The sequence below is a fragment of the Leucoraja erinacea genome, chromosome 6 (genome assembly GCF_028641065.1).
Source record: "Leucoraja erinacea ecotype New England chromosome 6, Leri_hhj_1, whole genome shotgun sequence".
Classification (NCBI taxonomy): Eukaryota; Metazoa; Chordata; class Chondrichthyes; order Rajiformes; family Rajidae; genus Leucoraja; species Leucoraja erinaceus.
In genome coordinates, this window is record NC_073382.1 from 11,747,358 (window position 1) to 11,853,773 (window position 106,416).

At 45.1% G+C, this 106,416-nt stretch overlaps 1 protein-coding gene across 2 annotated transcripts; it reads right to left on the bottom strand.

The window, feature by feature from the left end:
- Positions 1-10,253: 10,253 nt before the first annotated feature.
- On the bottom strand, positions 10,254-100,293 carry LOC129697892 (rho guanine nucleotide exchange factor 7-like). Of its 2 annotated transcripts, XM_055636612.1 has the most exons (22): positions 99,947-100,293; positions 90,794-90,877; positions 79,805-79,889; positions 72,375-72,508; positions 71,405-71,606; positions 69,565-69,653; positions 58,037-58,131; positions 56,237-56,332; positions 54,894-55,016; positions 54,242-54,380; positions 53,422-53,481; positions 52,290-52,433; positions 51,422-51,508; positions 48,599-48,677; positions 42,592-42,725; positions 39,511-39,735; positions 38,485-38,578; positions 37,743-37,832; positions 33,445-33,621; positions 23,015-23,114; positions 19,974-20,028; positions 10,254-11,328 (listed from the first exon to the last, which is right to left on the bottom strand). In XM_055636612.1, the coding sequence occupies exons 1-22, from the start codon at positions 100,109-100,111 to the stop codon at positions 11,206-11,208; spliced, it is 2,580 nt and encodes an 859-aa protein (XP_055492587.1). In that variant the 5' UTR covers positions 100,112-100,293; the 3' UTR covers positions 10,254-11,205. The 2 variants fall into 2 exon arrangements, with proteins under 2 accessions (XP_055492587.1, XP_055492586.1); XM_055636611.1 differs by lacking the exon at positions 33,445-33,621 and having other exon boundaries at positions 99,947-100,290.
- Between the last annotated feature and the right edge of the window lie 6,123 nt (positions 100,294-106,416).

The window sequence follows — 106,416 nt, forward strand, 5'->3', positions numbered from 1 at the left end:
AAGGACCCCTTGGAGAGACATAGAAAGAGACTGCATTGATTACTCTCAAACTATAAACCAGTTCCCGAAGCTTGATGCATATCCATTAATTCGTATAGAAGAGATTATCAATAAATTAGCTAAGTATAAGATATTCTCTACTTTTGACCTAAAATGTGCTTACTACCAAATTCCTTTGAAAGAATCAGGGAAGAAATACACTGCTTTTGAAGCAAATGGGAAATTATACCACTACTGCAGAGTTCCTTTTGGTGGAACGAATGGCGTGGCTGTTTTTCAGAGAGAGATGGACAAACTTGTTGAACAGGAAAACCTTAAAGATACTTTCCCTTATCATGATAATATAACTATTGCAGGAAATGACCAAGCTGAACATGATGAAAATGTACAATGGTTTTTAGATGTTTACATTAAATGAGGCTGTCAATAACATCAGTGTCATCAATTAATATTCTTGGTTATTGGGTTGGAAATAATGTAATCAAGCCTGCGGCCACTCAAAGAGATACCTGTTCCAGCAACATTAAACTCTCTACGAAGGGTTCTTGGCATGTTTGCACATTATGCTAAATGGATACCAAATGTTTCTGACAAAATTCAACCTTTGATTAGAGCAAAATCTTTCCCTTGACTCTACAGCAATTGGTGCCTTTCCTTCTTTAAAGAAACAATTAGAATCTGCAACATTACACGCCATCGATGAGGATCTCCCCTTTGTTGTTGAATGCCTCTGATTTAGCAGTATCAGCAACATTAAATCAAGGAGGACGACCAGTTGCTTTCATGTCTCGTACTCTCCAAGGTAGTGAATTGCACTACCCATCCGTCGAAAAGGAAGCTACAGCAATTATTGAAGCAGTGAGAAAATTGATTCATTACCTTGCTCACCAGCACTTCACTTTGATAACAGATCAGCGTTCAGTAGCTTTTATGCTGGATAATCGGAAACGAACGAAGATTAAAAACAGTAAAATTCATGAATAGAGGATTGAATTATCTGCATATAGTTATTCAATTGTGTACCGCCCTGGTAAGGATAATGTTGCTCCAGATACATCAACTCGAGCATTTTGTGCCTGTTCATTCTTCTGCACTCACTGATCTTCACAATGGGCTGGTTCATCCTGGAGTCACTCGTTTGTTACACTGTGTTCATTCCAAAAACTTACCTTTCTCTACAGAAGATGTGAAGATGATGTGTGCTTCATGTAGAATCTGTGCTGAATTAAAACCAAGGTTCTTCTGTCCTGAAGAAGGAAGATTGATCAAAGCTACTCAACCTATGGAACGTTTTGAGTATTGACTTCAAAGGGCCTTAACCATCCTCCTCTCGAAATGTTTATATTTACCTTAGTTGACAAATATTTGAGGTTTCCATTTGTCTTTCCTTGTCCAAATATGTCAGCTGCTACGGTTATCAAATTTTAGATCAACTGTTTTCATTCTGTGGATTTCCAAGTTACATACATTCTGATAGGGGCACCTCATTCATGTCAAAAGATTGAAAATACTATCTTTCTAATAGAGGAATTGCAAAAAGTAAAACAACACCATATCATCCTATTGGAAATGGTCAGGTTGAGAGGTATAACAGAATCATTTGGAAAGCAGTGAAACTGGCTTTAAAGTCAAATGATATACCGGATCAGCAGTGGGAATGTGTTCTACCAGATGCATTACACTCCATCAGATCTCTACTGTCAACTGCTACCAATACTACTCCACATGAGCGGTTCTTTAACTTCAAACAGCTTTCTTCTAGTGGTACTTCTCTGCCATCATGTTTGACGAGCCCTGGGCCTGTGTTGCTTCGTCGTTATGTCCGATTAAATAAGAATGAACCTTTTGTTGATGAAGTTGAACTGACTGATGTTAAGCCTTCTTAAGCAACTATCAAGTATCAGGATGGACGTCAGTCAACTGTCTCACTCCGTGACCTTGCACCATGTCCGTCTTCTCCATCAGCTCCCTCACTCCTCGATAACATTAATCGAGAACTTCCTCCAACACTCCCACACTATGGAAACTTCTATAAGAAATTCAAAAACTATAAATCTAAATAACAATGTGAGTGAAGTTGACGACCAATCAATGTATGTACCACCAGCTATTGAAACACCGGTATCTCCTGAAGCTCCAGTGCTGCGACGGTCATCAAGACGTACTAAACCTTCTGACCGTCTCAACTTATAAATAGGAGGGGAGAATGAAGTGGGCGCATGTGCGGGGATTTTCCAGGGTGTGCACATGTACAGGGTTTTTCGGGCGGGAAAGGCCTGCGGAATCAGCGATGTTTGCCAGACGTTTCTGAGTTTATGTATTACAGAAATGAGTTGCTTAAAGCTTAAATAAAGTTAAGTAAATTACGAGTAGTGTAAAAGTTTTATTTGCCTCACAACAGAGTGCACCAGACGCTGCCGCTTGACAAGCAGGGAATGTGCGCGTAGGAAGTCGGCACCCAGCAACGGCTGGGAAACGTCAGCAATGACGAATGGCCATGAAAAGCGGCCATCCCCGGAGAGCGTGCGCAACCCATATGAGCAGATTGGGCTCCCACTTGCCACGTTGAGGAGGGGGCTGCGTTTACCGGCACTGAAGTTGCCATTAGAAGGGGGCAGCACACTTATCTCTGCCCCGATGTCGACAAGGAAACGAGCCCCAGTGCGGCGATCCCACACAAACACGCGATGAATCTGGCCGGCCGCCGAAGCAATCACTGGCGGCCGGCCCATGCGTTTCCCAGGAACGTACAGGGCTGCCGACACTGACGAGCTGCAGCCTCCCCAGCGGCGGTGATAGTAGCACCAGCTCCCCCTGCTGGTGGCGGAAGAAAAAGGTGGAGGTGCGGGCTGATCCGACCACCAGTGACCTCTGGTGGCGTTCAAAGAAATTGACGGTAGGCCACACTGGAACGACGTGCCAGCACCCGGGTGCAAAATGGCAGCCAGATGCCGCAACGGAGGGCATTTAGGCGCAGCAGAGCCACGATCAATTGAAACACCGACCTGCTGTGCGCTGCCCGACACCGTCGGGAGGATCTCCAGCGCATCCCGGGCCTGCAGACGGGCCATCCAAAGTTGATCGGTGCGCTCGCGCACCGACTGCATGTCGGTGAAAGGGTCGCTGGTAAGCGGCAGGCGGATGTACGACAGGAGCTGCTGCATGTAGGCATGTTTAAAAAGAAAACAGGGCTCGTGGTCGCCCATAAGGGCCAGCATATTGCCCAGCAGGCCACGGAGAAAAGGACACGGAGGTGCCGGTTCATTAACGAGGAGGAAGTGTTAGATGTCGTTGTCAATACTGATCAGGTAGAGCGTGGCTCTGCGGTTGACCCCAGGATGGAAAGGGGGAGGAAAGGTTCAGTTAACCCGGGTTTATCGGGTTATCTAATTAACAGGAAGACTAGCTGGTAAAGTCAAACTCAAAGTAAAATTTATTCGTCACATGCACCAACCAAGGTACAATGAAATTAATTTGCAGTGCAGCGATACAGTTGAAAAAAAACCACACAATACACAATAAAATCCAACAAAAACATCTACCACCGCATTCTTCACTGTGGTGGAAGGCAACAACGTTCAGTCAGTCTTCCTCCCTTATTCATCCATGGTCGGGGCCATAAACACTCCGTAGTCGCCGCTACGGACAGCCGAAAGTACAGGCCCTCTCGTCCGAATGATTGAAACCCCGACATCAGGACGGTCGAACACACTCTGAAGTGCCACTTTTCTACCAGAGACCGTGGCTTCAAGATGCTATAGGCCGCATGCCAGCAGTCGGAGCTCTTTCTCCGGCGATCCCCGGCAAGGGATCCCAGGCTCTGGATGGTAAGTCCACGCCACACACGCGGCTAGAAGCTCCGCAGACCACAGCCCCATGATGTCAAAGTCACCAGGCCAGCGATCGGAGCACTCCTCTCTGGCGACCCCCCGCAAGGGCTCGCCAGCTCTGCGATGGAAAAGTTCACGCTGCGCCCGCTGCTGAAGCTCTGGACCCGACACCAGGAAAGGCCGCTCCAATCCAAGCTGTTAGGCGGAGAAAGGACATGACGAGAGGAACAAAACCAAACACTTGGACACATTAAAAATGTCAAAATAACGAACTGGCTGCTGGCACGATCCAAAAGGTAATTATTTTCTTCTAAATATTCAATAACACTAATCCAATATTACTCCCCCATGTTCACAGTCCAACACTTATTCCTTGACCAAGCACCAAAATCGATCACCCGGCTGATATCTAATTTCTGTTGTGGATCAAACAGTGCAAGATTACTGCTGCGATTATTTCACTGAAACCATGCAGGCTTCGATAAAGTGTTCCATTATTTGTGGAAATCCAAACATGTGCGTGTTTTGTGAAATGTAGCAATCTGTTTTGTGGTGACCCATTTAAACTTCTCTCTTGAATGTCCGAATCCACCACAGACGAGCATTATGTCCCTATTTTGATTTTACCTGAGGCATACGTTTTGCTCTTGCCACTTCTCTCTTCATTTATGCTGGAATATTTTGATGTAGGTAATTTTGTTCCGGATTTAGCTAGAACTGGACCAGGACAGAGATTTTGGAACACAATGTTGGTGCCAAACAAGACACCACGTTATACTAATTACCCGTTTTCAAAAAGCTGGAGAAACTCAACGGGTGAGGCAGCATCTATGGAACAAATGAATGGATGATGTTTCGGGTCGAGACCCTTCTTCAGACGTATGTGGGGGTGTGAATGGGCGGGGGGGCGGCGGGAAGAAAGGAAGAGTAAGAGCAGTAGGCTGTGGGAGAGCTGGGAAGGGGAGGGGAAGAAGGGAGAAAGCAAGGACTACTTGAAATTGGAGAAATCGCTGGGGTGTAAACTGCCCAAGCAAAATATGAGGTGCTGCTCCTCCAATTTGCGGTGGTACTCACTCTGGCCATGGAGGAGGCCCAGGACAGAAAGGTCGGATTCAGAATGGGATGGGGAGTTGAAGTGCTGAGCCACCGGGAGATCAGTTTGTATTTAATATATACTCTCTAGAATTTAGGAGATTGAGAGGGGATCTTATAGAAACTTACAAAATTCTTAAGGGGTTGGACAGGCTAGATGCAGGAAGATTGCTCCCGATGTTGGGGAAGTCCAGGACAAGGGGTCACAGCTTAAGGATAAGGGAGAAATCCTTTAAAACTGAGATGAGAAGAACTTTTTTCACACAGAGAGTGGTGAATCTCTGGAACTCTCTGCCACAGAGGGTAGTTGAAGCCAGTTCATTAGCTATATTTAAGAGGGAGTTAGATGTGGCCCTTGTGGCTAAGGGGATCAGAGGGTATGGAGAGAAGGCAGGTACGGGATACTGAGTTGGATGATCAGCCACGATCATATTGAATGGCGGTGCAGGCTGGAAGGGCCGAATGGCCTACTCCTGCACCTAATTTCTATGTTTCTATTTTATTGCGAACTGAGCGGAGGTGTTGAGCGAAGCGATCGTCAAGCCTACATTTGGTGCCACCGATGTAGAGCAGCTGACACCTAGAGCAGTGAATGCAATAGATGAGGTTGGAGGAGGTGCAGGTGAACCTTTGCCTCACCTGGAAAGACTGCTTGGGGCCTTGGATGGAGTCAAGGGGGGGGGGGAGGTAAAGCGACAAGTGTAGTATTTCCTGCGGTTGCAAGGAAAAGTACCAGGGGAGGGTGTGGTTTAGGTGGGAAGGGACGAATTGACCAGGGAGTTACAGAGGGAGCAGTCTCTGTGGAAAGCCGAAAGGGGAGGAGATGGGACAATGTGGCCAGTGGCGGGATCCCGTTGGAGGTGGCAAAAATGTTGGAGGATTATATGTTTAATGTGACGGCTGGTAGGGTGGTGGGTGAGGACAAGGAAGACTCTGTCCTTGTTACTAGTGGGGGGGATGGGGAGTGAGAGCGGAGCTTCGGGATATAGAGGAGACCTTGGTGAGAGCATCATCTATAGTCGAAGAGGGGAACCCCCATTCCCTAAAGAATGAGGACATCTCCGATGCCCTGGTTTGGAACATCTCATCCTGGGTGCAGAAGAGGTGTAGACAGAGAAATTGTAGGGGATAGAGTCCTTACAGGAAGCAGGGTGGGAAGAAGTGTAGCCCAAATAGCCATGGGAGTCAGTGGGTTTGTAGTAGATGTCGGTCAGTAGTGTGTTACCTGCGATGGAGATAGTGAGGTCTAGAAACAGTAGGGGGATATCAGAAATGGTCCAGGTTAATTTGAGTGCTGGATAGAAGTTAGTGGTGAAATGGATGAAGTCAGTGAGCTCTGCATGGGTGAGGGGGCCCCAATGCAGTCGTCAATGTAGCGGAGGCAGCAGAGTTCAGAGATAGGGCCACAGTACGCCTCGAACAAGGATTGTTCGACATACCCTACAAAGAGGCAGGCCCATGCGCATCTCCATAGCTATGCCTTGGATTTGGGAGGAGTCAAAGGATATGTGGGCAGAGGAGAGTAGTAGTAGACGGGCATTGGTTGGTTCTGCGGTTGAGGAAGAAACTGAGGGCTTTAAGACCCTCCTGGTGGGGGATGGAGGTGTAGAATGACTGGATATCCATAGTGATGAGGGAGTGGGGGCCTAGAAAGGAAGTCATGGAGACGAAGAGCATGTGAGGTGTCTTAGACATAAGTAGGGAAGGATTTGACCAGGGGGGGAGAAGAGATAGGATGGAGCGAGGTATGTGGAAATAAGTTTGGTGGGCCAAGAACAAGCAGAAACAATGGGTCTGCCAGGACAGTCAGGATAGTGGATTTTGGGGAGAAGGTAAAATCGGGCCATGTGGGGCTGGGGAACGATGAGGTTGGAGGCTTGGGAGGGGAGGGAGCCGGAAGCGATGAAGCCAGTGATTGTGGTTGAAATAATGGGCTGGTGCTCATCTCGCATTAACCAACCTGATCTCCCGGTGGCTCAGCACTTCAACTCCCCCCCCCCCGAACCCGACTTTTCTGTCCTGGGCCTCCACCATGGCCAGAGTTAGTCCCACCACAAATTGGAGGAGCAGCACCACATATTTCGCTTGGGTAGCTTACAACCCAGCGGTATGAACATTGACCTCCAATTCCAGGTTGTCCTTGCTTTCTCCCTCCTTCCACTCCCTTTCCTAGCTCTCCCACAGCCTACTGTCTCGGGCTCTTCCTTTCTTCTCCCCACCCCCACATCAGTCTGAAGAAGGGTCTCGACCCGAAACGTCACCCATTCCTTCGCTCCATAGATGCTGCCTCACCCATTAAGTTTCTCCAGCTTTTTGTCTACCTTCGATTTTTCCAGCAGTTCTTTCTTAAACACCTGTTTTCATGTCATCCATATCCCTTAATTCCCTTCATATTAATGTGCTTATCTAAGGGCCTCTGTAATGCCATCATCTTATCTGCTTCCACCAAACACTTTTAAAAAACTTGCCTGCCCATCACCTTTAAACTTTCCCCTGCTCAGTTAAAAGCCAAGCTCTGTCGTCCCTCATATTTCTACCATGGAAAACAGATTCTGACCGTCTACCCTATCTATGACTCAATATTTTATATACCCGTCAGGTCTCCCCTCAATCTCTGGCACTCCGGAGAAAACAATTTAAGTTTGTCCAATATATTCAAAGGCACCACATCCATCCTGTAATGGGGCAAACAGAATTGCCCACAATACTCCAAATGCAGCACAACCTAAGTTTTATAAAGTTGCAACATCATTTCCTGAATCTTACATTCAACGCCTCAAGCATTGAAGGCACGGCCTCTTTACCATTAACTACCTGTGTTGCCACTTTCAGGGAGCAATGAACTTGGACCTCAAGATCCATCTGTACGTCAATACTGTCAAGGGCCTTGCCATTAACTGTATACGTTCCCCTTACATTTGACCTCCCAAATTAGCACGTGGCATTTGCCCAGATGAAACTCCTCCTGCCATTTCTCCACTCACCTGTACCCGATCTAAATCCTGCTGTATCCTTTGACAGCCAATTTTGGTGTCCTCTGTCAACATACTAAACAACCCATCTACATTTGTGGGTCTGAAGAAGGGCCTTGACCTGAAATTGAAGGTACTTTCATAATTTTTCAAGAGATATTTGGACAGGGATAAGCTGGGTCTAGATGGCTATGGGCCAAGTGGAGGCATGTGGAACTAGTGTAGATGGGGCAAGTTGGTTGGCATTGGCAAGTTGGGCCGAAGGGCTTGTTTCAACACTGTACAACGTCATCTATCCATGTTCTCCGGGGATGCTGTCAGACCTGTTGAGTTACTCCATCGCTTTGTATCCGTTTACATTTATATCCAAATCATTTGCATATATACACAAATAGACATCCTAGTACAGATCCCTGTGGAACACCACTCTTCACAGACCTCCAGCCAGATCACACCCTCTCTCACCAGGACCCTCGGTAGCCTCTAGATAAGCTAGTTTTGAATTTAAATTACTTCATCATGCATCCTATACATCTTAACTTTCTGGATCAGTTTATGTTAGTGTGCGTGTGAAGCCACAGTCCACCCCCCCCCCCCCCCCCCCCCCCCCCCCCCCACTACCACACGTTGAGGGAACGGGGACCCAGCGGCCTCCCCCCTCCCTCTCCCCTCGCCCACCCCGTCTCCCCCTACCACCCTCTCACCCCCTACCCCCCGTGTGTGTGTGTGTGTGTGTGTGTGTGTGTGTGTGTGTGTGTGTGTGTGTGTGTGTGTGTGTGTGTGTGTGTGTGTGTGTGTGTGTGGTGGTTAGTGTGTGTGTGAAGCCGCAACAGCACACCCCCCCCCACCACCCGGCCACTGATTAAACTCTACAGTCAGCAACATAACCTTTAACTAAACGCCCAACCCAGTGAGAGTGGAGAGTCATTCTGTTGCTCCCTTCACAGATGCTACCTACTTTAAAAATGTCTTCAACCCAACAAAAAATATTCAACCCCAGGATAGGCTAGTATACTCAAAACTGAGAACACGGTGATAACCTCAGCTGCCAGACCTGTGCTTTACTGAATCTCAGTTTTATCGCAAGAATTAGCTTTTAACCCAGCCAAAAAGCAAAGCCATAACTACCCTGGGAACTGGAAATGCAATCATTTTTTCCTTTCAGAGAAAACAACATTCTCAATTAGTACGTTTTAATGGTGGTTGCATCTAATTTACCATCTACAATTTGAAATAATTGTTTGTTAGCAGGAATAATTAACTTCTACAAAGTAGCTGAAGGAATAGGCCCATCCCAGAGCGTGGCACCAAACAAGGACATTGAACCAAGATTTTTGGCTGGAATATTAAATCAATGATTTCGGAATCATTTGTCGGGTGGATTGTGGATCTTTTCAATAGGAGAGTTGGTTGGCATTCAGCCCCAAGGAATTCCTTTATCACATCAAAGAATGGTTTAACATGATGGCATGAAAGATTGCAGACACCACAAATCAGGTATGAACTGCTAAATAGAGGGAACATTTTTAGGTAAATTGCAATAGGTTCTTTCATGAATGCACCTCTCAGCTTGGACAAAAATCACTGCTCCAGCCAAGCAGACAGGACAGTAAGTCTGGAGAGGGGAAGGACCCATGGTTTCTTCTGAAACCAAGTGGTTTTGAGATACAGTGTGAACTCGCATGGCCAAAAGGCCTGCGTCCATGTGGTTTTGAGATACAGCATGAAAAAGGTATTTCGGTCCACCAAGTCCACCCTGACCATCAATCACCAGCTCACACCAGTTCTATGTAATCCCACTTTCTCATCCACTCCCGACACATTAGGGGCAAATTTACAAAGGCCAATTAACCTACAATCCTGCATATTTTCAGGGTGTGGGCTGAAACCTGAGCACCTGGAGGAAACCCACACGGGCACAGGGAGAATATGCAAACTCCACACAGACAGGATTGGAGGTTAGGATCAAATCTGGGTCTCCAGCTCTGTGAGGCAGCTGCTCTATCAGCTGTGCTACCCAAATTTGGTGTCATCCCTTGTGAATGTAAGCAGCTCAATCTTCCGTCAAATCAAATGTGGTGTCTAGAACACAGAATAAGGCGAGCAGGCGGGCACACGAGGCAAGATCAGCAAACTGAATGTTCACAAATGCTTTCAGGAGCAAAATGAAAAATGATTTCTGGTCTCCAAAACAGTAATAATTTTGAATTGTGTGAATGATCTTGCACTCTCCAGTGTGCGAGGCAGTGTGATTCCGTGCCTGCGGTACGATGGATCTTCCAGCTTTTCTGCTGGGTTGTGGAACTCTGAAACCCGCGGGGGGTTTAAGCAGCCAAAACAGAGTAAACAAAACCGGAAGAAAATGTAAAACAACCTTTATTTTTCCAGTTAGGTCTTAGTGTCGACTATCACCCAGTTACAACAACAGCTGATCAATGGGATATTTTAAACAATATTGCACCGTGTAAATCTATGAGCGTGAACCACATTGAGAATGGCTCGACACAACTTGAAAGACAGAAACTATATTACATAAACCACTCCTCACAAATCCTCATTTGTTGGGAGTGCCGAGAGTGTTCCCTGAACGCACTGTCGGGAACGCCGCCTCCCAGAGCATTCCATGAGAAAGCATGAATATCAATCCAGGCACCTCCAAAATTAAACATGAAGTATGGTTGTACATCCGTCCACTGGACACATGTACCAAATGACTTAACAGGTCAACTGCTGATGTTGACCTATATGAATTCCATTTCACCAAATACCAGAAGTAATTTCCAATCAAAGTCTGCACAATTATCAAGCAGAGAATGGAAAAGGAAAATGGAAAGCAAAACAGACATCCTGGTGCCAGTCCACATCTGAACGCTTTGAAATTCCAGCGAAATGTCCATTCTTGCATAATGCACCACTCTCAATTGGGGTCAGACTTCAAGATACCGATATAACCCCAATGGCCGAACTCCTGCAGATTAGTTTCAGCTCAAGATTCTTGTTCCAGGTCTGGGCGCCATGCAGGTTGCAGCCCCAATGGGCAAAATAAAGGCTAACCTTTTGCGCTCCTCTGTCCTGGAATCACATAGGCAAATGGTTCATCCTGCAAGATTCAAAGCCTTGAACTTCAACAAGGCAATGCCAAGTCTACTAACATATCAGATGTTTAAATTAGTAAAATACTCCAGTCAATGTCAGCACTAAAATACTGGAGAGGCCAGTAACAAAAGAACACATGTCAAGTGCTTGATTGTTAATTACCACAGAGGACCATTCCCAGGTACATATGACCAGTTCTATGCGTTATAGATGGATTATAAGTTGGTTTCATCCCATGAGAAATCATTCCTATTCTTTAGAACTTTTCTAATGAGCTTCTCCAGTTCCTTGCGTGCTCGCTGTTCCTCTTCCAAAGAACACCACATCTTCTTGCTTTCCTAGAGCAGAGATTCAGATGAAAAATTAATCAAATTGTGTTTCAAGATGGAATAGAAATTTGCAGAAAACACAATCAGAGTTGCAGGGCACAGAAATCGGCTCTTTAGAAACATAGAATAATGATCATGGCTGATCATCTAAAATCAGTACCCCGTTCCTGCTATTTCCCCATATCCCTTGATTCCTTTAGCCTTAAGAGCTAAATCCAACTCTCTTGAAAACATCCAGTGAATTGGCCTCCACTGCCTTCTGTGGCAGAGAATTCCACAAATTCACAACTCTCTGGATGAAGACGTTTTTCCTCATCTCAGTCCTAAATGGCCTACCCCTTATTCCTCAACTATGACCTCTGGTTCTGGACCCCCCAACATCGGGAACATTTTTCCTGCATCTAGCCTGTCCAATCCTTTCAGAATGTTACATGTTTCGCTAAGATCCCCTCTCATTCTTCTAAATCCCAGTGAATACAAACCCAGTCAACCCATTATTTCATCAAATGTCAGTCCTGCTATCCCGGGAATTAATCTGGTGAACCTACACTGCACTCCCTCAATAGCAAATGTTCTACCTCAAATTAGGAGACCAAAATTACACACAATACTCCAGGTGCTGTCTCACCAGGGCCTTGTACAACTGCAGTAGGACCTCCTTGTTCTTAAACTCAAATCCTCTCGCAATGAAGGGCAACATGCCATTCGCTTTCTTCACTGCCTGCTGTACCTGCATGCTTATTTTCAGTGACTGTTACGCACACACAGGTCTCGTTGCACCTCCCCTTTTCCTAATCTGACATCATTCAGATAATAATCTGCCTACCTGTTCTTACCACCAAAGTGGATAACCTCACATTTATCCACATTATACTGCATCTGCCATGCATCTGGCCACTCACCCAACCTATCCAAATCACCCTGTAGCCTCATAGCATCCTTTTCGCAGCTCACACTGCCAGCCAGCTTTGTCATCCGCAAACTTGGGAGATGTCACATTTAAGTCCCTCATCTAAATCGTTAATATATTTCGTCTGCAAACCAGTTCTCTATCCATGTAAATACCCTATCCCCACAATACCATGTGCTCTAATTTTGCACACTAATCTCTTGTGTGGGGCCTTGTCAAAGGCTTTTTGAAAGTCCAGATACACCACATCCACTGGCTCTCCCTTATCCATTCTACTTGTTATATACTCAAAAAATTCCAGAAGATTAGTCCGGCATGATTTCCCCTTCATAAATCCATGCTGACTTTGACCGATCCTGTCACTGCTTTCCAAATATCCTGCTGTAACATCTTTAACAATCGACTCGGGCATCTTCCCCATTACCGATATAAGGCTAACTGGTCTATAATTCCCCGTTTTTCTCTCTCCCTCCATTCTTAAAAAATGAGGTTACATTGGCTACCCTCCAGTCCACAGGAACTGATCCAGAGTCAAAAGAGCATTGGAAAATGATCACCAATGTACCCATGATTTCTAGGGCCACCTCCTTGAGTACTCTGGGGTGCACACCATCAGGCCCTGGGGATTTATTTGCCTTCAGTGCCAACAGTTTACCTAGTGTCGTTTCCTGAAAATGTGGATTCCCTTCAGTTCCTCCCTCCCATTAGATCCTAGGTCCCCTAGTATTTCTGCGAGATTAGTTCTGTCTTCACTAAGGAAAACAGAACTAAAGTATAGCAATGTTACAAAATTTTGAGATTTAAAAAATCAAGTCTGCAATTTATCCCATCGGATAAAGCATAAAAAGAAGTTTAATTTGACACCTAATTCACTTTCATATCTCAAGTATTTAAAAAGTTATGGCCATTTTCATACTCGGAAATTAGCATCTTGCTCACTAATAATTTTCTATGGACATAACAAAAAAGCTGTGATCGTGGACAGTCAAAAGCCCATAACTTTCTTAAAAAATAAGAGAACTGAATGAAATTTTCAGTTATCATAGATTGAACCATTCTGAAACAAATATAAAATAATCTTACTTGGATGACCTGAAATTAAAACATATAATTAGTTAGTTACCCAATTGTAGCTCATTTCAAACTTCAATTACTAGATCTAAACATCTATCCATTTCTTAATAAATGATTAACATTTTTAAATAGCCTAAGTGTCCAAATAATATTCACAAATAATTCAGAATAAAACATGATTTTTAAATCTCATTTGCATTAATTTATAGACCAAATGGAAGGAAACATAAACATAAAACTAGGTGCAGGAGTAGGCCATTCGGCCCTTCGAGCCTGCACCGCCATTCAATATGATCATGGCTGATCATTTTATCCCGTACCTGCCTTCTCTCCATACCCTCTGATCCCCTTAGCCACAAGGGCCACATCTAACTCCCTCTTAAATATAGCCAAAACTGGCCTCGACTGGAATTACATTGAATTTAGTGTTCAATTGTTGTAAATTAAAGTCCATTTAAATCAGCTTTCGAGTGGGATCCTGTGAACGCGCTGGTTTAGAACATTCACATTGCGCTAGATCTGTGCCCTCAAATGCCCAGAAAAATACTGCGGGAAATAATGGGGCCAAAATTAGCTACTCGCAACATTAAACTTTGTATAAAGGGATCTTAAGAAGCCCTTTTTAACGTAAAAATAAACAGCCTACCTCCTGTTGTCCCCTGTATGAGATCCAGCCGGTTGCCGGCCGTCGGGGGTTTAGAGGTTAATTTTTAAACTACTATAACAATTAGATAAAGCTCTTAAAACTAATAATAGCTCAAGCCACGGAATCTGCCAGCGAATTTTCGTTAATAATTAACTAGGCTGAACATCCTCGATTTGAACAGCCTAGAGAAAATCGCGTTTTAAACCCGCCCACCTCTAAACGGCGCCAAAATCGCGCACACGGGCTGGGACAGATTTTCAGCGACGCTTCAGGTACGCTTTGCAACATACCTACAAAGTACTCGTTTAACTGTTCTGCCATTTCTTTGTTTCCCCATTATAAATTCACCCGTCTCTGATTGTAAGGAACCTACATTTATCTTCACTAATCTTTTGCTTTTTACATATTAAAAGAAGCTTTTAGAGTCAGTTTTTATGTTCCCCGCAAGCTTTCTTTCACGCTCTTTTCCCCCCCTCTTAATTAACCCCTTTGTCCTCCTCTGTTGAGTTCTAAATTTCTCTCTCTGGTTTGCTGCTTCCTTTGGCCAATTTATATGCCTCTTCCTTGGATTTAACACTGTCCTTGATTTCCCTCGTTAGCGACGGTTGAGCCGCCTTCCCCGTTTCATTTTTTTCACCAAATAGGAATTAACAATTTTTGGAGTCTTTAAATCTCTGCCATTGCATCTCCACTGTCAACCTTTCAAGTATAATTTGCAGGTCTATCCTAGCGGCCTCTTAATTTCAAAGTCTCCTTTTTTTAAGTTCAGGATGCTGGTCTCTCTGAATTAACCGTGTCACTTTCCATCCTTATGCAGAATTCCACCATATTATGGTCACTGTTGCCAAGGGGATTTGCACAACAAGATCGCTAACTAATTCTTCCTCATTGCACAATAGTCAGTCTAGGGTGGCCTGTCCTCTAGTCGGTTCTTCTACATATTGATTTAAAAAACCATCCCATATACATTCCAGGAAATCCTCCTCCTCAGCGCTGCTACCAATTTGGTTGGCCAATTTATATGTAGATTAAAGTCACCCATGATAACTGCTGTACATTTGCGATATGCATCCATAATTTCCTGCTTGATGCTATCCCCCAACCTCCCTACTGTTGTTTGGTGGTCTGTATACAACTCCAATAAGTGCTTTCTGCCCTAGGCTATTTCGCAGTTCTACCAATACCGATTCTACAGCATCCAAGCTAATGTCTCGCCTTGCTATTGCATTAATATCCTCTTTAACGAGCAATGCCACCCCATCTCCTCTTCCTTTCTGTCTATCCTTCCTGAATATCGAAAACCCCTGCATGTTTAGCTTCCAGCCTTGGTCACCCTGAAGCCATGTCTCCATAATTCCAACTATATCATATTCCTTAACTACTAACTGCAAATTCAATTCATCCACCTTATTATGAATGCTCCTCGCATTAAGGCACAAAGCTTTCAGGTTTGTTTTTCTTATCTCCCATCTACATTTTGCTTCTGTCCTTCCTTTATGTCCCTCTGTCTCCTTACATTGGTTCCCATCCCCCTGCCGTTAGTTTAAAAGTGTCCTTTGCTACACTCTCATTCCCGTTAAATGCACGTACATGCTTCCACTTTGTTGACTTCGTCCACATGTACTTGCTGCTCATTGCACCCATCTACATCAATCTATTTCAATCCATGGCCTTCAGTGTCTTGGTAATTACTATCTTAGATGTGTCTTACATTTGAGAATATTTGCCTTCACCACATTTTCAAGCAGCCTTCATGCTGGACAATCGTACAATAGAAAATAGATTTTTATTATCTACCCTATCACCCATCATAATTTATATACTTTATCAGGTCTCCCTTCATTTAGGAAATACAAACCCCGCTAATCCAGTCTCCACTTTCTACTGAAATGCTCCATCCCAGGAACAAATACGCTCTCTCTCCCCAACACTATCACATCCTCCCTATAGCATGGTGACCAGATCTGTGCACAAACTTCAGGTGTGGTCTATCCAATGTTTTAACCTGAAGGTTGGTTGACTGATGTTCCTTATCACTGAACATGCATCTGCCCAAGGGAGAAGTATGTGGAAGTTGACTCGACTCAAATCTGGGTGCACATTAATCTACAACTACCTTTTAGAGATCAGTGCTAGTTATACATTCTGCTACTGAGATTCACACTGCCAGAATCTCAGGATACCTCATAGTCACTGAAGTGATGTAGAACTCACACATGGGATGTGTGGAGAATGCAAATGGAATTAGACTCCGTTTTGTAGCACGGAAACAAGCTCTTCAGACCAACTCGTCCATGATCTCTACCTGAGTTAGTCCCATTTGTCCGGATTTAGCCCATATCCCTCTAAATCTTTTCTAGCCATGTACCTGTCAAAATAGGTTTTAAACATTGTAATTGTACATGCATCCATAGCTACATCGAGCAGCTTGTTTCATATAGCCACAACCCCGTGCCAATGTTGTGCCTAAGCTCCCTTTTCAATGTTTCTACTTTCACTTTGAATCTTGTTCCTCGAGTTTTAGACTCGTCTGCCCTGGGAAAATTACTCCAGCCACATATTTTATCCCTCATGATCATACAAGGTCCCCCCTCGACCTCCTTATGGCTCCTGGGACAAAGGTCTCAGCCTATCCAGTCTCTCCTTCGAAGTAAAGCCTAATGCCCCTGTCCCACTTAGGAAATCTGATTGGAAACCTCTGGAGACTTTGCGCCCCACCCAAGGTTTCCAAGTGGTTCCCGGAGGTTGCAGGTGGTTGCAGGTTGCAGGTAGTGGAATCAGGTAGGGAGACTGACAAAAACCTCCGGGAACCGCACAGAAACCTTGGGTGGGGCGCAAAGTCTCCAGAGGTTTCCGTTCAGGTTTCCTAAGTGGGACAGGGGCATTAGTCAACCAGAAATGCGCACAATACTTCGAGATCTTCCTAATGACTTGTACTGTTGTAACATGACATCCCAACTCCAGTATTTAATGTCCTGACCGATGATGGCAAGCATGCCAAAAACCTCTTCACCACCCGTCGACCGTATTGTCACTTTGAGGGAACTATTTACCCGTCCTTCAACACATCTGGGCCCTACCATTTACTGCGCAAATGTTATCTTGGTTTAACATAACAAAATTAAACACTATACACTTGTCTGAGTTACATTTGATCCGCCATTCCTTGGCCCATTTCAATTAGATCCTGCTGTAGTTTTAAATAACCTTTTTCATTGCACCATCAATTTTGGTGCATCCGCATTCTTACGACCCATTACTTACTATATTCTCTTCCAACTCATTTATAAGACAAACAACAGGGGACCCAGCACAGATCTCGGTGACACATCACTGGTCACAGGCCTGCAATCTGAATAACAACCCTACACTGCTACCTTCTGACCTGCCAAGCCAATATTGTATTCATTGGCTGGTTCATCCAGATCCAACTTGAACTAGCCTTCCAGACTAGCCTACCATACAGGAGGTAACCAAAGGACTTGCTAAAGTCCATATAGACAACCTCAACAGCCAATTTCCCATGCGAAAGGCCATGCTGACTATGCATAATTGGCCCTTGATTTGTCTGGTAGGAAATGGTAGGCCTCTGGGGAGTGTTGTAGAGCAGAGGGATCTAGGAGTACAAGTGCATGGTTCCATGAAGGTCGAGTTGCAGGTAGATAAGGTGGTCAAAAAGGCTTTTGGCAATTTGGCCTTCATCAGTCAGAGTATTGAGTACAGGCGTTGGCAGGTCATGTTGCAGTTGTATAAGACGTTGGTGAGACCACATTTAGTTGATATGTTATAGGAAAGATATTGTCAAGCTTGAAAGGGTTCGGAAAAGATTTACAAGGATGTTGCCAGGACTAGAGGTTGTGAGCTATAGGGAGAGGTTGAGTAGGCTGGGTCTCTACTCCATGGAGCATAGGAAGATGAGGAGAGATCTTCCAGAGGTATACAAAATCATGAGAGGATAGATCGGGTAGATGCACAAAGTCTTTTAACCAGAATAGGGAAACCGAGGACAGAGGACATTGGTTCAAGGTGAAGGGGGAAAGATTTAAATGGAATCTGAGAGGTAACTTTTTCACACAGATGGTGGTGGATGTATGGAAACAAGCTGCCAGAGGAGGTAGTTGAGGCTGGGACTATCCCATCATTTAAGAAAAGTTGGACAGGTACATGGATAGGACCTGGAGGGTTATGGACCAAGCGCAGGCAAGTAAGACTAGGGTAGCTGGGGCATTGTTGGCCGATGTGGGTGAGTTGGGCCGAAGGGCCTGTTTCCACATTGTATCAATCTATGACTCTATGTCACCCAGAAATCTTTCCTGTAACTTTCCCACCACAGATGCAAGGCTCACCGACCTGTAGTTCCGTCTTGTCCTTAGTCGTTCTTTAAATAAAAGCACTAATTAGCCACCCTCTAGTCTATCGCTAGTATCTGTAAACTGTGGATGGCTCAATTATAATCATATATTGTCTTTCCGCTGACTGGTTAGCATGCAACAAAAGCTTTTCACTGTACCTCGGTACACATAATAATAAACTAAATTGAATTAAGTGGCTAAAGATGCGATATATCTGCCATGGCGTCTGCAAGTTCTTCCCTAGCTTTCCACAATAGCCTTAGATACTGATGAAGCCCCAGGGGTTCATGCACCTTAATATGCCTTAAAACCACCAGCACCACCATTTCTGTAATGTGGATATGTTCCATGACATCAATATTAATTTCCCTTAATTACTTAGCTTCCATGATCTTCTCTAGGTAAATTCAGATAAGAAAAAGCTACCCCTTTACTCTTAATACGGAATCTCGTTGATTGCATCAGAAGATCAGTAGAAAATTGTAATCAATACAATACCACATGCAGAATGTTAAAATTACTAAATCATTTTTCCAGGGCATGTTCGTACAAAACAGTTAGGGTCCAATTCTCCATCCATTCTTAGAAATAACAATGCGTGGTCTTTTAGAAACATAGAAATTAGGTGCAGGAGTAGGCCATTCGGCCCTTCGAGCCTGCAACGCCATTCAATATGATCATGGCTGATCATCCAACTCAGTATCCCGTACCTGCCTTCTCTCCATACCCTCTGATCCACTTAGCCACAAGGGCCACATCTAACTCCCTCTTAAATATAGCCAATGAACTGGCCTTGACGACCCTCTGTGGCAGAGAGTTCCAGAGATTCACCACTCCCTGTGTGAAAAAAGTTCTTCTCATCTCGGTTTTAAAGGATTTCCCCCTTATCCTTAAGCTGTGACCCCTTGTCCTGGACTTCCCCAACATCCGGAGCAAACTTCCTGCATCTAGCCTGTCCAACCCCTTAAGAATTTTGTAAGTTTCTATAATATCCCCTCTCAATCTCCTAAACTCTAGAGAGTATAAACCAAGTCCAGTCTTTCTTCATAAGACAGTCCTGACATCCCAGGAATCAGTCTGGTGAACCTTCTCTGCACTCCCTCTATGGCAATAATGTCCTTCCTCAGATTTGGAGACCAAAACTGTACGCAATACTCCAGGTGTGGTCTCACCAAGACCCTGTACAACTGCAGTAGAACCTCCCTGCTCCTATACTCAAATCCTTTTGCTATGAAAGCTAACATACCATTCGCTTTGCATCTACCTGGTGATTTCTAATTTATCCTGGTCTGAAAGACAGTGACTGACTGCGGTGTTCCAGCAAGGCCACATTCTACCCCAACATGCATGCTTCCATAAACATGCGGCATTCCCAGCGCGCCATTCCTCCCATAGTGCGACTCCCTCAGCACTGCCCATCCCACAGTGAGATACACCCTCATTACAGCATATTTGTATTCCAGTCTGTAGTTTTGTGACCATTCAGTAGACTTGCGCACTGTCCCTCTTCCAGGACTCTGACCACCGCCCCAGGACGAGAACAACCAGCACCCTATGGACTTTGTCTCTCCCACTGCTCCTTCTACCTCTCCCTCTTTATTCACCCTGGGGATAAAATGTTCTCAACAACACAGCCTAATGTCTCTGCGCTCAGTATTAGTGGTTTACGTACCTGCTTCAGTTCAAGCACCTCATCCTTTAACGCATAAACTGTGTCCACAAGGGTCCTGTTTGGAAAGGACAAAATGAAGGCAAAATTTAGATCAAAGCGCTATTTTGCTCACCTGAGTAATTATGGACACAAATAAAGGGAATAGTTCAATTACTATCCCGAGGCTGCTCAGTAAAATAAAACCTGCTTCCCTATCTATCCCCAACACCATTTCCATACCCTAACAGGTTTCCACCAATCTAACGAATTCCATCTGCCTGTAGATAATCTGAAGTCTTCTATCCCCCTATTTGTTCAGGAGTATCCAATGCCTCTTAAATATTGCTATTGTATTTGCTTGTACCACCTCCCCAACAATGCTTTCCAGGCACCTCTCACATTGCATAAAAAACATTACCCCCTAACCCTTCTTTAAACCTTACCCTCACTTTAAACCCATGTATCTGTTTTTGGAGCAGAGGCAGATTTCAAAGGCCGAGTGATCAAGATTGGCTAAATGAGCAGCCAATAAATACAAGGCAAGGTGTAGCGGAGCAGCATATTGAGAATGGTTGAGGGGAAGTGCTGTGTTGACAGAGAGTGAGAAGCTTTGGTGAGGAGGCTGAGCAGAGGGGGGACAGGAAGTAAAGGTAGGTAGACACAAAATGCTGGAGTAACTCAGCGGGACAGGCAGCATCTCTGGAGGGAAGAAACCGAGAGATGCTGCCTGTCCCGCTGAGTTACTCCAGCATTTTGTGTCTACCTACCTTTACCTCCTGTCCCTCTCTGCTTTTTGTGTCTACCTTCGATTTAAACCAGCATCTGCAGTTCTTTCCTACACAGGAGGTAACGGTATGTTTGCTGCATCTCGTTTGCGATTGTTGTCAAGTCGCTTTATTTCTATAGCACATTTAAAAAACAACTTTCGTTGACCAAAGTGCTTTACATTGGTGGAGGTACTAACGTTATACAACAGTAGTTGTATAACGTTAGTACAGTCTAGGAGCTACAACCGCAAAGGTGCAGTCGCCTTTGCCTAGACCGCGGGATGTTCAGTAACCCCAAGTCGACCGATTTGAGGGACCTAGAGGTGGTGTGGTGGGTAAGCAGACTTTTGATGTAGGTGGGGGCAAGCTCGTTAAGGGCTTTGTAAACATAAAGAAGGATCTTGAAATTTATTCGGAACCACAGAGGGAGCCAGTGGAGGGAGGCCAGAATCGGGGTGATGTGCTCCCTTTTTCGGGTGCCCGTCGGGAGTCTCGCTGCGGCGTTTTGGACCAGTTACAGGCGAGACAGGGAAGATTGGCTGATGCCAGTTACAGTAATCGAGGCGGGAGGAGGTAAATGTGTGGATGATCTTTTCGAGGTTGTGCTTTTTGGTCCTCGGTTTTCGTGCAGTAGTGATGGCAGGTAGATGATGCAATGTTCTGCCTGCAGGATGCGAGAAGTCAGGGAAACTGCTACTGTCCCTGATGACTACACCGGTGGGAATTGTGCCATGTCCAGCACCTTACAGACTACATTAGGGAACTGAATTGCAGCTGGACGACCTCAGGATCATATGGAAGAATGAGAGCTTTATAGATAGGATTTACAGCGAGGTGGTCATGCCCAAGGGACAGGAAGAGAGTAGGTGAGTAGCCACGAGGAAAGGCAGTAGACAGAGTGCAGGTGGCCCCTGCGGCGTTTCCCCTTCAAAACAGGTACACCCATTTGGATATTGCTTGGGGAGGGGAAGGATAATCGGTCAGGGGTAAGCAGCAGTACCAGTCAGGTCTGTGGCACCGAGTCTGGCTCTGGCGTCTTTGTGCATGTTGGCACAAGGGACATCGGTAACTAAAATCAGAAAATGTAATGTTAATACCACTGGGCTGTAAGCTACCCAAGCAAAATGAAGTGCTGTTCCTCCAATTTGTGTGTGGCCTCACTCTGGCGATGGAGGCAGCACATGACTGAAAGAACAGTGTGGGAATGGGTGGGAACAGTGTGGGAATGATCCAGTAGGCCTCGGCGGACCAAGCGCAAGTGTTCAACGAAACCATGGCCGAGTCTATTCTTTGTCTCGCCAACGAACAGGAGTCTACATGGGAAATCCTGGATGCAGTAGACGAGGTAATCGCAGGAATGGATGAGATATGCTCATTTACATAGATGAGAAGCGCATCTATTGCATCTGGTGTTCCCAATGTGGGCTCCTGTACATTGACACGACGACTGTTTCACTCAACACTTACGCTTGGTCCGTAAGTGAAGGGAAACAAACTTTCCTCATCGGTGAACAGATTGTTCACCACAGGAGACAGCTCAATAATTGTTAAAAGCAAAGGTGGATTCTGCAAAACAATCATTCACAAATGAACACGAAAATATACAGCCATAAGAAGAATCAGGGAACAGGATTAGCTGGTCTGGTCCTTCATTCTGAGTGGCACCCTCTTGTATCGTTACTTTTCCACGATTACAAGAATCCAACTCTGACCAGCGACCTCAGTGAAGACCTCATGGGAGACTCGGGCAGTCCTTAGCAAATCCCTATATTCCATTGCCTGTGTAGGAAAGAGCTGCAGATGCTGGTTTGGTTTGAAGCAAAGATAGGTGCAAAATGCTGGAGTAACTCAGTGGGACAGGCAGCATCTCCGGAGAGAAGGAATGGGTGATGGTTTGGGTCTCACCCCAAAACGTCACCCATTCCTCTCCAGATTTGCTGCCTGTCCATGCTGAGTTACTCCAGCATTTTGTGTCCGTAGCCCATTTCAACCTGTTCTCTTCCCCTTATCTGACGTGCAAGGACTCTCTAGTGTCCGGGAGCTCACATCCACTACGCAATTACTCATTAGGAAGCCTTTGGGGATATACTGTCCAGCTAAATCGTGATCGACTTGTATAAGATTTGGAATTCCAAGTGAAGTAGGCTCCGACCAATTCACTGTACCGCGCAATCCACTGTACACCATTGACTCCTTGTCCTGCTCCAATTGACTAACTGCTGCTTATTGACTTGTGTTCAATAATTTGCACACTACAAAACACATGATATTAAATCCTTCATAGATCTTTCTTACTTTTCTTCGATGATCATTTGCCCGTTGCTGTTGGTTTCTTCTACAATCATTTTCTCTTCTTCTGGTAGGAAAACCTGAGGTGCAGATTCTTTACGATACGCTGCAACATAGTTTAGAAGTTGAAATCCCTAACCCAGGGTGCCAGCAAACACAATTTGTAACACACAATGGCATGCCACATAAGCTTTTATATCACAATAACAGTGGGCATGTGGGGCTTCATGAGGTCTGCACAAGTGTGTCCTAACTGGGCAAGTGTAAAAGTAATCTTTTTTTTGTGTGAGTGTATGATGGTATGCACATCTTTCTTGAGTCATACGCACATGCATAAGCATGTTGGTCTGCCCATCTGTGTGTCAGTGAATGGATGAATGGTTGCCAATCAAGTGAGTGCGAGGCCTAGCGGCTGGTGACAATGCTTGCGTGCTTTAGTTGGTGGAGGAGGATTGGTGTGCATGCCAAGTGCAGAACGTACACACACCCTTATGTACGAGTGCATACGTGCCCATGTGTGCACAAGCACCTCAGTCCATGTACCCATGTTTCAGCCCACCTGTGCATAGATGGTCACTGCCATTATTGTACTGACTGTAACCCCTATTTTGATTGTCAGATCGCTTTGGCCCTTCAATTTCTACTGCCAGGCCAGCTGAAGAAAAATTATACTACACTGTTAACTGGCAATTTCCCACCAAAGGGACAGGAAAATTGTTGGAACAAATATTTACCATTTGTCTAAAAAACAGTTTGAGAGATCAGAATCCATGCGTGAATACACCAAGTCTGCCACACAACGCCACAATCATCTGCATATCTTGTTGAATCGCACAGTTCGTTGTGACATGTCTGTCACCCAGACAGTGCGTCAGCTCTCTGAGTGCAGAACATCCAGTTCCCAGCTTCTGAGCCACGATTCCATTCAAGTGATTCATTTTAAATTGCCAAGAACAAGCCCTAGCTTCATTTAAATACTCCAGAGCATTGCCAGCCGGCACAGTGGCGCAGCGGTAGTGTTTCTGCCTTACAGTGTCAGGGATCCAGGTTCGATCCTGACTACAGCCGCTGTCTGTACAGAGTTTGTACGCTCTCCCTGTGACCGCGTGGGTTTTCTCCAGTGCTCCAGTTTCCACCCGCACTCTAAAGACGTACAGATTTATAGATTAATTGGCTTTGATAAAATATTGTAAATTGTCCCTAGTGTGTAGGACAGTGCTAGTGTGTGGGGATCGCTGATGGGCCGAAGGGCCTGTTTTCATGCTGCATCTCTAAACTAAACATTGCCATTCATCCACAGAGGAATGGTGCCAGAGAGTCAACCTGTTCACTTGGTCTGCAATAGGCTTGGTGGGTGTGCATGAGTTAGGGTCCAAGAGACTCCCGGTTTTCAATTAGTGATGCTGCCTGTCAAATTATCATCTTCAGTTCATATTATTTTTACCATTTTTGGTTCTCAGGCATTGTTATAATCTTTTCCCTAAGGTTTCAACATTCCTGGGCAGCCACAACACTCGACAATGGACTTTCCTCACTCGAGAACGAGGTATGCAAATTTATCAGGCGTCGAAAGAGGAAAATATTTCTCATCGCAGACGTGTCAGAAAATGAAGGGAGATAGGTTGGGTTAGAGGGCGTTTAGCAAGACATGAGAATGTATTCTTCATCGAGAATAGTTGGAATCTGGCATCGCGGCCCAAGGGGGTAGCACTGTGCTAGCATTTGTGTCTCTAGTTGACTATTCAAAAGTCAAGATGTAGAAGAGGTCTTTGAACCAAGTGCTGGTATATAGGACTTGTATAGATAGGTAATTGATGGTCGGCATTGACAGGTTGCGCCACAGGGCCTGTATCTACGCTATATCATTCCACAACTCCCTCATTGGAGAGTGTCAAGTGTTCAAGTCTCATTCAGCTTGAATCTAAATCATTCGCCCCAAGAGGTATGAATCATACTCATTGAGCAACAATGCAATAACTGGGCAAAAGGGAGTGGATGTGATGGGCTAGATTATCCAATCTCCGTTTGGTCCTTTCAGTGCAGGGCAGATCTATATGCATCAAGCCGCCAACCTTCCACTGGGAAGGTGTCTTTGCCGGACTTCTGCCACACCAATGGAGGCATGTCTCAGTCAGCAGGTGGCTTCCTCTCCCAGTGCACCAAGGTCCACCAGAATCTCCTGAGTAGGGAGTTGCCACTGACAGAACACGAGCCTGAGAAGGAGTAGCTCTGCCTCAGTTTGGGATGCATTAAAACACATGCCTGCCATTTGCAAATTTGAGTGGGGATGAACCGCACTTTCCAACATTCATTCCACACTCAAACATACCAAACCTCCACGTGGATGATTGAAACAGCTTTGGAGTGAAATCAAATACAGCCTGTAAAATCATTTCATCCCCAAATTGAAATCAGCTGTTTAAAAGTTAAGCAGGTCGAATAATTTGCCAAATATTAGGTGGTTACATTTTCCATGTAGATATTTTTCCTTCCCTTGGTAGACATCTCACAATAGGCTGAGTGGATGTCCATTGTTGAAACAATGCCTTAAATAAAACGAACAGGCAGGTGTCATTTGACCAAAATGCTGAAAATAAAAAATAAAAACCAGAAAATGCTGGAAATGCTCAGCAAACCAGGCGGCATCTGTGGAGACAGAAAGAAAGTAAGCTTTTCAGGTACATGACCTTTATATTTTGTTCAAGTTTGGTTATGAATAAGGGGTAGGCCATTTAGGACCGAGATGAGGAAAAACATCTTCACACAGAGTGTTGTGAATCTGTGGAATTCTCTGCCACAGAAGGCAGTCGAGGCCAATTCACTGGATGTTTTCAAGAGAGTTAGATTTACCTCTTAGGGCTAAAGGAATCAAGGGATATGGGGAAAATGCAGGAACGTGGTACTGCTTTTAGATGATCAGCCGTGATCATATTGAATGGCGGTGCTGGCTCGAAGGGCTGATAGTCCTACTCCTGCACCTATTTTTCTATGTTTCTATGTCATGTACAATGGGATGAATGCCCATTAGTAGCACTGCCTGTGTCCCAGGTCTATTAACTGGTGAAGCAGAGTGCCAACAAAAAAACAACAGGCATCGCTGAGTTGAAAAACAGTCTCTTTGGAGGGAAAAATGTAACTGATGCTTTCAAAACTGCAGTTGCTGGAATCTTGTACAAAGCCAAAGTGCTGAAGGAACTCAGTGGGCCAGGTAGCATCTGGGGAGGGTATGGGCAGGGGACATTTCAGGTCAGGCCTGAAGGGACCCAACCCAAAATGTTGTCTGTCCATTCCTTCCACAAATGCTGCCCAACCTGCTGAGTTCTTCCTGCACTTTGTGTTTTGACCTCCCCCAAGTACCCTGTAGCATCACGTCCGCATGTGGAACTCAACAGGTGGCACGAACACTGAGACAATGCTCATTGGTAAGTGGGGGACAGACACTGTGTTAGACAACATGGTCCAATGTGCCTCCTGTTTTTCTTTGCGGAAGCTTGTGTGAAGCAGTGGTAACAGTGATTCGGTGCTGACCAGGATATGAAGGCAGGAAGGCAAAGCCTGCAGTCAGCCCACAGCTCTAGACGAAACTCCTGCTGCCAACATCATTCATTGCTTCTCCAGTGCAGTTTCCTGGTAAAACTATGCACCAGGCAAAGCAGACAGAACAAAAGGTTTAATGCGACCACCGATAGATTACTGAATGATCCAGACATGTGTTCAACAGTCCAATGATGCATCTACTTAAGGGCCTGTCCCACCAGCATGCGACTGCATGCGGCAAGCGCGACCAAACGTGGTGGCTTGAGGCGTACGGCCTCGCGGGGCCGTTCCCACTTCCAACCGCGGAGCTGTCTGGAGCTGGTCCCGACATCATACTCACCAATCAGCTGGGCCGGAGGCAGGCCGACTGAATTTGGACGTCGCACGGCGCAGTGACGTCATCGCGCAACGCCACGCACTAGGTGTACGTCGTCAAGATGCTGTGTACGGTGTCCAGACGCTGCGTACGGCATCGAGACGTTGCGTATGGCCTCAAAGCGGCTGCGGACTGACAGGCCGTTGCCGCGCGGGATTTTTGGACAGTATCAGTTTTTCGGAGCCCCGCGCGATGTCGGGACCAGCCCCGCGCAACTACATACGACTCTGGCGGTCGAAGTGGGACCGGCCCCGCGAGGCCATATGGCTCAAGCGACCACGTTAGGTCGCGCTCGCCGCATGCAGTCGTATGCTCGTGGGGCAGGCCCTTTAGCCGATTCCCTGCAATGAGGCAACATCGTCAATCTTGATTCCTTTGACAGTTGGAGCATGTACCCACACAAACATAAATTTCCACCTGGACATTCTATGTTACCCATCTGTAGGACTCAGGGGTCATGCATAACTTGGGTCCCTAGGGAATCCCTCATCACCACTTCCCCTCGTCTAAAAAATAATTAACAGGAACTCTACGTGGTGACAGAGATAGGCTAGATGTGTACAGCACTAAATGGGAGGACTCTTAAATCCACCCTCAGTACACAAGCTGTTTTAAACAGGACTAATAGTTCAGATTCCTTTTGCACCATCAGTGGAGTCAGAGCTGGCCACTACCCAGTCATTGTATCTGACTTCAGTCTTAATGGTCTCATGTTCAGAATCCATGCAACTCTTGAATCCTTTTCTCAGGATGAAAGGGAATCCAGTTTGGAATGTGAAATTCCTGAATGAAACATTGTTCTGAGTTTTTAATTGAAAGCATCGATTGTTTGCACTCTTCGAATGGCAGGAAATTCAAGCAGCAGCGGGAGTTGGTTTTGCTCGTGAATAGAATCATTGTGTAACCTTATAAATTAGAACATTTTCTGGAAAGATAAAAACATGGAATTAGATTACTTTATCTTGTATGGTTATTGCTTCATGTCATCTACTTAAAACTTTGAAGTTGAACTCTGATACTATGAGATCATGTTCAATATAATATTCAAAATCAATATCCATTAATCCATCTTGTGGGATCAAACTTGGATCTTAAGACCGGAACAGTAATCTACCCATGAGTGAACAACTTGGGAAGAGATTGAAAAAGAGTTTTATAGATGGATCACATGGATAAATTGAATGCAGACAAAGAAACAGTCCATTTCTCTTCCTACATTGTGACCAGCAATGCCCTTGTGTCAGGCCATATTGTAAATAAACCTTACACTGGAAATGTTCAACATACAATACACAACAATGCTATAATAAAGACATTTTATTTTCAACTGTATTGTACAATGGAAGTGAAATTACTTTTTTTTAAAAACAACACTTGAATGGGATATATGTAAATCACAAGAGACAATCATACACTGTACAAATGTAACACTCAAATTTATAAAAGGTTATTTAAAGGCCTTTATCCTTAAAACTGCCTTTTGTCAACAATTAGCTAGTACCGACACAGAACTGCACAACACAGGAGCTACTGAGTGTACAACAGGACACACCATATTGTGTTTGGTCAAGTGTTATCCTATACATGCGCGTTATCTAATCCCATTTTGTTATACAAGGAGTATTCCTAAAGGTAATGATAAATCACTAATTTTATATTTGACAAATAGCATTAAGGTCCAGTTAACCAGAAATGTAACAATTACATGTTGCTGGTATAACTAGAATCTGACCAATGGCCTCAAACCATCTCAGTTTATACACTGTAGGAAGGTTCAGTTTGGAGAAATTGAACATTGCAGCAGCATCATTTCTCAATACATCAGATAATGATTAAATCCGCACAAACAGTATTCTTACACATTAAACCCAAATAATACCGGTTTGCCCAAACTAGGGTTCTGTGGATACCTGCAACCTGTTGGCCCTAGCCATTGAAGTCTCCAATCCAAGGCAACCCCCTATCGATTTCCTTGGTATTTCCTTGCACCTTTCACTGCAAGTCCTGGTTTTCAAACATGCAAACTTCAAGTGGAAAACCAGGACCTTCTGCCACCACAATTTGCTTATATGGCCAATGTCACACAATAATGTGCACCTGCTAAGAACTGGAGTTGAGAGTGAAAAAGGGAGGCAGACACACAGCCAGCTGACTCACAACTTCAGGAGTCAACGGTCCGAGGAAATCATTGATAATGTGGATTCAAACCTTACATTCGGCCCCATGTTCAAGAACACCACCATCGCGCCATGCTCTGTTCTGCGCCAATTTGCAAAACCCAGCTCCAATTCCGTCAGGGCAGGTTGTGGATTGAATTTGAAATATGATTGCTGCAGACTGGTTGATTATCATAAAATTCAACTGAGTAAAGACCTGCAGGGAGGGTTGCAGTCCTTACCCGAGCTGGCCTACATGCCTTCCCAATAAATCTAGAGATTTAATGATTGAGACTGATTCACACCTCCTGGGTGAGGCTTTGAAATTTGTTCAAATGCCACAAATACAGAAAATTAATATCATTTCCAGAATCACTAGCAGAACCTGCAACTCCACTTGACCCAGAACTCAAAGGATTGCATTGAACTGGAGGCATCTACACACTGATTGCTGAAATCCTGACGAGGTTTGGTTAACAGTGCTTCGAAAAACAGATTATATGTTGTGACAAGTGACCTGAATAATTACTATGCACCAATGTACAAAAAAACACCACGCAATATCATTGATAATCACACCGATCCAATGTGACCTTGCACCAAGTACCCGGCATAAATAAAAACAGTGAAACATTTCAAACAAGCCTTTGAATTTTGTTGCAAAATAATAAATAACAATGTTTGGCGACAACTATATAGAAGAGTGATATATTATGTCTCTTAAATAAATCAAAAATCATAGCTTAAATTCAACACTAGACTTTTGGCATTTGCTATCTAATTTAATGGTGAACAGATGTGCCCCATAAATCAAGGAAATAAATTTGCTTTTTATTTTCACAAATACTGCTTATGGTTTATGGCATTTCATTCCTGCTCAGCATGGTATAAAACGTTAAACGATTGGACATAATTGAAATGTAACTTAAATCTAAAAGATTCAATGAGGTTTATGTAGTGTACAAAATAACAGGAATGAATTTTCAACAAAGGGGAATGTTACAAGCATCAAGCCACTGAACTCACTGGGAAGTTATAAGTACGTCACATTTCAGACTTTAGAAACTTACAGTAATTAATTTGCATAAACTGCAGCTCCAACTATTGGAAAAACAATTCCTTGATTACTTTAACTGACGGAAGACAATGTTTTAAAAAACCAGCAGCATCATAAAATCTGTCCCATGACCAGCCTGTTACCACCCAGACCTTGGAAACACTGCCGCACTTACAATGTCCCAACTTTCTTCACCATGTTCCCCATTATTTTGGTGCCAATTTTTTTTAAACTGCCGATGCTCGAAATCTAAACAAAAAAATAAAATGCCAGAAATACCGAGTTGGTCAGGCTGCATCTGTGGGAAGAGAAACCAAGTAAATGTTTCAGGATTAAAATCTTTTTTCAGAGCCAACAAAGTCCAACCTGGAACATTGAATCTGTTTCTTCCCACAGATGTGGCCAGTCTTTTAGTTGAGTTTAGTTTGAGAGATACAGCACGGAAACAGGCCCTTCAGCTCACAAGGTCCGCACCGACACGGCGATCCCCGCACTATGCCATACCTACGCTAGGGTCAATTTACATTTATATCAAGCCAATTAACCTACAAAGCTGGTACACAAAAATGCTGGAGAAACTCAGCGGGGTGCAGCAGCATCTATGGAGCGAAGGAGATAGGCAACGTTTCGGCCCGAAACGTTGCCTATCTCCTTCGCTCCATAGATTCTGCTGCACCCGCTGAGTTTCTCCTTTGTGTACATTCGATTTTCCAGCATCTGCAGTTCCTTCTTAAACAACCTACAAAGCTGTACGTCTTTGGAGTGTGTGAGGAAACTGGAGCACCCGGAGAAAACCCACGCAGGCCATGGGGAGAACTCAAATTTCACTGAACCTTAATTGGTGCGCGTGACAATAAAGTGAGCTTGAAACCTTGAACATGCAAACTCCACACAGACAGCACCCGTAATCAGGATCAAACCGGGGTCTCTTGCACTGCAAGTCAGCAAATTCTCTGCGCCACCGTGATGCTCCTATCCTGCTGAGTGTTTCCACGATTTGCTGTTTTTATCTTTGACCTTGGTGACCAGGCTGGACTTAACTCCGCACATATTATCAGTATGCACAGCCCACTCTACACTAGTTCTGGCTGATTCAGCATGCCCGACTTCCGTCACTCCACCTCCGTGCTTTCGACTGCATGGGGCTCGTCTCTGCACTGTTATTCATAAACCTCTCTGCAATTTTCCTTTAAGAAATGCTAAACCCAGCCTTGTCATCCCCCCTTGCATCTAATTATTCTTGATAATTCTGTCTGATTCTTAATAACCATGTTCAGTACAAACACCCCAGCCAACCCACTCAGACTCCACGCATATCTCACTCCGACCTCTACTCAAAAACATCCCACAACCAAACTCTTACTCCCCCCAGAACCACACACACACACACACAAACACACACACACACACAAACCCAAACAGATTCAGACCCCACCCATACATAGCCCCCCACTCCAACCAAACACACCTACACTTACCCAGCTCCAACTCTCACTCCCACAGCCAACTCCCACACTCACCCACGCTCTGACGTCACCCAAAGCCCACAACAAACCCATATATGGGCTCAGACACTGCCCATAAACATGGACTACCTCGCATACACCCACTCCCCATCATGAGCAGCTCTAGGATGGCGGTTCTCATGCTGGGGAGAGCTAGGGAGTGGAGACAGGCAGCGGTGAACACACCAACCATTCCCTGCCTTGTGCAGACATAAAACTCTACCCAGCAAAAATGGCAGTTACCTCCTCCACACTTTCTTCAAAATAAAATTTAATTTACAATCTAGAAAGCAAATACTTGGCTGATCTATAACCAGTCCCCTTAAACAGATTACAGCAGCTTGAAGGCTGAAACAAACAACTGCTCAGCTATCATCATTGCCAGGCTTCAGGCTTAGCGGCAGAAGTGATCACATTTAGGGCATTACAGCACTACGATTGTTGTCAAGTAGAACCCTCTGATTATTTTCTGTAGTAGTCCTTCCACACAATGGGAAATTTAGTAACTCTCTGCTTGTGTAGAGTTTGAGCCTTGGAATTAATCTCTCGAACTTGTACTGTACTCAATTACCCCAGCATGGTTCACAATAGCAGACAGACCAATATCAGTGTCTGCACCCCGAGTTTGTGTGAAATTACAAAGTCACAAGATTTAACTTGGAGATTCCTAGTGTTTCATGGCCAAACATCTTCCTAGTTTCTCTCATCTTGCTCTTCAAACAGCCACTAACTCCATGTATTCACTACACCCCACAATAGTCCTCTGCTCAAAGGTTTGCAGATGTGCTGCTTTTAAATATTATCAGACTGTATAAATGAACCACTCAATCAATGCACAATTTCTGCCAAAATATTTGTGATGAATAGTAATGACTATCAACAAGATTAACAGAAAGCACAATATCAAATGGGAACAGCCAAACAAACAGACGCAAAAGAAAGCAAGGAAAACCATTTTGGATTTGCTCGATATCTGCCAAGTTTGGCACTTGTCATAAACTCAGTTGAACAAAAATTCTGGTTCTATTAAGCCTCTGAATTCAAATACTTACTTCCTTCTGTGTTTCCTACCCTGTTCAACAGCATAATACTTGAACCTTGCTGACATTCAGTCACCAAGGACCATCATTCGACACCACACACCCTGTGGGCGACATTGGGTCACACTCAGGGCAGTATTTTTTACACCTGGCAATTTGTACAGGCAGTCGACTCTAACTCGCGTTCAGAACCTACAACTGCAGGAAGGTTAGTGGACACCATGAACCACCAGAAGTCTGGTTGGTGAACCCTCAAAAAGATCACGGTAATGAAGTTAGTTGCAGCTCCACCTCTGTGGACTCACTCTGCTGAGGTCCACTGATCTAGAGAAGACAAATGGCTCAATGGTGCTTTATTGTCACATGTACCAAGGTACAGTGAAATTCTTTGTTGCATACAGTTCGGTAAAAGTATTACTATACACAAGCACATCTTAGACTTAATACGAGTGTATAGGAATAGTACACCGAAACAGTATACAAGAGTCGCCAGGTTTGGCACCATTTCAAGTCCAAGTTGTTGTAAGTGCAGAGTTCTTAAACTGGCCAGTCAACTACAGAATGAGTGCTCCCCCACTCATCTTCAGAAAGGAAAAGAAGAAAAGAAATAGGAGCCTTGGGTAGAACCCCAAAATACCTTGCTTTGACACATTAACATTTTAATACAGTACAGCAGGGAAACATAAAACAGCCAATTAATACAAGCAATTCTTGCAAACTGGAGCTCTTAGTTCTGGTGCGAAATATACGAACAGCAGCTTTTACGAGTTGTTGAACCTGCTCGGTAACTGTGGGCCAGCCATATACTGTCATAGTCTGAGTCTTCAGAAAGGTCAGCGGGTTCGAGGCGGGAGAGGCTGCTGCGACGAGCTGAGGAGTCCAAGCTTGATAGATCATCATCGCTCAGAATGTGATTGTGCATCAAGTCAGTCCCCTGCCATGCTAGGATGGTTTGGAGAAGGTGATGGGTGCAATATGAGGGCAGGGGAAGGGTCAGGGCAATGGAGAAAAAAAAGAACCAATCCAAAAGTGAAATTAAAGCAAAGGTGGATGAAGACAAGGAGAGAAAACACATTGTTAGGCAGTGACAAAGGTTCAGGTTCGCCAGCAGGGTTAGATTCAGAAACACTCAGATTGAGATTATGAGATGACTAAAAGGCATCGATAAATTGTAAAGAGCATTAAACAGCTACAGATTATAGTGCATATGACTGATTGCTCATCTCTCAATCCTAACAGTGCATCATGGAGCCTAGAGCGGAATGTAAAGTCTCCTGGAACCCTGACGCCCACTGGGAGTGTGGGTGGGGCCAACTAATCGCTGCCACACAAATCAAAATTACTCAAAACCCACACAATTCCCACATTGGTGCAGTGTGGTGTCCAAACCAATGTAAATACAGAAGTCAGCACAAAGTTTTAGAAATAACAAGGACATAGAAGTTAACATTGTGCATCATGATCTGCAGCAACCTCACATGTTAGTAGGAAAACCACCACGGAAAAGCACAGAATGTGGACATGGTTTGCGAAGCTGAGGGGAAGGGAGCATTAGAAGGGACAACATATAGAAGTAGACTTACAAAATTCTTAAGGGGTTGGACAGGCTAGATGCAGGAAGATTGTTCCCGATGTTGGGGAAGTCCCAGACAAGGGGTCACAGTTTAAGGATAAAGGGGAAATCCTTTAGGACCGAGATGAGAAAAACATTTTTCACACAGAGAGTGGTGAATCTCTGGAACTCTCTGCCACAGAAGGTAGTTGAGGCCAGTTCATTGGCTATATTTAAGAGGGAGTTAGGTGTGGCCCTTGTGGCTAAAGGGATCGGGAGTATGGAGAGAAGGCAGGTACAGGATACTGAGTTGGATGATCAGCCATGATCATATTGAATGGCGGTGCAGGCTCAAAGGGCCGAATGGCCTACTCCTGCACCTATTTTCTATGTTTCTAGACTTCAATGATGCTGAAAGAAAACTTGATGTCAACCCTGTGGCTACCAATATTCTTCGACAAGCATTGAAGGAGTGCAGGCACCGGGAGGGGACAGTGTGGGGAGAGGGGAGGTTCAAAGTAGCCCTTGCGGATTAAATTAATGTGTTTGGTATAGCAACCACTCAACCTGTGTTGGCTTTGTCCTTCCAATGTACAACTATTCAGCCTTCAAATCCAGCTGCCTATCACTTAAATTCTCCATCACGCTACTATTCTGACTTCTGTTTGTTGACCTCTTGAAGCCCAACACAAGTTTAAGCAGCACCTGATGTTCTTACTTGGCACATAACAGACTGCAGATTCCAATAAATTCAACCGTTCAGATATCCAGGCTTCAGGTTTTTATCAGTTATGATAAAAGGGTCATCAATTCTATACGTTAATTCAGCTCTTGCTACATAAATGCAACTTGACAGTATTTTCAGCATCCTGTTTTTATTTCGGATTGTAAGCATCTGCAGAGTTTTGTCCCTTATAGTTTCAGCATTTCACTTCCCTCACTCCTCCAATTGTCATTTGTCTCTTTTTTAACACACCACCCTGAAACAGATCAGCAGTGATTACAATGATTCACCGCCTCTCTCAACAAGCACAGCCACCAGCACTTGCCTCGCTATTGGTCTCTTTCCATCCTATCAGATATATCCTTTGTTCTCTTCAACCCGCCCAACTCTTTAAAAGTGTTTTATTTCTCTTTTTTTTCCAGTTCTGAATGAAAGATTATTGACCCAAAATATAGACTTTCATTTCTCTCCCTTTATGCTCTTGGGAGTACCTGTTGAGTATTTCTTACAATTTCTGTTTTTATTTCAAATTTCCAGCACCTACAGGCATTTTGTGTTGTGACCACATGCAGAGTTTTCACAGATAATCAGGAATTACCGAAAAAAAAAATTAAGATGAGAATTCAATAAGATATAGGTTTTAAATAAGACAAATTAGTTTGATAGCTAAATGCAGGTGTGGTGCAAATCTCGCATTAGCAAGTCTATACATCAACAGGAAGTTGGGCTGTAATGGTTGGAACTATTAGAAATGCTGTCACACAAATGCTTATTTTGCCCACTGATGGAGTGAAAAATCATTGATCTGGAGCATTAACCCTCTTCTTCTCTTGACAGATGTTTCGAACGTGTTAAGCATTTTCCAGCGTTCTGGTGGGGGATGGAGGAGTGTGAGGGGGAGGGTCGATTTTGTTATACTATGTGCTCTCGCTGGCCAGGAAATGTCATTGCCCATCCTTAATTTCTCTTAAGGTGACAATGAGCGGTCTTTGTGAATTGCTGCTACGTATACAAATACTTTTGTTTACCCAATCCAGCTTAATAATTTAAAATTAAAAGCATACAAAGAACATAGATCCACCATGGATTTCAGCCTCAATCTAAAGGTATTTAAAAGTACTGAAAGGTGTTCTTCTCATGTGTTTCTTTATTTTTGAGTGAAACATAATGCCAGGCCCAGCTAATATTAATGCCACAAGGTATTCCTTAGCAAAGGACAGGAAAATCTGGAACTCTCCTCAGAAAGGCAATAGATGCTGAGAATCATGACAGCTTCCAAAATATGGTTCATTTCTTGTGTACAAAAGAACTGCAGATATTGGTTTAAATCGAAGGTAGAAACAAAATGTTGGAGTAACTCAGCGGGACAGGCAGCATATCTCTGAAGAGAAGGAATGGGTGACGTTTCAGGTCGAGACCCTTCTTCAGACTGATTCTTATTGAGTTAGGTGTGATTGAAGTATATTGAGCTAAGACATGTGGATGGAGTCAGAATACAGAGATTAAAATCCAACTGAATGAAAGGATGATTTCAAATATCTTAAAGGCCTTCTGTGTGCGTGTGGATTATTTTACACTCACAATATTATTATGCTCCACAATTACCAAGTTCAAGCCTATTCTTTAATCACTCAGCTATTAATTATCACACTTGTGGCTTCAATGCAATGACCAAACACAGCAGTGATTATTACTCATCGTCCAGAGACCAATTTCAACTTCATACTGAAATAAATTTTAGATACTTGAGAATGGTATCATAATGATTTGATAAGTAACACCAACATTTGAAGATGGGAACTCTGTTAAACGTATCTGTGTACAAGGCATGTGTGTTTGTTGAAGCAGTGCACTTGTCTCATAAATAATTGTTTAAAAAAAAAAAATAAGTATGCTTGTGCAACAGAGATTGTTCTTTTGCAAGACCAGCAGCATTCATCACAAGTCAAAAACATGACTGTTGAGTTTTAAAAATTTAATGCACAATAATGCTGGTAATATCCAATCTGACTTTCTAACTGTAATGAACAAAAGGGAGGATTTTGTTTCCTCTGTGGAATGCACACCAAAGTTCAGTTCATGAAAGCTGAACAAATGTGGATTCAATTATTTTTTTATATACAAATAAAAAAATCATTTACTAACAAAATTTTGAAAACACTGCAGCACCATAGAAATAAACACAGCTAGAAATAACTAGCAGCTCAGGCAACATGAAATGAGAGGACACTGAAAGCCCTGTCCCACAGAACGAGCTCATTCCAAGAGTTCTCCCGAGTTTGCCCTGATTCGAACTCGGAGATTTACGGTAATGGCCACTTGGCAGTAGTAATGGCTACTCGGGGCACTCGTGGACATTTTTCATCTTGACGAAAAATCTTCACGAGTCTTCCCATGCTTACCTGCCATCCCAAGTACCTGCCGTTAGCGTTAAGAAGCATCCCCGAGCACCGACGTACCCACTACGTTTTTTAGATTAGATTCGTTTATTGTCATTCAGACCTTTCGGTCTGAACGAAATGAGCGGTCATTCTCCATGCTTACCACGAGTTAGATTTTTTTTAAACTCGGGAGGGCTCTTGGAATGAACTCGTACCGTAGGACAGGGCTTTGACCTGGAACGTTACCTACTTCACTCAGAATGCTGGCTAACCAACTTTTACATGTCCACCCTGTTGGGGTTTTTTTTTTTTTTTAATTGACACAAAATGATTGAGATCCTGAATGACAAAGCGCAACTCGTTTAAGTTATTTCCATATCGGATGAGCAGAAAAGTCATCACTTACTTGAGTTCAGAGTTTGACGGGTTTTGGCACTAGTGCAGTAAGCTTCAATGACTTTCAATATTTGTGCATCTTCTTCAAGAGCTGCTGTGCCTGGGTAATAAAGATAATATCTTGTTGGAAAACAAATCAAAAAACACAGAAATTGTGTTGTTGACACTAACATTTTCTGGATTTCCAAATATCTACAGATCCAAAAACACAAGATCTAATTTGATAACTGGACTGGGCCTTTGTGCTGTTTGCAGACTGTAGTCCAAGTACATATCAAATTGGCCTTTAATTTCAAGCCGCAAGCTGGTTACTTCTTCCGCCTCAACCCATTCCGTTTCCATCTATCAGCAATTTTGCCGCAAGTGTCAACCACTCCTCAGTTGCTACCAGGTTTAATGGAGATCATGGTCACAAAGAAACAAATACCTGTGCACCGGCATTAGCCAAGAACACAGGCATCAGCTCGGGGAACCCCATCTCCGTTACATCTGAGGCACAGATCTCTTCGCCTTCACCCCAACCAATATTCTGAAGGCCTGTCGAACCAATTCAGGCATTCCAAAACGGGGCACATCTAGCTCTGCAACCCTACACCCTTTACCTTGGAGAACTAACAGGATTTTATCAACTGCTTATCTGTGGTTAGTCAGAACCAATGTAAAATTAAATTAAAAATTCTAAAACTTAAGAATTTAGTTCATAGAACGTGACACAGTAAAGAGAGCAAAGCAAATAGTAAGAGTAACCATACTTCTCCTCAGTGCAAATTCCTCCTCAGAAGGTTTCCTTTCTGGTTTCCGTTTGGGAAGCAGCTTCTTCATGGTTTTGGGGCTCCTACTGAGGTCCTACATGAAACAAGACACAACATATCCATTAGCATTAGCCAGCTTTTATACTGCCTGCAAGTCCATGGTTAATTGATATTCTACCAAGGTATATCAATAGAGTTTGGGTAAAGTGTCGGGGGCACTGAAAACACAAAGTTAGCAGAAACTTCTACTAGTTTATTATACATTGAAGAAAATGGCAGAGGTTTAACATCACAGGGGATTTTACACAGTGGGAGCATACACCAGGGTACTTAGATATTTCAAGATGTTGTAAGGAGGTGGGGAGTTGGGATTGAGGGAAAGCGCAAGAGCACAAATCTGATTAACACTAATACAACAGCCACACTTGTATAGAGTACTCCAAAATTACAAATTCTTTAAGAAGCTGACATTAATCACATTGCGCACAGTTTTGGTCTCCTAATCTGAGGAAAGACATTCTTGCCATCGAGGGAGTACAGAGAAGGTTCACCAGACTGATTCCTGGGATGTCAGGACTTTCATATGAAGAAAGACTGGATAGACTCGGCTTGTACTCGCTATAATTTAGAAGATTGAGGGGGGATCTTATAGAAAATTACATAATTCTTAAGGGGTTGGACAGGCTAGATGCAGGAAGATTGTTCCCGATGTTGGGGAAGTCCAGAACAAGGGGTCACAGTTTAAGGATAAGGGGGTATGTAGAGAAGGCAGGTACAGGATACTGAGTTGGATGATCAGCCATGATCATAATGAATGGCGGTGCAGGCTCGAAGGACCGAATGGCCTACTGCACCTATTTTCTATGTTTCTATGCCAATTAGGGGGAGAGTTAGATCAGCCATGATTGAATAGCGGAGTAGACTTGATGGACCGAATGGCCCAATTCTGCTCTGATCACATGAACTTTTGAACTATCTAATGCAGGCACCAATTCAACGATCATATCAGAACAAATGAAGACTTACCTCCTTGTAACAAAGAGCAGCCGACGGTTTTAGTGGGGCTGCTGGTCGGAGGCAGCTCAAACTCCATGGCTTTGGCATCTTGGGGGGTTCCAGAGGTCCCCAGCTCAGGGTGCTGTGGGATGTCCCATGCAGGGAAGGATGAGGAAGGGTGTGGTAGGATGGAGTCACAGATATTGGATACCCATCAGAATGCTTGTTGATTGGTGTCACGGGATGTAACGGAAGCTGTGCGTGGAACATAAGAAGGTTAGTGCTTTAGTTAGTTGTGAGGAATTTCCTTTTATTAACGCGGCTCAAATATTGACAGGAAACCTCCATCCACCAATTCCGCACAGGGTGTGGTAACTGCATTGCACACAATCTCTCTCACGCCCAGCAATCAATGGATATCACCTTGAGGTGGGATCAGAGCTCTGAGATGTGGACGGAGTAAGGATTGGTTAGGACTTTGACACTTGGAGGGCAGAGGATGTTTTCAGTCAATGAAATGCAGTTCCTGTATAATCCAAACAATTTAAGGGAGATAGAGGAGTTACTTTGAGTGAAAGAAGGGTAATAATAAGGGAGAAACTTCAATGAATCACTGAAACAGCACCAGTGTAATAAGTATACAGGGCACACAATTACTAAATTGGATTCAGCCAAATATTGCCAACCAGTTTGTAAACAAGCCTCAAAGGACACAAAGTACTGGAGTAACTCAGCAGGTGGGGCAGCATCTCTGGAGAACATGGATAGGTGGCATTTCGGGTTGAGAAAATGACTTTTAATCTGAAGGGTCTCCGCACAAATTGTCACCTATCCATGTTCTCTAGAGATGCTGCCCAACATGCTGATTTATTCCAGCATTGCATTTCCTTTTGTGTATTAACCAGCATCTGTAGTTCTTTCCACAAGTAAAAATGGCCAGCTTGAGTTGGTGCAACGCTGGATGCATTTTCATGGAATTAAGATGGGCAGGCAGAAGGAATACAACTGGGGAACTTTCCTGTGACAGTAATCATGATTATAAAAAGTAACAAAGATAAGATTATGGTGAAGGTTACAAATTGGAGAGATGTTACCCACTGTGAAGTGTCTTAACACAAAGAAAATCATTGTCAGCAATAGTATATATTCAAAGAATATTCAAGTTCAGAGAAAAAAAATGAACTCAATAAAAAGATTGGGTCTTCCAAATGTTGACGTCCTAAATCAGTGATTCCCAACCTGGGGCCATGGCAAATCTCGGAGGGGCCACAGAAAAAATTGGGGATTTAGGGGGCCACAGGTTCAATGAAGGGAGCCACCTTTTTTCCACTAATAATGTCAGGGGGGGGCACAGAAAAATTAAAGAGCCCAAGGGGGCCATGAGCTAAAAAAGGTTGGTAACTACTGTCCTAAATGACAAATTACATAGAGGCAAAGGTAAGGCATAGAAATGGAAGGAAAAAAAAAGACAAAGTGTTGGGGTATCTCAGCAGATCTGACATCATCCTTGAAGACGTCCCGCAGCCCCGACGTCGGACTTTTAACACCCCGGCGTGCGGTCCTGAACATCGGGCCGCCCGTAGCGGCAACTGCGGAGGGCACGGGGAATAGTGGAGGAAGAAGACTGACTTTGGTGCCTTCCCACACAGTGGGGAACTTTGATTCTGCTGTGTGGGGATGTTTTATGTCAAACCCTAAGTCCTGTTGATTTTTATTGTATGGCTGTAGGAAACAATTTCACTGTGCCATCAGGCACAGCGTGATAATTAATTCCTTTGAATTTAGAACATGGATAAGTGATTTCGGGTCAGGACCGCTAGACCAGAGCTAATAAATGCAAGGACCAGAGATTGGGACCTCAATACTACAGGAAGCCCAGTGCCTGGAGAAGCGAAATCAGAAGGGAAATTTAAAAAGCTTTCAGAGCGCATGAAAAAATACCAGCAGGATAAAAAAACTACAGATATTTTATAATTACAAAAAGACTAGAGGAAAGAATTGGGCCTCTTAGGTACTAAAAAGACATCTTGGTATGGAACACATTTAAACACAGGAGGAACGCATTTGAACACAGGAAGATATTCGTGGACTAAATAGTCAGGTAGAATTGTAGAAAATGGAGCTCAATTTCGAGAAGTGGGATATGATGGATTTGGGAAGATGCCGTAAGTTCTGAGAATCCATAATAAATAAAAATGTAACAAGATCAGGAGCAGACCATTTGGCCCCACCAGCCCACCTTCACTAAACAGCAGAATCTGGCTGATCTACAACCTGGAATGTTTCTTACTCTGAACCAGTACTCCTTGATATACAGAGTTACGTCCATCTAAGTATGAGAGTGTTAATTCCACCCTCCATGCGAGGGTAGCTCTTCTCATTTCATGCTGACGGGGCTTGCAAGAGGCAACATAATATTCATGCTGAGAGCACCAACCACACATTGGGGCATATTAGAAGTTACTGGTATTTTGTTGCCTGGGAATTGAGCTACAAAAAAAACATTCACTTTATTTTTATTTATTTAGTTTAGTTTAGAGATACAGCGCGGAAACAGGTCCTTCAGCCCATTGAGTCCGCGCCGTCGAGCGATCCCCACACACTAACACTATCCTACATACACTAGGGGCAATTTACAATTATACCAAGCCAATTAACCTACAAACCTGTACGTCTTTGGAGTGTGGGAAGAAACCCGAGCACCCAGAGAAAACCCACGAAGGTCACGAAAAGAACGTACAAACTCTGTACAGACAGCACCTGTAATCTGGAAAAAACCCAGATACCTGGAGCTGTACGGTAGCAACTCTACCGCTGTGCCATCGTTGCCTCAACTCCTACACTTGGTGCTTTAGTCTGCTTGTGTTTATCTCTACCTCACTACATTCATTAAAATTCTTTCCCACGTCAGTCCACAGGAAGAATCTTCTAAGTTCTTGTTGGCGGTTAAGGGTTTGGTAATCTTGTTAAAAGGTCACCCAGTTGAGATTCCCTCACCCATCAGTGTAGCAGGTCAAAGCAGTTCAGTGAGGCCCAGGGGAGAGAGGTATTCAATATTAAAATTACTGCTGATCTAATCACACTCTTCCATGCATTGGCCGCTTCACTTACTGTGTGACATGGCATGGACTGTTGCCTTACAACTCCGACACTTGGTGCTTTAGTCTGCTTGTGCAGATGGTCGACCCACTCCTGCATATCCTGGTGACTTGAACACGACACCAAAATCCGTTCAATCATACTTCCTGCAAAGAGGTGCACAGGTCAATTGCTCAGATATAGATTTGTCACATTCCCGTACAATGTAATGAAAAAGTGCAATGTCTCAAAAGCATTATACTTAGAGCTCGGTCCGGTGCAACAGTTCAGAGTCAGCTGGTGTGCTCAGGATAACCCCGGCAGGAGTCAAATGAAGTGTCAAACTACATTCCATTATGGCAGGAACACAAAAATGCTGGAGAAACTCAGCGGGTGCAGCAGCATCTATGGAGCGAAGGAAATAGGCAACGTTTCGGGCCAAAACCTTTCTTCAGACTGATGGGGGATAGCGGGGAGAAGAAAGGAAAAAGGAGGAGCCCGAGGGCTGAGGGATGGGAGGAGACAGCCCGAGGGCTGGGGAAGGGGAGGAGACAGCAAGGGCTAACAAAATTGGGAGAATTCAATGTTCATGCCCACAGGATGCAGACTCCCCAAGCGGAATATGAGGTGCTGTTCCTCCAATTTCCGGTGTTGCTCGTTCTGGCCATGGAGGAGACCCAGGACAGAGAGGTCGGATGGGGAATGGGAGGGGGAGTTGAAGTGCTGAGCCACCGGGAGGTCAGCTTGGTTATTGCGGACCGAGCGGAGGTGTTTGGCGAAGCGATCGCCCAGCCTCCGCTTGGTCTGTAACTTTTCCATTATGGTCCATTATGGCAACACAGAGATACTATGGCCTCAATGCATCCCTGCACTTGGCATGGAAATGTACTGGGTGAAGGTCCTGGAACTTCTTACCCAGCAGCATAGTGGGGGTATCTACAACACATAGACTGCAGCGGCTCACCATCACCTTCATTCATGGTCTGGTTTCAAAACTAAGATAAAAATACGATCTAAATGGTGGCCGCAGGGGGAGATGCAACCTTTACCTTGCTGCATGCAGGTGCCCGAAACATGATTTACTGCAAAAAAATGTAGGTTCTACTACAGGTAACTTGGTGAGACCACCTGGAGTATACAGTTTTGTCTATGAGGAAGGACATTCTTGCCATAGAGGGAGTTTCAGAGACGGTTCACTAATGTTGGATGTCAGGGTTTATGAAACAACTAGACTTGGTTTTACTAGAATTTAGAGATGAGGGGGATCTTATAGAAAGTTACAAGGTCTTGGACAGGCTTCTCTTGGGGAAGTCCAGCAAGGGGTCACAGCTTAAGGTTAAGGGGGGGATCCTTTTGAGAGAGAAGTTTTTCACACAAGATGAATCTCTGGAGCCACAGAGGGATGAGGCCAGTTCACTATATTTAAGAGGGAGTTGATGTGGCCCTTGTGGCTAAAGGGATCAGGGGGTATGGAGAGAAGGCAGGGATGGGATACTGAGTTGGGTGATCAGCCATGATCATAGCGAATTGCGGTGCCGGCTCGAAGGGTCGGATGGCCTACTCCTGCACCTAAAACAAGAGGTTGACAGGTCTGACTCTGTCAGAATTAAGGGGGGACAGAAGTTTAGAGGGTAGACATTGTTGAGGTGGACAACTTCTTTACTCAGAGAGTGGTAGCAGTGTAGAATGAGCTTCCAGTGGAAGTGGTGGAGGCAAGTTCGTTGGTATCATTTAAAAATAAATTGGATAGGCATATGGATGAGAAGGGAATGGAGGGTTATGGTATGAGTGCAGGCAGGTGGGAGTAAGGGAACAAAGTTGTTCGGCACGGACTTGTAGGGCCGAGGTGGCCTGTTTCCGTGCTGTAATTGTTATATGGTTATATGTTATATGGTTCTTACTAAAGAAATAATTGTGTTTTCTGGTGCATTTCCTCTGTCCGGCCCCGATTATTTTGCCACTTTCTACAGCTGTTAAATCATTTGAAATTTCATGTCTTATTGTGTTTATCCCATTCAAGATTTCACATATTTCCTCCTCAACTGCAATATTTGTGAGGGCATTTTCAAAGTATTCATTTACAATTCTTACCCATCTCTCCTGTCCACACAAAGTTGTCTTTTTTAAAAAGCCCAATTTCTTTGCTTAGGTATCCTCATGATCTTTATGTAATATTGGTTATTTCGTTTTGGAGATACAGCATGGAAACAGGTCCTTCGGCCCATTGAGGCCACGATGATCATCGATCACACCAGTCTATGTTATCCCATTTTCGCATCCACTCTCCACACTACGGCCAATTAATCTACAAACCCACGCATCATTGATGAGAAGGGAAACCAGAGCATCCAGAGGAAATCCACGTGATTACAGGGAGAATGTGCAAACTGCACATAGACACCACCAGAGGTCAGGATTGAACCCAGGTCTCTGGTGCTGTGAGGCAATGGTTCTACTAGCTGTACTACTTGACAATATTCTGTTTGCCCATTATCATAACAAGTCATGGATTAAAAGTGACTATTCCAAATGCTGTAACCCAAGGGGACCAACATTCTGGCAGGCAGGTTTACTAGTGCCTCACGTGTGGGTTTAAACTAAATAGCGGGGGGGGGGGGGGGGGGGGGGGGGGGGAAGGGGTTGACAAATTGTGAGTTTGTACAAATTTGTAAAGATGGAGTTAAAGGGGAAGTGAATACAGGAAAAGTTACAAAAGACTCCCGAATTAATGAGAAGGAAAGTTCGAAAAGGGATAAGGGAATAATGTCAGGGGCGATAGTGACCGGTGTGAGAGGGGAGGTGAATACTGAAGCTAAGGTGTTGTATATGAATGCGAAGTATAAGAAATAAAGTGGATGAGCTCGAGGCTCAGTTAGAGATTGGCAAGTTTGATGTTGGGGGAATTACAGAGACATGGCTGCAAGAGGACTGGGTACTGAATATTCATGGGTATACCATCTATTGAAAAGACAGACAGGTGGACAGAGGGGCTGGAGTAGCTCTGTTGGTAAGGAATGAAATTCAGTCCCTTGCAAGGGGTGACATAGAATCAGGAGATGTAGAGTCAGTATGGATAGAACTGAGGAATTGTAAGGGTAAAAATAACCTAATGGGAGTTATCTACATGCCCCCCCCAAACAGTAGCCTGGATATAGGGTGCAAGATGAATCAAGTTAAAATTGGCATGTAGCAAAGGTAATGTAGCAAAGGTGGTTATGGGAGATTTCAACACGTGGGTAGACTGGGAAAATCAGGTTGGTACTGAACCCCAAGAAAGGGAGTCTGTGGAGTGCCTTCGAGATGGATTCTTAGAGCAGCTTGTACTGGAGCCTACCAGGGAGAAGGCAATTCTGGATTTAGTGTTGTGTGATGAACCGGATTTGATAAGGGAACTCAAGGTAAAGGAGCCATTAGAAGGTATTGACCATAATATGACAAGTTTTAATCTACAATTTGAGAGGGAGAAGGGAAAATCGGAAGTGTCAATATTATAGTTGAGCAAAGGGGACTGTGGAGGCATGAGGGAAGAGCTGGCCAAAGTTGACTGGAAAGAGATCCAAGCAGGGATGACAGTGGAACAACGATGGCGGGTATTTCTGGGAATAATACAGAAGGTGCAGGATCAGTTCATTCCAAAGAGGAAGAAAGATTCTAAGGGTAGTAAGGGGCGACCTTGGCGGACATGGGGAGTCAAGGACAGTATAAAAGTAAAAAAGGTATAACATAGCAAAGATGAACAGGAAGACAGAGGATTGGAAAACTTTTAGAGAGCAACAGAAGACAACTAAAAAAGCAATATGGGGAGAAAATATGAGGTACAAAGGTAAGCTACGCAAGAATATAAAGAAGGGTAGTAAAAGCTTCTTTAGGTATGTGAAGAGGAAACAATTAGTTAAGACAAATATGGGGCTCTTGAAGACAGAAACAGGTGAATTTATTATGGGGAACAAGGAAATGGCAGAGAAGTTGAAGTTGAACAAGTACTTTGGATCTCTCTTCACTAAGGAAGACACAAACAATCTCCCAGATGTACTCGTGGCCAGAGGACCCAGGGTGACGGAGGAACTGAAGGAAATTCTCATTAGGCAGGATAGACTGTTGGGTAGACTGATGGGACTGAAAGCTGATAAATCCCCAGGGCCTGATGGTCTGCATCCCAGGGAACATAAGGAAGTGGCTCTAGAAATCGTGGACGCAGTGGTGATAATTTTCCAATGTTCTATAGATTCTGGATCAGTTCCTGTGGATTGGGGGGTAGCTAATATTATCCCACTTTTTAAGAAAGGAGGGAGAGAGAAAACATGGAATTATAGACCAGTTAGCCTGACATTGGTGGTGGGGAAGATGCTGAAGGCAATTATAAAAGATGTAATAGCAGCACATTTGGATAGCAGTAACAGGATGGGTCCGGGTCAGCATGGATTTACGAAGGGGAAATCATGCTGACTAATCTTCTGGGATTTTTTGAGGATGTAACTAGGAAAATGGATAAAGGAGAGCCAGTGGATGTAGTGTACCTGTTCTTTCAGAAAGCCTTTGATAAGGTCCCACATGGGAGATTAGTGGGCAAAATTAGAACACAGGGTATTGGGGGTAGGGTACCCACAAGGATAGAAAATTGGTTGGCAGACAGGAAACAACGAGTAGGGATTAACGGGTCCCTATGAGAATGGCAGGCAGTGACTAGTGGGATACCGCAAGGCTTGGTGCTGGAACCGCAGCTATTTATAATATACATTAATGATTTAGATGAAGGGATTAAAAGTAATATTAGCAAATTTGCAGATGACAAAGCTGGGTGACAGTGTGAACTGTGAGGAGGATGCTATGAGGATGCAGGGTGCCTTGGACAGGTTGGGTGAGTGGGCAGATGCATGGTAGATGCAGTTTTATGTGGATAATTGTGAGGTTATCCACTCTGCTGGCAAGAACAGGAAGGCAGATTATCTGAATGGTGTCAAGTTACGAAAAGGGGAATTACAATGAGATCTGGGTGCCCTTGTACACCAGTCACTGGAAGTAAGCATGCAAGTACAGCAGGCAGTGAAGAAAGCTAATGACATGTTGGCCTTCATAACAAGAGTTGAGTGTAGGAGCAGAGGTCCTTCTGCAGTTTTACAGGACCCTGGTGAGACCACACCTGGAGTATTGTGTGCCGTTTTGGTCTCCAAATTTGAGGAGGTTAATTCCCGGGATGGCTGGACTGTCATATGTTGAAAGAATGGAGCGATTGAGCTTGTATAAACTGGAATTTAGAAGGATAGGGAATCTTATTGAAACATAAGATTATTACGGGATTGGACACGCTGGAGGCAGGAAACATGTTCCCGACATTGGGAGAGTGCAGATCCAGGAGCCACAGTTTTAAGAATAAGGGTAAGCCATTTAGAACGGAGATGAGTAAAAGCTTTTTCACCAAGAGAGTTGTGAATCTGTGGAATTCTCTGCCTCAGAAGGCGGTGGAGGCCGATTCTCTGGATGCTTTCAAGAGAGGGCTAGATAGGGCTCTTAAAGATAAGGGGTGTGGGGAGAAGGCAGGAACGGGGTACTGATTGTGAATGATCAGCCATGATCACAGTGAATGCCGGTGCTGCCTCTAAGGACCGAATGGCCTACTCCTGCACCTATTATCTATTGAAACACCATGACAGACACATGGGTTCAATAATTTATTGAATTAGCTCAAAACCAATTCTGTGGTCATATTTGCTTTTTTGCTGTAATAAATTTTTTGATGTAATAAATTCGAACTTAACTTTCATTTGTGACTTAAATTTATTAGAAGCACTGAACGTGTGGTTTAGGAAGATCTCATTAATCCCGTTAGTTTCTAGCCTCATCAGCACGCAGCAGATGGTCTCACAGACCACTCTTCCCAAGTCACTGCTTATCTAGTTATTATTGCTGTCGAAAAATGGATTCTATTGATTTCAAAACGAAAGTATCCGAATCATTTAATCATTGAACAGCATAGATTCGTTGTTGTATTTTCAGAGGAAAATAAGAACGGAACAAAGATGAACAAAATGCATGAACTCACCAGTAATTTCAAAGGCATTCTTGTTCTCATCACTGTCCTCTAACTTGGTTACGGTTAATCCTGTTAATGGCAATTTCCCCTAATAACCAAGTAAAGTTGAGTTGATATTATACCTCTCAAATGCACAGCAGCATTGTCTCAACCAGTTCCTATAATTTACACATCCAGCTCATCATTAATACAATTTTTAATCGTATCTACAGCTGTAATGGACAGCGATAATGTGTCATAAGCACATTGATATCAACAACTTGTTTTTAGACAACTTATTTAAAAGTGTGCTAGGATATTTCACAGACATTATAAGAGAGAAATTCAGGATTCAATTAAAGTGCATCACCTTGTTGACTTGTTACAAATAGTTATGGTCCACTTTATTAACCTCAGGTCAGCGGTAACAGGTTGTTTGCAGCAAACGGCAGAGTGCCATATATGCATGTTATCCTGTTGGAGCAATGTCGGAAATGATTCCCAAAGGGATCTCTGCCTGGGTCTCATTAGTTTGTCATTTTTATACATGTCAACTATCAAATCTTGCCTACGATGGAGTGAGAGAGATTACAAGCCCAATCCAAAATGACAGAAGTGTGAATAATCAAATAGCAGAGTCCATTGCATAAGAAAATGGTGAAACATTGTAATTTGGGAGGGCAACCATTCGAGAAGAACAGAAGCATCTTTAAAGTCGAAATAGTGATGACAAATAACACGAAACATGTGATGTGCTCCTAGTTAAATAACAAATAATGTTCACAAAACGTGGAAATTGGTCTTTCAAATAAAACGGTCCGTGGTAGTTTGCTCCCCTGACCAGATTGTATCTTGCACTTACAGCTTATCCCCTAATCTTTTCCCTTGCATTAAAAGCAACTTTCTGTGGCAGTGCTCTGGGTGAAGTCGTTATATTCAATTAATAACATCGCAAATCGTAAATATCAATGGCTTCAGGCACACTTATTTAAAGACACAAAGTGCTGGAGTAATTCAGTTGATCAGGCAGCACCTCTGGAGAACATGGAAAGAGGATGTTTTGCGTAAAGACCCTTCTTTAGATCAACCCCCCTCCCGCCTTTCTTTCCCCCACACCCACGCTCTCCCTGTGCCTACCTGGACTTTCCCCCTCCCACCTACATTCCTTCTACTAGCTTCACAATTCACAACCCCAATCCTTTTGTCTCACACTTTCTATCATTTCATATCTGGTCTTTGTTAAACCATCTACCTATTAAAAACCCCTTTGCACATGTATACAAACTTAAAGCACACGGCATTGGGGGTTCAGTACTGATGTGGATAGAGAACTGGCTGGCAAACAGGAAACAAAGAGTAGGAGTAAACGGGTCCTTTTCACAATGGCAGGCAGTGACTAGTGGGATACCGCAAGGCGCAGTGCTGGGACCCCAGCCATTTACAATATATATTAATGATCTGGATGAGGGAATTGAAGGCAATATCTCCAAGTTTGCGGATGATACTAAGCTGGGGGGCAGTGTTAGCTGTGAGGAGGATGCTAGGAGACTGCAAGGTGACTTGGATAGGCTGGGTGAGTGGGCAAATGTTTGGCAGATGCAGTATAATGTGGATAAATGTGAGGTTATCCATTTTGGTGGCAAAAACAGGAAAGCAGACTATTATCTAAATGGTGGCCGATTGGGAAAGGGGGAGATGCAGCGAGACCTGGGTGTCATGGTACACCAGTCATTGAAGGTAGGCATGCAGGTGCAGCAGGCAGTAAAGAAAGCGAATGGTATGTTGGCTTTCATAGCAAAAGGATTTGAGTATAGGAGCAGGGAGGTTCTACTGCAGTTGTACAGGGTCTTGGTGAGACCACACCTGGAGTATTGCGTACAGTTTTGGTCTCCAAATCTGAGGAAGGACATTATTGCCATAGAGGGAGTGCAAAGAAGGTTCACCAGAAGGTTCACCAGACTGATTGAGAGGGGATCTTATAGAAACTTACAAAATTCTTAAGGGGTTGGACAGGCTAGATGCAGGAAGATTGTTCCCGATGTTGGGGAAGTCCAGGACAAGGGGTCACAGCTTAAGGATAAGGGGGGAATCCTTTAAAACCGAGATGAGGAGAACTTTTTTCACACAGAGAGTGGTGAATCTCTGGAACTCTCTGCCACAGGGGGTAGTTGAGGCCAGTTCATTGGCTATATTTAAGAGGGAGTTAGATGTGGCCCTTGTGGCTAAGGGGATCAGAGGGTATGGAGAGAAGGCAGGTACGGGATACCGAGTTGGATGATCAGCCAGGATCATATTGAATGGCGGTGCAGGCTCGAAGGGCCGAATGGCCTACTCCTGCACCTAATTTCTATGTTTCCATGTTTCTATCCATGTACTACTTGCCAAGTTTTGTCCTGTCCCTCCTCTCTTCCTGCTTTCTTCTCTTACCGCCCACCCAAACACAATCAGTTCAAAGGGTCCCAACACAAAATTCCACCAAGTATGTTCTCCAGAGATGCTGCATGACCATTGAGTAACTTCAACATCTTGTGTCTTCTTTTGCAGACCAATATATGCAGTGTCTTGTTTCGACACCTAATTAAAGCATCAGCATAAAACTCTCTTGCCAAGTACCAGGCATTTCATCTCTTTAGAACAGCATTCCAAATGGTACTGTGCAACATCCTGACAAGTTAATACTTAACAGGAGGTACTTTCACCAAACCAGGAGGATATGACATACAGCAGGTTGCAACGGAACAAGTTTGTGATGTTAATCTAGGATCACTTCCACTACTGCAGGGGAAGATGACTTTGTACCCAAGTCTTGCATATCACTGTTTTTGCAAACAGTCCAAAACATGATTCCCTCACCTGATAAATGAAACCACTCATCCTGGGACTGGCAGAAAGCATGAGAAGGACGTGTGGAAACAGGAGAAAATATCTCTCACACTTCTCCTGAAAAGAATACACATAGAAGCAATTAATTGAAACAGTTTCTTCTGCAGCCATAAAGTAGAATGGTATGGTTGATGAAGTGAAATTGGGCAAGAATTTCTGCACAGGAACTTTTGACCCAGTGGGAATTGTGGAAATACGTTTGTTCCCAGAGTTTCCAGCCAGGTAAACCCAAACCACTTAAACCCAGCTGAAAATTTCAGCCGTGCATTGCAACTTCATAAAGTTGCACACAGTGACTCAGACTGTGACTGCAGTGAGAAACTTAAATCCCTCTCTTCTAACTCCCACCGACTCGGAGCTCTGGAACCCAGCGTAGAATTCCCATCAGGAAAGTGGAAGGGAAGAGTGGGAAATTTCATCCTGCCGTTGGCAGGAATTTGACAGACCCCTCCAAACTGTGGCATTGAGGGTCAGCAGCAAACACTATTTACAAATTAATATTCAAATAATCTCTGGTTGTACTTTGTTCCAGGAAACACTGATCATTTTATGATCAGTTCAGCAGTGATATGATGTGACATAATTAATTCCGAAATTAAATGTTCAATGAAACAAAACGCAGCTTCCACTCCAGTCCAAACCCCCACCCTCAGCACAGGAGCAGTCGACTAAGCTATTCTCCTCTCTGTCGGGGACCCCAGCCAGATCCGGGTGTCGGTGGAGGGGGTGGGATCAGAGGCCCAAGATGTTGAAGGATGAAGAACTCCTCGCTAAGAGGGACTGGAGTTCCACCTCACTGTGGGTGCCCTGCTCACGTGTGACTGGAATGGTAAATTACCTCATTGCCACTCTGCACCATGAGCTGGGACATGTAGATGACGTTGCCAAGGGATCGAATATCTTCACCCTCCCAGCCATGGACTGTTTCCGTCAGGATCTGTAGTTCCAACTCCTTTCTCTTCCGGATTTCTTGACACTGCGACTAATACAATAAAGAATTAAACTTTACCACTGAATGCCCAAATTACCAGAGTCCGACAGAAGTGAAACTGAAATAATTGAGGAGGTTTTACAAGCCAATCATCCTCTCTTCTCCCCTCTCCCATCTGGCAGAAGATTCCAACACTTGAAAGCACTCATCACCAGATTCAGGAACAGCTTCCTACTCCCGATTATCAGGCTACTGAACGGTCCTCCCATAGCCTAGGGTGTAGTCCCAACCTAATCTACTGTGATCATTGCATTTTTTCTTTGTAACATTCACACTATAATGTTTTAAAATAAGATTCTGCACTCTGGCATTTTTCTCTTTGCCGACCTTTTGTACTAGTGCTCACATGTAGCATGATTTGACTGGAGAACATGTAAACAAAGCGCTTCACTGTACCTCGGTACCAATGACAATAAATAAACCAATCCCAATAACAAATACCTCCAAAAACTCCCTCCTGGTCAGAACATGCTGACAGCGAACTCCTCTCCGCAACCACGACAGAAGTGGTGACCTGAACGCCATCCATGCCAAACCACCTTGAGTGACTCTACCTTCACCCTCTCCCACTTGCCCGTCCCCCTAAAGACTTTGAGTGCCGCTACTCAACTTTATTTAGTTTAGTTTATTTTAATTTATGACCACATGTATCAAGGACAGTAAATGATCAGCTAGTTTCCCGCAGTCTACCCTGCACTGGAGTGTTAAATGCGAGAATGCACTGTGGAAAAACAGTGAGCAATCCAGGAATCCAGGACTGAGCACTGCACGCTTGGTCAAACACGTTTACATAAAATTATTTAATAAAACAGAAGAGAAGCAAATTGCTGGGTCCCACAATTATGTTAAACAAAGTAATCAGTTCAAGTCTATAACTCCTAAAAGTCCAATCCCGAAAAGAACACCATTTTAATCATTTATATTCACTGCACAAGGACACACAACCGATGAGCAGCAGCAACTTATACTTGCACCTTACCGAAAGGCTTTTGAATGCAGTCATGGATCTCTGGATGTCAGGCCAGTCTGGGTGGGAATCCTATGACAAAGGATAAATGAACACAAATTTCTACATTTGGTGCTGAGGAAACCTTTAGGAAATTAGATAACCAAGATGGAAGCAAGGTAAAGCTTAGATAACCAAGACAGAAGAATAAATACTAACAACGGACTTTAGTAAGGCATTTGACAAGGTCTAATATGGAGGGCTGGTCCGAAAGGCTAAGGCACGTGGGACTCAAGATGAGCTGGCTAATTGGATCTGACATTTGCTGGGTGACCTGCGGCAGAGGGCAGTTGTGGAAGGTTGCTTTTCGGATTGTTAGTCTGTGATCAATGGTGAACTGCGGGCATCAATGTTGGGACCCTTGTGGTTTGTGATGTGATGACTTGGAAACAAATGAAGGTGGTGTGATGAGATGACAAAGGAGGTAGTGGATCAGATTCGATCACTACTTTAAGAGATTCAGTCAAACATTTAGGCAGGGTATAGAAGGATATAGACCCAATGCTGACAAATGGAATTAGTGCAGCTCAGATAAAAGATCAGCATGGACATGTTGGCCCCAAGGGCTTGTTTCTCTGCTGCACAGCTATTATGTGACAAATAGGCAAAAAATGTTTGCAACTCCCTTCATTGCATTGCATCTCCTCTGCGCTGTAGATGCCTGACCTATCAAATACCCACAGAGTCCACATTTGTGCATCCATATAATGAACCCAAATGATAAAGTTCAAAACTGCCCCGAATAGTTTATGTTTGCAGAGCTATCCACCATTAGCAATTAGGAATCTTTTACCTCCATGTGACGCTCCAGTTCCTTCAGCAGAGTTGGATATTTGTCCAGTCTCATGAACGGTTTGCTGAGGCTGGTGGTAAGCATGAGGATCCCAGGACTAGATGCGCCTTTCATTTCCACAAATTCCCCCAACTCCTCACTGCAGACAACAAAATAACTCAGAAAATGACTTGTCTTCTGACCCCAACCAACAGTGCAAGTTCTCTGTCTGGGCTCAAATCGAGATCTAGGGGGGGTTTTCATGGAGGGACTCAAATACAAAGGCGTAAAGCACATGTCTTCCTTCACGTATCCTGCCCCAGCACCCAGCCCCCTTCATATACATGGTCACATATCCCATCCCATCCTTCAGCCCAGCCGACATACACATTCTTTCACACACCCTCCCCATCACCTCAAACCTAATTATATGGACATCCCCATCACCCATTTGTTTATGAACATTTACCTTCACACACCTCATCCCATAACACACTTTTCATTCAGACACATTATCGCATGTACTACACCCATCAACATCCTGTTTCTAGACATGGTTACATATGCCTCATGTTCAGATAAGACTTAGAGCTGACAGCTGACACTAGGAAGTTCTGCTCTTTTAAAGCTTTGATTGCCTTAATTCCTGTGCCCATGGGGCTAAATCACATACCTGTACTCTGTGAGGATGTTCACCGCCCATGGATGGTTGGCACAATATGCAAGGTACAGACTTTTCATCTGTGACATTAGGTTGGCAAAGCAGCCCCCGACTTTCTGTTGTGACTCGGGTAACCTGCGCACACACAAGCCAACAGAGGACAAGGTAAATGGAAATCAATAAACGGCAGATGTTGGAAATCTAAAACAAACTCAAACAGCAATGTGTAAAAAACTCAGCAGGTCAGGCAGCATCTGTGGAAAGTGAAGCAGAGTTAATGCTTCAAGCTGAACACATTTCATCAAAACCATTTCAACCTGAAACATTAACCTTAGCCACAGAGGCTGCCTGAGTGCTTCCAGCACTTTTTGTTAACGTTAGCCATAAGATAAGCTTAGAGTTATTTTTATCATTGTGTAATAATAAATGTTCAGTTTAGAGATACAGCGTGGAAACAGGCCCCTTGGCCCACCGAGCCCACACCAACCATCGATCAACCATACACTAGTTCTATGATACCCTTCTTTCGCATCCTACACACTTGGGGCAAGTTTTACAATTCACCTACAAACCTGCCCGTCTTTGGAATGCGAAAGGAAACCGGCGCACCCAGAGAAAACCCACGCGGTCATAGGGAGAACTTACAAACAGCGTACAGACAGCACCTGTAGTCTGGGTTGAACCCAGGCCTCTGGTGCTGAGGCAGCAACTCTAATACTGCGCCACCCCAATCCTTCACTTGATTCCCTCACTGGATGCAGTCAAGTGCACCATCCGCTGCCTTGGAAAGGTGGTGAGAAGCCGTCTTTCGAACAGAAACCCTTGTGTTGAAGGTAGCTGCACAGTTCCACTGGCCCAGCAGTCCCATGTGTTCCAGGGCAACCGGAGGCAGCACTGGAAAGTGGCCGAGAGCAGGAAGTCAGTGACCCACTTGGGGGTGGGGAATGACATCACTCCCAAAGCATTGCTTGTAGAGCTTTTCAGGATGTCCTGATGTTGTGAAAAGTGCTGCAAAATGCATCCGAAATTCCAGTTTCATCACACAAGCTTCACTGAGAGAAAGAAAGTCCCTTCACTTGGTACAGACCAAAACTGCTCCGTGTCAGCTGGAATGTGATGCTCAAGTGCCATCAGAGACAAAGTAACAGTAGCCAAGGTCCTCTGTGGCCTCCATTTTCCAACAAAAGATAAGGAATGGGAACCGAGCAATAGAAAGATCGCAGCTCCCTGTTGGCAGACCAGATAATCAACGGTGCTCAATCTGCATTTGATTAGTGATGCGCCAGCTGGAAATCAAGACGTCCAAAAACTTAAAGATTTGCCAAAACTTACTCATCCCCTTCTCAATTACTCACCTGGTGCAATCTTCTAAACACTGAACAAGAGTCTGTTGGAATGAGCAAATATCCTCCAGATTTCCTATCAAGGACGCCACTTCAACAGCACTTAACCTAAAAATGTAACACACAGGGTTAGTTCGGCATTTCAGACACAAGCGCGTACCCATTTACAAATTAAGTCAATTTTCAGGATTTGGCATATTGCCTTCGGTCAGTTTGGAATGAGTAACAGGTTTATGAGGCCACTTCCATATTTCTGCCATACAGCAGACCACCATGGAGTCATAGAGTGATAGTGTGGAACCAGCCCACACCGATCAACATGTCCCATCTACACTAGTCCCACCTGCCTGCGTTTCACACATATCACTCTAAACCTATTCTATCCATGTACCTGTCTAAATGTTTCTTAAACATTGCGATAATACCTGCCACGACCACCTCCTCTGGCAGCTCGTCCATTACACCCACCACTCTTTGTGAAAACATTTTACCCTTCAGGTTCCTATTCAATCTTTCCCCGCTCACTTTAAAACTATCTTTCATCCGATTCCCCATTCCAAGCAAGAGACTGTGCGTTTTTCAGCTGGGAGCAGGGAGGGGAGAAGGGAGGGGTGGAGGTGGGGGTAACATCAACTGTGTAGTTTCTTCTCCTTTAAGGAATTTTTATTCCAATCAAACAGCATCTCTGACTGCTGAAGGCCTCTCCTCTACTTAAGTCTCCCCTATAAACACAGTGCTGGTCTCTCCCACCTTATACTTGAGCTCTTCCAAACTTCTGCTTGTGCCTGCACACTCAAACTGGCACATAGACCCTTCAACATCAGCCGTGTATATTCCGACTTACACTCACTTACAAAACAATTAAAAATTCTCATTATCCACAAATTTCTCAAATGGCCTCACCCTTCCTACCTTTAATCTGCATTAGCCCTCCAAGATTAAAACATCCCACCAACACCCAATGGCCGAATGGCCTCCTCCTGCACCTATTTTCTATGTTTCTATGCTTCTAATCCTAAGAGCTCTATCTAACTCTCTTTTGAATGCATCCACTGAATCGGCCTCCACTGCCTTCTGAGCCAGAGAATTCCACAAATTCACAACTCTATGTGAAAAAGTTTTTCCTCATCTCAGTTCTAAATGGCCTACCCCTTATTCTTAAACCGTGCCGCTGGCCCCGGACTCCCCCAACATCGGGAACATGTTTCCTGCATATATTAGAATAAGAATTAGATCCTTTATTTGTCATTCAGACCTTACGGTCTGAACGAAATGTCGTTACCTTAGCGTGTCCATTCCCCTAATAATTTTATATGTTTCTATAAGATTCCCTCTCATCCTTCTAATTCCTTCTAAAGAGCTCAGAGAAGACAGGTTAAGGGGACATCTTATAGAAGTAAATAAAAATGATGAGAGGCACAGCTAGGGGAGACGGTCTGAACCTTTTTTCCAGGATAGAAATAACCAACACTGCAGGGCATAACTTCCAGATGGGAGGGACAGATTTTAATGGTGATGTGTGGCAAGTTTTTTTTATTACACAGAAGATGGTGAGTGCCTGGGATGGCAGATATGATAGCGGCATTTAAGAGACTTGTGGGTAGGCGCAAGGATATGCAGAGGGTGGAGAGATAATAATTATGTGCAGGTGGATAGGAGTTGGTCTTGGCATCATGCTCGGCACATTGAGGGCCGAAGGGCCTGGTTCTATCTTCCATGAGGTGGGAAAGGAAACCTATCCCAAAAATGAAGAGCTAGCAAAAGAAATATGGCCATACTTCCTCTTAAAACAGTCTCATAAACTCGTCTCACTTGTCACTGGCTTGTAGAGGTCGCAGGAACGTGGACAAAAGCATTGTTAGTTCCTCCGCATAGTCACACTCCGTGTCCAGAATGTTCTGCAGCACCTGCCGAACAAAGAACAATTGATGGAGCGATGCACATAACCTGTCACCATGGAAGCTGCAGTGGGAATGAATTTAAACCGTCACAGTTTGAGATACACCCACAGCCATGGTCCCAAGCTAATTTAACAAGAACCTTGACACACCAGCTTCTTCGAATGAGAAAAATATCACAGGGACATCCTCCAATCCTCACCCACTCTCCCAACTCAAAATGCAAAAATATAATTTTGTACCATGGCCACCACAGGACGTCCTAGTACATTTCGTCAATAATAAAGTACCTGTTAAGAAGTGCGAAACAAGAGGCATAGCATGTGCTCCCAGGATAGAACTGATCAGATTTAGCAACAGGGAAAATCCAATATGATAGAATTACAGTGGAATCTTCCACTTCCAGAAATATAGCAAGCAGAACATCGATTTCACCTCTCGTCCACAATGCGGCATCTTAAGGTGCAGCCCTCAGCAGTTTCCCTCCAATAGTGAGACACTCCCTTAACATCACCTCTAGAATAGCGTGGTGCTCCCAAGCTACTGCCCTTCTGATAGTGCAACAAAACATGCACCATCTCCCTCACAGTCTCCCCCCCCAGCACAACTCCTCCAACACTGCAATGCATTACTGCCCCTCTGAGTGCAGTGCTCATCCAAAACCACTTCCCTGGCTGGGTGTTGCTCCGTCAAACTGACACTGGATCACGAGCCTGCACAAGATATTGATTAAATGTTTAATTCAACCACAAGTGGATGTTATTACCTGCATCAAAGAGACAGAGTTCAAATTACAGCACTGAAATACAGCACCATCAACCACAGGCCTCCTCCCATCTTTTCTCTCTGGTGCGTTCATCCAACTATCTTTAGAAATACACCGTGGAAATAGGCCCTTTGACCCACTGAGTCTGCGTCGACCAGCAATCACCCCTTACACTAGCACTATAATGCACACTATCATTGCACTACGGGCAATTTATAATTTGCAGAAGCCAATTAACGTTCAAACCGACGCCGACGCGTCTTGAGCACCCAGAGAAAACCCACAAGGTCACAAGGAGAACATACAAAGTCCATACAGACAGCACCCATAGTCAGGATCAAACCCGAAACTCTTGCGCTGTAGGCAGCAACTCTACCTCTGTGCCATTGTGCTGCCCCTTTAAATGTTGCAATACTGTTCACTTCAGCCATTCCCTGCTGGGGTGATCTCCACATTTTTCAGTTATCGCTGCTTCTCCTGCATACTCTCCTGGAGTTAATTCAAATTATTTTCAATTACAGCTTCTACCTTCTGTCGATGAAACCTTTTAATTTTGAAGAGCTCTCCCTGATCACCTCTCAACCGTCTCTTTCCTAAGCTCCTTGTTCGAAAAGAAAAGTAGGCTCATTCAGGCTTTATTATCAATTGCAACTGGGGAGATAGGTTTGCAAAAAGGCAAACAATCCGGACTTGGGTCTCAGATGAAGCATCGCAATATTTGACACAAAGGTATGCAGCACTATTGCAGAGGATAAGAAGGAACTGCAGATATAAACACAGCTTTAGTCTCCGTAGATGAAATCAGAGAAGATGCATTTTGGGATAAAATATACATTTAGCAAAACATTACATAGGCAAAAAGACGGGTTTCACAGACAAGACTGCTTGATAAAAATCCACGCATGGAATACCAGACGCAGGGCTTCATGAATGATGCCACTGAATATAAAGCAAATGCAAAAAGCTTTACTCAAAATTGGACAGGCTGGACATGGAATAGGTGCTGAGGCATCAATTCTGGGAACCATCAATTTCTGGACAGAATAAATTAAACTGGCCTTCTCTATCGCAACAAGGTTAAGATGAGCTCCAGTAGAAGAACAATGAGCTGTGTCCCTTTTTAGTGCTTATAAAATCCAATGGGATACAAATCAATTTCCTGTTGCACATTTCCCAATCGAGCCATTACTTTTCCCTGTGGAGTGGTAACCCAGCTGAGGACTGGCTATAATCAGTGACAGCGAATGATTCATCAGCCAGCACTGAGGAGCATTGTACAGAGGAGACTGCTCTCCCAACTCTCACCTTCACCAGTCTCTCTTACGCACAGTTCCTATTGCGATATCACACTGTTTTACAATAGTCAATGAACAAACTGGGAGTCATATCAAAACGGCTAGAAACCAAAAGGCAGAGGTCTATCGAGGCCACCATCTACCACCCTGATCGCTGCAGGTTATGATGTTAAAGGAGCAGTGGGTAGTCCAACTGATCAATCTCAATTAACAAGTCTCCAAAAGGCTGAAACAAGCTGAAGAAGCCTCCTGTGGTGAAACGTTTCAGAAACCAAATGTCTAAACTTTGCTCTTGCTCCCAAACTGCTAAACTCCATCCAAGGTACACAAAATTGCTGGAGAAACTCAGCGGGTGCAGCAGCATCTATGGAGTGAAGGAAATAGGCGGCGTTTCGGGCCGAAACCCTTCTTCAGACTGATGGGGGGTGGGGGGGGGGAGAAGGAAGGAAAAAGGGAGGAGGAGGAGCCCGAGGGCGGGGGGATGGGAGGAGACAGCTTGAGGGTTAAGGAAGGGGAGGAGACAGCAAGGGCTAGCAAAATTGGGAGAATTCAACGTTCATGCCATCAGGACGCAAGCTGCCCAGGCGGAATATGAGGTGCTGTTCCTCCAATTTCCGGTGTTGCTCACTCTGGCAATGGAGGAGACCCAGGACAGAGAGGTCCGATTGGGAATGGGAGGGGGAGTTGAAGTGCTGAGCCACCGGGAGTTCAGGTAGGTTATTGCGGACTGAGCGGAGGTGTTCGGCGAAACGATCGCCCAACCTCCGCTTAGTCTCCCCAATGTAAATCAGCTGACATCTAGAGCAGCGGATGCAGTAGATGAGGTTGGAGGAGATACAGGTGAACCTTTGTCGCACCTGGAACGACTGCTTGGGACCTTGAATGGAGTCGAGGGGGGAGGTGAAGGGACAGGTGTTGCATTTCTTGCGGTTGCAACGGAAAGTGCCCGGGGAGGGGGTGGTACGGGAGGGAAGGGAAGAATTGACAACGGATTTGCGGAGGGAGCGGTCTTTGCATAGGGGAGATGGGAAGATGTGGCGAGTGGTGGGGTCACGTTGGAGGTGGCGGAAATGGCGGAGGATTATGTGTTGTATTTGCCGGCTGGATGGGTTGAAAGGTGAGGACCAGGGGGACTCTGCCCTTGTTGCGAGTGCGGGGATGGGGAGAGAGAGCAGTGTTGCGGGGTATGGATGAGACCCTGGTGCGAGCCTCATCTATGGTGGCGGAGGGGAATCCCTGTTCCCTGAAGAACGAGGACATTTCCGATGCCCTGGTATGGAATGTCTCATCCTGGGAACAGATGCGGCGTAGGCGGAGGAATTGGGAGTAGGGGGTGGAGTCTTTACAGGGGGCAGGGTGCACCCGCTGAGTTTCTCCAGCAATTTTGTGTACCTTTGATCTTCCAGCATCTGCAGTTCCTTCTTGAACAAACTCCATCCAATGTGCCTCCAGTTGTTTAGACTGCCCTAAATCAGGACATGATTTTTTCAGTTTGAACCAGAAAGAAAAAATGCCCTGATAGCTTGATATTAACAAAGACTAATTGTTTCACAAAAAAAAGATGCAGCAGCAACCATGCATTGTTTACATTTGACGAGGCACAGACTAGTGCTAAATGTGCATGGCACTGGGCAGCATGTGCATGCTGGGCTGAACAACCTTTCAGTGCCGGAAACAAAGTGCTGGAGGAAATCAAGTAGCTCAAGGCAGAATCTGCGGAAGGAAATGAACGGACGATATTTCGGGTCGGGACCATTCTTAGAAGCATAGAAACATAGAAAATAGGTGCAGGAGGAGACCATTCAGCCCTACAAGCCAGCACCGCCATTCATTGTGATCGTAGCTGATCGTCCCCAATCAATTAGCTGTGCCTGCCTGCCTCCCCATATCCCTTGACTCCACTAGCCCCTAGAGCTCTATCTAACTCTCTCTTAAATCCATCCAGTGATTTGGCCTCCACTGCCCTCTGTGGCAGGGAATTCCATAAATTCACACCTCTCTGACCCCTCATCCTTCTAAACTCCAGTGAATACAAGCCTAGTGTTTTCAATCTTTCCTCATATGACAGCCCCGCCATCCCAGGGATCAATCTCGTGAACCTACGCTGCACTGCCTCAATCACAAGGATGTCCATCCTCAAATTAGGAGACCAAAACTGTACACAATACTCCAGATGTGGTCTTACCAGAGCCCTATACAACTGCAGAAAAACCTCTCTACTCCTATACTGAAATCCTCTTGTTATGAAGGCCAACATTTCATTAGCTTTCTTCACTGCCTACTGTATTTGCATGCCAACTTTTAGTGACTGGTGTACAAGGACACCCAGGTCTTGCTGTACCTCCCCCTTACCTAGCCTAACCCCATTGAGATAATAATCTGCCCCCTTGTTTTTGCCACCAAAGTGGATAACCTCACATTTATCTATATTATACTGCATCTGCCACACATCTGCCCACTCACTCAACCTGTCCAGGTCACCCTGCAACCTCCTAACATCCTCTTCACAGTTCACACTGCCACCCAGCTTTGTGTCATCCGCAAACTTGCTAGTGGTGCTCCTAATTCCCTCTTCCAAATCATTAATAAATATGGTAAACAGTTGCGGCCCCAACACCAAGCCTTGCGGCACTCCACTCGCCACTGCCTGCCATTCTGAAAAGGACCCCTTCACTCCTACTCTTTACTTCCGGTCTGCCAACCAATTTTCTATCCACGTCAACACCCTACCCCCAATACCATGTGCTCTAATTTTAGTCACCAGTCTCCCTTGCGGGACCTTACCAAAAGCTTTCTGAAAGTCTAGATACACTACAACCACTGGTTCCCTTTCATCCATTTTACTTGTCACATCCTCAAAAAATTCCAGAAGATTAGTCAAGCATGATTTTCCTTTCATAAATCCATGCTAACTTTTACTGCTATCCAAATGCCCCATTATTACCTCTTTACCAATTGACTCCAGCATCTTTCCCACCACTGAAGTCAGACTAACTGGTCTGTAATTCCCCGTTTTCTCTCTAACTCTTTTCTTGAAAAGTGGGATAACATTAGCTATCCTCAAATCCACAGGAACTGATCCTGAATCTATTGAACATTGGAAAATGATCACCAAATGCGTCCACTATTTCTAGAGCCACCTCCCTGAGGACCCTGGGCTGCAGACCATCAGGTCCAGGGGATTTATCATCCTTCAGTCCCATTAGCCTACCCAATACTATTTCTCACCTAATGAAAATTTATTTCAGTTCCTCTACCCCCTTAGATCCTCTATCCTGCAGTACATCTGGGAGATTGCTTGTGTCTTCCTTAGTGAAGACAGATCCGAAGTACCTATTCAACTTCTGCCATTTCCTTGTTGCCCATAATAATTTCACCCGTGTCTTGCCTTCAAGGGACCCACATTTGACTTTGCTACTCTTTTTCCCTTAACATATCTAAAGAAGCTTTTACTGTCCTTCTTTATATTCCTGGCCAGCTTCCCTTAGTACTTAATCTTTTTTAGAATTAGAATTAGAATTACCTTTATTTACCTTTTACGGTCTGCACGAAATTTCGTGCCTGCAGTCATACATACAATAATACAATAATAAACAACAATAAACACAAATTAACATGCACCACAGTGAGTCCTCCAAGCACCTCCTCACTGTGGTGGAGGCAAAAATCTTAGGGCTGCAGTCTCTTCCCTCCTCTTCTCCCTCTGCGCTGAGGCGATACCCCACCGGGAGATGGTACAACAGTCCCGCGGGCTCACCGAACCCCGCAAACGGGCTGGCTCAAACACCGTGGCCCGGGGTGGTCGAAGCTGCCGCCCTCCAGTCCAGACATGTTTCCTTCTGATGTCCTATGAAAGTTTCCCAATCCTCTGGCTTCCGGCTACTTTTTGCTGTGTTATACTGATAGAGTAGAGGAGAGAGTATTAGTAGAAATAGGCGAGGGAGAGAGGTGGGGAAAGAGCTGGCATGTGCTAAATTGATGAAGACAAGAAGGGGTTGAATGGTGCCAGTTGAGGGAGGGAGGGGTTAAGATGACAAAAGGGGGGAAATTATGGAATCTGTAGAGGAGGAAATATGGGGAGGGATGTGTAGAACCAGAGGGGGCATGGTGCTTTGGAGGTAACCGAGTGGAGGGGGGAAGAAAGGTGGGAGACCCAAATTGTGAAGGGTGGGAAATGAGCTTCTGGAAGTAGGAAAAGGAACTGGATGACCAGGGCAGGAGGAGTGAGGGAAAAATATGTGTGCAAGGGTGAGGAGATAGGGAACTGCTGGGTAGATGGAGACGAGAGGGTGATAGATATATATATACACATAGATATGAGAATTAACTATTCATGCCGTTGGGTTGTAAGGTACTCAAGTGGAACACGAGATGCTGTTCTTCAGTTTGCATGCTTCACTCTGGCAATGGAGGAACCTGAAGACTGAATGGTATGTGTGGGAATGGTAAAGGGAAGTGGCTCACAAGCAGGATCTCCCATCTGGCGGACTGAGTGCAACTGAACTGCAGTTGCCCAATTCAAGCGGGGTATCACAGGTGTAGAGGGGGTGGCATCGAGAGCCAAAAGTGCAGGGACCCCATTGCGCTAGCCTTCCGCTCAGCACCGCTGCTCCCAGTGCGGGACGCCCCCCCATCTCCACCTCAGCAACGTTCCTCCAACGCCCCCTCAACGCCTCCCATCGCACGATGTTCCCCGAGCGCCACCCTCCCACGGCGTGGCTCCCCCCTCAGCGCCACCCTCCTACAGTGCAGGACTCTCCCTCAGCGCCACCCTCCTACAGTGTGGGACTCCCCCGTCAGCACCACTCTCCCACAGTGTGGGTGGGGCTCCCCCAACAGCATCACTCCTCCCACAGAGCAGGGCTCGCCCCTCAGCACCACCCTCCCATAGCGCGAGGCTCCACCCTCGATGTCAGCCAGGAATTTTGTGCTGTTTCTGGAGACAGGTTTGAGCCTGGAACTGCCGTCTCGGAATGTTACAGCTGCAGTATATTTCCGATCAGCAACAGATGCGATTCGATTCCCTTTCCTTCTGACACATGGAGCAGCATCGGGGCCCGATGTGCTCACAATGTCCCAGAGTACGACATTACTACTGGCTGACGCAGGCACTGGGAATCCCTGTGCCCAGCTGCTTGGTGCAACCGGCTCAGTGGCCCAGCTGCTCTGTCTTGCCCATTGTTCTTGGGCTACACACGGCGTCAATTGTGAATAGTGGCTGTGCGCCCACTCCCGAGTGAGCTGAAAGGACAGTCTATAACAACCCATGAAAACCACCACTGTCGGCCAGATTTACTGCAGTAAGCTAGCCATGGAACAAGCACTCAAAAGCATGCATTCCCTCAGCAAGCAAGCCAAGTATAGTAAATCAACTGTCCTTTCATAATGTACAATTCCTCAGAACAGGCAGGGTTTCATTGAAAAATATCCCAGATCAATAGAATACTCTGACTTCTTCCAGTTTGTAATTAACTTTACTATTTAGCTTTCTCAGCTATCAACAGCAGACAGCCTGAATCCCAACTGGAGCCAGTTCCAAAGATCAAATTCAATCCCTCAATGCTGAGAATGGAATATCGATCCTCTCAGCCTCACGAAATTGGAAATGTACCAATAAACGTAAGGAATTCACTTCACACGAGATCACTTTCCAAGATGCTATTCATTGACTGCAGCTCAGCCTTCAATGCCATGATGCGGCACGGTGGCCTTGGAGGACACGATGGCACAGCGGTAGTTTAGTTTAGTGATGCAGTGCGGAAACAAGCCCTTCGGTCTTTACATGGTTTGCATGTTCTCCCCGTGATCGTGTGGGTTTTCTCCTGGTGTTCCAGTTTCCACCCGCGCTTCAAAGACGTACGGGTTTGTAGGTTAATAAGCTTTGGTAAAAATTGTAAATTGGCCCTAGTGTGTAGGATAGTGTTAGCGTACAGGGATCGCTATTTGGTGCGGACACTGTGGATAGAAGTGCCTGCTTCCCCGCTGCATCTCTAAACTAAATTAAACATTGGTCAAGATTGTGCGCTAATTTTCTGTGTACCCATGACTATGTACGTGGCCAACTGCAACACCTGCTCTATCTTTAAGGTCACCAATGATACAACCGTTCCCAGAGGACCAACAAAAATGATGAAAACGAAGTACAGGAAAGAAATCGGGACTTTAAGTCATTATTTTAAGTCACACATCAGCAAGATAAAAGACGGAACAAGGAACTGCAGATGCTGGATTATACCAAAGATGGACAAAAGTACTGGAGTAAGTCAGCGGGTCAGGCAGCATCTCTGGAGAAAAAGTATGGGTGACGTTTTGGGTCGGGATCCTTCTTCAGGCTGAGGAGTCCGATCACCCATCCTTTTTCTCCAGAGGTGCTGCCTGACGTGCTGAGTTACTCCAGCACTTTGTGTCTATCTTAAGCAAGATGAGAGAGTTTATTGCTGACTTAAGGAAGTGAGGGAGTGAACACAGCTGCAGTAGAGATGGTCCATAGGTTCAAGTTCCACATCACCAATAACCTAACCTGTGGTCCCTTCACACTTATGCGGTAATCGAGAATATATTGACACCCGAGAAGATTCGGCACAACCATGAGGTTTCTCTCGAACGTTTGTAGATGTGCTCTAGAAAATATTCTGATGGGATGTATCTCAGCCTGCTTTGGAAACTGCTCTGTTGTTGACCACCTGAATCTACAGAGAGTGGTGAACTCAGCCCAGTCCATCACAGGCTCTCACTTCCTTCTGTCCCAGTCCATCTTCATGGTGCATTGCATCAAGAATTGTGGAAGTATCGGTAAGGATGCCTGCCATCCTGTTCTTTTTTTTCTACTTTCTGGGAGAAGATAGAGGCTTGAAAGTACAGATGTCCAAACTTAAGAACAGCAACTGTTATCAGACTCCGGAACCAATCATTCTCTCGTCCAAAAGATGTTTTTAACTCTACCTCATTTGGTTATTCCATTATTATACTTTTTTTGCACTATGGATTGCACTACAATCTTGCACATTCTGCTGTTTTGTATTTATCATTGTAATTGTTGTATCTATCAATACCATGCACTGTTTACTCTGTGAGCTTCTTGTGCACAAGAAATTCCACTATGCTTTGGTGTACATAATAAACTCGGAATCTGAATATGAATCTACAGCTTGATGTTAATCTCTGTTTTACGACACTGCTCTGAAAAGTATTGGGAGGAGTTGTTATGCCCTCATGGGTAGAGTTATTACTACCTTAATGCTGCAAAATTGCAAATGCTTTGCTTGACGTCCTTGCAGAAGGAATTTAAGAATGTTTCTGAAGTATTTTTCTGCAGGAAGGGCAGAGTGACAATCCCAATCACCAAGGCCAGTTATGTAAAGCACGATTTAATTTAACACATTTGAAGTAACAAAATATTGATAGATATTAACGTAGAAATAGAAATTAGGTGCAGGAGTAGGCCATTCGGCCCTTCGAGCCTGCACCGCCATTCAATATGATCATGGCTGATCATCCAACTCAGTATCCCGTACCTGCCTTCTCTCCATACCTTCTGATCCCCTTAGCCACAAGGGCCACATCTAACTCCCTCTTAAATATAGCCAATGAACTGGCCTCGACTACCCTCTGTGGCAGAGAGTTCCAGAGATTCACCACTCTCTGTGTGAAAAAAGTTATTCTCATCTCGGTTTTAAAGGATTTCCCCCTTATCCTTAAGGTGTGACCCCTTGTCCTGGACTTCCTGGAATCATGCATGCAAAGATGAACAGGCAGTTTGCCAACAATAAGCGAGTTTGGTTATCCAAAAATCGCAAGCTAGCCGACCTGGGGCAAGCGAGTTGATCTGGGGCAAGCGAGCTGACCTGGGAACTGCAGCCATTCACGGGGCAAGCGAGCCGACCTGGGTGTCATAGCCAGACCTGCAAGCGAGCCGACCTGGGCGCAACAACCAGACCTGGGGCTCGCAGGCGACCTGGGAACTGCAGCTACAACCTGGGAATGCGAGGGATCTGGGAACTGCAGCAAGTCCCGGGGCACGCAGGCGATGTTGCCAACCCCTGGACTAAACCAAACCCTTGATCCTGTCCCGCCATCCATTTTTCAAAATTTAGCAACTTAAATTGGAGATGCGTCTTCGACACAGGTGCATCTTCATTGCCGGGAAATACGGTACTTTCAAATCCCAACCAGTTATTTCACTATACTGCTTTGTCAAATTTTACTTTGCCACTTCACCTAGCTCTATTCTTTATTGAATAATCATCCAGCTATTAGTTTGAAATTTATTTTCATGGAAATTTGTTCCACATGCTTGTTAAAATCTGGTACCAGTTGAAATTTTAATTTACCTTGCTGTATTTCGTGCAGATTATGTATAGAACATGTATGCCAGGGTACATTTGCTGTTACGCTGCCTATTTTTTAACGAAACAGAAAACATGGTAAATATTTCAGAATATGAGTATTAATTTTTAATGTGTTTTAATGTGACCCTGAGAGAAAACCTCATGGTGAAGAGTATTTTGTCTTCCAATCTCTTCCCATCTCTTCGTACTCAACATTAGTTTGCTCGGGCACGTTAACGAGACGATTCCTCTAACACCCTCGAGAGATTCCAAATAAAGCAGATGAAAAAACTGACATGTCACCATTTCTGTTTGTCTGATACTTTGAACACGTGGGTTGACTGAAGAGTTAGTGATCACCAAATACACACAGGGCTATTACTAGAGTTTAACTTGAACAAAACAGGTAACCCCAGTAATCCAAAAAATACGAAAAATTCAGCAATACAAAACTTCCTACCAGTAAACAAGTCCAACTTAACCTCTAACCTATACCAAACACTAATGGAGAAACATGCAGCAACTAATTAACCTTGTAGTGTGTGAGAGATTCTCAGGTATGTCAGAGCAGAATATTTAGCAACCAGCTGCGATTCGCAGGTTCCATGTACTGCACTAGCAATATCATAGTTCACATGAACAGCAGTAAAAGTAAAACCTGAACATAATGTCTTCAAAAGCAGGAATTGCTTTTTTTCCTTCTAAAAGGTGTTCCACAATGACATTTGTCCAAATTGATCAACAAAATTTTGGACTACTGTTTAACCAACTCCTTTTTGCGAGGTAACTCTTCAGATCAAAAATGACCACAAGAATGTGACAGAAGTTCCATGAATCTGTCATTTCAGCAAACTTCGTTTAGCAGATTCCACCACCAGACAGCTACAGCCTCAGAGAAACTAACACACAATTCGATCTTGCGCAGCAAACTAAAATACAACATCAGCTTGTAAAATGGGTCATCGCATACGGCGCGTGTGTTAAAATGACAAACGGATTTTACGGCAAGCATCAATTCAAATCCAATTCCACATAAACAGTAAGTCTCACTTACCACATTGTAGTAACCTTTACTAATTGGAGGAGTTTCAAATCCCTTAGGTGAACTTTTCAAAGTTGCAGACTTCGGAGAGACTGTTTTTTCTACAGAATGAACCAATTGTCAATTTTTTTTTAATGAAATTCACCAGAGATCATCATGCAACATCAACAGATATCTGGAAAATAAGTTCCCCAAATAGTGCCTAATCATAATCAAAGCATTATTCTTTAAAACTAAAACATATTGCAATTATACGCTTAATATTTATACTGTAATCAATGTTGAAGCAAGAGCAGAAAGCATGACCCTCTTAAACATTCACATAAGAAATAAGCCAGGCAGAAGCAGTGAAGATCGCGAGAATGATCTTTGCCAACGATTAGTGTATCAATAGTGAGGGGAGGGGTGAAGATGACAAAGCTGGATTATAGGGTAGACACTGAAGGCTGACTCATTTTACAACACTTTCATAGCCAAAAGAGCCTCCTGCGAGAGATCACAGTTTGGTAATTGTCAGTGGACTGGAAAGGAGGATATGGCTGAAGAAAACAATGATATCAGGTCATCATAAAATGCTGCACTTCCAATGAAGTAGTACTGATGTGTGTAAATACATCAACCAAAAAGTGTCAGATTCACATTCCAGCAGAAAGCAAAGATGACAAATGCCTTGTTCATTAGATGTTTGGCATTAAGTTACACTATCACTTTGTGAGGACATGGAACAGAGTACAGATCATGTCTTCAGACATCAGCAGACGTGGGCCAACATTTCCCCAGTAAAACGTCACCATTCTTGCGATAACTGTACATCCTGTAACTCGGTCCAAAGCAGGTACTGATAAATACCAGTATATTCCACAATATATAAAAACTGCAAAACAACTTTGCTGCTGCCCCCTGCACTGTCCCAATTGCTGGATGTTGAACAGACATGTAACTAGTACTCTGGCTTATATCTTGACTGAGATGTGAACTGCACTGATTTGTCAATGTAATACAGAATCCTAATGGCCTTGCTCACTGCTGCCTGCAAAATCAAGGACCACAGTTAAAGTGGACAGATACCCAGTGTGGAAAGGGAAACAAAATTAACATTACAGGTCGAAGATCCTTTGCCAGAATTGGGAAGTGAGACAGGTTAGTTTTAGAGGGGATGGGGAGCTGAGATGGAATGCAGGAGAATATGTCTGACAGGGTGACGCCAGATTTGTCATGGTGAAGCTGTTGAAGACGACATCTGACTGATTAGGCTAACCGAGGTGGGTGGAAAAGGGGGAGAGAGAGTGCAATGGCAAACAAAGGGACACACACACACACACAAGCTGTGAAATGCAGCACTGTGGGAAATGCCTGCCAGATCAGACTGTGCTAATGGAGAGAGAGAGAAAAATAACACAGATACATAACCTACAGAGAACTCAAGATACGTGATGTTGAATTTGATATTGATTTCAGAATGCTGCAACAGATCCAGTTGGAAGATGAGTTACTGTTTAGCCAAGTTGAATTTAGAGATACCGTATGGAAACAGGCCCTTCAGCCATTGAGCCCACACCGACCATCGATCAGCCTACTTGCCAGAATCATTATTCATTTAAAAAAATAAATCCAGTCAACCTTGTTCTCCCAACAACCTTTGTTTTCCACTTTTTGTTTGTATCAATACTCAATACGAAACAATCTAAAAATTTTGTGCAATTTAGTTTCAAGATCCAGCCTTAAGCTGGGGATTTCTTTAGTCTCTCTCTTAACTCGATCAGAATTTTAGTCCATAGATTAAACACCTCACATTGCATTTTGAGCCATTTATCAATTTCACAAATACTTTCCTTTCAAGTTATCAACTTACCATTCAGCTTCATTTCTCTCACATAATTGCTGGGAAACCAGCCGTTTTTGCCGTTGAGTGTTCCTTCCCACCAGCCCCCTTCCTCAATTCTGGTAACATGGATGATATCACCCTTGGCAAAGCAGAGTTCATCCTCGTTGGTCTGATAGAAGTTGAATTTTGCTTTTACCACCATGTGATGGTTGCTGTTATCAGTCATGTCCTTTCCAAAAAATAAATAATTCAAATCAGTATTCACTCCTTCATAAGAATACAGTAAACCCTCGTTATAGTGGACTGTAGAGAGGGGGGATGGGGGTCTGAGAGCGGCCGGGGTTGTGGTGCGAGCCGGGGGTAGTGTCGCGAGCCAGTGGCAGCAGGAGGTGCAAGTAGCCGGGGAGGTAAGCAGCCAGGAGGCAGCAAGAGCCAGGGGTGGCGTTGGGGGCAGCTAGCGCTGGGGGCAGCATAATGTCCTCTGCAGCCAGAGTATGACCTTCCGTTATAACCAAGATTCGTTATACAGAGGTCCGTTAAAACAAGGGTTTAATGTATTTGTAATAAAAGGCGACACAATTCCTTTTGAACAATTGGAAAGCACTGCGGCCAGTTCTGCCCTCAACATTTTACAACAATGTCAAATCTAGGAAAAAGCTGCAGAGATCTACCTTAGTGACCCCAGGTGCTTCAGTGAAATTGGAGAAGGCAAAAATTGCCGATCTTCAAATCGACCTTTAACATCCCAAAACCAACAGTGTGCATTTTACAAAGCAAAGAACCATCATAAGATGCCACCCCCTGGAACCACACCCTGACGACTCAGTGAAATTAGTGAAACCACTTGTCCACCATAGATCCAATCAGGTAGATGTTCTCTGCAGTCAATTTCTCCAGATCGCATTCCAGTAATCCCTGCTCCTCCCTCATATCCTCATATCCACCGCCTTTCCCCATCCCCATATCCCAACATGGCAAACATTCAACTTTCACTCACTAAACTTCGATATTTTCCAGGAAAGTTTTTGGAAGTTCTTCCAAGGGACAAGTGGGCTCCAGCGAGAGAATCAGCTGACTTTATTTGATGGGATTGATGACGTGTACATACCGAGTCACTTCCAACACCAATATCTGCAGGAGACAGGTCCTTTAGTTGCGGATTTGAACAATTACTTTGTATTTTAAAATATAATTAGATTTAATTATTTTTCAACGCACACTCGTTTAGCAGTTAACACAGTGAACATTTGGCTTTCGCAACACATTCTAACAGATATATGGTTTGGCTTAAAGAGAGGACACTTGCACACAATGTTTTGTGTAAGGAAACTGATTTATGATAAAATAATGGTAACTTATTTGCTCATGCGGTCAGCACCAGAAATCTATTTATTTCCTCCAAAATCAATTCGTATTGGGTATCCTGAATTTTCAATCTTTCTTTGTTAGTTGTGTCTTCAGTCCTGTAACCGTCTCAGAGTCAGAGTCATAGTGTGGAAACAAGCCCTTCACCCCAACTTTCCCACACTGACCAACATGTCCCATCTACACTAGTCCCACCTGCCTACGCTTGGCCCATATATCCCTCTAAATCTGTCCTATCCATGTACCAATGTTTCTTAAACATGGCGATAGTACCTGCCTCAACAACCTCTTCCGGCAACTCGTTCCATACACCCACCTCCTTTTGTATGAAAAAGTTTCCCCTCAGATTCCTACTAAATCTATCTACCCTCACCCTAAACCTATGTCCTCTGGTTCTTGATTCTCCTACCCTGGGCAAGAGACTGTGTCTACCCAATCGATTCCTCTCATAATTTTGTACACCTTTATAAGATCAACCCTCATCCACCCGCGCTCCAAGGAACACAGTCCCTACCTGCTCAACCTCCCCCTATTGTTCAAGTCCTCGAGGCCTGACCTCGTTAATCTTCTCTGCACCCTTTTCAGCTTGCCAACATCTTTCTTATAACATGGTGCCCAGAACTGACCAAAATACTCTAAATGTGGCCTCACCAACATCTTATATAACTGCAACATGTCCCAACTTCTATACTCTCCCTAAACCGCTCACCTCCCCTCTTTAAAGCACCCAGTAAACTGTTATCCCCTGCGGCTCGGGTGTCAATTTTTCAAGGCTACACTTCAGCAAGGTAATTCTCAGATGGATTATTTTGTTTCGGGTGCAGTATAAAACAGAAACAGAAGTTGTGCAGGCGAGTGTTTGCTGGTCCTCTCTTGACAAAGAACCAGAGTGATTATGTCTAGTGCATACGAAGGTTCTCAGCCCACTTCTTCCTGCCCATAAATGGTGCACCAGCTAGCTTGCAGCAGCTGCTCTGCTCACATCATTTTAAATCTCTCCACTTTGACAGCAAAACAAAACCCGTGATGTTGGATTTCCTGCAAACACTCATTTGGCTCCTTTCGACTGCGGTTGCCATGGAGATAGGGATTTGGACAAAATCCAGAGAAATCCTCTGTCTGAAACTCAATCAATACCGGAGGACAAGACGCTTTGCACTTCAACAGCCATCCACTGAATGTTCAGTGGCTCTCCTGATGCCAACCCCACATCAGGGTTAACACACAAATCCAAGGTGCTTCCCAAGATCAGACAGCCAGAGCATCCCTTAGAATAGTATTCCCCATTTAATGAACGATCTCCAGCCAATTAAGTTACTTGAGCGCTCAAGCCCACCCTGCTTACATTTTCATAAAGCCTCCCCCCCCCCGCTTAAGTCTCACAACTCTTAAACAGCCAAAAAAAGCTGTCATTACCAGCTTTTGAAATTTCCAATTTCCATGGAGCTTTTGGGGGGGGGGGGGGGGGGGGAGAGTGGGGGTGATAGAGGAGAGAAGAGTTCCAGATTCTCACTGCACTGTGTTGAGAAGCATTTTTTTGCAACACCTCCAAATGACTTGGTTCTGATTCTGAAGAAAAGAAAATAGTTAGCAGAATGGTCTTGAGGGAACAGAAGTTTAGGGGTAACATGAGGGGGAACTTCTTTACTCAGAGAGTGGTAGCTGTGTGGAATGAGCTTCCAGTGGAAGTGGTGGAGGCAGGTTCGATTTTATCATTTAAAAATAAATTGGATAGGTATGTGGATGGGAAAGGAATGGAGGGTTATGGTCTGAGTGCAGGTAAATGGAACTAGGGGAAAATAAGTGGTCGGCACGGACTTGAAGGGCCGTGATGGCCTGTAATTGTTATATGGTTATGTGGAAAGAAATATCAAAGCTTGTGTGACAAGTATATAATGATCCAAATTTATTCTTCAGAAATTTAAAAAATACAGGGGCCCATGAACCAGCCATGATGGAAGGAGAAACTCACCTACACACAAGCTACACCAATTTCCTGCCCTAACTAGATAGCGCTATGACCTGGAAAGAGAAGTGGGATGCGCCTGGTCGCTGCTGCCAGAGAAACATTCTGGATCCACCAGCAGGCCGCAGGATGGCAAGAGCTTGGGACATTGGGTCAGTTGTAGCAAACGCAGCTGTAGATGCCATTCCAACTTCTTCTGCACATAACTGGATGAACAGGCTTTCATAGAAGTGAATTATGAGCCGTTCAGAACCTTTAACAGGAAATCTGATCTACCAAGTTTCTCTTTTAAAACTTCAAATGCATAGGAATCAACTTGAGCAATCCCAGTGCTGTAAAGGAACCCAGTATTTACCTTTGTGAATGTGAAGAAAGTGAAATTACCAAGCTGAATGTGAAGAAAGTGAAATTATTCATTGGACAGATCTAGAAAAAAAATGCAATGAAGATAGTCCACATACAAATGGTCCAATACCATCCAGAACTGCAGTGCCTCATTTCTACACCAGTGTCCTGCTCAGTGACTGTCAGCAAGTCCTGACTGTAGTGTGTTAAATCATTTATGAATTGCTGCTGGGAATTCTTCCAGGAATTCAACTACATGCCAAATGGATCAGGTTTCACAAACCTGAAATCCAAGTTCCTTGTTTGGCAAAGGTAACAGAAATAAATGCAAATGGATGTTGCTCTAATGCAAAGATAGGCTGGTTTACTCTCAAACTTTCCCCCAAGTATTAACTTCCTGCACGGTTTACAGGAAATGCATTGTCCAGGACCGACCTGATCAATCATGTTCCAGCTGAGTGTCCTGCCTACCAAGGTACACATTGGGAAACTAGAGCACAGAAGATTGGAGTGAACACAACCCTTGTTACCCAGTGTTTCTGCTGCTATTTATTACCTGGGATCAAGATTTGCTTCCAATCCAATTTTGTGGCCAGAGGCTCACACGAAAACACAAACTCTTCCACAGATGGTGGGTAATTTGGTGAACTCCTTCCACAGCTCATGCAGGCCGCCCATTTGCTCCTGACGCCTGACCTCAACGTCCTTGATAATATCTCCCCCCCCCCCACCCACCTCTATGGGCAAAAGAGGCATTTCTTCAAGGTAAGTGATCACATCTTTCAAACTTTCCCTCAGTCCACCTAGTAATCTCATCCCATGATATACGGTGCAAGGCAAGCAATCCGTGTGGCCTTCCAACATTGCTGGCCACAATAATAAGGACTTCACAGCATGGGATGTTGGCCTGGGAGAGGAGGTTGACACATTTACTTATCCTTCCAGTGAAATTAGGGTTTTTGTGGAGACAGCTTTGGTAGTATCTTTCCAGTATCTTGACATGCCTGCTGTTGATAGTCCAAGTGTCAGTAGCAGGTAAGAGGGTGAAGATCGTTCCTGCCCAATAGACCACAACTACCCTGCCATGTCTACGGTCTTTATCTTTAAACAGCCTTTCTCTCCATTAACTAAAGCCACATAGAAGGTGATGCTGAAGTTAATCAAAGTCTTATGGTGAGATTGCCTCTCAAGATAGGAGAAGTGGCCCAAATCTTCAAGGTTAGCTCTGTCAATTGTTACTGTTGGTGGGTAGTGTGATACAATAGTACAAGTAAGAGGACTTTGTGTCTTTCAGATGCTGTTTAAATGCCATCCTCTAATATGCTTTAATGAAAACATTGATTATGGCTTGCAGCTCAGCCTTCAATCGCAGGTAAATGCAAATGTTGCCTCCTTGCTGTGACTCAATGACTGAAGCTTGGCTAACCTTCATTCCTGAGTTTAAACAGTTTCACATTAATTTTGAAAAGTGTTCTGCAGAAAGTTTGCTGAATGCAAGGAGCAACATTGCAGAAAGAAAGATGTTAAAAATGCTTCGAGCCAATGACAATTTTGTTTAACACCAGTCTTGAATGAGATTGCCTCTGGTCTAGTCTTATGATGAGTGTCAGGGCTTGCATGCATCAGGTAATAAATGCAAAATGGAAATGAATTTCTGTTGGAAGCCAAATACAAATCTCACTTGATTGTGAGCTTTATGGGCCTGTTCCACTATTCAAGTTTACCCAAGAGCTCTCCCGAGTTCAAAAAAAAAAATCAAACTCGTGGTAAGTACGTAGAATGTACGTAGCAGGTACGCCGGACCTCGGGACGTCTCTTAGCGGCTCTTATCGCTAACGGCAGGTCCTCAGGAAACGCGGTAAGCTCATTAAGTTTTTTCAACAGTGTGAAAAATGTCCACGAGAGCCCCGAGTACCTACGAACAGCTATTACCATAATTCTCCGAGATCGAATCAGGGGAAACTCGGGAGAACTCTTGCATTACCTCGTACAGTGGGACAGGCCCTTTAGTGTAGTCAAAAACAGCCACAAATGTTGATTAATGCTGCTCCCTCCATTTATTTTGTTGTGCAACTTTAAAGTTACTAATGAAAACGCTGCCTTGTGTACGACAATTTCATTCTAATTTACATTACCAGGTGGCAGTAGCAGCCCTCGAACCTGCTCCACTCATTTAGATCATGTCCACTTGGAACCTACATTTTAACCATTTGCCTTAGTTCTATGTCCTTTATACCAAAACAAAATACTTGAACAAGGTACCAGGATTTTCGATTGATGCCGGAGCTTTTGTCAAAACTTGCTTATTTGGTCCATGGCGCATTTGGTCCATGGCCATGCTGACCAATTGAAAACGTAGCCATTTAATCTCAGATGCTCAGTCATACAGCATGGAAACAGGCCCTTCGACCTAACTTGTCCATGCCAACCAAAATGCCTCATCTACACTAGTCCTACCTGCCGGTATTTTCCCATATCCCTCTAAACCTTTCCTATCAATATATCTGAGCAAATGTAATTGTTATAATACCTCTGGCGCACTACCTGCCTCAACTACCTCCTCTGACAAGGACCTGGCTCTCAATAACCCCTCCTGGCAAATTCTAGTCTCTCAACTACCTCCTCTGGCAAGTACCTGCCTCAGGTACCCAGCTCAACTACATTTTTGTCCTGAAATTTCCTGCCCATAAATTTACATAACCAGTTTCTGAAACTTCTAGATTCAAATAAGTTTGAGTAACATTTTCCCTTCACCATGCCTCAAGATCCATCCCTTCAGTGTGATATTCACCCAGTCACTAGAGGAAATAGTTTATCAACTTTATCACATCCTATCAAACTGAATCAGCCGATTCACATCGCTTGTCCTTCAAAATAAATATATCTCTTCTGTTACATTTTCCAAAGCATTTCCATCTTGCCTAAAGCAGAATACAAAGTTGCCCACAATACGGATTTGAAAGGTTGCAGCACAATCTCTCTGCTTTTACATTCAGCAGATCTATTTATAACCCCATGTGACAAGTATGCTTTTTTTAACCACTTTATCAACTTTCCCTGTCATCATCAAGGATGACAACTGACATTGTCTGTTTTCTGCTCAATTACACTTTAGTACTGAGGAATTTGTGTAGAACTATTGTCGCACATTAATCCTCATAAACGACAGCACTGCAGGTTAAACAGCTTTTCTGCTGTGAACTCTATCTGGTTTACACGCAAGCACATTATTGCACACAATATGGCCATTCATCACACCCAAGTTATTCAGCAGCTTTGGGGAGCTGCTGTGAAATTTATTCTCTTTTTTAACATTACAGCTTGGTTTGGGAATAGCTCTGCCTAAGACCACAATAAATTGCAGAGTGTTGTACATGTAGCCCAGTCCATCACACAGACCAGCCTCCCCACGGTTGACTCCATCTATACTTCACGCTGTCTCAGACAACTAGCCAACATGATCAAAGACTTGTCCCACTCCAGTCATTCCTTCTTCTCCCTGCTCCTATCTGGCAGAAAGTACAGGAGCGCAAAAGCATGCACCACCAGACGCAGGAACAGCTTCCCATTATCAGGCATCTGAAGTCCTTCCATAAGCTAAGGTACTGTCCAACTCTCCTCTATTCCCTTGTGGACAATGGACTTTGTCCATAGAACGGATGCTCTATAATGTTAACTATATTCTGCACTCTGCATCATCCCCTCTGCTCTACCTTTCGCACTAAAGTTTGACTCGATTGTATTTCCTGATTAGTACCGGTGTCAGTGGTAATGGGGAGAAGTCAGGAGAAAGGGGTTAGAAGGGAGAGATAGATCAGACATGATTGAATGGCTGAGTTGACGATGGGCCGAATGCCGTATTTGTACTCCTATTCCTTATGACCTTATGTATGTAATCTGTACCTCAGTTTACATGACAATAATAACTTTAAACCTAAACCCAAGATAATCACATTACAGCTACGGAGGCCACACTGGTATACGGAAGCAGTGATCACAAGCTTAATTTTGGGAATGAACTTCTGGAGGTCTTTAAAAAAAAAAAAAAAAAAAAGTGCCAAGAGCACAAAACAAGCCATCGCCCATGATCAGAAACAAGGTTATGTAGAATCCAAGTGTAATTCTCTACCCTCAACCTCCATTGCACAACATCAAAACTTATTTTTTCCAATGTGTATCACTTGCCCTGCGCCCCTTTCACCTCACACTGCCAAAAGAAGTGAGGAGTACAGACCTGGAAGGGTTCTCCAAGAAATACCAAACGGTATTCAAGCACAACTATTGATGAGAGAGATGCTTGGGGGAATGCCCTCACTTTACCAACATAGACCTCCTGCAAATCCACTTCATTAGCCACACGGCACTTTGAGCCACTCAAAGTTGTGAAGAGCAATATGTAAAAAAGGTATAAGGTATTATATTAGGGCATGTAGGATTTCAGAGCAATCACCATTTGGAGCAAAGAAGGATTGGTGAATATTTATTATATTATAAGTGTAAAAAAACATAATATTTCTCACATGGCAGAACTTTGCCCACAAAGAGCACATTTGTCAATTCTCTGAACATTTTTTGTGTACAATCGACAAATAACCATTTCCAAATTGCCTATAACAAGTTCAGTTATGCAATTCCAATCAATATGAATTAAATTTCATATCTAGGAAAATATTGCTATCGTTCATCTAAGTTACTCGCACCATGAGCCCAGTACACTGGGAAACTAAGCCTCACCCAAACAGTCTTCTTACCTGCAGTTACTTTATTCAAAGTGACCAGGGAGCTAAGAATCTTGTTGAAGTTCTGTCCTTGATAAAGATCATTCGCATCAAAAGTCTGTGAGAAGCAAAAGGCAAATCTGTAATTACTATTTAACACATTAAGTAGACCTTCTGGTGAGATCTTCTTGAGACAGAGCTGTTTGCTTATCGAAAATCAACAAGTCTGGAGACGTTTCTAGCAATGAACCTCCCAGCACTTAAAAGAAAAGCTTCAATGTATTCTTAAATAAAGCTAAATCTGTGAAGACTTGTTTTCATTCCTAACAGCCACCAATAAAAAGAAGCAGGCTCACATCTACCTCCGGCTTATCAATAAAAATGGAATTGCTGTCAGTTCCAGAGACAAATTGTTGCTTTCCCCCCCCCCGACTTACAGATTAGACAATAAAACTAACCTCAAAGCAGAAACACAGGGCTCACTGCCAATCCATACCGAATGTACAAAAACAATCAAGAGCTGCAAATGCAAAGCTCTTGCTGCAAACATATCTGGATGATGACAGGAATCTCGCCCAACAGAGCATGCTCCACTATTTCAGTGGTTTGGAAGTTTAATTCTGCACATCAGTGTCATTTTAAAATATATTTGACCATAAACTAGATCAAAATGTTCTATTCTATAACACCCCTGAGAGAGAGAAAACTTGCAGAATTTTGAAAGTGAAGCAAATTTATGAATCATCCGTTACTGTTAGTCTCACCCACCACAGTACATTGCCATAAGTATATTGTGGTTATAAAAAAAAATGACCTCCCTCACTAATCTCTGCACATCAGCGCGTTCAACACAAAATGTAAATTGGCCTTCTACTGGTTCTCACCCCAGTACGTGCCCTATGATGTCAGTGTCCACCTTGAATTTGGAGTATTTGCTGACTTAACATCACGTCTATCAGCTGACTTACAGCAGCTTGATACAAGGCAGAAATCTCAGTTCAATTTCTCCAAGCAATTCCACGGCATCATATCGCCGCAGCAAAGTAAGTGGCACAAGTGTGACAGCCAGCATGCATTGCTCATTTAACATCCTGGTTCAGTCTGATTCACCTGGTCATCATCACATAGCCTGTGGGGTTTCACTGTGCACAATCAGACTGCTGCATTTCCAAAGGTAGATTATTCATTCTATTTTTAAATATGAATTCGACAATCAGCATTTTGGGATATCCAAACATCCTAAATGCTGGAGAAGTACCAATTCTTTCTTTCTAAACTTTTGAACAATTGTGTGTGCCAAGGGATGATGGGGAATGGGGTATGGGGGAGGGGAGGGGAAAAAGAGGAGAGGAGGGGGATTATACGTACACATGCCCAACACAGTTGCCGCATACACATTCTTCCTCACATCCTCCACTCTCTCCGAGTGAAGGCATTCCTGCAGCCATAGGTGACCCTTCCAAGCCTCTCCAATTGTCAATTGCTCTCTCCTCTCCCACCATCAGTTCATCAGTTTAGTTTATTGTCAGGTGTACCAAGGTATAGTGGAAAACCTTTGTTGCATGCTAACCAGCCAGTGGAAAGACAATATACAATTACAATGATTACATTCGCAGTGTACAGATACATGATAAGGGATTAAGTTCAAGTTCACATTTATTGTCACATGCACCAATTGGTACAAGGAAATTTGAGTTACAGTACAGCCATACGAATAAAAAGAACACAATACACAATTGAATTTAACATAAGCATCCACCACAGCGGAATCAACGTTTCTCACTGCAGTGGAAGGCAATAAATTTCAGTCATCTTCCTCTTTATTCACCCGTGGTCAAGGCTTAGAACACTCCGCAGTCGCCGATGTACAGGCCCTCTCGCCGGGATGTTCAAAACTCCGGCATCGGAATGGATCGGAACACACTCTGCGGTTTGGAGTTTCCAAATTGGCCGCTTCTTACTGCAGACAGCAGCTTCCGAAGTCCACAGGCCCCACTAGACGGAGTTCCAACACTGGCGATCCTCGGCAAAAGATCCCAGGCTCCACGATGTTAAAGTCAGCATCGTGCCTGCGGCTAGAAGCTCCGCAGACCACAGCTCCACTATGTCAAAGTCAGCAGGCCCCGCTGGACGGAGCTCCAACACAGGCGATCCTCGACACACGATCCCAGGCTCCGCGATGGTAATTCAGAGCTGCGCCTGCTGCTGGAGCTCTGGGCCGGTGTCTGATCGGAAAGGCCGCGCCAATCCAGTTGGTAGGCCACGATGGGGGGGCAAAGATGCGACACGGAGAAGACGCTTCTCCATCCAGGTAATTATATATTTAATATTTTTTGTTATTTTATACAATTTTTTAACAAAACAGAACAAAACAAACAAAACAAATAAAAAATAAAAATTGAAAAAGACAACAGGAAAAAAGGAAGGAAAAAAAATATATTTTTTTTAAATAATAATAATAAAACAAAGCCGCCAGACATAACAGTATTGGTACAATCCACATGGTGCTATTTACCTCCGTCCAGGTAATTGACTGAAAAACGATTTCCCCCTATCCAGGTATAGTCAGTAAAGTTTGATCAAAAATAGTCTGAGGGTCCCCGATGAGGTAGACAGTAGTTCAGGACTGCTATCTGATTACAGTAGGATGGTTCAGTTGCCTGATAACAGCCGGGAAGAAACTGTCCCCGAATCTGGAGGTATTAGTTTTCACACTTCTATACCTTTTGCCCGTTGGGAGACGGGAAAAGGGGGAGTGGCCATGGTGCAACTTGTCCTCGATTATGCTGCTGGTCTTGCCGAGGCCGCGGAAGGTTAAGACCATATAACAATTACAGCATGGAAACAGGCCATCTCGGCACTACAAGTCCGTGCCAAAAAATGGAATCAATGGAAGGGAGGTTGGTATGTGCGATGGTCTGGGCTATGTCCACAATACGCTGCTCTGCTCCGCTCCCTCCCTCTCCCCCTTCCCACTGTGTCCTAGACGCCACACTGCCCAGTCTAAATGAATTTCTCCCATTAAATAGAGAGAATCCTAAGCTGCCACCGGATGCCACCTTAAGTGACAAGTGTGGCCAGCTGCTACATACATGAAACACTACAGCACAGGAACAGATCATTTGGACCCACAATGTCCATGTCGAACATGCTGCCGAGCCGAACTGATCTCATCTACGTGCACATGATCCATATCCCTCCATTCCCTGCACTTCCACTATTGATCAGCTGTTGTGGGCAGAGCCATTTTCTGGAAATGTTAAGGTCTCATTTAATGTCACTGGACTCTCAATGTGAAGTAGAATTCTACACTGCCATGACAGGAAACTGCAGAACATTTATGACGTTAAGGCAAAGATAGATAGATTCTTCATTAATACGGGTGTCAGGAGTTATAGGGGGGGAGAAGGCAGGAGGATGGGGATAGGAGGGAGAAATAGATCAGCCATGATTGAACAGTGGTGACTTGATGGGCCAAATGGTGTAATTCTGCTCCCATCACTTATGACATAATGTTCAGCCCACTGTGTCCATGCCAGTCATAAACACAGTCGAGTCCCACCTGCCAACAATGGGTCACAACCCTTGAAGCACTCAGCCAAGTGCTCTTGAAACATTGCCTCCTCCTGCTTCTCAAGCAGTGAGTTCCAGACACTTGCCTCTCATTAGGATTCACTGCCTGTATAGGTGGTAAAGGCAGAGAACTGTGTTACATTGAAAAATAGCAGCCCCAGAACTAAAAGAAAAGCACCCTCCAGGATTACAGACCTAGAAATTGAAAAGAACCTAAAGTCCATTAACACCTGTCCTTCACCATTTAAATATTCCCTCTCCAAACTACTCCAAATCTATGCACATTAATGTGACCCCCAGTGTTACGGGAAACAGGCTCAGTCATGCAGGATGGAAACGGGTCCTTCGGCCCTACTTGTCCAGCTGACCAACATGCCTCATTTACAATATTCCCACCTGCCTGCGTTTGGCCTATATGCCTCTAAACCTTTCCTATCCAAGTACCTTTAGATTAGAGACACAGCGCAGAAACAGGGCCTTTGGTCCACCGAGTCCGCATTGGCCAGTGATCCACGTACATTAACACTACCCTTCACACTAGGACAATTTTTACATTTACACCAAGCCAATTAACCTACAAACCTGTACGTCTTTAGAGTGTGGGAGGAAATTAAAGATCTCTGAGAAAACCCACGCTGGTCACGGGGAGAATGTATAAACTCCGTAAAGGCAGCACCCATAGTCAGGATCGTACCCATGTCTCTGGCGCTGTAAGGCAGTAGCTCTACCGTTGCGCCACTGCGCCATCTTGTAACATTGGTTTGAAACGTTGTGATAGACCCCTCAACTGTCTCCTCAGGCAGCTTGGTCCATATACCGAGCACCCTTTGTGTAAAAAGGTTGCCCCTCAGGGTCTTATTAAATCTATCCCCCCTCACTTTTAACCTATGTCCTCTGGTTCTTGATTCCCCTGTCCTGCGTAAAAACATTGCCTAATTCCTTTGCTCCATAGATGCTGACTCACCAGCTGAGTTTCTCCAGGATTTTTGTCTATTTTCTTTCTTCTTCCCGCCCCCCACCCCCCCACCAGTCTGAAGATGGGTTTCAAAACGAAACGTTGCCTATTTCCTTTGCTCCATAGATGCTGCTGGACCCGCTGAGTTTCTCCAGCATTTTTGTCTACTTCCTTTCTTCTTCCTGCCCCCCCCCCCACATCAGGCTGAAGAAGGGTTTCGACCCAAAACGTTGCCCATTTCCTTCACTCCATAGATGCTGTCTCACCCACTGAGTTTCTCCAGCATTTTTGTCTACCTCCACTCAGTTCGCAATAACCAACCTGATCTCCTGGAGGCTCAGTACTTCAACTCCCCCTCCCATTCTGAATCCGACCTTTCTGTCCTGGGCCATCTCCATGGCCAGAGTGAGGACCACTGTAAATTGGAGGAGCAGCACCTCATATTTCGCTTGGGCAGTTTGCACCCCAGCGGTATGAACATTGACTTCTTTAATTTCAGGTAGTCCCTACTTTCTCCTCCCTTTCCCAGCTCTCCCTCAGCCCACCGTCTCCGCCTCTTCCTTTTCTTCTTCCCCCCCCCCCCCCCCCCTTCACCCTCACATCAGTCTGAAGAAGGGTTTCGACCCAAAACGTTGCCTATTTCCTTCGCTCCATAGATGTTGCCTTACCCGCTGAGTTTCTCCAGCATTTTTGTCTACCTTCGATTTTCCAGCATCTGCAGTTCCTTCTTAAACAAACTGCGTAAAAAACTTTGTGCATTTACTTTACCAATTCCTCTCATTATCTTATACGCCGCCATAAGATCACCCCCTCATCCTCTTCATAGTTCTCATAGTTCTCGCAACATCCTTAGAAATCTCCTCAGCGAACAATCCTGCACAATCAATTATTTCCTGTAATATGATGACCTGAACTACATACAATTTTCAATATGTGATCTAACTGGTACAGAGGAAGAAGAAGTTTGTCCTTTGCCTGAAAATAGCTTAATTCCAGACTGGCTGTTAAATGTAGCATCATCGCTGTGCAGTTTTCCTCGATTAAACTATTTAAAAACTTTTTCAAGTTATCCCTGGTTATCAGTATAACCACTAAATGCATTCTTCACATTTCCTTTGTAAAATCCTTCATAATTTTGAACATCTACACCAAATATCTTGGCCACCACCATTTCAGTGCCAAAGAAAAGCAAGGAAGCATCTTAACTACCATCACAAAGTGTTTCAAGAGGCTGGTTTGAAACACCACCGCAACAGGTCCTCAGCAGACACCAGCTCCCTGGCCCTATACTTATCCCTGGAACATCTGGATACAAGGCCACCTACGTTAGACTCAATTTATTGGTAAATCTCTGCATTCAACACTATATTTACAACCTAATTCATATTCAAACTCCTGGAGTATATATTCCTGATCTCCCAATCTATCTTGTTTCAGCCTTTGTAATTTTTTCAACATGCGCCTTCTCGGCAGCTGTAACATTATATTCTGCACTCGGTTTCTTTTCTCCTTTAGCACCACCTGTTTTACTCATGATTTGTCTGGATAGCACACAAAACAAAGTCTTTCACTGTATCTCAGTACTCGTGATGACAATAACAAACCAAACCATAACCAACCTCCTCTGCTCCCTCAGCTGCTCCACATAAGTGAAGTCCCTGATTTCTGGAACCTCAGCCGCAGGAGAGAGAAACCCTGGCTTACTCACTTGCGTAAACTGCCAAGATACATAATTTGCAGTGCACGAGTTAACACATCCTGCTAAGACTTGGAAATATGACATGAAGACACAAATCTTCCAGGCAACTGCTGCATAGAGCCTGCAATCAGTCTTGTGAAGGGAACAATTTAGGTGGCAATGCATTGCTGAACAACATGTTTTAGCCAACATGCAAATGTAGATATGTATGAAAATGAAATGTTATACCCCATTGTTGATTAAGCTGTTCGTGCACTACTTGTGTTACAGGTCTCATTATACATTCATATTTTTAGACCCGACTCTTGACACAACATTAATATTTATACTTTGTTCAGTTACTGTGGAGCACCAGTTTTCCATTGTCAGTCGAATTGGTAAACATTATAAATCACACCATAGCAATTTGTTCACATTTAGGGTGAAAATTAGATGCTTAAAACGTGACAACAAAAGTCCATCAGAAAACACAAATAACAAAACAAATGATGGAAAAAAGAATGCCATTCAATCCCTCAAATATTGCGGCACTAAAACACCAATAGCTGATGTGTGACCTAGCCATCAATCCACCTTTACATAGAGACATGGAAAATAGGTGCAGGAGCAGGCCATTCTGCCCTTCGAGCCTGCACCGACATTCAATATGATCATGGCTGATCATCCAACTCAGTATCCTGTACCTGCCTTCTCTCCATACCCCCTGATCCCTTTAGCCACAAGGGCCACATCTAACTCCCTCTTAAATATAGCCAATGAACTAGCCTCAACTACCTTCTGTGGCAGAGAGTTCCAGAGACTCGCCCCTCTCTGTGTGAAAAAAAAAATTCTCATCTCGGTCCTAAAGGATTTCCCCTTTATCCTTAAACTGTGACCCCTTGTCCTGGACTTCCCCAACATCGGGAAAAATCTTCCTGCATCTAGCCTGTCCAACCCCTCAAGAATTTTGCAAGTTTCTATAAGATCCCCCCTCAATCTTCTAATCTTTATTCCCTTTATTCCCAATCTTTATTCCCATTGAACAAGATTTTTTACTATACAGTCAACCATTTAAAATTAACCATTTTAGTCTCTATTGTTATTTGGAAAGAGCTACAAATAGCCAGCATCCTTCTCCGCAGAGATATTTCTCAACTTAATTTCCTGTTTCTGGCGGATCCTACAACCTTGGTTAATGTAACGCACTTGTTTACCCTTAGAACCCAGTTACCATTCCAGAAACGATGCATGATACCCCAAGGCCAATATCCTTCCAAGAAGTGACAAGAGTCTGCAGATACTGGAATCATGACCAAAGCACTATAGGAACTGAGCGGGTTAGACACCATCTGGGTTGAAGAATGGACAGGCGGCACCCTTCATATACAGTGGCTTGCAAAAGTATTCATACCCCTTGAGCTTTTCCACACGTTGTCACGTTACAACCACAAACGTAAATGTATTTTATTGGGATTTTATGTGATAGACCAACACAAAGTGGCGCATAATTGTGAAGTGGAAGGAAAATGATACATGGTTTTCAAATTTATTTAAAAATAAAAAACTGAAAAGTGTGGCGTGCAAAAGTATTCAGCCCCCTTTACTCTGATACCCCTAAATAAAATCCAGTGCAACCAATTGCCTTCAGAAGTCACCTAATTAGTAAATAGAGTCCACTTGTGTGTAATCTAATCTCAGTATAAATACAGCTGTTCTGTGAAGGCCTCAGAGGTTTGTTAGAGAACATTAATGAACAAACAGCATCATGAAGCCCAAGGAACACACCAGACAGGTCAGGGATAAAGTTGTGGAGAAGTTTAAAGCAGGGTTAGGTTATAAAAAAAATATCCCAAGCTTTGAACATCTCACGGAGCACTGTTCAATCCATCATCTGAAAATGGAAAGAGTATGGCACAACTACAAACCTACCAAGACATGGCCATCCCCCTAAACTGACAGGCCGGGCAAGGAGAGCATTGATCAGAGAGGCAGCCAAGAGGCCCATGGTAACTCTGGAGGAGCTGCAGAGATCCACAGCTCAGGTGGGAGAATCTGTCCACAGGACAACTATTAGTCGTGCACTCCACAATTCGGGCCTTTATGGAAGAGTGGCAAGAAGAAAGCCATTGTTGAAAAAAAGCCATAAGAAGTCCCGTTTGCAGTTTGCCACAAGCCATGTGGGGGACACAGCAAACATGTGGAGGAAGGTGCTCTGGTCAGATGAGACCAAAATTGAAGTTTTTGGCCTAAATGCAAAACGCTATGTGTGGCGGAAAACTAACACTGCACATCACCCTGAACACACCATCCCCACTGTGAAACATGGTGGTGGCAGCATCATGCTGTGGGGATGCTTTTCTCCAGCAGGGACAGGGAAGCTGGTCAGAGTTGATGGGAAGATGGATGGAGCCAAATACAGGGCAATCTTGGAAGAAAACCTGTTAGAGTCTGCAAAAGACTTGAGATTGGGGCGGAGGTTCACCTTCCAGCAGGACAACGACCCTAAACATACAGCCAGAGCTACAATGGAATGGTTTAGATCAAAGCATATTCATGTGTTAGAATGGCCCAGTCAAAGTCCAGACCTAAATCCAATTGAGAATCTCTGGCAAGACTTGAAAATTACTGTTCACAGACGCTCTCCATCCAATCAGACTGAGCTTGAGCTATTTTGCAAAGAAGAATGGGCAAAAATTTCAGTCTCTAGATATGCAAAGCTGGTAGAGACATACCCCAAAAGACTTGCAGCTGTAATTGCAGCAAAAGGTGGTTCTACAAAGTATTGACTCAGGGGGGCTGAATACTTTTGCACGCCACACTTTTCAGTTTTTTATTTGTAAAAATATTTGAAAACCATGTATCATTTTCCTTCCACTTCACAATTATGCACCACTTTGTGTTGGTCTATCACATAAAATCCCAATAAAATACATTTACGTTTGTGGTTGTAATGTGACAAAATGTGGAAAAGTTCAAGGGGTATGAATACTTTTGCAAACCACTGTACTTTCCCTGATCCCATTTGCCCACTTCCCTGCAATTATGCCCAGATATTTCAGCTCCAGCTTTTTCCACTGTAAATTCTCACATAAACATATCAACAACCCACCAATAGTTGATGCTGCAAAGCTCACTTTCAGTTGAAGAACACCACTACTCTAATCAACTCTAAGCTTCTGTTACTCAAATTGCCTGAAAGTTTGTTAATTAAAATAAATTAAAATATTTTAAAATGAAGCCAGAGTTATACCTTTCTTCTCTAGAGGAATTTTACCTCAATTTTCTAACCCACTTCACAAGCGCCACACTATTCCTCCAGTCCCAACCAAGATATAAACACTTATGTTATTGGCAGTACATCTCACGTCAAGAGCATCAGCCGAACATTGAAGTGTCCAGTTCATCTATGCAAGCTCTGTAAACTATTCTGTTAGTCCCAATGCTCCTGGTCTTTTCCCTTTGCCAAAGCATATTTATCAAATTATTTTTGTAGTTTACTGTGGAATCTGCTTCTACCATTCTTATAGCAGTGAATATCAGTTTAGGTTTCATGGAAGCATCTTAGCTACTTGCAGCAATTTGCATTGAGAGAATTGGCAGCAAATTAAGTGAGAGCAAATGTTAAAGAAGGAACTGCAGATGTTGGAAAATCGAAGGTAGACAAAAACGCTGGAGAAACTCAGCGGGTGAGGCAGCATCTATGGAGCTAAGTTGATTAGAGTCTGAAGAAAGGTTTCGACCCAAAACGTTGCCTATTTCCTTTGCTCCACAGATGCTGCCTCACCCGCTGAGTTTCACCAGCATTTTTGTCTACCTAATTGAGAGTGAAATTGAGCTGTTACAGAGGTAGACAAGGCAATCTTTTATTTTATTCAGTGCCAAGTATCACAAGATACAAAGATGGTGGGGAGGCGGAAGGTTGAAAACAGTTTATGCCTGGAGTGGCCATTGTATGGTGGATGGCTGACTTGAAATGCTGAATGGTCTCAGGTGAAAGGCATGTTCCTGTGGCAGTGCCCCCATGCTGCCCTGCTCCGCCCTCATTGCCCCACTACCACCATGCCACCCTGACCCCTCTGCACTGCCCCACCAATTGTGCAGATAGCACAACCAGGCTGTGCTTCCATGCATTAGCCAGCACTGTACCCTTCATACAACTAAATATCACAAGTGAAAATATCCCAGGGCAAGTGAGATGTTATCTTACAAAACCTCAAGCCTGAGGAGATATTATGCAGAATGATCAATGATTCTTGTTGAGGTGAATCAATAGTCCCCCCCCGTCCCCCCGTCCCCCCGTACCACACTCACTCTGGCCTTCCCCACATTACACATGTCCATTGCTCAGCTGTACTACCACCAAACTCGTAGTTACACCCAGTTCCGTACCTCTGCCCCCTCAATTCCCTAGATATTTCACTTCTTTCATCGATCACTTCTCTGGATTCTCTCCATTATTGTTCATTAAATTCCAATGAAGCTTCCCACCACCCCCACACAACCTGATGCATTGCACTCTCAGCAACCAAAGTACCTCCAACACAGAGAAGATTTAGCACAAAGGACATCAGACACAGGGAATGGCACATCATCTTAACTTGGAGCCTCATGTTCCTGCATTGTGTCTAAATTCTTGAACACTCAACTCAAGAACACTGGGAAAGGATCTTTACAATTCTCAAAGGTTCAAGATAACAGAGCTCCAGGATTATCTGATGCGCGACCCAAGGATCATTAACAAACACTGAATTTACTAGTGACATCCACATCACAAAAAAATAATATCTTTCACGCACTGAGTGCATCACATGCTCACCTCAACTCGAAGCGCCCCGCAGGCTTTCAGAAACTCTTTGATGTTATTCAGACATTCCACCTCTGATTTGGGGTCCTGGTGTATCTGTGGAATACAAACAAAATTAGGATAGAATTAAAACACAAACTGTGAATATCATCATCTCTTAAAGCAATTAGCAATCTACACTCAGCTAAACGTCGGATACCCAGGGTGGAAAGTGTATTAGGCAAGATCCTATTCCAAATTTTGCACATTTAAAACAAAAGCCTCCTCTAATTTTCCAGATTCAGTGTAACTACATTCCGACATCCACACCACTTTCAAGAATGCATAACATCCTGTTACAGCTGCAGATGGGACAGTCAGGGAAGTGTTCAGGGTGGCAGTAGGTGGTCAGGGAACTTGAACTTTGGACCACATCAACGTCCAGATTAAATTTGGCAAGGATGTTAATATCTGGTTCAATCTGGTTCAATCTCACACAGTAGTCAGAGTGAGGCATGGGACCAGTGACTAGGGAAAGAACTGGTGAGGCAAACTGATGATGATGATGACTTCAATCTTCCAATATACAGAGAAAATGTAAACGTTTTAAAAGAAGAAAGTTTGTCAGGGGTTATGGGGAGGCGGCAGTAGAGGGAAAGATAGAACACCATTATTGAATGACGGTATAGACGTGATGGGCTGAATGGCCTGATTCTGCTCCTATAACCTATGAACTTTAATCGTACAGTATAACACCTCCGCTTCCACAGCCACACCATGAAGCAAGCATTCCCTTTGTGACTCCCTGATCTGCTTTTCCCATCCCACCATTGTCCTTGTCTTATTACACTTTCCCCATATAGCCACAGGAGATTGGATACCTGTCCTTCCATCTCCTCCCTTCCCACCATCCTACAACCTAGATACACTTCCCAGGTGAAGCTGGGATTTGCTTGCACTTCCAATCAATTCAGAGTTTGCAATGTTGTCTCCTCTAGTGTGGAGACACCAAATGCAGATTCAATAACCACTTTGTAGAGCACCAGCAGTCAATCTGCAGTAGTGACCCAGAGATCCTAGTTGCATGCCAATTTAATCTCGATTCACTCCTAGTCTCATCTGTCTGTGGCCTCCTGAATTGTTATGAGGCCAAACACAAACTGAAGGGACAAAATCACATGCTAGCAGTCATGATGCTGGATTGAAAAGACTAGCAACTCAGACCATAGGCACACCAACAATGGATGATGATCCCCGCACTACTCCCAAGAATTATTCTCCCAAGTATCATTTTTCTCAGCTTCAAAACAAGACGACTGCCAAACTCCACAAAAAGTCATGACCTAACCTCCAAACCTAACCACTTAACATTGCGTAGCACATCACAGCTGGTGAACTGCTTTTGAAACATGGTCCTTCCAAGGAGATGGTGAAACCTAATGAGAAAGACAATTTGTGGCCATCAAATGCCGCAAAGAGCATGCAGGTACATTGTCAGAAATGGTCCAGGTGAATTTGAGTGCCAGATGAAAGTTAGTGGTGAAATGGACGAAGTCAGTGAGTTCTGCATAGGTGCAGGAGGTGTCTCCAACGCAGTCGTCAATGTAGTGGAGGTAGAGTTCGGGGATAGGGCCACGGTACGTCTCGAACAAGGATTGTTCAACGTACTCTATAAAGAGGGCAGGCAGAGCTGGGGCCCATGCGCGTGCGCATAGCTACGCCTTGGATTTAGAGGAAATGGGAGGAGTTTCAAAGGAAAAGTTGTTGAGGGTAAAGACCAGCTCCGATACCGGAGAAGAGTATTAGTAGTCGGGGATTGGTTGGTTCTGCAGTCGAGGAAGAAACGGAGGGCTTTAAAACCCTCCTGGTGGAGGTGTAGAGTGACTGGACATCCATGGTGAAGATGAGGGAGTGAAAGTCATGGAGGAAATGAAGAACGTGCGAGGTGTCTTGGACATAGGTAGGTAGGGAGGGATTTGACCGGGGGGGGGGGGGGGGGGGGGGGGTGCGGAGGGGGGGGAGGGGGATAGGATGGAGTTTGAGGTATGTGGAATTAAGTTCGGTGGGACTCGAACAAGCAGAAACAATGGATCTGCCAGGACAGTCAGGTTTGTGGATTTTAGGGTGAAGGTAAAATCGGTCCATGCGGGACTGGGGATCAATGAGTTTGGAGGCTTGGGAGGGCAAGGAGTCGGAATTGATGAAGTCAGTGATGGTGTTTGAGATAATGGCCTGGTGCTCATCTGTGGTGTCATGGTCCGAGGATAAGTAGGAGGAGGTGTCTGAGAGTTGGCGCCTGGCCTCAGACCGGTAGAGTCAGCGCACGAGACCGCTACGGCACATCCCTTGTCGGCAGGTTTGATCACCCAGTCAGGGTTGATGCAAAGTGAGTGAAGGGTTGTACGTTCAGGGGGGGGAGACGTTAGAGTGAGAAAGGGGAGTGGAAAAGTTGAGGCGGTTGATGTCCCGCCAGTGGTTTAAAATGAAACGGTTTAAAGCAGGTAGATGGCCATGAGGGGGAATCCAAGAGGAGGGGGTCCGTTGGAGACAGGAGAAGCAGTCATCACTAGGGGGTGAGGACTCCTTCCCATGGAAAAAGGCTTGGATGCGGAGGCGACAGAAGAAGACCTCTACATCGTGGTGGACATGGAACGTGGGGTCGGAGGGGAACAAAAAAATCAGGCCTCTGCTGAGGATAGACCATTTGGTACCGGGGGGGGGGGGGGGGGGGGGGGGGGGGGAGATGGTGAACATGTGCAAACTCCATAAAGGCATGATCCGGATGGTGGAACCTGGGTCTCTGGCGCTGTAAGGCTCCAACACTACCACTGCGTCATCATGCCACCCTGATGTACATGCTTTGATGGTGGGGAGGGCTGATTCCATGAAGGGTCCACCACTTTCTGCAGAGTATGCACGTAACTATAAACTTCAAGGTGGTATTGGCTTTGGTATTGATTTATTATCCTTGCGTGTACCAAGACACAGTGAAAGACTTTATTTGCATGCTCTCCATTCAAAACATACTATACATGAGTAAACGATCAAGCCATACACAAGCATAACAGGTACTGCAAAGAAGAAAAATACCAGGCTGCAGAATATAGTGCTACAGTATTACCGTTACAAGGAAAAAGTTCAAGGTCCACAATGAGATAGTTTGGAATATTGGCCTTGCAAACTACTTTATGGGAAGACCATTCAGTAGTCTGTTAACAGCAGGGAAGAATTACCAAAAGATTAGCAACTCAGATCACAGTCTCTCCATCATTCCTGGGGATCATTCTCCTGGGGATCCAAAACTGATGGGGCGTGCTCTCATGTTTTTGTATATTCCGCCCGATGGGAGAGGAAAGAGGGAACCACCTGGGTGAACATGGTCCTTGATTGTGGGCTGCTTTCCCGAGGCAACTTTATAGATGGATTCAATGATCAGGAGGTTGATCTGTGTGATGGACAGGACGACATACACAACTCTCTGCAATTTCTTGCAATCTTGGGCAAAGTTGTTGCCAAATCAAGCTGTGACGCATCATAAAAGGATGCTTTCTGGTGTACATCTGTAAAAACTTGTAAGAGTCATTACAAATATGCCAAACATCCTTAGTACTCTGAGGAAGTAGGTGTTGGTGTGCTTTCTTGGCCATAGCTTCAATGTGATTGATCCAGGACATATCATTGGTGATATTTACACTGAGGAACTTGAAGCTCGCAACCATCTCCACTTCAGCACTATTGATGCTGATTGTGGCATATACACCTTGCTTCCTTAAATCAATAACTAGCTCCTTTGTCATTGACATCAAGGGAGAGGTCCTTGTCTTGACACCATGTTATTAACCCAGAATTAATGTGTTAGGTGTAGTGATCAACGGGTCAGAAAGTCAAGGATCCAGTGACAAAGATGGAGTGCTGACGCTGAGGTCCAAGCATTTGGAGATGAGTTTGGTTGTGATTATAGTGAAGGTGGTTATGATTAATAAAGAGGAATCTGATGTAGGTGTTCTTGTTATCTAGAAGTTCCAGCAATGAGTGCAGGGCCAGAGAGATGGCATTTGCCATGGACCTGTTGTGACAGTAGGCAGAGTGCAGTAGATCAAGGCTATCCAGGAGACCGCTGACTAATCACCACTCATGATTCGGTCAACCACATTTGTTAGCAAATTTAGAAATGGCACTGAAGCTATGCTTAGCCCCACAGCCATGGGTGCAAAGAGTAGAACCCCTGCTAAGCACACAGGTTCACCAGTATTGATGGTCAGCAAGGAGATACTGTTACCGATTTAGGTCTGCCAATGGTATTAAGTTTAGAGAGGATGACTGTGTTGAACGCTGAGCTGCGATCGATGAACTACAGCCTGACCTTTATGTTTCCGAATGGTCTAGACGAGAGTGGAAAGCCAATGAAATAGAATCCGCTGCTGACCTGCTGTGGCCACAGGCAAATTGAAGCAGCTCGAGGTCATTTCTGAAGGAGGTGATTAGTGCCATAATCAAGCTCTAGGCACTTTGTTACACTAATGGAAGTGCTGCCAGATTGTAGTAATAGAGGTAGTAATTGCGGGAGTCCAGCATCAGGGGCCACAGTTTAAGAATTAGGGGGCTGGCCATTCAGACCGGAGATGATGAAAAACCTTTTTCACCCAGAGAGTTGTGAATCTGTGGAATTCTCTACCTCAAAAGGCTATGGAGGCCAATTCCCTGGTTGCTTTCAAGGCACAGTTAGATAGAGCTCTTAAAGATAGCGGAGTCAGGGGATATGGTGAGAAGGGGTGGATGATCAGCCATGATCACAGTGAATGGCGGTGCTGGCTAGAAGGGCCGAATGGCCTACTCCTGCACCTATTGTCTATTACTGTGCTCTTCTGGGCATCTTAAAATAGATGCCCTTCTGATGTAGGTGGGAACCTCAGAACACAAAGCGAGAGACAGAAGATGCCCTTGAATACTCCGGCCAATTGGTCCATACACATCTTTAACACTTGGCCATGTATGCCATCAGGGCTCGAATCACCCTCTTGAAGAATGCTCTGACATTGGTCTCAAGAGACTGAGATCATTGGTCTCGAGAGTCTGAAATCATTCAAAGTATGCATAAAAGACATTGAGATCATCCAGAAATGGTGCGTCATGGCCTCTTATGCTACCCTGTTCCTCCTTGTAGCCCCACCAACGCAGGTGAGCATCCACCTGCGCCTCCAGTTTGGTCCGGAACATTAATATCCAGTCAGATATAAATGATTCGAAGCTCATTGCTGATCAATAATCGCTAACCATCCTCCGGTGAGGCAATTTCAAAACTGGTTAAACCAGTCATCTCCATTAACAGAATATGCCTCGTACAAACAGATGAATTAACCCGATTCATGCAGTTACTTAAATATTTGACAACAGCATCCAAGGAAGTAAAGATTGTGTTCTATGTTTTAAATTGCCAACAAACAGAAATTAATGTTACACACAATTTTAACAAATGTTGAAAGTATGGAGATCAGACCCAAAAGGGTTCAATTCAACACATTAAGATTTTTGGTACCCACATAACACTGGGCAACACTGAGAAATATTCCTTCAATTGGCTGACTGCTCCTCAGCAAAGAGACCTGTTGAATTGTCCTCTGATATGATCCATTTATACCAAGCACTTTGTTTCACAACTCTTAAAATAAGTTAAAGTTCAAACCTGCTTCCACGTTTGGGTAGCTGTCTAGTTTTTGCCTTTTTTAAAGAGCAGAATTCTTCATCCAGTTAACAATCCTTTCCTGATTTCTCACTTTTCCTGCTTCATCAATACTCAGATGGTCAATATTTCTCTAGGCTTCTTATTCTTGTCTCTCATTTACTTTTCCACTTCACTTTATCTCCAGCACAATGACTTTGGCTAGGTCACATTTTTTTACATGCAGCTCTGGTCGCCCCATTACAGTTGGTTGTGGAGGCTTTCAAGAGGGGGCAGAGGTTTACCAGAATGCTGCCTAGATGAGAGGGCTTCGGCCACAGGCAGAGGTTAGATAGAAGGTACACAAAAAGGCTGGAGAAACTCAGCGGGTGCAGCAGCATCTATGGAGCGAAGGAAATAGGCTTAGATGGAGGGCAGGAGGGATCCCAGAGAGGGGGCAGTTAGAGAGGAGGTTGTGAAACAGTCTCCGGAGAGAGGAGGAGAACTTCTTCAAGGTAGGCATACCTTGAAGAGATTTTGCAGTGGAGTAGAGATTAGATAGACTTGGATTGTTTTGCCGGAGGTTGAGGAAAGACTTCATAAAAGTATAGAAACGATTATGAGAGGCAAAGATAGGGCAGACAGTGAGAACCTTCCCCCCCCCCCCCCCCCCATGGTGGAAGTGTCAAACATTAGAGAGCATAGTTATACAGTGAGAGAAATGTTTAATGGAGATATGCAGGGCAAGTCAAACAAGGGCAGGACCTACACAGTAATGTTACTCCTCTGTGTAGTGTTGCAACGCGACTTCTCCAGCCGGTGTCACGGGGTTGGAACAACCCGGACCGGGACAGTACATCACCCGGCACGGCTTCATGGCTGTGGGACTCACCATCGCCCGTGGGGGTTCCAACCTTGGACTTTCAGACCGGGAGCGGGGCCGTAAATCGCCCCGCGCGGCCTAAAATGGCCGTGGGACTCATCATCGCCCGCCTGGGGCTTGGACATCGGGAGAGACACGGAGAACAGGGGAGAGAAAAGACTTGCCTTCCATCACAGTGGCTTCACTGTGATGGATGTTTGTGTGAATTTAATTATGTGTATGTCTGTAAGACAGTGTCTTTGTTTGTATGGCTGTGGAAACAACATTTCGTTTGAGTCTCACTGGGGCTCAAATGATAATAAATTTGTATTGTTGTTGATTGTTGTTGTATTGTAGAGCAGAGGGATCTAGGAGTGCAGGTGCATGGTTCCTTGAAGTCGCAGGTAGATAAGGTGGACAAAAAGGTTTTTGGCACTTTGGCCTTCATCAGTCAGAGTATTGAGTAAAGAAGTTGTGAGGTCAACATGTGTAAGAAAAACTGCAGATGCTCGTTTAAATCGAAGGTAGACACAAAATGCTGGAGTAACTCAGCGGGTGAGGCAGCATCGCTGGAGAGAAGGAATGAGTGACGTTTCTGATTGAGACCCTTCTTCAGACTTGGGCGATCATGTTGCTGTTGTATAAGACGTTGGTGAGACTACATTTAGAATATTGTGTTTAGTTCTGGGCACCACGTTATAGATATTGTCAAGCTTGAAAGGGTTCAGAAAAGATCTACAAGGATGTTGCCAGGACTAGAGGGTGTGAGCTATAGGGAGAGGTTTAGTAGGCTGGGTCTCTATTCCATGGAATGCAGGATGAGGTGAAATCTTATAGAGGTGTACAAAATCATGAGAGGAATAGATTGGGTAGATGCAGAGTCTTTTGCCCAGAGTAGGGGAATTGAGGACCAGAGGACATAGGCTCAAGGTGAAGGGAAAAGATTTAATAGGAATCTGAGGGGTAACTTTTTCGTACAAAAGGTGGCGGGTGTACGGAACAAGCTGCAAGAGGCGTTGAGGCTGGAACTATCCCATCATTTAAGAAACAGTTAGACAAGTTCATGGATAGAACAGGTTTGGAGGGATATGGACTGGCAATCGCAGGCGTGGGACTAGTGTAGCTGGGATATTGTTGGCGAGTTGGGCCAAAGGGCTGGTTTCCACACTGTATCATTCAAAGACTAAGTACTGTCAGGTGAAATCAGTTTAGGTAGACATCATTTTCAGCACAAACATTGCGGGTTGAAGGACCCGTTCCTATGATGTACTATTCTATGTTCTATGTAGATTTTATCAAGTGATTGCTTTGGAAGATTCAGGCAGGTGAATCAACATGCTGGAGTGATGCTGACTCATCCTGGGATCACACAGACTTCTAGTCAAGGTGTCAAATCATGGCTTTGCAACCATACTTGTGCCCGAGTCAGAAAGTTTTGGATTCCAGCTCTCTCTGGAGACCTGCAGCTAAATCCAGGACAACATTCTAATGCAGTACTGTCAGAGTTTCTGCTTACAGTTAGAACAATGGACCTACGAGATCTCATGGCCACTGTTTCCAAAAGGAGAGTGAAATTATTCAGTCTCCTGGTCTATTTTTAGCCAACAAAACACCAGCAAATAAAGCTAATCAGTCATTATCTCATTATGTAAACTGATTGCAAAACTTTCCACATTGCAGCAATAACCACCATTCAAAAGGTCCTTAACCAGATTCAAGGCATCTGAGTGACCTTGACATTGTGAAATTCCAATGCAAGAATTGCCAGTGCTAGAAGTCTGAAATCAAAATTAAAACTGCAGCTTAAGCTGCTGAGTGTTTCTAACAATTTCTGTTTTTATTATTGAAATTTAAGTTTTTTGTATCACACAACAGGGCATTGACGCTATCAGTCTCCACACATTGCTTACACAATGCAACAAAATTAAATAAAAACATTTAACCGAACAAGGCTTGGAAAATGCATTTGTGTTTTTCGGGGGAAATGGGCAAGGAGACATTTTATCCTCCAATTCTCACTTCCATAGCCAAGGCCAATCCTCAATCATTCCAGGATTCACGTTAATCAAGAAGGAAACTATCATGTGTCACTAAAACTCACAAAATATCCTAATTTACAAAAAAAAAAATGACAAGTGCTGGAGTCACTCAGCAGGTCAGGCAGCATCACTACAGAATATGGATAGGTGACATTTCGGGTTGGGATCCTTCTTCAGAATGATTGAAGGAGAGTGTTATGTCTGCGATTGAAAGTGCCTGTGAATGTGTGTCTGGGATGAGGTACATGTAGGTGGAGTAGGTTTGGGATAGGTGGTAGCGAGGGAGGGATGTGCCTAGGGGTGGGGATGGGCCATCTCCATTGGGGAATGGTGGTGTCTGGATGGGTGGTACCTTGGTCTGGAGGTGGGATACCCATGGGGTGGGGAGGGCTAGGGTGGGATGTACCTCGGGCCGGGGAAGAAACTGGGTTAGGGGTGATGGTATCTAGATGGGGTTGATAGAGGGGTTGAGGATTGTCTGGGTGTGGGGGTGGTGGTGTGTCTGGTATAGGTAGTGTCTAGGGAGAGGAGCGGGTTGTCTGGGTGATGGTCCATCTGGGATGGGAGGTGCCTGGCGTGGGGGGCTTGAGGGGAGGTCGGGTTCGGGAAGAGCCCCGCTCACTCACCCGCTGCACCGAGCCCGGCACCAGCCGCTCCAGCAGCCGGCAGAGAGCCACCCCATCCCGGAGCACGGCCCGCAGGAAGGCCTCGGGGTCCGACACGCTCTTCTTGGGGGACTCGAGTACCCCGAGGCTGATGAGCCAGGTCACCGTCTGCTCGGCCGAGCTCATGGCGTCCGCGGGCCGGGCGCTGGCTGCTGGCTGCCGGCTCCCCGAGCCACAGCCTCTGCTTCACCGGAGCTACTCCGGGATGCCCAGCATGGCAGACGGAGAGTCGGCCGAGCGCACTGATTATCCCCGACCCTCGCTGCTCCGACAGCCCATCGCTGCTGACGCCCCCTAGCGCCGTCCGCTCCGTATGCCCAACCCCCTCGCCGCAGACCCCGTCCCCTCACCCCGCCCCCTCGCCGCACACCCCGCCCCCTCACCGCACACCCCGCCCCCTCGCCGCACACCCCCCGCCCCCTCACCGCACACCCCGCCCCCTCACCGCACACCCCGCCCCCTCACCGCACACCCCCCCCCCCTGACCGCACACCCCGCCCCCTCATCGCACACACCCCCCCCCCCTCACCGCACACCCCCCGCCCTCCTCGCCGCACACCCCGCCCGCCCCTCACCATCACCCCGCCCCTCACCGCCGCAGCCCCCTCCCCCTCACCGCACACCCCGCCCCCTCACTGCACCATCACCCCGCCCCCCCACCGCACACCCCCCCCCTCACCGCACACCCGCCCCCCCCGCCCCCCGCCCGCACACCCCGCCCCTCACCATCACCCCCGCCCCCTCACCGCACACCCCGCCCCCTCACCGCACACCCCGCCCCCCACCACACCCCGCCCCCTCACCGCACCCCCCCGCCCCCTCGCCGCAGACCCCCGCCCCCTCGCCGCAGATCCCGCCCCCTCGCCGCACACCCCGCCCCCCCCCCACCGCACACCCCGCCCCTCACCCCGCCCCTCACCGCACACCCCGCCCCTCGCCGCACACCCCGCCCCCTCCCCACAGACCCCGCCCCCCCCTCACCGCCCCCCCCGCCCCCTCACCGCACACCCCGCCCCCTCACCACAGACCCCGCCCCCCCCCCCGCACACCCCCCCCCCTCACCCCGCCCCCGCACACCCCCCCCCCCCCACCACCGCACACCCGCCCCTCACCCCGCCCCCTCACCATCACCCCGCCCCTCACCATCACCCGCCCCCTCACCGCACACCCCGCCCCCTCACCGCAGACCCCGCCCCCTCACCGCACACCCCGCCCCCTCACCACAGACCCCGCCCCCTCACCGCACACCCCCCCCCCCCACCGCAGCCCCCCCCACCGCACCCCCTCACCATCACCCCGCCCCCTCACCGCACACACCCCGCCCCCTCACCGCAGACCCCGCCCCCCTCGACCCGCACACCCCGCCCCCTCCCCTCACGCACACCCCGCCCCCCTCACCGCACACCCCTCACCCCCTCACCCCCGCCCCCTCACCGTAGACCCCCCTCACCGCATCACCCCGCCCCCCCCGCACACCCCCCCCCTCCTTGCAGACCCCCCCCCTCACCGCAGGCCCCGCCCCCTCCTTGCAGACCCCGCCCCCCCACGCAGGCACCCCCGCCCCCTTATCAGACCCGCCCCCATTACCCCTGACCCTCCACACAGGAACCGCCCCTTCCTCACAGACCCCGCCCTTCCACATAGGCCCCGCCCCCACAGCCCCCCTCCTAAAACCTCGCCCCCTCTTCAGACCCCGCCCCCTCCCGAGAGCCCCCTTTCGGCCCGAAACAGGCACCGTCACAGAAACCGCCCTTCCACATAGGCCCCCCCTTCATCGCCCCTCTTCACAGAAGAAGGGTTTCGGCCCGAAACGTTGCCTATTTCCTTCGCTCCATAGATGCTGCTGCACCCGCTGAGTTTCTCCAGCTATTTTGTGTACCCTCTTCACAGAGTCCGCCCACCTTATCACTGACCCCGCCCCCCCCTCATCATGCAAGAAGAGACCAAATCCCCTCCCAGCAGATCCAGCCCACTCCCGCCCTCTTCTGACAGTTCTTGGCAAAGATACTCTTGACTCCGATCTAGAGCTCCGCCCCATCCCCACAGATTCTCAGAGCCCATCCTCTGAGCCCCTCCCATCTCCACAGAACCTCTCCCCCTTAAAGTCATAAGGAACAGTAGAATTAAGCCATTCAGTCCATCAAGTCTACTCCAGTATTCAATCATGGCTGATCTATCTCTCCCACCTAACCCCATTCTGTTGCCTTCTCCCCATAACCTCCAACACCTGCACTAATCAAGGAGCCAATCCCCTTTCCCCCTGCCCCATCCAGTAGATCCTAACTCCATTTCCCGAAGGGCCCATTACGCTGACCTTCCACTGACCCAGCCCGCATACCCATCCCATCTGCTTCCTGCAAAGTCTGAAGTAGGGTCTTGACCCGAAACGTGTGGGATATATCCCCCCACTTTTTGAGTTGGGGGATGGCCTATATTATCCCCCAGTTTTTGGAGGCCGAGCAACAACAAAATATAATAATTGTGCCACCCTCCCCCCGCTCGGTCACCGGGTACCTCCGAGGCCAGTGATCAGTGATCGCTCAGCCCCCCCACTTTCAAAAACGTTCCACGGCCCCTGCTTCAGGTAGCCCCGGCATTCCCTCACTCTCTATCACTCCCCCATTCAAGTTGCACTAGCTTCTCATTTTCACCCTACAAACAGCTTACAATGGCCCGTTTCCTTCATAATTGTTACTTTTTTGCATATCTTTCATTCATTGTTATTTATCTTTCCACATCACCGTCTATATCTCTCGTTTCCCTTATCCCTAACCAGTCTGAAGAAGGGTCTCGACCCGAAACGTCACCCATTCCTTCTCTCCAGAGATGCTGCCTGTCCTGCTGAGTTACTCCAGCTTCTTGTGCCCACCTCCCTAGAGTCTACCCTATGTTCCTCCGGTCCCGTGCCCACCCATCAAACCCTGCAACCCACGGAGTCTGCCCTCCTGGCAAGCTTCACAGACCCCATCCCACAGAGTCGCAGATTTGCAGTTGACCCTCCTCCCTTCATGAAACTTCCCCCCACGTCCACCACTCAACTTTGCTTTTATTCACAGACATTTCTCCCAGAAACCAGACTTCCTCAAATAATCCTATTGTCTGATTGAATGGTGCATATCGTCTGAATGAACAACAACCTTCCTCTCGACATCAGTAAAATCAAGAAACAGATTGTTGACGTTCAAAGAGGAAGGCTGAGGATCCACAATCTGTCTTCATCGACAGGTCAGTGGTGGAGAGAGCCAACAACCTCTAGTTCCCGGGCATGCATATCTCTGAAGATCTGTTCTGGACCCAGCACATTGATGCAATCAAAAAGAAACATCATCAACGCCTCTACTTCCTTAAAGGATTGAAGTATGCTGACGAATACGCTTTGGAATTTATCCAGGTGTACAGTAGAGGGTATATTGACTGTTGCATCATGGCCTGGTTTGGCAGCTCAAATGCCCTGGGATGAAGGAGATTATAAAAAGTGGTGAACATTGCCTGGTCCATCTCATGTTCTGACCTCCCCACCATCAAAGGGATGTATACGAGGTGCAGCCAGCATCATCATGGACCCACACCATCCTGGCCACACTCTCATTTCACTCCTGCATTCTGAGAAGGTATAGGTTCTAGGTTCAGGAACAGCTTCTTCCCCACAATCATCGCTATTGAACACTACGAACTCCAACTAAACTTAGACCTACGAACTGCCTTGGTTGCACTCGGGACTTTGGGCTTTATTTTGTTTTGCACTACATTGTTTCTTCTATTCATTGAAAATATTTTGTTTGTTTATTATATTCTCTATTGAGAACTATCAAGTGTCCATGGTGTTTAATTGTCACATGTACCAAAATGGGGCGGCACGGTGACACAGCGGTAGAGTTGCTGCCTTACATTGCTTACAGCACCAGAGAGACCCGGGTTTGATCCAGACTACGGGTGCTATATGTACGGAGTTCGTACGTTCTCCCCGTGACCGTGTGGGTTTTGTCAAAGATCTTTGGTTTCCTCCCACATTCCAAAGATGTACAGGTTTATAGGTTAATTGGCTTGCTATAAATGTAAATTGTCCCTAGTGTGTGTAGGATAGTGTTAATGTGCTGGCCAGTGACATCCTGGTGGGCCGAAGGGCCTGTTTCTGCGTTGAATCACTAAATTAAACTAAACTGTGTTTACAAATCTGTTGTGCTGCTGCAAGTAAGGAATTTCATTGTTCCGTTTTGGTACATGTGACAATTAAGCACTCTTGACATTCCCCCACCGACCTTCTGTTCAAAGCAGGCAAAGAGTGCATTGATCTCATCAGGGAGGGACCCGTTGCTTCCAGCGATACGCCCACCTTTGCTTTGTAGCTCGCAGTGGAGAGCAAGCATGTCACAATGTACAGGTATGTGTGTCATTGCCTCGAGACTCTAGCTTGGTCTGGAATTCCCTCTTGGCATCCTTAATGACTCTGCGTCTCTTGTAGATACATTTCATGTCTGTTTTGACGGTTGTATAACAGTGGCAGACATGTTTGGGTTTCTGGTTGGACTGGAGACATGCTGATAATATTTTGCTAGCATGCTCGAGGTTGTTCCAATTGAAGACACCCGGTTATTATAAACAAAGCCTCAGGGGATTTTGTTTCAAAACTATCGGCGACACTCTGTGGTTCCTCAAGAGCAAGCTTAGCATCGGCTTGGTGTGGGATGTACACTGCTGTCAGGATAGCCAAAGTGAATACCCGTGGCAGGTAGTAAGGCCAACACTGGGATACTGGGGATGCTAGAGACATGTCACTGGGGATGGACGTTGGTCGTTCTCTGTGGTGTTTACTCAGAAGTTTTAAGAATCTAGTCAACTTCTTGTCTCTCTTTGAGTGCTTGTTTTTCTATTTCTCCCTTCTGGTCTCCAATCTTCCTCTACCAGCATTCACTTCCCTTCTGCTTCTGACTCTTTGTTCCTTGAAAGTCTAAGGTATGAAACGAGAAGCCAAAAAAAAGAGCAACTGCAGGCAACATTCATAGTCCAGTGACACGTGGCCCTCAGTAGTTTAGTAGTTTTTATCCCAATGGCTTCAATCTGTAACAACCTTCTCCTTAGACCTTCCCTTTGAGCATCTTCTCCACCCGCTTGTTGTAACCTTACTTGACCTAATGGAGGATGAGAATCAAACGTTCCTCTGGTCCTTAAATCTATATTACTAAAAGTCTGATCTTGACTGCTTTTTGCTCGCTGTGCTGTGATTTCCGAGAGAACGCCACCACCTATGGCCCTCATTTTTGGCCACCTCGCTCAGAGCCCCCCTCCGCCTTAACATAGAAACATAGAAATTAGGTGCAGGAGTAAGCCATTCGGCCCTTCGAGCCTGCACCGCCATTCAATATGATCATGGCTGATCATCCAACTCAGTACCCCGTACCTGCCTTCTCTCCATACCCTCTGATCCCCTTAGCCACAAGGGTCACTCCGGGACCGGAGGATGTTTTCCATCAATGAAAAATCAGAGAGATATTAATGTTTTTAAATAATTTGCCATTCTCTCTGCTGCCCCTGCTGGAGGGAGGGAGAGGGACTATAAAACCTCACTCAGTCCCTGCAAGATGGAGGAAGCCAAAGGGTCACGTCTCTCTGAGCTCTGAATAACACTGAACACATGTCTACTCAACAGTGAGTGCCCTTAATGGTGTTTTTTAAATGCAAATACGGTTGGTTTGAAGTAAAAAGGCACTGCCAACTGAACCTGAATTTGGTGGCCTTTCACCCTGCTTGAAGTGGAATGAAACTGCACTTGAATATTGTAGCCTTGCACCCTGCTCGAAGAGGTATTAAACTACACTTGAATTTGGTGGCCTTGCACCCTGCTTGAAATGGTAGGAAATGGATTTGAATTTGGTGGCCTTGCACTCTGCTTGAAATAGAAGTTCAAGGAATAGCCGTGAGTCAACTGCCAGCCCACCAGCCGCTAGTGAGCTGCCAGCACATGAAGTTTGAGGGACTGAGCTGCCACCCCAAGAATCCATTTGGCCCACAATATCCATACTAGCCCTCTGGAGACCAGTAGTCCCTGCGTCCCACAACACCCATACTAGCGCAACAGGACACCCCCGCCCTCCACTGGCCAACACTATAGGAATAGCTGGAGAGGTGGAATATTGCGTCGGGGGACCAGCCCTTCCGTGTGAGCATGGGACCCAACGGGTGCCACTTAGTCTAGTAATACAATTATATTAAAGTTCTGATCTTGACAATATCACATTTTTGAGGGGAGGAGGGGGTGGGGGGGAGGAGGAGGTCGGGGGGAGGGGAGGAGGTCGGGTCGGGGAGGAGGAGGTCGGGGGGGAGGGGAGGAGGAGGTCGGGGGAGGGGAGGGGGGTCGGGGGGAGGGGGAGGAGGGGGAGGTCGGAGGGGGTGGGGGAGGAGGAAGTTGGAGGGGGGGGGGGGAGGAGGAGGTC

What these genes read in the sequence shown, in the direction of transcription:
- LOC129697892 (XM_055636612.1), bottom strand. Translation starts at nt 100,111, where the DNA reads ATGAGCTCGGCCGAGCAGACGGTGACCTGGCTCATCAGCCTCGGGGTA. An exon ending in CCGTCAAACTCTGAACTCAA is followed by an intron (nt 33,622 to 37,742) that starts GTAAGTGATGAC and finishes AAACCATCCTAG; the next exon opens with CATGGCAGGGGACTGACTTG. An exon ending in CAAATGATCATCGAAGAAAA is followed by an intron (nt 20,029 to 23,014) that starts GTAAGAAAGATC and finishes CTTTCCAAACAG; the next exon opens with GACCCTTGTGGACACAGTTT.